This window comes from Perissodus microlepis, chromosome 14, assembly GCF_051167445.1.
Source record: "Perissodus microlepis isolate ML-2025 ecotype Zambia chromosome 14, ASM5116744v1, whole genome shotgun sequence".
In the NCBI taxonomy this organism is placed as follows: domain Eukaryota; kingdom Metazoa; phylum Chordata; class Actinopteri; order Cichliformes; family Cichlidae; genus Perissodus; species Perissodus microlepis.
This window is the reverse complement of record NC_140474.1, coordinates 5091743-5222749: the sequence shown is the minus strand read 5'-3', so window position 1 is coordinate 5222749 and position 131007 is coordinate 5091743. Positions and strand designations below refer to the sequence as shown.

At 41.6% G+C, this 131007-nt stretch overlaps 4 protein-coding genes and 1 long non-coding RNA gene across 7 annotated transcripts; 4 read left to right on the top strand and 1 right to left on the bottom strand.

Moving 5' to 3' along the window:
- The first annotated feature begins 15892 nt into the window (after nt 1-15892).
- ccdc9 (coiled-coil domain containing 9) lies at nt 15893-44007 on the top strand. Its single transcript, XM_084950262.1, has 15 exons — nt 15893-16024; nt 16634-16686; nt 17517-17621; nt 19458-19592; nt 22282-22698; nt 23449-23532; nt 23972-24136; nt 24236-24417; nt 25281-25339; nt 25883-25927; nt 29015-29135; nt 29440-29662; nt 29918-30437; nt 31582-31746; nt 33338-44007. Exons 2-15 carry the CDS (start codon nt 16684-16686, stop codon nt 33553-33555), a joined length of 2442 nt encoding a protein of 813 aa, XP_084806388.1. The 5' UTR covers nt 15893-16024; nt 16634-16683; the 3' UTR covers nt 33556-44007.
- Nucleotides 44008-45360: 1353 nt separating this feature from the next.
- LOC146373263 (putative transmembrane protein INAFM1) lies at nt 45361-48143 on the top strand. The gene has a single exon (XM_084950261.1). It carries the CDS (start codon nt 45647-45649, stop codon nt 45929-45931), a length of 285 nt encoding a protein of 94 aa, XP_084806387.1. The 5' UTR covers nt 45361-45646; the 3' UTR covers nt 45932-48143.
- A 10582-nt stretch (nt 48144-58725) lies between these two features.
- pak4 (p21 protein (Cdc42/Rac)-activated kinase 4) lies at nt 58726-110847 on the top strand. 3 transcript variants are annotated; one of them, XM_084952015.1, is made up of 11 exons: nt 58726-58919; nt 88291-88518; nt 88707-88912; nt 90198-90402; nt 90959-91192; nt 91418-91876; nt 92772-92905; nt 94420-94546; nt 101511-101636; nt 101723-101857; nt 103020-110847. In XM_084952015.1, exons 2-11 carry the CDS (start codon nt 88318-88320, stop codon nt 103173-103175), a joined length of 1983 nt encoding a protein of 660 aa, XP_084808141.1. In that variant the 5' UTR covers nt 58726-58919; nt 88291-88317; the 3' UTR covers nt 103176-110847. The 3 variants fall into 3 exon arrangements, with proteins under 3 accessions (XP_084808141.1, XP_084808142.1, XP_084808143.1); XM_084952016.1 differs by lacking the exon at nt 58726-58919 and adding an exon at nt 75244-76445; XM_084952017.1 differs by lacking the exon at nt 58726-58919 and adding an exon at nt 76459-77909.
- Nucleotides 109318-116339, bottom strand: LOC146373261 (uncharacterized). Its single transcript, XR_014802314.1, has 4 exons — nt 116043-116339; nt 114975-115036; nt 113178-114876; nt 109318-109413 (listed from the first exon to the last, which is right to left on the bottom strand). It is a non-coding gene; the product is annotated as an uncharacterized LOC146373261 (long non-coding RNA).
- On the top strand, nt 115685-129370 carry LOC146373260 (sushi domain-containing protein 6). The gene is made up of 5 exons (XM_084952018.1): nt 115685-115955; nt 120525-120631; nt 123872-124066; nt 127117-127249; nt 127850-129370. Exons 2-5 carry the CDS (start codon nt 120538-120540, stop codon nt 128187-128189), a joined length of 762 nt encoding a protein of 253 aa, XP_084808144.1. The 5' UTR covers nt 115685-115955; nt 120525-120537; the 3' UTR covers nt 128190-129370.
- The last annotated feature ends 1637 nt before the right edge of the window (nt 129371-131007 follow it).

Here is a 131007-nt window from a genome sequence, read left to right as displayed (position 1 = left end):
GAAGAAAAACAAGCAGGTTTAAACTTAAATTCGTACTTGCCGTGAGGTGATATTGCTAACCTGTGCAGTTAAAAATCTTTCTGTTTTTTTTTCTCCTGATATCAAACCTTAAATTATAGAAGAAACGGTGCAAGCATGTTCCTTTAACAGCTCGAAAACAAAGACATACCTTTATGTTCCTTGGAAGGTTCACATAGTCACACTGAGCCCGAATAATTAGTCCCAGAAGGTTTGTGGAGATTATACCAGCTGGAAAATAGACTTTTACGACATTCCTGTTTCTAAAAGTGCACAGCTGGTTTTTAGACCCCTTTCTGCTTGAAGCTGCCTACTTTCTCCAAACATGAGGATGTTAGAGCAGTTAGAATACAGGAAGTTGGAGGCAAATTGAAGGATAATGCTCTTCTGAGTCTTTATTGCCAGACCTTTGACTGATACATAACCTTTCTGATTCATAAAAAACGTCTGGTTATAATATTGAGATTCCTGCAGCAGGAGAACAAGTGCAAACTGCACGGTTCAGACCCAATGCAGGGCTCCCCAAACACCTGCTGATGCCACCTGTGACCGAGTCACCTGCCAGGTTTTTGGTTCCAAACTGCATCACCAACCTTGTTTTCTGTCCTGCAAAGCATGTCTCTGTGTTGGAGGTGTTATTCGCTGTAACCCGAGGGCAGTGGTGCAACAGAGAGACGGTATGACGGCACCAGATCAGGTGTACGCACACACACTCTCTTCGCTCTCACTGACAGGTAATCGATACCTCTGTAGCTGTGATAAGAATGTAAATGAGATCTATCACCTCGAGTCTCATCTCGTTCTTCAGTCCAACTGAAAACCTCAACCTCAACCTTCATAACGTTGCTGAATTTGGTAAGGTTTCATCTAAGGGTTATGCAGCTGATTGATCTGACCTGAAAGTTAAGAGTTTAGCTTAAATGTGTTTATTTTGTTATGTAAGTGCCAAATTTAAATGTGCTTTGTGTTTTAAATTTTAATCAAGAAAACCTTTTTTTTTTAAAGTTCACCTTTCACCTGGATGCTTTTCAAATTTCATGTAAAACGCTTTGTTTTGTTGAAGTGAGCTGAACAAACAAATCTGCTTCTTTTTCATTGGTTGTACGTTTGTTAGGAGACATGATGAGAGCCTTCAGACAGGTCAGAGGAATCCCCATTGTTTGTGTGTGTGTGTGTGTGTGTGTGTGTGTGTGTGTGTGTGTGTGTGTGTGTGTATGTGTGCGCGTGTGTGCGCGTGTGTGTGTGTGTGTGGCTGCTGTTTGTCCTGCAGTAACCAAAGCAGAAGGCCTCAGCTTTTGTCCCCACAGCTGAAAGCTGAGCCACTGTTTGGGTTGTTACAATGACATCATCGTTTTAACCCTCACCCACTCCGCCCTTCATCCCACACCTCCTCCTCTTTCCTGCATCCAGGGCTGAGTTCGCACTCGGACACAACATTCAAAGAAAGGAGACGTGTTTGTAAAATGTAAAAAGACTCGATAGTGATCTTAGTGAATTATCTGTGAATTATAAGTAAAAGGACTATTTAGATTTAACAGAGAAAGTCATGTGACTGACACTTATTATTCTGACAGCTTACTGTTAATAAAGTTCATCCTGTAGGCAGCAGGAGGTCTGACTTAAATGTTTTGGCAATAATAATTGTTATGGTATGGTTCTAAAAAAATATGTCACCCTGTTATTGACATCATCCACAGAAAAGGTCAGGAAATCACCACCAGCATCAGAAAAGCCAGTCTGGGTATACTCATATTCACATTCATCACAAACATGCACAAAATTTGATGGAAATTCATCCAAAGAGTCAGAAACACATCCATATATACCCAGCCATACTAACACATGAAGCGGGGATTAAACTCTCTGAGGTCATCCTTTCTTTCCTGATCTGCACTTCTTTCAGCTTATTTACTTTACTTTTCCTTAGTCATCCTTCAACCCTTCCTATGTTTTCATTACCTCTGAGTTTGGGTGACCAGTTGGCAACAAACTAATGTACTTGAACTTCAAGTGTTTCTTACACAGCATGAATGGAGAGACTCAACTGTAGGAGAAAAGCAGACGGGAAGAGTAAAAAAGTATTACGTTTTTAATTTGAGACAGACACCCGTCAACACTCACATTCACACCTATGGGTAATTTAGAATCCCTGGTTAGCCAAAAATAAAAAATAAATAAATAAAAACATCATCACATCCATCTACTTTCTGGCTTTATCCAGTCTAAGGACATACGCCCAGACCTCCCTCTCCACACCCTCCAGTTTATTTATGGGAACACTGAGAACGTTCCCAGGACAGCCCAAAGATCTCCAGCATGTCCTGGGTCTCTCCTGGGCCTCCTCCCCATGAAATTCAAACTTAAAATACTAAAAACAGCCATGAACATCAAACATAAAGTGTGGCTCAAATACTTTAACTAAGAATTGAGAATAAACTCCAAACCCTGAGACCAAATGTCAGGACTAGCACATTTCTATGTTATTCTTCTTTTCTACTCCACTGTATTTTGGATGCAAATACTGCACTTTCTCCTCTTTGTATTTTAACCCTGTAATGCTTGAAATGTTTATTGAACTGTCTGACAACTTGAAATGAAAATGAAATATTAAATTGATAATGATTAAATGTTTAATTAACTATAAATATGGATATATGTAAACATTTTTGCTACATCTTGCTTTTTTCTTGCAATTTATTGATTCAACATTTTTCGTACCTACGTAAGTTTTATTTACATTTTTCAAAATAAATAAATAAAAAATAAAAATCACAATAATGATGCAAAGGGCTCCAAAACCCACAAAAACTCCTGTACCAAATTTGATACTCTTGGAATTTCAAGGTGAACGTTTTAGTTATGCATCGTTATTTTAAGTTTTAATTAATCTCCAGCCCCAAAATTAAAGTGATGAACAGATTAAATGTGCCTATATGATTCTGCACAGTGACTACTTAAGTAGGCTCATTTCAACTTGTGCCAGAATGTTCTGTCAAGTCTGTGTGCAGCAGGGGTTAATGGTGGACCCAAAGTGCAGACTCACGGAGGTGAAAAAACACACTCAACACAGCTTTATTGCTAAACATGACAAATCAACTAAGCAGGATGACAGACAGACCACACAGTGTTGCATGAGGGCGATCATGACACAGACCAAGGAAAACACACGGCTTAAATACACAGAGGAGCAATCAGGGACTGCGAGACAGAAGGGAAACACAGCTGGGATAAATCAGACCTAACGAGACAAGGAAAGCAAAATTAGAAACACTGAAGTGAGACACGGGCTTTCAAAGTAAAACTGGAAACATAACACAGAGACACGGACTAGACAAGGGGATACAGCTCTAACATATAAACCAAAATACTAGAAATTATAAATAATGACAAAATCAAAGTTTAATAAAAATGCAAAACTCAAAACACTGGGTTAACGACCCAGGCACCCTAACAGGTTTAAATAATGCTTGAAATCATGGTATATTGTACATTTGTTTACTTCCGTTTTAATACCACAATCACTGTTAAAACTGTTAACCAGAATTCCCGATGTTCTCCTGTCTGGCAATCACCCTTTCAAATGTTTATTTTGAGGCTCCCATTGCTAACTTTTGTAAATTTGACCAGTCAAACGATCTCAAAATGTGGAATGATGGGTAAAAATGCTGTGTTCCTGCTCACAGTACTTACAGAAGGTGCAGGTTTTGAATTTTCTGTTATTCAAAACCAGGTTCTTATCTCAGTCCCCCTTATACTTTTTTATCTTCTACTCCCTTCATCTCTTTTCTTCATTTAACAAATTAGCCCTCATTGCTGTGGTGACTATCTGCTAAAGAGCCAGCAGCAGGGACCTCATCAGGTGAGCTGCAGAAAGCTACCTGTTAACAGGTAAATGTAAAGCTATCTGAACGCACTGTGGCAGACCAGAGCTCGCTGTTATCAGATGTGCGTTGTAATGTTGGCAGAGTGTGGATGGCATGATAACGATGCTTTGTGCCGGGTGTTAGCAACTGTAGATAAAATGAAAAGAAGCTCTGCCGGACCTCACATTTAAAATCTATGCTGCCCTGTGAACAACTAATGATCCAGTGGGTTGTAGAACTCCTTTTGCATGATCCCACTTCAGGCGAGCTTTAGCTGAGGGACATCTAACGATACTTTGGTTTACAGAGGAGTCCACGATTGACTCAGTGACTGCAAAGTGCCCAGGTCCTGTGGCTGCAAAACAACCCAAATCATCACCCCTCCACCACTGTGCTGACAGTTGGTATGAGATCTTTGTGCTGATGTGCTGTGTTTGTTTTTTCCAAACGGTGCATTATCTTCAAACATCTCCACTTTGGTCTCATCTGTTGCTGCCAGGCTGTCTCCTGGCAACCCTTCCAAACAAGCATTGCATGAGCATTGCATAGTCCGACCTTGGGGTGAATTTACTGGAACGTCTCCCCTGAGAAGATCGTGACATTAACACACATCTGAATGCTCCAGAATGCAAACTGTCAAAACATCTGCTTTTACAGAGATGTTCACAGTTACTGATCATCAGTTAATCTTGATTATCAGCAGCCTAATTCCTATGGACCACATAAAGTTAATTCAATTTCACATGACTGTAAAACCTTAGAGAGGGATACAGTAAATGTCCTCTTCTGTCCCTGCAGCTACATTCTGCATAAATTGACCCATTATTGCAGATGACATGACATGATGACTGCTTAACAGTTCTGCCTCATGATGGAGCAAAACATTACCTGTTTGTCCAACGACTACCTTAACTCAGTTGACTCAGGTGCGACGTCACTCGTGGCTCCACCATCAGACTGCTCCACAGCAGTCAGTAAAATTAGGAAGACAACATTACATCATTACAAGTATAATTAAAACAGACTCAAACTGAAAACATTAGTTCTTAGTTGAGATTTGAAAACTGTTTGTGAGGCACATGAACCAGAGGGTGAGTCTGCCTCAGAGCTGCGACAGACCAATCAGCAGGAAGAGCCGGTCTGGTGTCTTAAAGTACTAACAGCTGCCAGTCAACCGCCCCAAGCATTCAGCGTGGGGTATAAAACTATAACCCGTCTGATAGGGCCTTAGTGGCAAGCCAATACAAGAACTTATAAGTGAATAAACAAATCATGAACTGTACAGGTAGCCAGTGTAATGATGCCAGCATGGGTGAAATGTTTCCATCCATTCATCAGGAGTCTGTTTACAAGCAGCATTTTGGAGCGAGTGCATAAAAGGGATAAAAGTGCCTCGCCCAGTCTGATGTATAAAGAACTGCAGTAATCTAATCTGGAGGTGATAAAAGCATGAATCACCTTCTCAAGGTTATTTAAAAAAGCTAAAAGTGAAAAGCTTTTCTTTTTCCAAGCTAAACTCTGCAAATCCAATTTCAGAGAGTAAACCTGAGGTCCTTCACAATATGAAACCAGAGATCAGACAAATATCTCCCTCGGGATGAGTACTGCACCTGATGGTACCTGCGTACACATATATGTTTCATATTTCATACATATTTTGTCATTTTTGTGCATAATTCTTCTCGAATTTTAGGATTAATATCAGGACCGAGTATAATATAAGTAAAATAGAAAAATGCATTTTGTAAAATTTAAATCTTACATTTTTAGGTTTATTGATTATAAAAGCCAAATAAACAGCATCTGATACATTTTGACAAGTTTCAGTCTGTATCTGTCTTTAGCGTGGTGGTGCACAGGTTAGCATCTGACTTCAAACCTTCCTTTGTTCTCGAGGTCCACCGGTAGGTACAGATTTAAACCACATCTGTGAAAATAAGGATCCCTATTAAAGGTCCTACAGCAGTGTGTTAGAACTGCCACAGTGATAAGCTGTGGTACCATAAAGGTAGAATAAAGAACCTCATGTTCTCAAAGTGTGCACAATCAAATACCTCAAACTAAATCTGTGGCCACAACGAAATTTGTAACCTCTCTTAACATATTATTTTCTTCTTCTTCAGTTTGGTTTTGTTTGTTCAGATTAACAAAAAGCTCCATTAAGAACTTTTCCAGATTGCATCCATGCACAGTAAATCAGAAATATCTGTTTATGTGTCAAAACAACAGACACCCAGTGTTGTGCTTTAGGTTGTTTTTGTCCAGGGGCTGGTTTCACAAAGATACTTTAAACGGGTCTGCAGGCTTAAACCAGGCTTTGCTCATACATTCATCTAATGGAAGTTAGATTGTTTGCTGCCAATGTTATGGAGAGAGTAATGAGAGTAATGTTAGAGACTGCAGTAACAGCAGGGAGGACATCGTCAGCCACTATCCAGAGGAATTCACAGAATTCATACAGGCTGAACAGGAAGTTTCCTGCACATTTTATTACCATCGTTACGCCCTTGACTGACCTTTCCAAGTAAAATCTCTTTATAACTGATGAATTTCTCCAAAAGAGAACCATTTTTTTTCTTTTGGATCTAAATGGTGGGCTATTTTTTTTCTTTGAAAAATTAGTCTTCTGCGTTTAAGTAGGTAATTGATGCAGGAGAAGGACAGGCGGCTGCTCAGATCAGCTTTTGTCACGTCTATATGTTTTTTCTGACGTCTGAATAACTGTGAAGTTGTAACTGGGCAAGAAGGAAACTGCTCCCCTGCACTGACATGTCAAACCACTGTTTAATTTTGACAAAGACACGCGTCGTTAGCAGTAGCGGTTTCTGCATTAACAGGTAGTGACACCTACCTGTTAATGCCGTTGGTTGCACTAACAGGTAGGTGTCACTGTGTCTGAAATGCTTGTTTAAAACAGGTGTTTTAAACATGGACATTTTTTACTTTGCATGTGTTGATAAGGGAGAGGATTCCTTGTAGATTGAGAGAAATACAACCCCTTTCAGCTGAGCAGCACGGTCTGATGCCAACATGGTGTAAGTTTACAGAGATTACAGAAGGAAACAAAGAAAACAATACAGAGAGAAAAAAAGTGCTGCTGCGTATCAGGAAGAAATCTGAGAAATCTGACAGGTTTATGAAACAAGAGAGCAGGAGGGGGGTGTCAGGCTTCTGAAGAGCAACGGCATTACATCATCCGTTTCACCTCAAACAGAGTCGGACAGATGGACCTGGTGTGTGTGCATAAGCACGTAAATGTGTGCCTGCGAGTGTCAGCCAACCAAATCCCTGTTATAATAAGTCGAACCAACACAGTGTGGAGGAATGTGCATCTGCAGCACATCATGTCTGTTCACTCATGGATTTATTTCTCCCGAAGCAACGAGGCAGAATATGAGGTTGGGGGAGATTTGAAATCATTTAAATAATGACAGACTTAAATTCAGCAAGGTCCAAAAAAGGCATCAAAAATCTGTCGTATTTTCACGTAAACCTGGAAATAATCAAAACATTTAGAAGCTGAGAATTAAAAAACCAAAACAGGGACAGTATGAATGACAAAGAAATGCTCCTGCATTGTTTTCAGGTCAGAAATCAAATGTAGGTTGATTATTGCCACTCGCTGAGTTAATGTGAAGGTCAGATTTCCTTCATTTGTATCCCGTCCACTGAAGCAGGTGTTGATTGTCTGGCTCATGGCAGGTCGTGTCAAGTCGAGCTTATTAATAGAGCGCAAAACAACAAATGTCATTTAATGTGCTGTACAACTGTTAGGGAAACACCGCGAGGTTAAAAACAGAAAACAGACGCACATATGTACACACAGCAGACACATCTTAAATGTAATAATAAGAAACCCATTGTGGCATAGTTTTGAATCTTATTAATTTTGTTTCTTTTTTGTTTCCCTTTATTTAGACTCAGACTTTGTTTTTGGTTTCAGATTATATTGTATATCCTCAGTTTCTTTGTAGTCCCGCTTCTCTTTCTGTCCCCATGGTTGTCTGGTTTTCCTATTTGGTTGCGTCAAGTTAGTCTTGTTTTCCCAGTCAGTCATGTCCCATTGTTTAACTTTTTGTCTGTGTCAGCTTCATGTGTCTAATTCCTGGTCTTGGTGTTTGTTACTCCCAGTCTTATTTTGATAGTATCTTGTCTCATGTACACATGTTTGCATTTGGTTCCCCTCTCTCATTAGATTCTGTTTCACCAGGTGTGTCTGCTAGTGTCCTTTGTCAAGTCCTCTCTCTCGGTTGTGTGTTTTCCTGTTCTGTGGTTTTGCCTCTAGAGTGATAGTTTCCCCCATTTATTTTTTATTTTTACTTTCACTTCCACCCACTGGTTAGAGTTACACACCTAAGACTACTATGGCTAAAAGAAGCACAGCTCTTTCACAAACTGAGTGACCAATCATCCTCAGTTAGACCCTAACCTGGTGCATCAGGGCACGCACGCCAATGGACACCTTGCTTGTAAATTAGCCACACCAGCGACTTTGGCAAAGCGGTACCAACTCATGCACTGGGGTGAAAACAGGTTGACGAACTACATGCAGCACTTCGCCCTAAAAAGCATTTCAAAAGACATTTATTATGCACGTATGAAAATTCTGCAATGCGTGTGCACAATTTCACAACATTAGAGCGTCATTAACAGAATAATCCAAAATGCTGACGTTACCTCACACATCTGACACGGTGGTTAACTTCTACTGTATGCGTGCATCAGAGCAACCTGGTTGGCTAATGTATGACATGTATTTTGTTGGACTTTACCACAGTCTTTAGGGAGTCTGTTAAGGACTCTTTAAGTGCTCATTACATAATGTCCATACTGAAAGTGAACACACTATCAGACTGCAAAGACTGCAATCTGTCACAAGACGGGCTGAGGTGTCTGTTGAACCAGGACTGACTTCCAAACTCACAGCTACAAGAGTTAATACTGACACGCACACACACGCGCACACACACACACACACACACCTGGTCATCGACATCAGCAAGTTTCAAGGATACACCAGAGATCATCAGATTAGCACGCGAGCTGCTTGAAGCCCTCACGTCTCATAAAACTATGTTATCCCATCTGATCTGATAATGTTCCACAGAGCTCCATCTGATATCAGGCTGTTTGTGTTTCTCTGCGTTTTGGTGCACTTCTAAACAATGGAGAAGTACACTTCATTGGCAAGATGGAGCCATGGTGGTGCAGGTGTCCAACTCCATCACTGTGGGTTTGATACACCACAGTCTCTCTGTCTCTTTCCAGTTCTTCTCCTTACGTTCACCCATCTGTTACTGCCAGAAATCTCAGATCAGCTGATAAACGCTGGCCTTTTTTTTTCCACCCTGAGAAGTCGTTTGGAGACACTGTTCTCGTTCTCTGACACCACATCCAGTAAGTAATCCATTATTTCTCACACAAAGCTTTAACAGTTTTCTACATGGGGAACATTACAAAATAGATTATTATGAAAAACTTTAAACAAGATGTTCGAACTCTCAGTTCTTCTGACTTTAAAATCTGATGTTGAAATATAAATGAAACTATTATAAAATGGGTATATTAATGAGTATTTCGAGCCATCACCCCAGCTCACACCCAGCATAGAGTCCTGACACGTCTATCTAGTCTGTTAAACACAAGTAGTTGATAAACTGTCTAAGATCATTTTCATTTTCATCCCATCTCAGGATGTAATGCAGTATCAGTAACTTCTTTCCAAGGACTTTTTAACACACATCCTTATCAGTTTGTTTGGTTTTTTTTATGTTGTAGCAGGTTTTATTGTCATTTTTTATTGTTTTTTAATAGTTTGTGCATCATTTTCAGTGTTCTTGTAATTTGTATTTTGCATTTTTGGGAAAAAACACAACTTTGTTTTCAGTGCCTGGCCTACTGTTTGCATTTAGGTCCCTGCTTTTGTTTCTTTGTCAAAACCTTTTCAAACAGCTATATCAATTACATTTGTACTATTATCATCATTATGGTGAACCAGTGTCAGGCTAATTTGAGATAGTAAAGACCTCTTGTGTCATTTTGGGGTCTTTTTGACAGGCAGGAGACAAATATTATGTTTAGTGTTGCATTGCTCTGAGGACAACTGCAGGCATTTTCTAAATTTCCCAGAGGAAAGTTAACGACGTCTCCCCAAACAAACTTCAGCAGTAACCTCTGCTTGAGTCACTGACATTGCCGTGTAAACCCCCGAGTGCCGGGTGTTTATATCAACACTAGAAACCGTCGTCACTTTCCTCTGTCCGTGATCAGAGCCTCGAGGGAGCTCGTGTTATCCCCGGGGAGGCTGTTGTTTGGCTCTCACAACAATGAGCTCATCGCTGACATCCCCCCTCCCCTCACTTCATCCATGCTCAAAGTGAAAGGGGATCCACGTCTCTGCACCGGGCCACCAGTTCAAAGATGGAGCACTTTTTAAGCTTAGATGGGTTGGCACTGACCTATATGACAGGGAAATATAGCATAATGATTCCAGTTAATCAGCCAGGAACAATCAAGACTGTGTAGCATGTGTGAGCATGTGAGGTCTGATCTCCCCGGGTTATTTGGTAACACTATGGTAACACTTTAAAATACAAACAGCTGATAAATGTTGATCTGAGCTATTAAAGTTTAAACTCATATTAGTTGCAATAATAAAATAATTGTCCTGACATCAGCAGACATAACACTTTCTATACTGAGTTATAGCTTAGCTATTCTTGTTTTGTAATAACACCAGCAAGCCTGTCCTCGGTCTCGGGGCCTCAGTGTTGTGAAGCATACAACCCGACTTGGTGTCAGGTGGGCAGGACCAGTAAAACCATTGCACAATAACCTATAATTCATAATTGCATAACAACCTGGAAAAACACCTCCACCTTTTCCACTTCTGTTTAATGTAAAGAAGAAGTATATTTTGAAAATGTTCACATCTAATGAGCAATATATTCATTAAACAGATGCTAAACAACAAGTTGAAACGGCTTTAAAATGTAAATTTCTGCAATATTTCCCCGTTTTTAACATTTAGTCAGTTTGCTGAAGGTACAAGGAAGCATTAGTGCCATGAATCACAGACAAGCGTCAGTATGGTGTTATGGCAGGCCATAGAAAAATTGCTGTCAGTCACCTGGACCAGACAAAATTAGAGATTTGGACAAAACTCTTCTGATGATCTGATGACTTGCAGCACAATGTTTCATGGAGCAAAACTCAGCACAAACACCAGAAATGGTGCTCTCCTTCTCTGCATGTGTTCCGCCTTTAAATAGCCATCCAGTGTGCCAGCTTTGGACCTTTTAACAGCTTTGGCATGAAACAGTGCAGCACAATTTCCTTTACTGCTCAAGCTGTGACATATGTTTTGGAACACTTCTAAGTTAAACTTCCAACTTTAACCACAGTCTTTTCCCAAACCTCAACCAAGTATTTCTGGTGACTAAAGCTAGCCAAAGAGCTGGTAAAATACAGTAAAAATCCAGAGCAAACAAAACTAAAGAGTTCCCAGTCTTATGATTCACGCCGCCACCACTCGACCTGCCTGTTTATACCTTTTTAAAACAATCAGATACAATTTTACAGAAGCGATCCAAAACGTTTCCAGATCATCAGCTGTTTTCTGTTTCTGTCGCAACTTTCAGAAAATCACAACACTCATAAATGTTTTACAAAACAATTATTAACCAATTTGTAAACAGGTTTAATGATTTTATTGTAAAGTAGCCTCCAGATTAGATTATGTCACCTGTCAAATGACATATTTCCATACTGTATGTGCTGTCATGTGACATCATGTTACATAAAAAGTGATTACACCACATCACATTGAGCTCTATCACAGGTTTGTCACAGCACATTATGTTCCATCATAACCATGATTATATAACCTGATGTTGTGTTACAGTCTCTGCTCCTACTCCTCTGGGCACTTATTTATGTACCTAATGTGAAGTACTATCTAAATTAACTCCATGGGCACTGGGTCATAAAAACTGTGCAGTGTCAGAAATTAGATATAATAAGAGCAGCTTAAAATCTTTTGTGACTTTAGTTTTGTTGGAAGGTTTTGTTGAGGCAGACTTCTTTGACTGCTCTCTCTCTCATAATATCTCATCTTACAGTCCACTAAGACCACTGATTCTTCTGGGGCTCTTATTGTGTAACTGATGCTGCTTGTCTGGTGTTTCCCTCCACCTGTCTCTTAGTTTGGCAGCAGGTCTCATCTGTATGTGTTCCAGGGATGGCTAGATACACTTGGTCTGGTTGCAAGATCTTATCAGGTGATTAACAAATCCTGTGTGGTCATTACTCACTCAGCCTTCTGCCTAACAACAGAGGAGCTGTTTGTTTTGACTGCGTGCGCTGAAACTGGGCCACGGCAGGATACTCTGTCATATTTGTGTTCGCTAGACAGAGCGTGTGAGACGGCACATGCTTTAAACGTGTACTGCTCATATTAAATGATCTTTTTTCAAAATCCTTGAAAAATAAAGCACATAAACACGCCTGTGGTCTCCTGGGGAAACATTAAACGTAACCAACTCAGCCTTATCTCACCTGCGTTATTCTGCCCAGACTAACGAGACACAAAACAGTACGTCACCCAGGCTGGAGATCTCTGAATGTGCTTAGTCACTGTAAAGCTGGTTGATCCCATTACCTTGTGTATTATATCCAGTTGCATGTTACAGCAACTACATTGAAAATCTTGCTTTAAAAGCTCAACAAAATTTACAACATTAGAAAGGACAGTTAACCCCAAATTCAGATCCTCTGGATTTTTGCATCAGAAAATCCTAACCTTTGATAAACTGCAGGAGTGTCTCTTTAAGAAATTATGTAACTACAAAAAGTAAATCGATAAATAAATCCACAAAGCTTGTTTTGGGAAGCTTTATGGAGGAACTATTTTCTGTCTACTCTCTCCATCCACCAACCAAAACAAGGGTGCAGGTAGCCAACATCAGGGTCCTGACATCAGCTCATCAAAGGGTTAACTCTTTCATTCTCCTTCATATTCCCCACGGGTGAGAGGAAGAGCTTCTGTAGGGGTTGTCTACAGAAAAGAGTGTATTCCTGTTTAAACATTATTAATAGTTTTGGTAAATAGGTTCTTGTAGTTGGTGTCAACACATAAAATCATTAAAGGGCAAAGTCAAAAAGTACTGTCCGGGTACATTCTGTAGAATTACAGGAAGTGAAAAAAACATTTCCCCGAGACTCCACATACACTTGCAGCTCCGCTGAGGGTGGATGGTATTAATGTTTACACCCTCATCACAGGTCCATGTGATGTTCTTTTGGTGGGTGTTGTTCATTATAAAGAAAACTGTTTTTACAAAAAGCTGTTTTTAAAGTAGCCTTGCAGTCACGGCTTCATGAATAAGAAGTGGCTGTTGAGTTATTTTTTCTTCAAGATATTTTTTTGGCACTTTGAGGACCACAAGATGATTTCATTCTATTATATTCAAGAGAAAAGCTGGCCCTTTTCTACAGCTGATATTTCCAAATGTGGGCAACGCGTACCAAAATAAAACTATATGTTTAAATAGTGCTGTGGGAGAGAGGAAGAGGAGGTCAACTTGATTTTGGGGTGTACTGTCCCTTTAAGAGCTACACCTTTATCAGGACATGTAAAGCAAATTTAAAAGTCCGATAAAGGGTGTCATTAATTTAATGTGCTTGCTGTCTGACATATTCTTGCTGATAACTGTTGTGAATGTGTGACACATATACCCGATGTTTAAAAAAATAATAATAAAAATAAAAATAAAAGTGTAAAGTATAAATCTTGTATCCTTTTTGTTTCACGTGATGTAATTCTGTTCTCTAAGTGGTATTTTGAGATGATTAGAGTGACCATACACTTGTGTTTTTATATTTAAAACTGCATCTAAAATGTGTTTATTGTATTTCTTTTAGCTCATTTCTTTTACTTTATTTTTTCATATTCAGTTAAGCTTTTAGTTTTCTATTTTTTTTACAACAGTAGTTTTGTTTGATATGTCTATCTGATTTTTCTGTAACGCAGAAAAATAAAGTAGATCTTATCTATTTCATCTAATTATATTTAAGAGAAATCTGAATCTGTGAAAAATAATTAGTAAGTAGAAAAAGAGTAAATGTGTAATCTTTTCTGTACAGCTGTGAGGAAAGAGCAGTCACCTTTATGCTTGAAGTAGGCAGTGCACTTTGTTCTCGGTTATTTTCCATAGATAGATCTCCTCAGGTTCAAGGTTTAATGACAAATTTTTGTGTGTTCAGGTCAGCTTACCGCTGGTTTATCAGGTCATGTTAGCTGGCTGGCTGCTGGTGCCATCTCATGGCCGGTTTATGAATTACATTTGCCACGATTTAAGAAGGAATTACATACATATATATATATATTGTACTTTGGAGTATGGATCAACAACAGAGAGTATATTTTAAGATTATTATTGGAAAAACTAAACTGATGGTCGAGTCAGGTTTGATATAACAGAAGATTCATTATTGCACACAGTAGTCATATGTGATGAGTAATTATAACCATTGTATATAGTGTATTATCTTACTTTTTTTCATTGATTGTACTTAATTGTATTTTTGTATTTCCTTCATATATCTGTACCTGAGCTGAGGTGACGCAAAAATTTCCCCGTTGTGGGATCAATAAAGTCTTATCTTATCTTAATTATTTACACATATTAGTAACATTGATAGTTATGCGTAACAGACTATTCACTTTAATATATGGCTCAAAAATCTTTGATGGGTCCATTTATTTATTTATTTATTCATTGTATATAATATAATAGATACTAAAGGTTGCAGATTCCTGATATGCCTGGTTCAGAACGAACCATTAGATCCATAATCTAATGGTTCGTTCTGAACCAATACAACATAAGTATTGCACTTTTGGTTCTGAAGACCACCACCACAGTGGATTATGTGGGACTTACAGTCATTTTTAAATATAATTCTTCATTTTCGGAAGCTCAATAATAATAAGTGGACTGTGACATAATTTTATGTTATGAAAAGCCTTTGCAGTGACTGCCTGATTGAAGTCTGGAATCTATGGACAAAATACCGTTTCCTCCATTTAGATGCTCTGCCAGGCGTTTTGTATCTAATAGCTGAAAAGCTGTTCTGTTGCGGTGACATCAGTGCTATGGAATTAATTTGCCTTAAAAAAAATCCTCTTGTGTTGCTTTTTGTCCACTTCAGGAATCATCACACTGCCATTAAACACAGGTGACCTGCTTCACCTGGCAGCCATGTGTCCCCATGCTGTTCGATTGGCTCCATGTTTGACATATAATGTGGCCTGCTTCGGACCATGTTTCTCTCCTTCTCCATACTTTTGTCTTCCCATCTACCTCCCTGAGAGTGTTCTCAGCTTGGTTAGATGTTGTCAAATTGTTTTCCTTAACCATGAAAATAAATCTGCGATCATGCACTTTTTCAGTCTTCTGTAGTCTTTTAGACCTTTTATTCATTTTTATAAATGTCTGATTGCTGATTTGGCCACTCCTACAGTTTTTGCTCTCTCTCTCTATGCTGAGGGGTTTTATTTATGTTATTGTTTTGTTGTTGTTGTTTTGGTTTGGGTTTTTTTTTTTTTTTTTAGCTTAATGGTAGCCTTCCTCACTTACACTGCCATCTCTTCGTGTCTCACATTTAGCCATAAAATACAAGTTGAACTTCAGAATATTAGGTGTGCTTAATTTCTCATGAAATAATAAATGGACAGGTGTCACAAATTAATTTTCAGTCAGTTGTCCAATTATCTTTAAGCCTCTAAAGTTGGGGGCTCTGTATAAAGAAATGTCTTGTTCCCAGACATTTTTTTTGTAAAGCCCGCTAAGCTAAAGCTGGAAGTCTGTACTTCAGTCACATCCTGATGGTTTGGTTTAAAATCCACTGTGGTGGTGTGCAGAGGCAGACTTTTCTAGCGAAAATCTGCTGGGATCGTTTTGAGCCGTCAGAAAGTGTACTGTCTCTTTAAGAACCGGGAGGCGGGATTTATTTGGCAGGAAGTTAGCCGCTGCTAACAGGAAGTGGAATAATGAGGACGGATTGAGGCGCAGGAATTGGCGAACAGCAGCGAGTTCAAACATTGACCCTTACAGCCGTTGCAACAGTTCCCTCTGAAACAGGTAACGTGAACGGACTGTAACTTTAGTGCGTGTAAACGTTCATCCAGGTGTTCTTCTGCACGTCGTCTCTGTTTGCGGTGGTCTGTTTCCACGTCTCGTGGGCTCCTCGCGGCTTTGTATCGGCTCAGACAGCTCAGACATGGCTCAGTGTGCTTACATTACTGAACAGCAGACCAGGGACAGACAAAAACACCAAAGCAGTACTTTATTGCAGCTCAGGTGAGGCTGGATGTGCTAAAATAGCCTCAGGTATGTGTGCTGTGGTACTGTTCCTCGGGTGTCATATTTACGTCTTGTCTGCAGCTCTGAGACTTTTACAGAAGCTTTTGAAATGGGTTTCATCACACACATGGCTGTAAACTCACCTGTGATTACCTTCAATAGTGTAATCAATAGTGAGGAAGGGTGAAACAGCAGAAGGGAAAAGAGGGCGGTACCCAGTCACCGCTCAATTTCTGTTACTGTGTAATCTAGGGTTTCTATTCATCCTTCTTGTTCCTGTGCTCACGGGTTAACGCAAAGAAACTCACCTTACTGAAGGTGTAGTATCTGTATAGTGGAGGTAAAGAAACGGTAGGATGCTCCTCATCCTCTTAATCTTCTTTACAGGTGGAACAAGCAGCCAGCCACCAGTGTATGAAGAACAGCCGAAGGCAGCTATGGTGAGTAAAAACACTGCAGACAGTGTCTTGATCTTCTGTGTAGGTTACCCAAAACTTTCAGGAGGACCAAAGTCTGTCTAGAAGGAAGTCTAATCATCTCACAGCCATCCTGGTAACGGTTTCAGGCTCGTATTTTGGAGAGTCATATCAATTGCTGTTATTTTTAAGGCTGTTCTTGGTTCCTAACATCCTATATTTAAATTAAATTCATCCAAAAAGTACGCAAAGTTGTTGCCTTCTGTCTGTAGTTAAACTTGGACAGAGGGCGTTCATATTTGCAGCTCCCGCCTCCCAGAGAAGTCACTAAATGTTTCCCTTACCTTTAAACTATGCAGCTGTGACAGACAAGTGACAGCAGATTACTGAATTCAAGCAGAAAGTCAGTCGTAAAACTGAATGAAAAGGAAAAAAAAATGAGAACAGAAGAAAACCTCATGTAGAAAATATAAAACCCAAAATGTTTGTGGTTACGACAGAAACAATTCATGAGCATTAAAAACATAAAGTTGAATAATAAAGTAATAACATGAGACAGAAGTACAAAGACGAGACATGTGTATAAAAGTATGTTCTGCTACTACTACTGCCGTCTTTATTCTCATTGATTTCAGTTTTGCATTCTTTGAGCGCAATCTCTCTCGCTCTTTCTCTCATTTAATATTTGTATATGGGTGTCTTATTTCTTTCTCCTCTTTAATAAAAGCAAAACAATTATTTAATTAAGCTGGGACAGCTGATGTATCTTCATTGTGCTTAGTTTAGCGCTGCACATTAAAGTAATACAGGCCAAACCGGTCTTGTCACTTCTGCTTTCCTCCTCTTTGCTTCAGTCTTCAACGGTGGATCTCAAGACAAAGGAGGAGAAGGATGCAGAGCTGGACAAGCGAATTGAAGCTCTGAGGAAGAAGAATGAAGCTCTGATGAAGAGGTACCAGGTATGGAAAGATTTTACACACTAAATGTATCTTTAATACTACCATCTTGATGTTGATAACTGTCATCACCGAAGAATGATGACATCCCCAGAATGTCTCAAAACACAACGATTCACTTCTACATAAAAGCAGCTTGTTTTACCACATTAGTCAAAGATTATACTGCATACTTGAGACAAAAGCCAAGACAAATTAGGACCGTGGTTAAAAAATATTTCAACAACTTCTTCTTTTTTTTTTTTCTTTTTTTTTTTTTTACAAGTTTGCTTTAAGTATGTCTGTGAAGGTTCTCAGTCATCCAGGTCATCGTAGTCAAAGGAGCTTGCAAAGAAAAGCGTCTGGACTTCTTTAAGTTTACTTGAAGACGTTTCACCTCTCATCCGAGAAGCTTCTTCAGTTCTAAGGTCAAATGGTGGAGAGTCCCAGATATAAACCTAGTGGGAGTATCCCCCCACAGAGGGACAAAAGGACCCCCTGATGATCCTCTAATCGCCTGAGCCAAGGTGTGAAACTGGGTGTGGGTCCCAATCAGCCAGGGTTTCGGGTGAGCTCATTGTGGAAACCTGGCCCCACCTTATCATGCGAATTCCTGAGGTCAGATGGCCCAGGATGTGAGTGGGCGTTAAGGCGTCTGGGAAGGGATCTCAAAACTGGATTATAGATGGCAGAGAGTTGGTGTCGTAAACCCCCGCCTCTGTTCAAAGATGGTCGCTCACAGTGGACATAGATGGCTTCTTTCACTCCTCTTTCAAACCATCTGTCCTCTCTGTCCAAAATGTGAACATTGGCATCCTCGAAAGAGTGTCCTTTATCCTTAAGATGCAGATGGACTGCTGAGTCTTGTCCTGTGGAGGTGGCTCTTCTGTGTTGTGCCATGCGCTTGTGAAGTGGCTGTTTGGTCTCTCCAATGTAGAGGTCTGGGCATTCCTCGCTGCACTGTACAGCATACACCACATTGTTAAGTCTGTGTTTTGGCGTTTTGTTTGCTTTAATGAACTCAAGCTTGAAATACCTTAAAATCTTAAGTGGCCTTTATAAACATTCAGTGGAGCCACTCATGCTGTGTGCGCCCCCAAAAGACCTGTTTTGAATCAGGAAACCCTGAATAACTGTTTTTGTTTGTTTGTTTTAAAAATCGTTTTAAACCATTTGTCTCTTCTGAATTTATTTATTCACGGCAAGCAGCCAACACTTTCAAGTTGAATTTGAACTCACTGCGTTTTGATCTTATTTGTTGGGATGTTGAGGCGAGCTGATGTTTCAGGATTTACTGCTACTCATTTCTATATCTTAAGGAATTCTTCACTTCATGAAGCTGAATGAGCAACATGGTCTCATCAAAAGATTTGGGAGCTGTTTAATAAGTTAAATAGTTGTCATCATCTTATTTCATTAGATTTGTAGCCACTGAAATATGATGAGAAACGTTTAGAAAACCATATTTTTCTTTTCAGGTCTCAGATAAGATACAACCACAGCTTCTCTTGAGCTTCACATGTACAGACTGAGAAATAAAATAAAAAAAAGTGTCTGAAGGATGAAACACAATATCTTCAGAGCGATTAAAATAATTTTCTTTTTAATTGGAAAATAGATACTCTTTTCCCATAAACAAACAGTTTTTGGTTTTTCCGATATTAGTAGCTGTCCTATTCCCTTTGCGCATTGCATTGTAGGAGAAAAGTGTCCATCAGCTGCACACGGATGGCTACTTGACTTAATCTTCTTACTTTTGTTGTATGAACACAGAACACACCCCAGACCTGTTTGTCTTTGGTATGTTTCTTATTAAGCATTAGTCTCACTGGGCTCCTGTATTTATTTATTTTTTAACAGGAAATAGAGGAAGATAAGAAGAAAGCAGAGCAAGAGGGCATTGCGGTGACTACACCTCGTAAGCCCCGCCCCCATGAGCCGAAGATGGAGAAAGAAAACTTCACTGTCACAGTCGACCTTTCTAAAGCAACAGGGGTGAGAAATCAAGTCGAACTGAACATCCTTTGTGTGGTGGTGCCGGTTCAGATTATGTTGTACTTCCATCACTATCATTTATTCACTTAATTTATAAAGCATTTTTAACCTAAAACAACAGGGCCGACCAAAGTGCTGTACAGTCAAACCGAGTAAGAGATAAAAGCATCTGAAACAGGATATGTGCGTGTAGCATTTCAGACAGATAAAATGGAAAATAAAGGATTTTAAAATTAATCTGTAAACTGGAAGCCAGCAAAGAGAAGCGAGCTGCTTTCGCCCGCTCGCATTAGATAAAAATCAAAACAAAGTGTACTGGTGCAGATCTGGCGTCAGAACAGAAGGGAAGTGTGTTGTGGGCAGGTGCCAGACTCTAACTGGGCCACATATGTGGGAACTTCAGTCACCATTACACACAGCTATTTTTCTTTTTTATTGGATTTTCTGGGATTAAAAATTATTAAATATATATTTCACTTCTTTGACACAAAGTAGTGATGGGAGACGTTTATCTGTTTTTACAAACCGTGGCAGGGATTCCTACTGATTACAAATCTGTAAAGGTAATTGTCCTCTAACACTCTTCTGCTGGCACTTTGCTTTCAAAGGCCTGAAGTACTAAGCCTAGGGTGGCTGGAGGGAACGGTGAAGCAGCGGGCATAAAATTAGAGCACAGCACACACTAAAAATACCCAAAGTTACCCTGTGAAAGTTCATGAGATGAGTTTTCTCTTTAACGTGTTTATCCATTCATGCAGCTCTGCTGGGCAAAAATGGGATTTTAAAAAAGCATGTTGGGTAATTGTCTTGAAACAGAGCTGAGATGATTGTACCTGCTGTACTAACATAATGTTGTTAACTGCAGATGTTTGTGCAGAATGAACTTTAGCCACCTTATTAAAGTACCCGACCATGCTGGAGAACTATCTGTGTAATCGGTTTATCCAGCTCTTTCTGCTCGGTATGCAGATCATCTGTTTGTTAGATCTATCCTTTTCTCCTGCAGACAAACAGGATTTAAGCGTGCCTTGTGAACAGAAATTGGACAAACGCCGTGGACACATTTGTCTGAAAAGGAGAAAAAACATGGATTGCATATAATGGATGGATGTAGCCATAGCGACATTGACTCTGATTTTTCTGAAGCCTGCATTTTGGCTGCCAGGATGTTGGGGGGGTTTGTTGTCTGTTTGTTTTTTGCTTGTTTTTGTGCCAAATGTGTCCTCCTTTGGGGTAAAGGAGCCTCAAGTGGTCAGTAGAGGAACTGCAGGGAACTTAGGAAAAACCTGCATGTAATTTATGTAACTGAAACATAAGGTCTGGAACAATATGGCAAACCACAACAACATCATGATTCTTTTAGAGCTGCATTCATGGCCCATTGGTTCAAATCAGGGTTTTTAACGCTCTGTTTTTTTGGCACAACCAGTCCCCCCCCATTAGCCGTTTAGTTTGCCACGTTTCTAATTAGTCTCCTGTGGGCTGAAGAAGCTGCTGGTAAGCAGATCCAGGGGGGATATAGGTGTAAGAGTGGAGTGAGCGCCTGCTGAGATCCAGATTGCCTCAGAAAAGACTACCGATCACTGCCGGCACCTAGATTTCAAACTGAAAAGGTTATAAGACAAAAAAAAGGCTCGTGTGGAGAACAGCAGGGGGCTGCCTGCTCCACACGAGCGCCTGTCTGACTGGTTAAAGGGTTGATCTGGGCCCATTAGTCTGTTGGACCTTTTCTGAAGAGGCCTTTGAAAACCTGATGAACGACTATGGCCTCTTTCTGTCTCATAACTCAGCTTCTCAGAGTTCATCATGTTGTAGCTCTTTGCATAATCCATAGCCCAGATTAGTCTTTACTTCATGTGACATTCATTAGATTGACGAGACAGAGTTGAATTTGTAACTGTAAGAGTTGAGCTGTTCCATTTCCTGGGTTGAAGACATTATTTGTTATTCGAAGATGATGTGTTGTTATAATCTTCACCCTGTTAGTCCCTTTATATCCTAAAAATTACGGCATGCTATTGCTTGCAATTTTTTGAAATGGTCTTGAAATATTAACATTCCTGACAATACTGAAAAAAGTAATTGCATAATAATAATATAATGTATTATATTATGTATTACCATTATTACATAATATTAATAATGTAATAATGGTGTTTGAAGGCAATGAATGTCATTCTCCTTCTTTTCCAATGAGCTGCTGTCAAGCTATCTAATTTAAAGTGTGAATAAAATACGGCTTTATCTGACTTCTTATGAGCTCTACTGCTGATTAGTACCTTTTTAACTCTTTTTTTGACAAAAATCTAAATGGAAAAACTTCAATTTTACACCATAAATCAACCAAACCTTTATTTTCTTTTGCCATGCGCTGTAACTCTTCTAGCACCACAAAAATCCAAAATGTATCCAAAACAGATTTTTCCCTCACTTATAATTTATTGGTAGCCAAATATAACTTGTATGGGTAACTAATATGATCTATAAGTTGTTATTGATCCACATTATAACAAGCTAAAATGGACAGTTAGGTGTTTTGATTAGTCAAAGAATCAGAAATAAGGATGGTGTTTTTAAACTACCACATATGTCATGTTGAGCCTCCTCCAGCAGCTGACTGAAATGATAACTAAGGTGCTGTTAAAAACACTCCGTCCACAGTGAAAGTCTGTGTGTGTGCTGCTTACAGGAGAAGAGAGTTGTGAACGAATGGAGACTGGGAACTCCTCGCGGCCGGAAGACATCAGAGGAGAGCGACAGCCACAGAGGGCAGAGTGATGGCCGCAGCCCCCCCAGGAGGACCGGGTCTGGGCGAATGGGTCGGGGAGGTCAGAGAGGTGGAGGTGGAGGAGGAGGTGGTGGTGGTGGTGGTGGTGGTGGAGGACAAGTAGGACAAGGAGTAGGAGGTGGGGGCGGAGGTCGCCAAGACAGGAGAGACTGGGAACCGAGAACACCCAGAGATGGAGAGCCTGGTGAGGCAGGAGGCCATGGACGCAGAGGAGGAAGGAGAGGAGGAGGAGGAGGAGGAGGAGGAGGAGGAGGAAGAGGAAGAGGAGGAGGAGGAGGAGGAGAAGGGACACCAGGAGGAATAGACAGGAAATCCAAGGTGGGTGAGGATGAACTGTTTGAGGGAGGTTTTCACACAGGATGCAGCTGCATGATGCAAGACACTGAAGATAATACATTTAGAGTGTGACTGTGTGGTATACATGGTAGTGCGATTACTTGAAGTCATGTATCAATATCAATGAAGTCTCATGGGGCTTAGCTTAATTTATTAACTGTTAAAGTCAATTCAGAGGTGTGAGAATATGTCACATTTGTTGTCATATATTAAAAAAATTCATATTAAAGTGAAATAATAAACGAAAGATGACTATCTATAATCTATAAATGATCTATAAACCGAGCTAATCCATAATCAGTTGTGTGTCTTGTTTTAATTTGAGTGCACGACCTGTGAATGTTCAAAGCTGCTTCTGTTCTTGTGCTTTAAGCACCGAATGTTGAGTTTCAGTTTAAAACAGGAGCTGGGATGATTTCAGTGTGTAGAAAAAAACATGATACAAAGAATTTACATGTGTATGTAACATCTACAAAAGTATTGCTGTAGCCACGGCACGTGTTCTAACTTTGGTCCCAGCCATTTTAATTTGTTAACACAGAAGTACTAAAACTGGGATTTTTGGGAAAATACTGCAGAAAAAATTATTTTGGCTCAAAAATCTGCTGCAGTTACCTCCTGGTGGAGGACTTTGTAACATGGACGATGCAGTAATTTTCCAGTATTGTAAAAACTCTTGTAACACTAACATCCTGTTCAATAATAACTCAAATGTCACAAACTTCCTGACAGGAATGGGAGGAGAAGAGACGACAGAACATTGAGAAGATGAATGAAGAAATGGAGAGGATAGCAGAGTATGAGAGAGGACAGCGGGTATGGAAGTCACTGTGTTTTTTCAGCTGCCATGTGTTGTAGCGGGTTTGATTTCCGGAAATGGATTTTACAGACAAGGCTCTGAAAGACAAAAACTATCAACATTATAATAAAACTTTTCTAACCACTTATTTTTATTGGAGTTTAATTTGCTTAATATAGCAGAGATGTGTGTAAATGCATAAATCGTTGTCCAGTGAGACAGCACAGATGGATTGTTATGACTGTACACACACCAGATGTGGTTTTTTTATCCTCTTAAATTACTATAACATAAATTTCCCATAAGATCAAGTGTTATGAAGCTAACAGTCTCTGCTTTGGTCTCACATTTAAATCGTGTGGTTCCTCTGCGCAGTATTTTTGTTTGTTTTGGTTTTTTAAAATCATTTTCAGCGAGGAACTAGCCTGAGCTGAACAGAGTCGTTCCGTTTCACAGCAGGATGGAGACAAACTGACCCGTAACTTCCTGGATGACCCGAGACGTTCAGGTCCAGCCCCGGACACGGACCGCAAGGAGGGCAGCCGGAGACATGTACGAAACTGGGGGGGACTGGACTTTGACAATGTGAAGACAGGGTCTGAGCTGGAAAAAGAGTGGACTGTGAGTACTTCTTTAAAAATGGGTTTTGGGTGGTTCTGTTCTGTTTATGAGCATTACCTGTGGCTGAATTATTTACTCTGACTTCTGTGGTCTCTGCAGAGCCGGAGACCTGGTCCCAAAGGCTCTATGGATATGACGATGTCTATGACCGGCCGGGAAAGAGCAGAGTACCTGCGCTGGAAGAAGGAGCGTGAGCAGATAGATGAGGAGAGATTAGCACGCCATCGTAACGCCACAGGCCAGTGGAGACGAGAGTGGGACGCACAGAAGACGGACAACATGTAAGAGTCTTTCTTTTAAAAGTAAACTAAGATCCCATAATTCAAACTGCAGAACAAAGAGATGCCAGGAAGTCTTAAGGCAGCCTCTGCACATCAATTCATCCATCGAGTCACTTTGATAGAGCATTGAGGGGGCAGGAGCCCAAGCAGAGAAACTCAGACCTCCTTCTCCCCAGCCACCTCCTCGAGCTTATCAGAGGCCTCTGCAGAGCTCTTAGATGAAACTGTGGCAAAGAAATGGATCAGAAACCGTTCAGAGTCTGAGAGTCGGCACAGTATTGAAGTGGAAGATGCTAACAATCTCAAGGAGAGGTGACCAGAAACCTGACAGTGACTTTGATGGAGCTTCAGAAGTCATCTGCAGAGTTTAGAGACGGAGGGACGATCATCTCAGCAGGACTCCATCAATCAGCCCTTCACAGCAGAGCAGCTGGACAACCTGCTTGGACTTTACCAGATGGAATTGAAAGGAGATGCTTCTCAGTGGCAGGGGCGCAGTTCAAGGGAGAATAAATGCAGCAAAGTAGGATAGAGTGTAGTGAGCCACAGCATTCATGAGGCTTCAGGACCAGTCTGTGACTGTCCTTGGTTGGTCCCGCAAAAGTCCAGACTTAGAAACCCTCATTGAATATCTGTGTTGTGTGTCTGTGATGGGAAATATTATTAAGTGTCTGAAATGGTGCCGCTTATGTTGGGTTTACTAAAGCTGTGCTACAGAACTTTAGTGACTTTACAAAGATGGAGGGGGAGGAAGAGGTGAGCACGATGGAAGGCGTCTGCTGGCATAAAGATGGCGACAGACTGACGTGGCAGAGAGGATGCTAACGTTTGATGTGTGTGTAACCCTGTGGCTGTTTTCACAGGTTCAAAGAGGACCCATATGCGGCCACTGAGGGTATCCCATCGGAGGGTGGCAGGAGAGGCAAGTACACACAGACGCACGCACACCCATCGCATGCTGTTGCACAACAGCTGGCAGCACAACACAGCAGCTGACCCTCGATCCACCTCCATGCCACGCCTTCGCTCGTCTGACACGATGTCACTCTGCTGTGTTGATGTATACACGTCAAACACCCCACTCTGTATGAGAGGCAACACAGTCGCCCTCCTGAGTAATTAAGATCGTTATGTAAATGCTCGCCGTGTTTCCCCGGAGTCCAGATTAAGCTTGGAGTTAAGCCGCGGTCGTTCTGTTCCGAGGAGTCCTGATTTCCTTTGTGCTAACTGACTTTGACCAACCCGACCAAAGCTCGGTGCATGTTTATTTTATTTTTCAAAGGACTGAAGACTTTATTTGACTAGGCAGAGATTTTAATGGTCTTTACTTAGTAGCAAGATAAACGATGTTTACAGAGTTGCAGTGAGTGTTTATGTCAAAACCTTATTTCACAGATAATGTTTTTGGTGTGTGTGTGTGTGTGTGGCAGACGTAGTGTAACGTGTTTGTGTGTCCTCTCTGCAGCGCGGGGGCATAACTCTCGTACAGAGCCTCGGGGCAGGGCCTCAGGTTAGACCACAGCATGGGCCTGAGTCTGAGTGTGTCTGTGTGAAGCAGCTGCACCCAAAACCAGCCTCACCCCTAACTCACATGCCCGACTCACCCTCATAATGGCGCAGCCCTTAATGGTGTTATAATGACAATCAGCTTAGTCCACTATTGATACCAGCGTTTAATTCCACTTTTTTTTAGCTCATGTTAAGACCCGGGGCCTGTAACATTCATCTTTTTCTTATCAGGCTTCACTCCTTAAGACGAGGGAAGAGCTGACTGTAGTTACAGCTGCAGTATGCAGGGTCCAGTTATGTGAACAGGTCGTTGAATACAGGCATTCCTGCAGAAAGGTCGAGGCTTAGGTGCCCTGTTTAAAGATTATAGGACTGTTATAGTAGTATGTCATCGTTTAATGAATGTTAAGAAGCAATACAGTTGGATCTTAAGGATCTTTCTGTTATTGATTCACCAAGGAAAGATTGTTGTTATTATTATTTTAAACTAAAGTCTCTCATACTGCCTGAAATGGAAAAGCACAGGATCCCCTTTGGGAATGTTATTAGGGCTGTGCGATATGACCAAAATCTCATATCCCGATATAAGAATTCTATCGTCCTGATAACGATATAAATCACAAAAATGTAACATTTTCTGTAAATTCTGTGAATCTCGGGCAGCTCGTCTTGCGTGAAGTGTTTCCAGCTGCGCGTCATGTAGCTGGAGTCGAGTGTTTTAACCGATGCATGAAACGATACATTTTTAGACATAAGTTGTAACGGCCGCCGTTTTCTTTGTGAGTATTTATTACACGGCGTGCTGCGGGGAAAAGCCTGTTCTAACGTTTGAGTCTAAGGTTTTGTTTTTTTTTTAGCACCTGGCGGCTCTTTTTTACTTCTCATCCGTAAATAATCTGCTCTTTCACGTCATTCAGTTTATTTTGAAAAGTCTCAACAGGATCTTGAGCTTTATTGTGAAAGGTTTATGTGGAACATAAACAAGCGGACACGCGAAGGTGTTACCGTCGTTGTTGCTAACCACAACGCATAAAAACAGGCGCTTGTCCATCCGTAGTGTGGTTATATTAAATCTAAGAGAAAGAGAGAACTTTAAGAAATTATTTTCTGCCACTACAGTGACCATCAAAACGATGAAAAAATATTGCCGTAAACTGTTTATTTTGCGACACCACGAAACAAACGATAGCCTAAAATGAAACGATAGACGTTTTTATATCGTCATCCGACATATATCGTTATATCGAACATCCCTAAATGTTATTTTTCCAGAGAACTGATTGGTCAGTATGCAGTAGTTACCGTGTCCCACCTCCTTAACCTGGAGTTAAACCTGAAGTAAACATGCTTCATGTTACAGGCCCCAGAAAGTCCAAACCAAAGGCAAACTGTCTTCATTCAAGGCACTGAAATTAGAAAAATTGTGTATAACTGTGAGAATTAGGCAACAGTAGCAAATCACGTTTTTAATTTTAAATACAGGTTAATCTTGAGTCTTTGGAAATATCCAAATACTCTGAATCTGTGTCTCAATTTAACCTTCAGAGACCCCGATGTAAATTCTGACTGCTCTCATCTCTAAAATCACAGACATTGTGACAGCTCGGAGAGGTTTGCCTTTGTGTGAGCAGCTCTAATCTCTCTGTGGCTGGAAACGCTTCAGATGCTCCCGCCTGCACACACAGTGACCTCAGGATGTCCACCAGTGTTTGTGGATGGTCCTCAGTTTTTGAGCCTTGGCTTTGGCTGCGTTCATGTCTTCACTGTGATTTATCCTTCAGTCCTCTTCAGTCTTGTCGCCTACATCCTTTGTCTCCTCACTGATCCCTTCTTTTCATTTGTGCTTGTATCTGTCTCTTTCTGACCTTTTAATGACATCCTCTCCTCTCTCCCTGTTGAGCTCTTATCCTCCTCCCTCGTCTGAGCTTTTGGTCTCTGACCTTCTCATGTCCTCTGCTCTTCTTCCCTCTCTGACTCTTTTTTCAAATTTCCACATTTCTTTTTTCTATTGAGGTCATTCCATAAAAAAATCAGCCACATCTTAAAAAAGGGAACATGTGACCACCTCAAAATCAGCCTTTTTTTTTCTTTTTTTCTTCTTTCCTTTGTCATTTAATATGCAACACATTAAAAAATTTGCCTTTAAATTGACTTTGAAAGCGTCGATACCACTGAACATCACCATGTGTTAATGTGCTGCTGGCCAAAACAAGTTAAAGCATGTGGAAAGTCTCCTTTTTTGATACTTGGTTGATCTTCTAACTGTGATTCTTTGTGTCAAACCTGAGTCATCAGATTGGTCCCATGATGTTGATGCTGAAAGTTGGTTATAAAAAATGTTATAAAACAAACATTTTGGCTTCAGTTTGTGACACTGAAAACTCGATGTGGATTTCTCCTGAGACAAAATACTGGAAAAAATAATTTTTTCCTCCTTCATGTCTCCATTAGCTGCTCACCTAATCAACACCTTTCTTTCACCTTCCGTACAACATCTCTTTTTTCTTTCACTCAAATTTCCAGTTGTAACTCTAAAGGAGTCCAAACGAGGTGGCTTTAAAATTTGGATGTTCTCAGTTTTACACGTAGTATTTCCTCATGCCTCTTCTCGTCTTTATCTTAAAAATCTTTTTTCTCTCTTGATATGATTGATGGCTTTCTCAGAGCCATCAATAATAATCATAATACACATCTGGTGTCGTCCCAGAGCTCAGACGCACTCTGCAGCTGACACAGCGGGACAGCTGCTGTCACGCAAGTTATGACATTAACTCGCAGACCGCAGCGGAGGCGGAAGAATCGGTGGAGGCAGTTTTTATTGAAATGTTTTATTTTTAACATTATTAGATGGACTTTTACATGCCTGGATACTTTCCAACAGACAGCCAGTGGCATAAAGACATGTTAATGACACAACGTGTGCCCCCTCTCCATTTTGAATTTTTATTTCTTACTTTAAAAAAAACACTCCTGCGCCTCACTTTTGAGCAGTGATGATGAAACATCCATCACCTGCTTTCTGCTTTTTTAGTCTAAACATCACAGCAGTTCATAGTTTGATTTATACTCACCATCGATGTCTCCTTAGATGACAGTAAGCGACCTCCGAAAGCGCCGACATTCGGCGACTTCCTGTCCCAGGGCAGGACCCAGGGGCCGAGGGGCGACCGGAGCAGAGGGCGGGGCCGAGGACAGAAGCAGAGCTACAGGTAAAACTTTTCTCACCATCAGCTGACAGATCCATTTACTTTACTTTTTAATGTAATTCTTCATCACAAAGCTGTTCTGCAGTGAAGAAACTGAAGTCTGAAACACTAAAATGACTTTTAAACTAGTTGTACTGTAGATACTTTCTAGAGACTGTCAGTGAATATTAATATTTTTTTAAGAAATGTTCCTCATTTTCCTTTTTAATAAACATTTTAGCTCTTGTTGAGAATTGCGATGGTTTTCGGTGTATTTCTCATGCTAATGCAATGTCCACTGAACCTTTTATTCTGAAACTTTTTACAGCATGCATGACAACCGCTGGGAGGGAGAGAAGGAAGAGGAGGAGAAGGAAAAGGAAAAGAAGGAAGAGGAGGAGAAGGAAAAGGAAAAGGAGGAAGAGGAGGAGAAGGAAAAGGAAAAGGAGAAGGAAAAGGAGGAGAAGGAAAAGGAGGACAAGATGAAGAAAGAAGAGAAGAGTAAAAAGAAAAAGGAAGAAGAGAAATCTAAACCTCCCACAGTACAGAAGGTAACGGGTTCATCTGGACTTCTATGAATAATAAAGTATCTGTCATGCTGAGCTTTACTTCAGAGAAATGGATCCTTTTTCTTTTTGTGAGGTGTGAATTTTTTTTAGTTTCTGAAATGGGACATGAGAGCCGGTGCCTTAAATGCTCCTGCCACTCCAATCAAACATCCAAAATAAAGCATTTGTTGCAGGATTTAAAATAAATAAATAAATAAATCGCTAACTCTTTGTTTCTTTGTTTCCATCTTTCCTTAGGTGGAGGAGAAGAATGGAGGAGGAGAGGATGATGATGAATGGGAGGATGCCAGTGACGATGGGGAATATGAGGAGGTGAGCGACTCGGAGCAAGACTCCAAAGGCGACGAGAAGAAGGACATCGGAAAGGAGAAGCAAGCAAAGAGCAAAGAGTCCTCCCCAAAAACTCCCAAACCTCGTTCTCGTCAGACATCAGCAGGAAGCCCCAAAGATCAGCGGACTCCCAGGCCAAAGGTCCACATCCCGCCCCCAGCGGCCGCTCAGGAGTCCTCCGAGGGAGGCAAACCCCTCAGCCCCTTCTCCCCGCTGGACGGCCACAAGCCTGTGTCAGACTGGGGGGAGGAGATGGAGTTGCTGTCACCCAGGAGCAGCATGGGAGGCGAGAGCCCGCCGAAACCCTCCAGCGTTGATTCCAGCCCCCCACAGAAGAAGGAGGAGGAGGAGCAGCAGGAGGAAGAGATCAAGAGCCAAGCTGCCAGCTCCAGTGAACCTGCTGAGTCACAGAGCGAGGAGCATGCAGGTAGAATAGTTACCCCACACTGAGACCGTAACAGGGAATTATTGTAGCAATTTTCTGAAGCTGCTGCACATGTGCTATACCAGTGTTAACATCAAATAATATCCCAGGTGGCTTAAACTCAATAAATCTGATAAATAACGTGGATTTATCAGCTAATAATGCAATAACATCTTTTTGAAAACCATTTGTTAAAGTTAGCATCTGTGCAGGGCTATAAAGAGAAGAATCATTGATGCAATTTTACGTGTGTTAATGAGAAATTGCAGAGGAGCTGAAATGTAGGATGGGAAGGATGGAGAGCTGTGTTAGACCCTTAGCGGAGGAGAGAAACAGCACTCCAAGAATCCTGAATGTAAAGCTTACGGAACGTTTTGCATGTCCAGAAGGAGGCCCAGGACATGCTGGAGAGATCGCATCTCGGCTAGTTTAGGAACGCCTCGGTGTCTCCCTCTTCCGACAGCCTCTGGTCGACTATATAAGCGGCAGAAAATGAAGCACTTTTACTGTGTTCACAGAAGAGCCGTTGAGACACTTCAGTTAATGCAAATATTAACTTAGCGAGCTTAAACTGGGAGCTTGTAAAGCTTCAAATGCTGCAGAAGCGATTGACATTGTCTTTATTTCTTTGCTTCGGGCACCTTTAATGTTGTTCTGAAGGCTGAACTTTTACTTTTGTGTCAAGTTGGTGAACATTTCTCCCAGTAAGTCGGCAGAAGTGTCTCAACATAGCACTTTGTGCCCATTTAAGCTCTGTTCTCCTACAGGAAGTCCTGCAGCATGTCTCCCTCCTGCACAGGGAGGATGCTGCTGCACCTGTGACCCGTAGTGCTCAGCGTTTCTCAGAGACCTTTAGGGATGGTTACATAACTTTTAGTTATTTATGGAAAAAAACGGCTTGTTAGAAATAATTTTAACATTAAGGAAGGTCACTTTCTGGTTTTAATCTGTTAACAGCCTTCAGATTTTCACTTTGTTTCTGTCAAAGATTCAGTCAGTGAGGGGGAAATATTCACACCTCTCTCTTATTTTCTTACCTTGTCTCTTCTGATTTCTCTTTTTCTACCTCCGCCCCAACACCTCTCTGTTCTCTCCTTTTTGTTTCCTCCCCTCATCTTCACCTCTTCTCTCCATCCTCGGTGCTCAGCCGTTGATGTTTCGTCTCCTCCGGAAAAAGCTGAAATCCAGGAGATCCAGGTGATGGTGTCAGAACCTGATTTGGCTCCTAAAGACTCACCTACTGCACTGCCATCTGACCCCGCCCCCTGTGAGGTGAAAGTGGACGAGGATACGCCTCCAGCCCCGTCACAAGGTAATAAAAAAAAAAAAAATTAACCCCTCAACATAAAACGCACCAGGCTGTTTTCATCCACTGCACCCTGAACTTTTCTAGGACTCGCCCAACAGGCGTGTGTGAGAGTGTAATATCTGGACGCTGTATTAGGGCGTTAGCTGGACTTTTAGGACCTCCTACATGTTCTGTCCACGCAGCCGCTTCACCAAAACTACACAGAGCTTTTCCGATGGTGTAAACACGTGAGAAATGACGGCTATGGAAAGTTGAGCCCTCTGTTGCAGATGAGCCCAGACTGATTCAGAGGAGTTTGCAAACCTTCACCAGTCTGTATGAGAGTGACTGCAGCTGTCTGCAGACGGGTTTCCTCCTGCCAGCCGACCCGCGCAGTCACCTTTTGATTGAAGCTGGTCACCCAGAGGTTGAGGATGCAACATCAGTGCATCAACCAGGCTACAGTTTTTCCCAGGCACATAAAAGTTGCAGTCTTATGTTTATTCTAGTGTGACTGAGACAAAAACAATGACGTGCACAAATTAAAATGACTGGTTATTTCTGCTGCTTTAATTTATCCTAAATGAAGAACCAGAACATTAAAACCAGATTTATTATGGTTTGTTTTTTCATTAATCTTTCATTAGTATTTAGCTTTGTGGATTTTCTCATTTAAATTCAGATTTCGTTGTTTCAAAATGTTTTTGAGGTTTATTTTTTACAAGTTTCTAGGATAATATAGAGCGACTGGAAAGACGAAGTCAGTTATTAATAGTTCAGTCTTAATAAATATCAAAGAAATATCCTTCAAATGCTGGGTGTATTGGTTTATTTTATTTAGTTAATACAACATATAATTTCAGTCATTTTACATGTTTTTTCTAAAGCTTAGTTTCTATTATATTTAACTAAAAAGTACTTTCTTTAGAGAGTAGAAACATTACATGCTGACAGTCCTGTGGTATAGTGAGGATCAGCAAACCAGCAGCAGCTCTAATCCAGCTGCATCAGGAGGATTAATCCAGGTGCTTCTAATCTCCCGCTTGAACTAACCCAGCATCTGAAATCCTCCCGCGCCGCTTTGCAGTTCAGCTCATTTTCGGCTAAATTTTAACTGATGTTAATCTCGATTCAAGTAACGCCTCCAAAACCTGCAGAATTTTTGGCTTCTCACCCAACAACAGCTGATTAGATGCAAGCTGGGTCCTGCAGTTTATTTATCTCTAATTGACGAGACTCCACATGCTGTAAGGTTTTAAAGGCTGAGTCGAGAGCACTACAGGGCAGGATTTTTACTTCATCATAGCTGCAGTTATTTTATCTTTCTTGTGACAATAAAATGGAGGAATTAATGTTGTGGATTCAATGAAAGTATAGGAAACAGGAAACCGTGCACACATCAAAGGAGCGGAGGAGAAATACTCTCTCCTTGGATTTTTCCTAACGTAGCACCACGCTGAATGACACTGTGTTGCTTTGCAGTGGAAATGAGTCTTTTGTTTTTTTTCTCGAGTTGCTCTGCACTTGAACATCTTTATTTCCCTCCAGATTGCCTTTGAGCATAAGCTTTTATTTCATTCTGAATCGAGCCTTGTTGCCTTTTTCTCTCCGACAGCAGACAAACCCGACTCCCCGCCCTCCCCCTCCGTCCTGGAAGCCGAACCGAGCTCGCCTGAACCTTCAGTAGAAAAAGAAGATGACGCGCCGCCTGCCGAGAGCGACGCTGCTCCGACAGCAGAAACGCAGCAGTCCTCAGAGCAGCCGTCCTCAGGTGCGGTCCTTATCACTGACTTTGAGACGGTGGCTTACTGTAAATCCCCTGCGCACCTCTAACGCCTCCTCACGCTGTGCTCCTGCTTCTTCTTCTTTTTTTGTGCTTTTTTTGTGATTGTGCTGGTTTTCATTTCCCTCATGGTGTGGCTCTCTCACTCTTTTTGTCTTCATTCCCTTATAAATAAATCATGACAGGAGCTGTTTGGTGGCCTGACAAACCCAAAGATAGCTTTAGACGCTGCTTTTTTAAAAATCTGACCTGCAATGCTACCGCCTCCTTCAACCGATCAGGACCCACTTCCTGTTTTGAAACTCCTCCCGGCTGTCTTCCTGCTCCTCCTCTGATGGACTGAAACTTTTAACTCCACCTCTTTTGTTGGATGCACTCCCCGTGTGCTGTTCCTCCTCCTCTTCCTGTTCTTCTCCAGCATGTAAAACCTTTTGTTTTCGTTGTTTTTATGGCTGTAATGAAATTGCTGCTGCTTGATGCACTGCCTGCATTACCAAACCTTTTACTCTGTCTCCTCCTCTTATTTTTTTGTATTGATGTGAGCTGTTAATCATGTGATATGATCAGAGTGCATTTGCTGTCTTGCCTGTTTTGCAGTTACACTCATGGCATCTGTGGAACCAGATCATTTCAGTTAAAAACACATTTTATAAGCGATCTAATTCAAAACATTCAAACTCATAAGTATCCGTTAACGTGCTGCTCTACCCATCAACAATCTCAGGAGGGAAATCTGAATAATTCAGGCCTCAGGCGCTGAGTTGTTGGTGAACGCTGTGAACAAATCTGGACTATAGATGGTACACACTAAGAAGTTGGTGTCTCAGCCAACATGGAGGACATCTTGTATGTGAGCAGAGCCAAATGAGCTCCATTAAACTTTTTGAGGGTCTTCTTTGGGTAGTTTTTAGTGTAATAGCTTTGTCTGATCAGGTTTGCTCCGCGGTTTTATTTTAGACTAAAATATTGTGATAATTATTAGATTATTAGATGAATTATGTGCAAACATGCAGCTAAATTGTGCATGCTTTGACTTTTTATGAGGTGCCTCTGAGAAAGATCCACGTTTAATGAATTAGTTAAATAGCTTCCACCTGTCATACACCATCAGGTCAGGGTTTTATCTTGATTCTTGCAGTACTGTAGGCTCTGTGCTGATGCTCATTTGTTTCTTAAGCGATCTCCAAGGGTCTGTTTAATCTCTGTAAATAGGCAAGGGGCAAGAGTTTTGTACCTTTCTTGTTTCCGTATACAATCCATTTGCAGTATGTTGGACAATAATATTTTGCAGCCTTTGGTCACGTGCAGGCAAACATTCAGATATATATATTTTTATGTATTTGCATAGTATCTCGGGGTCTTGTTCGCGAGTGATGGGAGAAGGGAGCCGGAGATTGACACACGGATTGGGGCTGCAGTAATGTGGACGCTGCACCGGTCCGTCGTGGTGAAGAGGGAGCTGAGTGTAAAAGCGAAGCTCTCAATTTACCGGTCGATCTACGTCCCTACCCTCACCTATGGCCACGAGCTGTGGGTAGTGACCGAAAGAACGAGATCGCGGATACAAGCGGCAGAAATGAGCTTCCTCCGAAGGGTGGCTGGCCACTCCCTTAGAGATAGGGTGAGAAGTTCGGCCATCTGGGAGGGGCTCAGAGTAGAGCCGCTGCTGCTTCACATCGAAAGGAGCCAGCTGAGGTGGTTCGGGCATCTGACAAGGATGCCTCCTGGGCACCTCCTGGGTGAGGTGTTCCAGGCATGTCCCACCGGGAGGAGGCCCCGGGGCAGACCCAGGACACGCTGGAGAGATTATATCTCTCGGCTGGCCTGGGAACGCCTTGGTGTTCCCCCGGATAAGCTGGAGGAGGTGGCTGGGGAGAGGGAGGTCTGGGCCTCTTTGCTTAGGCTGCTGCCCCCGCGACCCGGCCTCAGATAAAGCGAATGAAGATGGATGGATGGATGTATTTGCATTTGTAAACGATGCTGAAATCTTGATATTTGCTTCAAAACTCGTGGAAATTGGTGTTTTTAAAATGCTTGAAGGATGAAGAAAACAGTGGGTGCGTTGACAACTGAGCAGTAATATTATAAACCACAGACATGATACTTAAATCTGAGATGTCAGCAAAGGCAAAGATGATGATGTAAGAGGGGAAAAGTGGGGTAAAAAGTTTTTTTAAATCTTATTTTAGGGCAAAGTCATTGAACGTTTTAACCAGTTTTTATCTGATTGGTCAGGTGATTCTATACATGTGTTTTTGTTTTATTTTTTTAAGTCCAAGTGACCACTGGAGTCAAAGTTAGGTTAGCTATTGCTCTGAAATGAAAGTCCCTGGAGGCGTTTTAAGGCGTTTTAATTTTGAAATGAATAAACAGCCACATATGTATTCATTTACTTTTTAAAACATCTGCATAAGCCCAGAATTACACAATCCGTGCATCCATACAACAAAGTTCCCCTCAGCCTTACTTATAATTTGTGTTTGGTCCTAATTAATCTCCATGAATATACATGAGACAAACTCAAGTATTTTGCTGATGGGTCATGTTTGAGATGGCACAGAGTAAATACTCCCAGTCTGGGATCCAATCAGCTATTTTCTGATGCTAATAAAACCTGATTAAAAAGCTGTTGTTATTAGTTTTTCTTTTTAATAATCTGCATCCATAAACCTGCCCCGAGGACAGAAATGGAAATCTTTCCCCAGATATCAGCCGGCTGCACTGGAAGCCCAGAAAAATTGGCCACTAACTCCAGAGGCCCGATCATCAGACTATCTGGGTTCTCAGATTATATCCTAATTACCACATGCTTAACAAGTCTAATCTGCCCAACACAGATTGGAAACTGGAGAGTCGGTGTGACTCTGGGGTGCAAATGTGGCTTTGAGCTCTGATGGTTCCTTTTTGCCATGGATGTAGCTGAGTGCCTGCTTCAGAACTGGTTTCTGTTTATGTTGCTCATCTCTGTTTAAACCAGCAGTTCTCAGACTGTGAGGCCGACCTTTTAATTTACTAAAACTGAATCGTGGATCTCTTTTTGTTCTGGTGTTGGACGTTGAAGAAAAAAGAGAACAACTGGTTTAAACTTGTTTTTCTTTTGTCTGTGTCTCTGAACAACACTGTGCTCCTTTATGCCCCTTTCCTTCATTCGTTGTGACACCCCTCATTACTGCTGGGGTTGATGGGAGCACTGAACTATAAGGCCAACCAGCCCTTATATAGGTGATAGCCCATAATATTATCACTTCATGGTGCCGTGAGTCATGCACCGCTGGGAAGAGGAGTCACTCACCGTGGCTGAATCAATGTTTTTCACATTTCCGTCCGTTCGTCTGTTTTTCTGCACGCTGTGGTTTAAAAGTGAGCTAAGTGGATAAACCACAGGCTGGAGGAAGTCCAGTCATTAGCACTCTCCCTGTACCCATTTATCATGTGACTGGGGTGTTATCACTTTGGCAAATGGCAAAGCTTTAAATAATAAATATTTCCTTTTCTCTGGAACTGTCATAATATGGAAACAGAGTTTGAAGTCAGCGTGAGTTGGGCTTAAATTCAGATGGCATGATAAAAGCTAGAAAGGCGATCTGTGGGCAGTTAATTGATTAATCTCATAAAGTAAAACCAGAGGAGAACCGAATAAAATGGTTCAAACTGAAGGAGGCCTGTTATGCTTTTCCTGCCACATATATCCTGATACGATCCATTAATCTTAAAAATGGTCAAAGTTTCAAAAATTGAGTTGCTTTTTTTAGGTGTCATGTGACACCATAGAAAGTATATGATCACGCTAGTCACAGAAGCTCCACCCATTTTTCTTATGCAGGGCGGCCAATCAGACGAAAATTTCTTTAAAGGTGGTAGAAGCTAAACAGGTCAAATTAAAGTGTGAGTTATACTAAGCTTCTTTATTAAAGTCCAGAAATAAACATGGAGCTGGAAATGAGAATAGTTCCACTTGATGGGACCAAGATACCAAGGCTTTAAAATAATAATAATATGTGAACACACACATTCAACAACATTTAATTAATCTACTCTTAATGTATAAGTTAGGTTGTTGCTGCAAAGGATGATAAAAACAGCGGCCATTTAAAAAAACAAAAAAAACAAAGGTGAACTGAGGTTGTTTGGACTTTTGCTGGAGCAAATTTTGACTTTAATTCCTTTATTTTCATAATTTTCTGGGGGTTTTTTAGTGAAGATTTGTTGCTTTTCTTTGTCATTTAATATGAATAAACCATACGTTTTTGGCATTTGCAACAATTTTGACATTTGAATTTGAATTCCTCGATTCATATAAAATTAAATCGAAATGATTAACACAGAATATTAGTTGATAACAGCTGCTTGTGTGTTATCTTTATCCAATTAGATCTGGGCCGTTTAAAAACAGACTCCAGTTCAATTTTTACCATTTGGACTGAGTACAGCAGTTTTAAAGGATCGCTGCTTTCCTTTTGTTCTGATATAAAAATCCACAGTAGCTGCATTTACACCTCTGATGACTCATTCGTGATAAACGGCACAAGTCAGATTAGCTCATGTGGGCTTTGTGTGTCAGTGTGTGTGTGTGTGTTGGCGTTAGGGTGGAGATCAGGAAACCGGGGAAATTAGAGGCACAATTAAGCTTTTAAAGGCTTTTCAGAGGAAATGAGCTACAGCCTGCTGGACAGATGATAGGGCTGATACAGTGGAGTCCGTTTGAAGTCTGATTGAATTAAATCGTGTGATGTTTCTGAGGCTCCAGTGTGGAGAGGCTGAATTGCGTGAATCACTCAAGCATTGGCAAACGCCAACATTAAAACACAAAGATATTGTTATAGCAGTGTTTGCAGAACAAGTCATGGACACAACATTAAGAGGCTGTTTTGCGCTCTTGGCAATGTTTATGGATTGTTGGAAAGAGTCACATGGCCGAGTGAAACCTCCTGTCTTCTAAAATTCTCAATCCTTTAAAACCTTTTTATCTATTAATGTTATTAAAAGGTAAAACAGTCTAATGTCAGGAGGTTTTAAAGTTCTGAACCAAATGTGAAGAAACGACTGCTCTGACTTTATAGAAACATCTGCGTGTATTGTGTTGAAGAGATATCAACTGAAGTCGAGCTGTGTTTGAGCTGTACTTTTGTGCAGTGCCATCGTGCACCACAAGGTGACGCAGTAGGTCAGTGTAACCTTTTATTAAATTAAAATTGTAATATTTAAAGTTTAATAAAACCTCGTTAGGGAATGAAAAGATATATCAGAAGTTCAACCTGCAGCCTTCAAACCTCGCTGCTCATGAGAGGAAACTATAGCAAAAATAAATATTGGCTCTTTAGCTTGCAGATACTTTAGCTGCCTTTACATTAGTACCAACTCGGATCGACTCGACTTGGATCGACTGGTTTTCCATTGCAATTGAGTACCTCCTAATATGTTTGGCCATTGTCATAGCAACGCGTCAAAGTGTCCCACAATGTAACTAATGTGACGCGAATGCTACAGCAACGGTGGACGTCCAGACAAGTATATACCTGCTGCTCAGTCTGGCTTTTCATTTGACTCGGGGACCACGGCGTTGTTTTTTTGTAGCAGTTTCCCTCGTTGCCCGGTTTTAAAAATGGCGGCTTTCATGACACATCGAGTGACGCTGCTGACTAGACAATCAGTGGCATGCAGTCTGATGACGTCACATTTTAGTACCTGCTCGGATTGTTTGGAACCCGGGAGTAGGTACTAAATTGTACCAGGTACTATGACCTAATGGAAAACCCTGAAAACCGTGAACCATGGCGAGTTGTGCTGAGTAGGTACTAATGGAAAAGGGGCTTTTGTGTGGTTCAAAATTTGTGTTAGATGATATTTGTTGATATGTTTAAAACTAGTTTCCATTTTTCCATTGTGACCACAACTTTATTGACATCTGCAGCATGGGAGGGTGGTGCAGGACAGTGGCGAGGTGTGTGGTGGGAGTGACAGGTGGGCAATCATTCTCTCCGAGCCCCTCTTTGTTTGCAATGGCAATGGACAGGCTGACAGTTTAGGCCAGGTGGGAGTCTCTGCAGAGTATGATGTTTGCAGATGACTTTATGACAGTAGTGACAGTAGAGAGCAGGTGGAGGTATGCACAGGAGAGAAGAGGAATAAAAGTTAGAGGCAGGACAGAATAAATGTGTGCAGATGACAGTGAGACAGGTGCAACGAGGAGAACACGTAGTGAACGTAGGTTAGTTTAAATACCTGTGGTCAATCATCCACATCACAGGAGAGGTGAAAAAGAGTGCTGGCCAGGTGGAGTGGGTGGAGATGCTTTGGATATGTGCAGAGGAGGGATGGGAGCTGCCAGGCTGGAGGAAGAGCTCAGAGAAGAATAATGGCTGTAGTGAAGGAGGTCATGCAGAGGGTTGGTGTGACAGAGGAGGATGGTAGAGAGCGATGATCTGCTGTGGTGACCCTGAAAGAAGAAGAGGAGCATGAACTCATGACAGGAATGAGAAACGAGGACGAAAAAGAGGTTTTACCGACTGTGTGTCTGTGCGGTGACATCATTTCCCGAGTGGTCGTTCCTCCATGGCATCAGCTGGAAGCAACATGAAAAATGAACTCGCTCGATATTAAAATGTATTAAACTGCCTCTCAGATTTAATTACTCATTAACTGAAAGCACCGGGACGCCGTTCCAGATCTTTCCAGGCTACTTTAACCCCTTCCCTTATCTTTCCATCTTAGTGGGAAAGTGCCACGCCGGGGACGTGAAATACAACTGCTGTTTGTGACTCAGGGATCAGGATGCATTCTGATCTGCTCTGTGAGGCTTTCTGCAGCTGCGAGAGTTCATATTGATCACCAGCTTCTGTGCATGTGATAATTTTTCTCATTGAGCCCCAGAGTGGCCGAATGCGCTCGGTGATGGCTGCAAATGTTCAGCCTTTATGGTAGTCTGAAGTGCGTTGGGTGAAAGGCACATTCTCTAGGCCACACACTTTTAAACATCCTCCTTTTGTTTGTATCAACAGACTGAAGCTGCAGCACATCTGAGGATGGCTGGATGGAGGAGGAGGAGGAGGAGGAGTTGGATGCATCACACTACTCATCCGTGACCACTGCATATCTAAATTTGTTTTAAAAAACAGGAAAAAAATGATTTCATCCATGATGAGGAGGTGGAGGAGGAGGAAGAAGTGTGCATTGCCTCCACGGACCAACCTCTTCTTAGCGCTCTGAGCTGTGATCAAACACCCCCTCCCTTTGCTTCACCTCCCCTCTCTCTGTAGTACTGAGACATCAAAAGTAAAATGTCCATCAGTGTCTTGGTTTAAAAATGCCGACTTCTCTCTACAGACTCGTTTTCTCTGCTCCGAGAGAACATCTGTGTTCGTGTGCAAAAGTCATTCTAACACTGCCCTGAGAGCCTCACAGAGGTCGTTTCCGCCTCAGAGATTCTGCTGAAGTTACAGACAGTAACGTGGATTACTTCACTGCCTGGATTACTTCACTGCATCCTTTTTGTCCAGCAGGCTCTCATCCCCATTGATCGCCCAGCCTGTATAAGGTCGATGTGGTCTCTCCTTTCAGGACCAGGAACCTGAATTTCTCCACGGGAAAAAGACAATCATTAACTTCCAACTTCCCCAGTGATTGATTGATTGGATTCATCTTATTAGCCGATCGTCTGCAAAATGGGGCGATCGCCGTCCTGTTCTAACATAGTTACAGGAAACAAGAAAATGGTGATTGACACAGATATTGACCACGCTTAAACTGATATCCTGTAAGAGGATCTTAAGCACATTAATCAATGAAAAACAAATCTTTCCAGCTGCCAGACCCAGTTAATGTTGAGCTTTAAGCAGAGGTGACAGCTGTTTGCTAAGCTCGCTTCTTTCCGATCAGTTTCCGTCTTTTCCATCACGTCACGCTGTAGTTTCACCGCTTCATTTTTTTTAAGGTGGCGGCACAGATGACGCAGATTTAATAAAATTTTAATTGATCATGTGATTCTAATTCAGCTCAGATTCAAACTCTGCTGTTCATCGGCTCATTTTGTGTCGAACAATATCGAACGTAATAATATCATGTAATGAATTATTGTTTGTAGTAGATGGTGGCAGTAAAACGGCGCCCTTTTTACTCCGAGGACAGCAACTGTTTAGGTGTCAGGCACACCGGCTCGATCTGAATGGTGACGGCTTTTTAACTCTCTACTGCACACATAGTTACACCATTTGGGCGAAATGTTGGCGTTTTCCATCCATCCGTCCGTTTTCTGCCGCTTATCCGGGTTCGGGTCACAGGGGCAGCAGTCTGAGTAGACTTCCCTCATCCCGACCATCTTCTCCAACTCATCCATGTTGACACAGTCATTCCCAAGCCAGCCAGTAGATTTTATCAAGTTTTTATCACTAAATATGACTTTTAATCAACACTTTAGCAAAGATTTGTTCTTTGAACTGCACAGACTCGCTGTGCAACAACATAAACGGTGTCTTTGAATTATTTGGGAAGTGCAGCATGAAATTCAGACACTTTTCATAAAGATTAATTTATTATGTGGATTCATTTTTGATCAAATCTGAAAACACAAAAATGTTGCTTCAGAATTCTGTGAAAATCACATTTTTGTGACATTTTTGTCCTAAAGCTGAAGTTTGCTTGTCCTCAGAGGCAGCAGCCATCAGTAGTCTCTCTTCAGTCGTGTCATTATGTTGAGCCTAACACAGTGCATTTGATCTGATCTGAGTTGCAAAGAGATTCACATATTTGCAACACAGGAATCCACCGACTGCATAGTTGCGGTGTTGGTGCAGGCGTAAAGCAGAGGGGTGTTTTAAAAGGCACAGCATCGAGCCGCCACGTCTTCATCTGCATTAAGCAGGAGTTTAGGGTTCTTTGTGCAAATCAGGAGCGTTCGCTCCAACAGGAAGTCTCTGGGAAGTCGTGTAAAATTGTGAAATTAACCCCTGTGAGTCTGTAATGAAGACCGATTCAGCAGGCATCGTCCTCCCTGGACTCGGTCCAGACGGCTCGCAGGTCACACATCCCTTTTCTCTTTATCGTTCCATTGAAAGGCCATCAGTGAGTTTAAATATCAGGAGGTAAGGCGTGCAGTAGAGAGTTAAAGAAGAAACTCCCAACAAGTCCTCAAACCTCAGTTTCACCCATTTCTCGTCAGCGAGCTGCAGCACGTTTGACGTGTCCAGATTAAAATCAGTGAAACTGAGGTTTGTCTGCGTGTTCCTGACGTTTTCTTCCTTTTTAATCAGCTGCTGCTCACCTGCTTTACCTGAAAGAATCATGTGACCTACTCCGGTCTTCTCTTTATTTCAAATCTATCAAAATCAATTATGTACACAGAAAAAAAAGTCACTCCAATTGATGATTTGATTATGTAATTCTCTCTGATATTGCTTTACATTTAGGCGACTACACTTTCCCGGCCCTCTTAGGACTCGCTGCCTCCATCGTATGAAGTTTGTTTTGTTTTTTTGGGATTGTTTTAAACTGTCGTTTGTGAATGAAACTGTCTCCCTCTTTTTGTTCTGATGGTTTATTTTGGAGTGAAACCGCTCTCTCATACCTCAGCGGGCCAAGGGCTTCAGAGTAAGTCTGTTTTCTCAGCTCGCATCAGCCGGAGCGTTGAACCTGTGGCGTTTAAACACACGTGGATGAGTGGGGATGCTTTGTTTTTTTTGTATTCTGTATCCAAGGAATAAAAGTGATGCCTCTGGGTTGAAAGAAAACTGCAGTATGTACAGTTTTATAAAAGGAATTGAAGTTTTTGTTCCAGCATTGAATGTCTGCAAAATGCAGCCTGTGATCTCTGAAGTCTCCTCATCTTCCTCTTCTCTCCGGTTTGAGCAGGTCATGGTTGTGTGTGTTAGTCCAACCTCCATCACAGTCCAGTCCCTTTATCGGCTGTTCAGATTCAGCTTGCTGCACCTAGCACGCATGTTTAGGTGAAGCCACTTTCAGTGGTTCACCTCCTGAGCCCAGCAGGCAGCTGATATCTAATCAAGTTTTACTGTCCAGCGTTCTCGGTCTTCGCCCACCTGCTGATTCTCCTCCAGCAGCCTGTGCAGCAGGGGCGTCTCCGAGCAGGTTTTCTCCTTCTCCAGGACGACCGACAGGAAATCAGAATGATCAGACGCTGTAGGGAACTAATGGAGAGTAAGCTGCATGTTCCTCGGCTCAGGATCTGCTTTGGCAGAGGAGGTGATTGCCTCTTCCATCCAAAATCTGTGTGTGACTCTGAGGGCAAGTTTAACCTCATTTCTCTGACCCCAAGTTCATCAAGTTTCTCTGAAAACACAAATGTAGAAGGCATACAAAGAGATCTAGCTTCTGTTTGTTAATGTTATGAAAAACCTCGATGAGAAATGTCCACGTCAGAGAGGGAAGGAGCATCTAGACGCTTGTACAGCTTTTAAAAAATGTGTTCATTGGAATGAAAAGCAAACTTTTGCTTTATCTGTTTGTGTTTTATTCGTTCAGCCAATAAATGTTTTCTCTCTCTCTCTGAAGTCTAATGTGTTTGTTCTGCACGTGAGGAAATGATTTAAAATGCTGGTAATATTTCCTACATAACAGAATCTGCATCACCGACACCGTCTCTGCTCCGTTTGTCCGCCACCAAGACGCATGAATTCAGGTCCTGCTCGCAGACACAGTCCCGGACTGAGAAGCCGTTCTGCGTCTGCACACACGAGCATCACAGCTCTTGTTTGAACATTGTGACCTTGCTCGCTGCAGGACAGGAAGGCAAACGGTTCCTCCTCATCCTCAGTTAACACTACATAACGGGGGCTAGTAATCCCCCCCCCTCCTTCAGCTGCCTGTGACTCATCTGTGCAGAGAGGGTTTATTTATTTATTTTTATTTTATTTTGAGGTTTCTGATGTCTCGGTGGGTTGTTTTTACAGTCTCTGTACAGATTTGTTTAGGCTGGAGGAGAAAATCTGAGGCGGTGATGATTTGTGGATGGAGATGGCTCTGCGCCTTCTGCTGCGGGACGTTTCTCCCAAACTATGACCCAATCGTCGGGTGTTGCGTACTTTGAGCTCCTCCTCGTCCACAGTTTCGTAAAGACGGTCAGAAAAAACTCGGAGGGCCGCCGGAAACGTGGCAAAAATCCCTTCACAATAAGAGGATTTCTGTTTTCTTTTGGCCTTGAGAGTAACTGACGACAAAAGAGCATCTCAACATCTCGACTTCGAATGATTGTGATGGGTCAACAATGAAGGCCGCAGAGATAAGACACCAGAGTTAGGTTAGGGTACCAAAGCTTACAAATAACTCAGCAGGGACTCCTTTTGGAGTCCCTGCTGAGTTTGGCTGGACTGGAGCAGTCCATGCGCAAGTGTACCATGAATGAAGGAAGAAGTAAGTCCCGTGTTAACTGGTGTGTTAGCTTCAGGTTGTTTATCTATTTACTTACAGTTTTTCAGACTTTGTTTCCATTTTAGAGCCGCTTCCTTTAATCCGTTACATTTATCATTTTGCTCTTCAAATCCAAGAGGAATTATTCCCACTTTTCCAAACTCAACATTTTTACTTCCCCAAAGTTGATTTTGTTGATCTGGAAACGCTACGTCCAGATTCAGATGAACAGAATCAACTTTTAGGGATTTACTTACCTGGATGATTGAGCATGCATCAAGACTTTGTTTGGATATTTAATGTCCATTATTTTCTCTGTTTTTGCCTGGGAGAAAAATATCTTTCAGTCGTTTTAAATTCAGCATGTACCTTTCTTCTAATTATTTTAGTTAGCAAAAATGTTTTTTCACATCTAGTTTTATTTTTATTTTTAGTTCACTATAGTAACCTTGATTCTCGAGCTATGTACGTTTATCACTCGTTTTACTTTGAAAAGACACGCCGGAAACGACTTCTTTAATTCGGAGCAGCTTACTAGCGGTCCCATCCAGCTGGTAGCGGAGCAAACCTTCCTGAGTTCAGTTTACCCTGTGCGCACGGAGAGCTCAGAGGGCTCAGGGAGCTCCAGCATCCCGCGGAGACGCACCAGAGAACCTGAAGCGTCTGCGTCCTGATCCGGGCCCGGAGGAGCGCAGCGGGGCGGCAGCGTCTGCAGACTCCGATGAACGCACAACAGTCAGCAGGGGAGCAATCTTTGAGTAAGACTTCAGCGCTGATACCGAGATGAAGGCGGCCAGCAGACAGGGCAACATGACCGTGGAGAAGCTGAACGGGGACATGAACCGGAGGCCGAGCTACCCCGGAGAGCTGCGGGCCAAACACGCCAACATGTCAACTAAGATCTGGGTGAAAGTGGCGATGGCGATCGCCTATTTCCTCTGCGTGTCCGTAGCCGCGTTCATCTTGGTCATTTACTACGTGTTCTTCTGGACGCCGGGCAAAGCGGACAACATCACCGTGACACCGAACCAGAACCCGAACCAGAACGTGTGCCTGGCGAAGCCTTGATGACTTTTACAGCACGCACGCACGCACGCACGCACGCATTAAATAAGTGACTGCACACACCTGACACAAGGCTGCGGCGGCGGTGGATGGATGGATGAGAGATGACGGCACACAGACAGACATGACTGCATCCAGAGTTTGGGATGCTGACTGAGGACCTGAGGGAGGACAGAGTGGGGCAGATGCTGCCGGGATGCATCAGTGTTCCGCATGCAGGATGCAGGTGGAGAGGAGGAGGAGGAGGGGATTTTTCTTTCCAGCTTCACCCCAACACCCAGTCCTGAGGGGGTTTATGGTTTTTTGTTTTTCATTTCACTGAACTCGTCTGTCCAATGAGAGAAAGCCTTAGGAACACACACCTGGCATCTTTTAGGGCTGCTTCCCTCTGATTTGTGGCTGTGTGCCTGTAAATGTTGGTTATTCTGAGAGTCATGCTTACATCCTTTAAATCATGGATGGATTAGGTGAAGCAGGACTCCTGGGTGCAGACATGCAAAAGGTCCCTCACTCCTCTAGGACTCCCCGTGAAGTGTCGCAGGTAAATGAGTGCTGCAGTTAAATTTCAGTAATCACTTCTCAGGCTGAGTCCTGACCACTGAGAGCAGATATCACACTACAAAATGACAGATTGAAGAAGCTTTACTGAAGGTCCTGCATCTGAATGCCGCATCCTCAGCAGAGGTCACATTATTTCTTTATCGAACGCTGTCTGCTGAAGCTTTTAATGTTCCAGGACCTGGTGATTTTTCTCTCTTATGTGACTCTTCATTGAATGTGTTTGAGTTTTAGGTGGATGACAGGAAAAACCCTCTGGGTTCTGAGAGCATACAGTATGTTGCATGCTTTCATTTCTTCCATCATATTCTAAGCAAAACAAATAACAGAAAAATTAAGTCTCTAGATCACTCGTTATGATGTGCAGCTAACCAGTAACAGGGATTATTTTTCTGCTGCTCCTTCTATAAGTGAGAAAAAAAACCCCAGATCAAACTCAGTGCAGCACAATCACAGATGCTACTTCTTTAAATTACCCACCATACATTCAGACCATTCAGTCTGAGATTTCGGTGTCTTTTTCACACTTGTCCTAGCCTCTTAGTGTAAATCTAACCAATGTCTGTGCCCAGTTGGTCGCCCATGAGTCCATCCATGCTTTAACTCTTTCACGTTCCTGTGAAAATTGGACCTCTCCTGCTCACTTCCAGCTCTGTATTTTACACTCTGGCAACCTGCTAGAGTAGCTTTGCATGATCAGCAGTTCAAAATAATCTTTATTTTTCCCACATGGCCTTGTTGAAGCCCCTCAGCTCATCAATTCTCTTCTAATTGGCTGCCCAATGCAAACAGCAGGTGGATGGGACTTCTGTACCTGAGATCTCTCTCTCGCTCTCTATGACATCACAGAGAGCTGAGGGGGGAAAAACTGCCTGAACATGCACTGACCTCCTTATTTGAAACTTTGTCCATGTTAAATATGAGCATCCAGCACTGGAACAGGAGATATATGCCAAAAAACCAGGAAAACCATAAGAGGTCCCCTTTGAAAATTCACTTTATACACCAATGCTCCACCTTATGGAAGCTTAGAAACCATGAGTGTGCCCTGATCCTTTAAACATCCTGGAGAACATCCCAGCAGACTCCTCAACCCCCGAAGCTGATCCCCGAGAAACCTCATTAGAAAACCCCACCAAATAACTCTTAAACCCCCCACAAGAGTGCTTGAGCCCTAAACCCCAGCCTACAAACCCCTTCAGGAACCCCTGCAACTCCTCAAGGACCCTGCTCTGCACTAATGGAGACTTCTTTTTTTCATGCCTATAGAGGACTTTCTGGTTTTTCTCTTTTTTCACAGCAGAATGCTGTTTTTATTCAGGTATCTAGAGGAACTTAAAGCGATACTGTACTGTAGCAGAAGTAGCCTAAATTGTGATCGTCGGTAGCTCGTAGCCGTATGAAATGCAAGGTGATCACTCTCAGTAGTTGCAGCAGTTTTACCTTTTTAGAGCCATCTTTGTTGTCTTGCATTGCCGCACAGAATGACCGTTAATTCTCAATGCAGTGTCACGATTGTACCTCTTCTTCTCGATGACACGTTTTGTTCACCTCACTTCCTTCTTCAGAATTTAGGCTAAATCTACTAGACTGTTTTATTAACAATGTAGCCTTGAGAATTTATTGTTATGATATGATAAACTATGCATTTATTCCAGTGTGGGTGTGTTGTCTTTCTGTCAGCAGTTGAGCAAAAACAGGCGACGGGGCAGGCAGCTTGGTGTCGTCCTGTGCTGAAATAACGCAGGGACATTTTACTGAAAAGGCCAAGCTGACGTCAGGGGAGTGCTGGCCTGCATCTGAAACAACACAGCCTCCACTTTCACTATAAATCAGAGCCGTTAGATACTCCAGATTACCTGGAAATAACACTTGTGTGAGGACATCTGGCCTCTTCAGTGTGAAAGCTGCTTGGCCCTCTCCTCACTGACCTTTCTCATGTTTATCTAAGTAGAGTGCTTTGGTAACCGAAGACTGTCGGTGGATGCTTCTCTGATGATTAAAAAGGTTGTCACAGAACAGGAGCAGGATGCAGTGACACGTCCTGTTTAATGTGCATCGTTTTTTTCTTTTTGGATAAACAGCATGTAGAGATCAGTAGGAGTAGGCCGTGCCGACATCAACCTGTCAGACTTATAGACTGTATGTAAAAGTTGGATATAAACCACCGTGAGGTCATCCACCGATTTAGGATTCCATGTTTGGAAGCCTAAAAATTTTATTTTTTCCTAACCATGTGCAGAAACAGAGATACCTGCTGATTATTTCTAAGCAACAGACTAAAATAAACGATTGACTTTCACTCACTTAAAGTGCAGCCCAAACTTCTTGCCTGGGCTGATTCACACAGTCGACCATATACTTAGTCATATATTTGCATTAAAAATGCTCCATTAGGCATCAGCAGCACAAACACGGTGAAGAAGTCCAGTTCAGTGACTGAGTGATTTAGTGAATGTGAGGCCCAACGGGACAGAGCAACTACAGCGCCTTGTTAATCAAAGTGGCCACACCCCTAATTTTAACCCTTAACAGTGTCCAGATAGAGGAGTTATAGAGTAATTCACCCACTGTACAGATGTTATGAGAGGCCAAAACTCTTTGAACCAGACTATATGTATAATTTTTACCACTTTAAAGCCCGCCTCGAGTGGCCGTTAGAGGAACTGCGTTTTTTTGCACCTCCGCGTTTTGCATTTTTATTATTTTTATTATATTCCCAGAGTTTGCAGAGTTGAAATGACTGCGTACCTTTCAGTTGGATGCTTTTCAGCGCAGGTGGCTCTTATTAATGCTGGAAATTTTCCCTCAGCGTTCTCTCCCACTAGAACAGCTAGTAGAGTAGTAACAGCCAAAAAAGATCACAGATTGGATTTTCTATGGAAAACGAACTGTCCAGGAGTTAATGTACAGTACGTGGACAGATTTTTCTGCCTAATAATGCCAAAATAATATTATTTATCACAGCTTTTCAAATAAAAAGGGTTAAAATCACTCTTTAATGTTGTTGAATATGGAGGAAAGCAGGAAGAGCACAGAGGAGATTTGTGGAAGCAGAGGATTGGCGTGACAGATGCTAAGAATAGATGTGGTGACCTCTAGAGCGAGCAGCCAGAAGGACAAGAACTACCGAGCTATTATGCTGTGCTGTTTGAGATCACAGTGACTTCCAGCCATGATGCACCATTATGCACGCACATTAAAGAGAGATGGTTGCCATTCTAAAACATGAACATCTTTCTGCAGCTATTAGCGTAAAATGTTAGTTATGACAGTTGTAAATCACATTTTACTGCAAAGCTGTAGAGAAACGGTGGCAAAGTTTTTAATGCTGAGGCAGCAGGATCAGTCAGGGTCGCAGCTCCTTTCCCTCCTCCTGTCACGTGCCCCTGAGAAAAGGGACTGAACTGCAGGCTGCTGCTGCAGTGTGACTGCACAATGGGCTGCGCTTAAACACTGAAACTTTACTGAGCACCTAGCAGAGCCATCCTCTGAAACCATCAACCCACTAAATAAAAGTAAAACTGCAATTAATGGGAGTCGCAGAGCTAGACTTTTTTTTTTTCTTTCGGGAAAATAATAAGCTCTGCTGGTGCAGACCGTTAGAGTTCGTTCTGGAATCTTTTTCCAGTGTGATGAGCATCAGCAAACCTCTTTCTAACAAAAGCCTTTATTGGCTGATCAATAGTCTAAATAAACAAAATCACACGGTAGCACAAAGTAGAATCCAATGGAAACGCATATAATTCAGACAGGGATTTAAAACAGAAAGGTGGACACGGGGGATTGATCGGGGATAAAGGGCAGGTCAAGGCAATCAGGGAACGGAAGAAGCACAAAGACAGGAATTAAAAACAAAAACACAACACAGCAGAAAACCAACCTAAAATAACCTCAAGACAAATAACTGACAGCATGATAACAGAGACAGGAGAGGCACTGAAACGCTGACAGACTGGGACACAGTGGGCAAACTGGGGACTGCAGGACAAACCGAAAATATCAACAAAGTCAAAGCAGGAAATAAAAATCAATTAAGCGTGAAACCTGCACAGCTGTCATGGTGAAGACATTCTGAGGACGTTTTTTTTTTTTTTTTTCCTGCAACTGTGTGTCAATAAAAGCTCAAGTGTGACATTTTTCTGATGCTGCAAAGCATCCTTTTATATTTACGGTCTCACGCTGAATTATAATCAGCTGAAACACAGGATGGGCCCTCAAAACTAAAAAATGTCAGCGTGCGCTTCATCCCACCCATACAGCTCTTGCTAACCCGCGTTTTCCCCTGGATTAGGAATAAAAGAGAAACACATGAGGCCAATAAGCAGCTGTGCTCGAGCCAGCTCGCTCTCATCACCGTTTACGCACACACAAAATCTCATCAGAGTGGGCTCCAGGGAGTTTCCTCTATCTATTATTTGTAGCGGCTCAGGGCAGAGCGTGTGACAGTGCGCGGGTCGCCGTGCCTCCCTCGATCAATAATTAAATTAACAGCTGAGGTTGTCAGCGCTTGTTCCTTCTCACAAGCTGCAGACGAGCCTCTCATGACTCAGCAGAGCTCGCCGTCCTGTCCGAACCGCAGCAGCAGCAAGCAGCAAAGACCGTGCTGCATGCAGCCTGAGCCAGCTGTTCGCACATCTGCATCAGCTTCTGGGTTCAGTGATTCCTCCCTTTCTCCTGTCATCTTTGCTCTCCATGCTCCCGAAACAGCAGCCCACATGGAAAAAAAATGTAAGAGTCGACATTCATCATTCATTTATGGCAGTTTTAATCCACAGGAACTGTGCACTTCATAATATTCTCCAAAATAGACTAAAAGCAATTGGCTGATCAGTTTCTGTCATCGTTCTTAAACTTTCTAAGTGCAGAAAAGGCCGTGTTTTAGGAAGTGAAACGTGAGATAGCAGAATAGTTTTCATCATTACACTGATAAACACATAGGTCAGCTATTTCACTTCAAGAGTATTTCACAGGATACAGCAAACATCACACTCTTTTCATGTTATTTCTAAATCCGGAGCTTCTAACTACACTTTATTACCAAAAGTATTCACTCATCCATCCAAACCACTGACTTCAGGTGATCCAACCACTCCCAGGGCCACAAGTGTATAAAATCAAGCCACAATGATTACCGCCCAGTAGCACTGATTTCAATTGTGATGAAGTGTTTTGAAAGACTGATGAGAGATCACATTACTTCTTCACTTCCTGCCACCATTGACCCACTTCTGTTTGCTTACCAGACTAATCGTTCCAGAGACGACGCCATAGCTCACCTGCTCCACACATCCCTGAGTCACCTGGACACTGGCAGAGGGAGTTATGTTAGGATGCTGTTCGTGGACGTTCAGCGTTCAGCACAATAATTCAATCTAAGCTTTTCACCAAGTTGACGGATCTAGGACTCAGCTCATCACCGTGTCAGTGGATCCTCAACTTCCTCACAGACAGACCCCAATCAGTGAGGGTGAGAAAACAAGTCTCCCCCTCCATCTCACTCAGCACTGGAGCACCTCAGGGCTGTGTTTTAAGCCCCCTGCTGTACTCACTGTACACTTATGACTGTGTAGCCACATCAGACACCACCTCCATTGTCAAGTTTGCTGACGACACTGTTGTTGTGGGCCTGATCTCCGACAACATCGAGACGGCCTACCTGGAGGAGATTAGGAACCTGGAGACCTGGTGCCAGGAGAATAATCTCCTCCTAAACATCAGCAAGACTAAGGAGCTGATCCTGGACTTCACTACAAAGCAGGCGAGGAATTACAAGCCCCTCATCATCAGTGGCACGCCAGTGGAGAGAGTGGACAGTTTCCGATACTTGGGTGTCCACATCACTCAGGACCTGTCATGGTCCTGCCACATTAACACCCTGGTTAAGAAAGCCCGTCAGCGTCTCTTCTTCCTCAAAAGACTCAGAGACTTCCATCTGCCACTGAAGGTGCTCAAGAACTTTTACTCCTGCACCATCGAGAGCGTCCTGATGGGAAACATCTGCCCCTGGTTTGGGAACAGCACCAAGCAGGACAGACGAGATCTGCAAAGAGTGGTGCGCTCGGCCGAACGCATCATTCGATCAGAGCTCCCTGACCTGCTGTCCATCTACACCAAGTGGTGCAAGACCAAAGCTAGGAAGATTATGATGGACCTCTCCCATCCCAACAATGGACTCTTCTCACTGTTGAGGTCTGGGAAGCGCCTCCGCTCCCTTAAGGCCAAAACAGAGAGAATGAGGAGGAGCTTGTTCCCCCAGGCTATTCGGGCCCTGAACCAGGTGTAGGACTGGACTCTCCCATACACATCACATCACCACACGCACTCTGGTTTTTCTTCTTGCACACTTCCAATAATATATAATTTCTTTTGACTAATAACATCTTACGTAAACTGTTATTTGCACATTTTTACTGTAAATTTCTAAGTTGAAGCTGTAGATTTTTGTAGTAACCTGTAAATTTTTTCTGTAAATCTTACTGTAAACCTACTGTCATTTAATGGTTTAATGCACAGCTAAAAGCGTTTCACCTCATGTCATACTGTGTATGGTTGTGTGTGTGTGACAAATAAAATTTGAGTTATTATAACACATTGGAAGCAACTGGGAATGACAGCAGCTCAGCCATGAAGTGGGAGGCCACAGAAAATGACAGAGTGGGGTCAGTGGATGCTTGGAGCGCACGGTCCGCAGAGGTCGCCGACTTTCTACAGAGTCAGTCGCTACAGAACTCCAAACTTCATGTGGCTTCAGATCAGCTCCAGAACAGTGCATAGTCATGTGATGGGTTTCCATGGCTGAGCAGCTGCATCCAAGCCTTACATCATATGTTGACTGCCACTGGACTCTAGAGCAGTAGAGACGGATTATGGTGTGGAGTCGTTTCTCAGGAGTTGGTTCCAAACAACTTCATGCTCCCAGCTTTGTGGCAACAGACTGTGCACCAGTGCACCAAGCAAGGTCCATAAAGACATAGACAAGCGAGTTTGGTGTGGAAGAACTTGCCTGCACAGAGTCCTGATCTCAACCTGATAGAAGGCTTTTGGATGAATTAGGGTGAATACTGACAGCCAGGCCTTCTCCTCCAGCATCAGTGTCATAAATACGCTTCTGGAAGAATGGTCAGAATTCCCATAAACACTTCTCAACCTTGTGGAAAGACTTCCCAGAAGTGTTAAAGTTGTTATAGCTGTAAATGGTATGCTGATATCATATGAAACCCTGTGGATTAATAATGGGATGTCACTGAAGCTCATACGCGTGTGTAGGCAAAACATTTAACAAATGCATCCTTCACCGTTTCAGTTGTGTTTTTTAATTGTGCTTCATTGGGGCATACTTTCTATTTATTTAAATATTTAGCAATATCACCTCAAAATATTTCATTAGTGTCAGAAATAAAATGTTCTGCTCTTTGTTTTGATATATATGCTGCGGGTACAGTATTGTGTTCATTCATCATTTCTTTATATTTTGCGTCCAAGTAGCCAGACTTTCTTGAGGAACAGATCTCCAGGCTTTCAACAACAACAACATAAATATTTGAAAAGGTCTCAAGATGCTTTTTGAACTCAATAAAAGGTTTGGAGTTTAAAGAAATGAGTTTTTGTTCCTTGTTTGCTTTTAGTGCGTGTTTCATGCTATATTTTTACTTTTGATTGTTTCTTTTCTTACCTTGAAAAATCTTTTGAACTTTTACACCATGACCATTTCTGTTTTACTGCACAGGCATTTTTCACAGTACAAATGACAACAATAAATGTCTGATTTTATGGTTTTGCATTTACAGTCTACAGGCAGCTAAACCTGAAATTTGTGACGTGTTATGAAACAGGCCAGACTACATTTTACATTTCACCTTTGACCAATATACATTTGACCCCCCCGTTAAAGTAATTAGATGCCCAGTGAACACTGGAAGGATTGATGATGAAGTCCTGCTTTGTACCATCCATTCAGGGCTTTCATTGCCTCATAAGAGGATGTAAACCAGCGAGGCGGCTCGACAAACTGCTGAGCTGTGGATTCATTTAGGAAAGCTGTTTGAGCAGCTTCACATTTTAATCACAGAGTCCAACCTGTAGTCCCTCAGATGTTGGTGCCTTTACTTTCCTCCACACTTCTTTAATGCAGTGAAACATGAGAAAACCATCTGTTCTCAGCTTATAAAACACAGCTGAGATCTGGTTAACTATATCTTTTCCCTAAGAGTTAGAAACCACAATGAGAGGAAAAGCAGGAATTTTAAAGGACAAATGTGATTTCGCTGTATAAAAGAAATGAGTAAATATAGATTTATCTATACATGCAGAAACAAAGCTGGAAAAGAGGAGCATGCTCAGCAAACACACACGTCTCCCAGGACAAACAAAGCCTGTAAATAAGCTGGAGAGACACCAGAAAATGAGCAAAGTATTGATCCAAATCTGCAATGGGACAAAAAAAAGCTGCTACTTAAAATGTAACAAATTTGCTTCCACTGCAGAAATAAATGATCAAACTCTCGCTGAAAGAAACCTCTAGTTATATAAATTTCTCCTAAGGCTGCAAGTGAAGTTATAATCAGCTGATTGTCATTAGAGGTTAGCAGGTTAAGAGATTAATGTAGGTTTTTTCTCAACATATTAATACAGTAAGCAAGACTATCTAAATGGGAAGATGTTTCCACCGAGAGAAACTCTCAAAGGTGACCTTTCCTGCTCATTTCCAGCTCCGTGTGTTTAGGTTTCAGGGACATTTAATATGATCACCGACTACTGTAACAGTAAATATATGACAGAAAATAAGGGTGACGTGATAGTTTCATCTCCAGACAATGAAACCGGGAACAGAAGAGGTGTATGTACTTAGTATTGGCAGAAGAAATCTGGAAAATGCATCATATGAAAATTTGCTGTTCAATAATAAAACATTCACAGAAATGTACGTCTTTGAGAGTAAAATAAAACTTCACAGTTTAGTTCACAAATTTCATTATTAGTTTTATCATTTCTGAAACTAATAATGACATGACTCTATTAGTGTGTGGGGAACAAAAAGAAAACTGTTCCCTCTCTCATCAGGCCTTTTTGAAAGCCCCTCACCATGATGAGGACGCCACAGAGCAAAGCTTGACAGAGCAGTGTGTGCATTTGATCACTAGGGGTCAGTGTTGTGCAGATGAAACTGCAAAGAGACTGAGGTAATATCCTGGCTTTTACAGAGATGAGGGAAGTGTGGTTAATGACGTAATGGTGCCGTTTACTTGTTTTTAAACAAGATTACAAATGTTTTTAAAAGTTGCAATTAATTCTCAATGTTAAGTAAAAATTTACATACATTATAGATTTACATTTTTCTTTAGTAGCTAAAGTTGAAAAGTGATACTGCAGAAAAATATGTTCATCCATCCATTCATCCATTCATTCATTCATTCTCATCCAGATCAGCCTGATGCTGGAGCCTGTCACAGGGTGAGAGGCGGAGTACACACTGGACAGCTGGCCAGTCAATCACAGGATTATTATACATTATTTAATCATTTTTATTGAGTTCTGCTTCACTGATGTTGCTGGTTGAGGTCAAGCTATCATAATGTAATTTACCCTGTTGTGTAGTTTAATCTGTAGCAGCACAGGAAATTCTGATGAGATCATCATATACATGGAAACTAATAACTTGCTGCTGAACCATGAGTTTACATGGTTCATGGAATATTTCACTCTTATCATATCAACTAAATAGACATGATTTTACGTGGAATCAATCAATCAGTATATACTAGAAAAGATCTGTAATTGACAGTATGTTGTATTTACATTTTCTGAAGTAAAACCATTAACTGTATGTTTGTATAGTCAAAAATGTTAGATTTTTTTATATATATATAAACCCAGTTACTAGTTTAACAAACTGGTTTATTTGCGTAGTAAATCATTTTTTCACATTATGAATGGACTGAAAATACAAAATATTGCATAAATTACAAAGTAAAATTCAACAGTACTTTTCTCCTATTTTAATTGGATTAATTAGTTGGACAGTATTTGAACTTATTATTGGGTAATATTGTTCTTTATACAGATTTAAACATCTTTATTAAATATAAAAAGAAATCTGTAAAAACAGACATTTTTCATGTAACTTTAAAACATCTGTATTTTAATTTACATGATTTTATTTTTTTTTTAAATACAACAAAAATTTGATTATTATTGTACATTTCAGGGGATTAATTTTTCTTTGATTAATACAAAGAGCTTTTTTTGTATCACAGATGTGATATAAAAGCTTAATCTGTTCTTTAAAAGTCTCTGTCTTCAGATGGCAACATAGCAAAATCAGGGCTTTCAGTGGCAGATTAATGAATATGGTTGTTTATACAGTTCTAATTCATCTTAATGCCCAACAGAGACACCTTCTCTGGGTCGTTCTCGCTGCACTGCGGTGCTGCTCGGCATCACTGGGGTGTTTTTTTCTGGACGGTAAGCATACTGTTGCAGTCCCCTTTAACAAACTCGTGAGCAGCTCTGAACCAGCTGTGATGAAAATGGTGAATTCACAGATCCCCAGAGTATGCAGATGTGTTATTCTGGGATAAGGTGAGGATGTTCTGTTTCAGACACAGCTTGTCTGGGCTGTTCTCACTGCAATGCGGTGCTAAAGCTCAGCAGAAAAAAACAGTTCTTCTTTGTGAATGTTTAGCAAACATTTGCTTTAGCTGCTCTAAATTACCCTGAACTATCCCTCTGTTGCCCTGAAGCTTCTTATGGATGATCACCTCCACCTGCAGACTGTCACATATCTGCACTCCTCACTGTGCAGCTAGCTCTCTCCTATCTCTCCGCCCACCTTCCCCGCTTTCCTCATCTCCTACAGCAGCAACAGCTGAAACGCGATGACTTGTCCCTGAACTTATACTGAGGAATGATGTCGCTCCAACTTTGCCTGGCACAGAAAGTCAAATTGCATCCAAATATCTGTTCTCAAGGCTGTAGTCCCACCTATCCATCACCACCTCTGCATCACACAGGGCCCAATAGGAGCCTGGCACTGTATCAGCAAGTTTTGTTCCCGTCTCTCCCGGTGAATCATCAACCAACCCTATTTGCCGCAGTTTTATTTACTAAAGTTAAGATAAAACCTACCATATGAGCTCATAGTGAGGTTGTTTGTCCCTGTTATTGATTGAATTGTCTCCGTTTTATCGGAATTTACTGCATATTCTACATATTAATGCATGTACGTATGTGTGCCTGCATTGCTTGGACATGGTAGATTGAAAAAACAAAACAAAACTAGCCACCCCCCAAAAATATATTTGACAACAGCATGGTAAAACTGGAATTTCTGTTTTTGGTGTGGCACCCCAGTATTTTTAGTGGCCCCCTATGAAAAAATTCTGGAGGTGCCCCTGTATGAGACTCCATCAGTCCCGCAATTATGACGATTGGCTACTTTTGTAAAACAGACTGTTTTGTACCACTGTGTTTAGTCACTGTAACATTAAAAAACACTCTACTGCCATGAGATAAATACATTTCTTCTAAAAAAAAATTTTTTTTTTGTTTGTTTCTCTTGTTGTAACCTTACATTAACTCTCAAGATATAAACTTAGACAATTCTGTTATGGAAAGCATCCTGAAGTGGTTAGCAAAGGGGTTTACTGAAAGGTTCAAATTCCCAGGTTGGCTGAGACCTTTCTGGAGGTTTGGAGTTTAGATGTTCTTCCTGTGCCCTTGTGGGATCTCTTCTGTTACTCCAGCTTCCTCAAACAGTCCAAAGACATGCATGTTAGGTTAGCTGGTGATTTCAAAGCAGCTGGATGTAAGGTATGTGGAGAGTACAGAGCAAATCTTTGTCATGCCAAGAAGAAGCCATATGTGAACATATTATTGTGTTACAGCAGCGGGATAAAGAATAAAAATAGTGCAGTCTACAATAAATAAGTTAAAGTGCCACAGGCGCATAGTGACGGCCTCTGAGATAGTGGAAAATGTTTACATATATAACAGTGATTAAAAAACAAAGAAAATAAGAATAAAAAAATAGGTTAAGTTAAAGTAGAGTAAATAGTGAGACTGAGATGGTAAAAGAGAGTAGTGTGATTTGCATTAATAAATGACACGTGCACTACAAATGTAAGAAACAGCTGGGAGGAAGGTACAGTATTAGTCTACTGGTGGGCGGTAATGTTTACCAACCACAAAGAAGAAAAAAGCCGAAGAAGAGTCGTCTCCCGGTAGCCCGTTGCTAACTCGGTTTCCATGGAGATTGGTTTCAGTTTCCCGGATGTTCCAGTTTCCTCTGTTCAACATGGCGTCAGGAAAGTAAGACTTCGGCTAATATCACACAGTTTGCCCTGAAGTTAGTCCGCTCCCGCCCTTTTGATTTTTGGAGAGTTTCCAAGTACGTCGCGGGGTCGGCAGAAAAAGTTTTCCTGGGACATCCCTGGTGAGTATCCCCGCGTGGCTCTGACTTCGGTTACCGGACCGTGCTGTGGGTTAGCTTGTGGCGCGTCTCCGCTCCCCGCTGAGCCGCTAACGGAGGCTAGCGTTAGCTGCGCTCTGGTCGGTCCGGCCAGTCCGGCCAGTCCGGGTGTGAGGATACCGGAGCAGCCTCCTTGAGTCTGCTCTCCTTGTGTTTGTGTGTTAGCTGATGAATCACTCAAAGCGAATCGTGTCTGAGCTGTGAAAAAAAAATCTGAGGGCCACTTGTGAAAGTTGTTAAACAATTAAAATGTGAAGCTAACTTTAGGTTCAAACTGTCTTCCTTTGCTAAGATCTTATAAGATCACAGGATGGCTCATTTGCACACCCAGGAGACAAACGGGTTCTGGTAACTCTGAGTCTGCTAGCCTGCTTTCCGATAAGTTCAGCTGGTTCCTGATAATCAGGATCACGGTGAACTTCCGTTTTCACCTGTGAAGTAGGACTGAGTTGTTTGTGTGGGCAGGCTAAAGCAGGAAAAGAGGATATTAAGCTGCTCCCTCTCTCTCTCTCGTGCATGAATGAATTCTCCTTTTTAGTCTCTTTTTGCCCTCCCGCTTCTTTTCCTCTTGGCTGGCGGATGTCATGTTATGGATTGCATTTGTGTTGTGCTTCATGAGTGTGCAGTAAGAGGAAAGGGGGGTTTGTGTTTGTAAGGTCGTGCGGTTGGTGCTGGGCACACCATACATTCCTGGGATGCCAGAGAAGCTGTATGAAAGGGTCATTCCTCTCTCTCACATATGCACCATTCCCAAACAGCAGCGGGAGCATCTACATCATATATGGCAAAATATTCATCAGGAATATTCACGTGTTAAGTTGCGAGATGGGATGCAGCTGCAAGAGAGCTGATATCCATCTACTAGTAAGTAAGATAAACAGTTAAGTTTATCTGCTGGAGAGTTCAAAGGCAGTGTAATGAAAATGTGAAAGTCTTTTAAAAAGATGTTAGTGTTTATAGCACAGAAGTGGGAACAGATAACAAGAAAAGTACATTTAAATAAACTGTGGGTACATGAGGATAGGATTTAGGCCAAAGTCTTTTAACAGTATCAGCTCAGAATTTCACAATCAGTACAGCCATATTGAAAAGTTATATTTTTGTTAAATAGTAGCTAACTGACTAATATCTGTAATTACGACAACTACTACAACTAATGTAATTACAACTAATATCTAAATTACAGCCTCAACTCAATCTGAAAGAAACAAATGGCAAGTTTACTGGAAACAATTGGAAATGTGTGTGTTTTCTTTGAGTGATTGTTCATTGTGAACAAAAAACACAGCATATGTGCTGAATATGAATCTAACAGTGTTGAGATAACATGGTTTTAAAATACCTTGTTAGGTCCCTGATAATTTTAAAATTATACAAACCAAAGCCCAAAGGGACAGGTGAAAGGAAGTAATTAGCTTTTCTAGCAGAAAATGTTTAAGTTCTGTTTACCTTTTCGGGTTTCCAGAACAGCTTTAATAAAAAGCATCTTCTTCTGTCTGCTGCTAGTTGTAGAAACATTGGAATTGTCTGCTCTGTGGTGAAAAACGAGGAGCCAACTGAGGTAATCAAACAGGAAAAACAGGCTGGCAGGTTAAACAGTCATCCTCACTGACATGATATGTGGACCAGATAAACCAAATCCACGCAGGTCATAGAAGCAGCAGACAATCAACAAGTGGAAAAATAAACGACTTTGTGCGGCAGACAAGGGGCATATAGAGAGTCTGTTGGGAAAGGAGCATAAAGTGTATGCTGCTGTTTGGTTTTTGTTTGTTTTTCCTTAAAGTAGGATATCAGTATTATACTTTATTCTCATCCTGAAAGGAGGCTCCAGTTGGCTCTCCCTGCCGGGTAAAAGAGGGGGTTTTGTGGTACCCTGGAGGTTTCTCAAAAAGCCTTCATCCCAGTATAAATAATCAAAACTGGTCCCAAAAGATGCCGCTTAGTGTTTATTCTGCTTGCTGGCAGGAAACTTATAATACTACCTGGCAGGATAAATACATTTAACAACACTTTTTTACTTTAATTTTACTACTTCATAATAATTTCCTTTGGCTAAGACAACAATAAACCACAATGTCTGCGGGTAGAAGTCTGTTGGGAACCTTTGCTGCATCCATCTCTCCTTCATTTCCTGTCATTTGCCTGCTGGCACTATGTAACAGGGCCAAACCTAAGAGAGCCCTGCCAGTTTCAGTCACTGACTAGCAGTTTCACTGGCTGAAATGAAACCTGTTCCTGAATTTATTCCCAAGACCATATGATTTATCGAAGTGCTGTGACTCATTACTGATGATGATTGAAATGATGACACAGATCTTTGGGGGGGGGCAAAACAAAACTAGAACTTTTGGCCTATGGGTCAGAAATGTGTCTGGAGAAGGAAGAATGAACCGACCTATAGTAAAGCATGATCATGGCTCAATGATGTCAGAGACTTCTTTGATTCCTCAGGTAATGCAAAAGCCTACAAAGTACAACAGGCAACATGTAGTGAGTAAAATATCAGAAATCCTGGAAGAAAATGTAATGCTGTCAGTGAGGAATCATTGATGGACCTTTCAGTAGTAGTACAGTGACCCAAGCATACCTCAGAATATTGGCTTTGGGTTTCAGAGGAAGTCCTAGATAGTGGCTGTCTGAACCATTAATATGGAGAAGCTGTGGTGGGACTTGACTAAGGTAGTTAGAAAGAAGAGTATTTATAGTTACACACTTTGAGGTGCTGTTTTATGCAAAATTTACTAGACAAAGCTAGACAAACTTCTTCCATAATAAAGGCCATTTGGCGGCTATTTCAGTGTGCAATGTAGGCTTTGGTGATAAACCTGCTGGACACTGAATTTATGCCAACAAACCTAATACACAATGGGGCTAAAGATTTTTTGCTTCTAACTCTATTTAGCAGTAAAGAAGAGGCATTCAAAAATATGTCTGATCACTCACTATATGCTACTTTTTTCAAATTCCTCTGCAGTTTCTGTATTTCCTTTGCTCATATTTATAATGCAAGCTGCAGTACCTAAAATCTACTGAGTTTGAAGGATTCACTCCAAGCAGATTTAAGAGTTTTTCTTGATTCCTGGCCAGTTTTTAGGTGAATCACAGCAGAGGAGTCGAGCCATAAAGGTGGAAATGATCAGAAATCACAGATGACTGTTGACAGATGTGTCCAGCAGGAGACAGAGCTGCTGGCAGGAGGGATGTTGTCATTGCTTTGATGCGAACTGACCAGAAGGGCCCGAATGCAGCTGCTGTTCAGGCTTCTTCTGTGAAGTCCAAACAGCTTTCACAGCGATGTACAAGGTGATGGCTGGAGGCAAAAGGGCAATAACAGGCAGGAGCATGAGGTGTGTGGGGGATTTGTTATTGAGTAAGAAAATGATGTTATTGGGGGGAAAAAAATAAAGAAACAATTTTCTGGTGTGGTCTGAGTAAAGGGCAACAGGGTGTCTATTTCAAAAAAGAGATCAGAAAGTTGCAGCCACTATGTTTCCAGGTATGAAACTTTGAAGACATGACGGCTGTCTGACACATTTGATTACATTTGACTAGAGTCTGCGATGCACGGTTTTCCTTTTTCACTTAGTTCTGATCTTGTGTGATGACTTGAGGTGGAAAAATGAACTTCTGAGCCTTTGAATAGTTGAATTGTAATCAATTCAAATTTTTAAAATGTAGGAAATTAATTTTCTTCATTTATAAATAACCGTGAAGTTAATTAGTCACCACCACCAACAGCAATTAAAGCCTCTACAACCCCAAATTTTAGTTTGTAATATATAGAATAATGTGTTAATAAAAAACAACAGTTTTGACCTTTAGTCAACAGAGATAAAAATAGGATACACTCCTCTTATCTTATAACTAATACTATGGCTCAAGCTCAAATTAGCAGAAGAAATGGTTGCCTAAATGTTTAATTGGGTTAAAATCTTTACCCGATGAAATGTACCATTATAGGCTGAGCTTTATAAGGCCATTGCGGAATATAGTAAGTGGAGTAAGTTCCCCCTGTGAAACCAGAAGCCTATGAGAATGGGAGGTCTTGACTATTTAGAAGTTCTTTGTTTGTATCCACATGTGAAGTTGCAATTACCTCCATTTTCTTTCTGTCCTGTTTGTGTCGTTGCTTGTTGAGTTGATGCTGTAGTGGAAACATTAAAATCTGACTTTTCTCATGGGGCCTGATCGCACAGATAAAACTGTGTGTGAGAGAGGAATCAGAGTTTAGTGAGTAAAAAGAGGGAGAAAAGGGGGTGTTTGTGGAGAGGTGAGCTGCAGAGGTAATGGTAAACCAGATTTAGCTGCAGGCTAACAGCCAAATTACCAGATCTGCCCATACTGAGAAAAAAAACCCAAGACTTTAAAACAAGATCGTTTTAATTCATTAATTTCTCCTTTATAAGCTCTGTTTTTTTGCAAGTATATTTTATAGATCAGTGTTTAACAACCACATGTAAAATTTCTGAAACCAAGCTTGAAATCGTGACATCAAGCTGCCAAAAAAAGCTTTGGAACAAAAACCTACTTGCCTGTAAGGCTTATTGCTTAAGCCTTACAGGCAAGTTTTTTCCCCTAAACATAACAAGTTAATTTTTTATTAAAAATCTTCTCTGTGTATAGGGCTGCCACGATTAGTCGACTAGTCACGATTAGTCGACTAGTCACGATTAGTCGACTAGTCACGATTACGTCGACTATCAAAATCGTCGACGACTGATTTAATAGTCGACGCGTCGTTTGAAGCTTTGTAAGATCACAAAAGACGCAGGAATAAGTAGTAGGATTTAAGAGTGTAATAACGGACTGAAACAGAAGATGGCAGCACTGCATGTACAAGGATGCCAGCTGCCGTTAAACCCCGAAGAAGAAGAAGTAGCTCTGTCCCAGAATTCATAGCGCAGCCCACCTCAGTTTCCAACAATGGCGGCAGCTAGTTAGTGTTAATATTACTCTTATTATTCTTTCTGTGTCACAAAATAAACATTTAACATATGTTCAGGCGAGAATGTAGCTGTGTAAACCTCAAATATCTGCTCAGTTTATCAAGACGCCACATATTTTTAAAAGCGCTCCGACGTTTTCGGAGACGTCTGTTACCCACTAGCTCGATAGCTAGCCGGGGCAAGGTCACTAGAGCCCGTGAGAACACCGGACTCCCGGCTAATCGTTTTCAAACCCACCGCCGTCTTTCGCTACTCAGGTTAAACATATATGAGTCACTTAGATGACTTAAAAATGTTATTGTTTGGCTTTTTTTAGTATTTTATTTGTTCCTGAGTAAATCGGTTTGGCTGAGATTAAAGTTATAGTTTTTTTTTTTTTTTTTTTTTGTGTCCCGTTTGGATCTTTAGCCATCAGAATTGTTGTCTTAAGGCCAAGAAAGATGCCAAGCGGATTTATTTTACCAAGTGGATCATCATGGCCTTGCCATATTGGTCCATTTGATTGACCTTTATTATAATTATGTATTTATTTTATTTTCGGTTGCTACAAACGGGACAGACGTGACTGGGGGATAGGACAGGGAGAAAGAATGAAAGAAAGAGAGGGAGAGAAAGAAAACCAAAGGGGAGAAGAGATGGTGAGAAGGGGGGGAAGAAAGGAAAAAACAAACAAACAAACAAACAAAACGCCTGGATCACCTGTATGGAGAAAAAAAACAGAAGAGAAAGCAAACAACAAAGAGCAACATAATAAAAACAGCACCATCACAATAAACTAGCTAGCAGTAGATAACAGTAGATACTAAATAATAAACGATATTGTGCAGCACGCAAGATAGACAGCGCACAATGTGCTTTGAGGCAGCAGCCAAGAAAGGTGTAGTCCGCGTCTGTGAACACCCGTGTGTACACCTGTGTGCATACCTGTGTGGATCAGCATGCTTGTATTCCAAAGGTTTCTCCATGTAACGATCTGCTAGGGAGTGTGGGGAGCCATAGCCCCGTCCACCAGGGTATGAAGCAGGTATGGAGGAGATCCAGGCCCCAGATATCCAGAGGCCCCAGAGTACAAGGACCCGAGGAGGACCACCAAAGGGGGGGGGAACCGTGCCACCCTCCTGGGAAGAGCTGAGTAGAGCCCCAAACGAGAGGTCACCCCGCAGCTACGGAGCAGAGGCCAGAGGGGGTTGCAGTGGCGTGCCCGCGGGCTCCGCCGGCAGCCAGCTGTGCCAGAGAGGACCGAGCTTCAGGCCCAGAGGCCAGAGGCCTGAGGGCATCCCACCCCCCGGAAGGAGCCCAGCCGGGCCACAGGCGCCCGGCCTCGCCAATCGGCCACCAGGAGTGAGCCGGTACATGCATGAGCGCCCAGCCCCAGATGACAAGGACCACCAACACACCAACGTCTAAGGGCATCAGCCACTGGCAGGGAGTGTGGTGAGGGGAGATAGGCCTCCGTACTTTAGAGGGCCTGAGATGTACCCAGAGAGGTTGAGTCTAAGACCCAACCTGACATATAGACACAGACAAACAGGCACACGCGGACACAGACGTGCATTCCCACCCCCATATGCACAACCAAATACTCGGCACTCACCCAACGTGTAGACAGACACAAATAGACACTGCACAGACAGTCGCACTCCCCAAACATACTCTATATCCCAGGTCCAGGTACCCCCGCCCCCAGAGGGGCAAGCCGCACCTAGACCCAGGAGATGTAACCCTTCTCTCTGGGGTGGAGGCAAGCGGACCACCTCCTTATCTGCAGTAGCAGGGAGGCCCCGCATCCCAGACCCCAGTCTGACGGCCAGCACCTCCTCCCAGCCCCCCAGCCCTGACGGCTAACAGAACCGGGGTGAGTGAAGACCTCAAATCTCCCTACGCCCGCTCATATGTAATGTTGTTGTGTGCTGTTCTAAAGTGCATTTAAAACTCAGGAGAGCATGGTACTAGCTTCCTCTCAGAGAGCAGCACGGCTCCTCCCGAAAACCCTCAGTGTCTAAATGCATTTAAAATTGAGGGTAGGGCACCAGCGCCAGAGGTGGGTTGGAGTACAACGACCATCCTCTGGATGCTGTAAAACGTGCCCACCCCCAAGGCCCTATATGTATGTGTTATGTGAGAGTGTGAGTAATGTGGATGTCTAGGTTGCAGAATAAAATTGAGGCACAGGCGGCCAGAAGGGGACAGAGGGGGAGTGCCTCCCCTGCACCCTGGTGACATACCTGCACCCCAAGCCCTGCGTGTGTGGGTGGGTGTGGTAGAGCGGGAATAGGGAGGCAGCTGAGGATGGGGAGGGAAGAAAGGGAGGGGCAAGCGGCCCCTCCCTGGGGCCAGCTCCCCCGCTGACCCCAGTAGGCACCCCAACGCTCTGGAACCCACCAGGGCAAGGAGGCCCAGGCCCATCCGGACCGGGGCCCGCAGCAGCAGCACTGCCCAGCCCCACAGAGTCCGGGGCAGCCCACCCGACTCCACCCCAGAGAAAACTGCACCCACCCCATCATCCAATCATCTCCCAAACTACACAAGACAATAGACACCCAGGTTGAGTTCATTCTCCCCCTCTCCTATATCTCTCCCCCCACCTGCAGAGTGAGCTCCTGTAGTGAGGAGACCACCTGCAAAGATGTAACAACCTCCCCACCAGTTAGAGAGCCCCCTAGTTGGGCCGATGCACCAGAGGTCCCCTGCACTGGGGCTGAGCCCCCCTGCACCCACCCGCCCACTGCTCCGGCGACACAACAGCCAGGACCCAAGCCCCCAAGGCCCGGCCAGCACCCCAGACCGGGGGGCGGAGCACCCCCAGACCCCCAAGCCTCCACGCCCGTCCCGGACCCTCCCAGGGGCAGCCAGGCTACCAGGCCAGTAACCAACGTCCGCCAGCACAGACCCTCCCCCATCTCTGCTGTACGCATCCACAAGGAAAACACCATCCAAGAGCCCCAGAGCTTCTAACCAGGTCATGGCCACAGCCCCCAGGTTAGGCCCTCCAGGGAAACGTCCCTAGGGACTCCCCAGACGCCCTAAGGCCGTCCCTACCCCCACATCAACCACAATAGCGAAGGCAGGACCAAACCATGACCCCCCACCCCCACTAGGTGATGAAGCCGATCAAAGGAGCCCAAAGGGATTGATCAAATGTGATGGCAGAGGTTGTATCAAGACTAATGTGATCTATTAGATGGTTTTTATATTGGTTAGAATTAAGATTATTTTTATTTTTCCAGTTAATGAGGACCATTTTCTTGGCAATGCATAGGGCCGTAAAAACAACGTGGGCTGTGTTTATTTCTGCAGTGACCTCATCCAAGTTGCCCAGCAAGCATACTAAAGGGGAGGCTGGAATGTTACATTTCAGACACTTTGATAAGTCTTCACATATCTCACGCCAAAATTTCTGAACTGGTGGACAGAACCAAAGAGCGTGGATGTAATTGTCCGGTGTATTTGCTGTGCAGTGTGAGCAGTTGTTGGAAGGCGTATAGCCCATCTTGAACATCCTATGACCAGTATAGTGCACTCTGTGTAATATTTTGTATTGTATTAATTGCAAACTGGGATTTCTGATCCATTGAAAGGTTTTTAAGCATATCTGAGACCAAAGGTTTGGGTCTAAGTTGATTGATAAATCTGCTTCCCATTTTGCAATAGGAAGGGATATTGATTAATCTATTTTAGAAAGTGTTCTGTATATTTTAGACAATAATTTGGGGAGTTTTAGACTAAGAAATTGTACCACACTTGGTGGTGTTTGTAATTCAGCTTCACTGGGATTAAATTTCTTTTTTACTATGGATTTAATTTGTTGATATTCCAAAAATCGTTTCTTGTTGATCCCATATTGTATAACTAGTCTGTCAAACGAAATAAAGTCTGTTCCTTCCAACATATGTTCCAAGTATTTAATTCCTTTGCAACTCCAATCTGAAAAGTTTATCATATTATTGTTTTGTAATATGTCCGGGTTGTTCCAGATAGGTGTACGTTTGCATGGGATTAATGAAGACTCTGTCATTTTTAGAAACTCCCACCATGCTGTCAGAGAAGAGCTAATATTGATGCTTTTAAAGCATTCATGTCGTTTGATGTTTGAGCTGATAAATGGTAGGTCTGAAATTTCTAGGTTATTACATAGTGCCTGTTCTACATCTATCCAAGGTTCATCTAAGAAGGTGTGTTTAAACCATCTAGAGATGAACTGAAGCCTGTTGGCTAAAAAATAGTGATTAAAATTAGGCAGATCTAATCCTCCTTTATCCTTGGTCCTTTGTAGTGTTTTTAAGCTGATACGTGGGGGTTTATCTTTCCAAAGGAATTTAGAAATGTACGAGTCTAGAGATCTGAACCAATCTTGTGATGGCTTATTTGGGATCATTGAAAATAAATAGTTTATTTTTGGCAAGATCATCATTTTTATAGCGGCGACCCTTCCCATGAGTGATATGGGTAAAGATTTCCATCTAGCCAGGTCGCCTTCTACTGTCTTTAAAAGTGGGATGTGGTTTAATTTAGTTAATTCTGAAAGTTTAGGAGAGACATTGATACCTAAATATTTTATATTTCCACATTGCAGTGGGGAAGGAGAAGAATTATGGAAGGAGCAATTAATCGGAAGAACTGTTGATTTCGACCAGTTAATTGAATAATCTGAGACACTTGAGAAGGAATTTATCAATGCAATTACCCCAGAGATATTGGTTTGTGAGTTTTGGAGAAAAAGTAACACATCATCTGCATAAAGGCTGATTTTATGTTCTATATTCTTACATTTTATGCCCTTAATTGTTGTAGCCTGTCTAATTGCTGCTGCTAATGGCTCAATAAAAATTGCAAACAGTGAAGGGGAGAGTGGGCATCCCTGTCTGGTGCCCCTCAGAAGAGAGAAGCGGGAGGATGTTTGGTCATTTGTTCTGACACAAGCTGTTGGGGAGTTATATAATATTTTTAACCAGTTTATGAAACAGGGTCCAAAACCAAATTTATGTAAAGTTGCAAATAGAAATTTCCAGTTAACTCTGTCAAATGCTTTTTCTGCATCTAAAGAAAATATTATGGTTTCAGTGTTTTTACTGCATGAGTAGTCTATTAAATTAAGTAATCTACGTGTATTTGTTGATGAGTGCCTACCTTTTATAAAACCAGTTTGGTCAGGATGAATTAAAAGGGGGGTTATTTTCTCTAATCTCTTTGAGAGAGCTTTGCAGATTATTTTAAGGTCTACATTAATAAGGGATATTGGACGATAGCTTGAGGGATATACAGGGTCTTTGCCTGGTTTTTGTAAGAGACTGATATTTGCAGAGTTCATATTTGGTGGTAGTCTACCATTTTCTTTGATTTCCTGCAACATCCTGTGAAAAACTGGTGCCAGAATTGTCCAGAATTCTTTGTAAAAATCTGTTGGAAAACCATCTGGACCTGGAGCCTTATTATTGGGCATACTTATCAGAGCTTCCTGGAGTTCACCTGGCGTCAGTGGCGAATCCAGTGCTATTGCTTGGGTGTCTAATAATTTTGGAAGAGTTATGTTGTCGAGAAATTGATCAATTTCGTTTTTAGATGGGTTTATTTGTGGTGTATATAAAGTTTCATAGAAATCCCTAAAAATGTTATTTATTTTTTTAGGATCATATATTGTATTCCCAGATAAATCTTTAACAGCACATATAGTTGTTTTTTCTTTATTGATTTTTAACTGGTTAGCAAGAAATTGTCCGGATTTGTTGCCGTGTTCATAATTTTGCAGGCAAAGTCTTTGTACTAAGAATTTAGTCTTTTTATTAATAATTTCATTTAATTCTAGTTTTGTCTTGCGTATTTTGTTTAATATTTCTTGATCTTGGTGTGACACATAGGCTTTTTCTAAGGATTTGATGTTTTTCTCTAGTTCCTGAATTTTTTTTTCTTCTTTCTTCTTATGTGATGAGAAAGAGATTATTTTACCTCTCATCACGGCTTTCCCTGCTTCCCAGAGGACAGATGCTGATGTTCCAGGAATGTCATTAAAGCCTAAATATAGAGTCCATTCTTTTTTAAAGTATTTGATAAACTCTTCGTCTTTGAACAGTGATGTATTAAATCTCCAGTTTTTTCTTGGTGTAAAGTTATAGTTTTTACACAGCTGAATAAACGTCAAGCAGACAACTGATTATCAGAAATGTGAGATGCTCGAGAATATACTCCGGTGTCCCGTTATATTTTAGATAGCAAGGAGTTTATTAAACTTCACCGAAACAATCTGCAAATTTCATTAAAATTTAATAAACTATCATCTTGTCTTTATTTTTAGTTAGCACATACCTTAAACACTTAAAGCTGTAAGCTAATGATAGTTATATAAGAGCAGATGCATGCTGGTGCAATAAGCTGTACGTTTTACGTCCAATGGATGATGATCTGATTAGTCAACTAATTGCAAAATTAATCGGTGATTAGTCGACTATCAAAATAATCGTTTGTGGCAGCCCTATCTGTGTAGGACTCGATCAGCTGTTTGTGGTGTGCTCCACATCCAACTCCAACCACCAAATGCAAATTATCATCTTCAAAAGTGGAAGATGTGGACATTATCAGTACATATGACAAGATTTAGGTAAAAAATCATGTTCAGGGGGTGGAAAAAAAGGAAGGGATGATGAGGGATAGGGGAAAAACAAAAATAATACACTTACATCAGATATTGTGATTCTCGCTGTAACAGGGAAAGAGGTCCAGGCTTATTGCATTAGAGGGGGGAAAATCCTCTGTGGAATGACTGAAGGAGCCAAGATCAACAGAGCCCTGTAAGTGCTCAGGAACAGAGGCAAGAACACACGAATAACATGAATAATAATAATTGTCATCATCATAATAATGCAAAAAAATCAGTATTTAAAAAAAAAAAAAAAGGGCTCATTTTTGACAGTTTTTGGTGTTCTGTGTCTGTGTCTGGAAAAATTGAAATACTTTACAGTGAGTTTGTTTTGCAATTGATATCATCATTTTTTATCTTTTACACTGAGTGAATCTTGAAATCTGCATTCTTAGCCACAGTTGAAGACAAAACAGGACTTTAGAGCTTCTTATATCAAGTCTTTTAACCATGGTCAAGCAAAGCAAGTCAGTTTCAGCACCATCTGGCATCATTTTCTGACATTTTGTTGATTAAATTGAATTGAATCCCAGCATGCACTTATGTTTGCTCGCACAGTTGTCCTACTTTAAGCTGATAAGGCAAGCTTGCTCATATAGAGATTTTACAAACGATACCGATATTTGTGGATTTTGGCTGTTTTTTTGTTGTTGTTTTTTTTACCTGAGTTGTGCTGGTGTGTGGCAGAAGTGCGAGGGCAGACACAAGGGAAAAGCTGATTTTGTTGTTTTGTTTTGTTTTTTCACTTGCATAACTTTAGATACTTGGGTGTGTAACATGTTACCTTTGCCATATATGTGATGAAAAATAAGGATGAGCCTGTTAAATCCCATCAAGATGAGAAAACTACATTAGAAATTTAAAATTTGATCTTTTTTTAATACAAAGTTTTGAGTTTTTCATAATCCCTTCAGTGGGATTTCTGAGGAAACCACTGAATGTAACTGGAATGCTTTTTTGGCATGGAAATGTCCAAGCTGTCCAAACGTATTATTGTGAGCCTTTGCTTGATTACGGACTACACAGTGGTAACTGCCTGTATTTTCACAGTTAGCATTAGAAGGATATTTGCCAGCTTCTGATTGCAGTTTCTTACCTCTGCTGAGTTTGGCGGGCGGCTCTCTCCGGTAGACCGTAATTCTTGGATCAGATGAAAGCCGGCCTCGCTGAAGAAAGAGCAGACTGGCATGAAGTTTGGCTTCTTCAGCACACCATCATCTCATTGCCTCTGTTTCCCACAACATGTCGTCATTATGTAATGATGGTGCTGTTCTGAGTCACATGCTTTACACTATACCTCAATGTTTAACACAGCTCTAACACTGAAACAGCGCTTTTGTTGATGGGACTGTAGCAAGTTATGATGAGAGTAGTTGAAGCAGAACTATCGTGCTTGCTGAGTCTCAAAGAAAAACACAACGTTCTTAAAAAACTTAAGAAGCCACTCCAGGTTGTCAGACTAGTTGTTAGTAAGCAGTGGTTTTGTGTGTGGTGATCTCTTATCTCTCAGCTAGTTCTGCAGCATAAGTCAACAAACATCAGTGCTGTCTGTACTGCAGGTGCTCGATAGTTTGGGCTCTCAGGAGTTTGCAGCGTGGTTCAACCCTGCAGGCTCTTTGTCACGTTCTGCTGCAATTGGGGAGAAGAGTTAGTGTAAGGCCCTCTGCAACAAAGTTTTAGGCAGCTGGTACATAATCAGGATTGACCTGTTGGGGACGACTACAAACATGAGTATGATTGGTGCAGTAAAGGCAATAAGTCGTTAACTTAATTTACATCATTCATTTAATTTTTCTGTTATTTCTGATAATTCGATTAACAAAAAATAATACTAATAAAATAATAGTAATAAAATAATAGTAATAACACATAAGTAAATAAAATGTCAACATAACTAGTGAAAAAATAATCTAATATTGATTGGTGATGATAAGTGTGGTTGGTTGTTTATTAGGATTACTCAAAAGGTTTGGATTAGTGTTTTTTGCTTGGAGGGTCTTGGCTGAACTGGATTAAGTTTCATAGTTGATCGGGATTCCGGAATTTTTTAGTCTTCTTCACCACGATGAGATGAGGCTAAATTGGACATTTTGTGTCATATCTTCACAAATGCAGATGAGATGTAAATAGAGATCATCTTAATGTTAAAAAGAAAATACCACAGACTAATCCCGATCCAGCTATCCTTCTGAATCCAGAAGGATCCTGGATTCATTTTTTCTTTTCTTGTTTTATCTGGTGGTCTTAATGAAAAATTTTCATGATGTTGGAACAAGGTTAAATTTTCCTAAACTAAGCTTCCATAAACCTCAGCACTTCTGCATTTGTCAGTATGTGCCTAATGAGCAAAGGTCCTTCAGGTGAGTTCACAGCCAAACTAGCTCGTGTTCACAGTGTGTGTGTGCTGGGAGCTAGCTGGTGTGCGCCATGTAGCGCTCTCTATCTCTTTATCATTGACCTTTCCACATTCCACAACCTGCCTCTGGAAGTCAGCCCTCATTGGCTGCAACACTGCATGCTTTGTTTGAAGTTGCCGTCGGGATTGGCAGGTTTGTATGTTCCTGGATCTGATACGTTGAGTGGACTAGTTCCTGCTGTATTTTTACTCTCTGAGGAATGTGCCTTATCCTTATGGAGGCTGACACTTTGTAGTCTGTTGGAAAGCTGATAAAGCGTTGGCTTCACAGCACTCTGAGAAACTCCTGATATAAACTGATCTTGTCTTCTTATGGATAAATGGGTCATGTTATTATGAACCAGCCAACGGACTATTGTCTTGATGCATGCTAAATCATCCAGGTAAGTAAATCCCAAAAGGTTGATTGTGTTGATCTGGACGTAGCGTGTTCAGTGGGAGAAACGCTTCGTCACTCATCCAAGTGACTTCTTCAGTCTCAGCTGACTGCAGGTTTCCCTGTGATCAGTGGTTGTTGATCAATGGTCATGACAATTTGCATGTTAATGATCAAGGAACTGACCTCACAGCCCATTGTTCATTCAGTGGGCTAGTTTCAGTTACTGTGCAAATGTACTGTTTATAAGGTTGGGGAAACCTGCAGTCAGCTGAGACTGAAGAAGTCACTTGGATGAGTGACGAAGCGTTTCTCCCACTGAACACGCTACGTCCAGATCAACGGAATCAACCTTTTGGCAATCGAGTATTTATTAAACTACACACCTTATAATTTTATGATTTAATTGTTCTTAGCTCTGCACTGATACTACAGAATGCACAAAATAATCTACTTCCAAACTATCTAAATTAGAGTTACATTGTGAAGTCATGGAGGAAAAAACTGTTTAAAAAAGTAAACTGTGTACCTGTCAAGGGCATAAACCTGTAGAGTAGTTGTGACTAGAAACTCCAAAAACATATACATAAAAGAAATAACATGATAAACAATGAGAAAACTGAGGTTTGACTCTCAGTGTTCATGACAAACTTGTCTTTATTTTTTTTCAGTTAATTGTTTTCTTTTGTTTTATTTAGTCTTTGTTTATAGTGATTTAGCTATAATAAAAATGTTTCCATGCAGAATATACTCTTTCAATGTCCTCTGTAGGCAGAATAAATTGTTTATGCTTATGGCCATTTGTTGGCCCAATAATCTTTGAAATAAGCAGGTTATTAAAAAACATATTAAAGAAACATATTCATTCAGTTACTAATTACCTTTCATTTGGACTAAAATAACTTTTGCTTATATTGTTAGTCATTATTAAGTATGGCAACAAGGCAACCATAAAAACCTGTAGACCAAATTCAATGTTATTTGAGAGGACGTGCACTTACTAAAAAGTGGAACAATGTGTCTGTAATTATTTTCAGATTTGCCCATTTATGTTCTCGCCCTGAAATCTGTTTATTTCCCTCTTTTGAAACTAAGCAACCATATCACAATTTTTCTATGAGCAGCTTTTAAACATGTTTTTAAGCAGCAATGTTAACACAATACATTGGCAAGATTTTTGTTGAATCTAAGATAATGTGTCTCATCATGTAGTCTTGACATACTCGGCCTCCGCGAGTCCTCCATGTGTTGATGGTTCTGTTGACATTAGCAGGCAGACGTGGTATTTCATAGCAGGCTGGACAGCACTAATTTGAGCCGTACTGGCAGGTCCTGCCATGCCAGAGTGACTCATATTGTCATGTGACAACAAACAACAACAGAAAGACCTAAAAATGTTTCAGCCAGGAAATAGCTCATCATTCATCCTTTGTTTTAACTTTACTTGGTATTTCAGAGTAAATGAATCCATTTTAGGGCTCAAACATCATTCAAACTATAGATTTACAATAAACACAACTAATACTTTATTGATTAGTTGAGTAAATAAACAGATTAGTTGTGACTGTATGTTGTGTTGACACCAAACACAAGGCCAAGTTTTCACACAGCACATCTGCACACAGTAGCTTTGCAATTAGGCAGACTGAGGTGAACTTCAGCTTCATGTGATGTGAACATGGGCGAATCTGTTTGCCTGAGTTAAAAATATAATGCTAAAAAACAGTTAAAGGAACACTTGAACAATTTTAACTCTGAGGGCTGGACTCAAAATCCCACCAAAAGGATTGATGATTTTGGTTTCTTGGTGACTTTTTTTAATTGAATAGTTCATTCATCAAATCCAATCTGGGATTTAAACGTTTCCTTTTTTTTCCACAAATAAAGTTCAGCTTTGAATATTTTACTTTACTACTTAGTTCAACCTCACTTTTAAATAGAGAGGATGAGAAAGGAGAGGGCCTGGAGAAAAGTAAGTGAAATTGTAGAACTTCATGATAAGGTCTTCAAATTATGTTACTGTAACTTGATTCCAGCTCTTCTTCGTCCCATTAGCTGTTAGGGGGTTTTATGATTTGATTTTATGGAGCCGGGCCAAACAGTAGTTCATTTTAATCCATTATACTCAGAAAGGCTGGCAAAAGCAGGTAATACTCACTGACCAATGATTTGTGATTTTACAGGTCCTTAGCATAAAGATATGGCACACAAAGTATCCTCAATAGAAATCCTGTCATCCTTTCTGTCACACTTAAGGAATCTCCCGCCACAGGCATATCGTTACCTGTGCTGTCACATGATGTCACTCTGATTATGACAGCACTTGCCCAGTTTCAGCTCTAACCGGTATGACTGCGGTTAAAGGAATCCAGTAATAAAGGCAAACCAATTACCAACATTTAATCTATGGTTTCACTAATAAATACCACATAGTTTACTATTTGAAACTGTTGGTATTTTAAGTGATGAACAATAAAGGTGGACAAAAGAAGATATTTGTTACAGATTAAACTTTGAAGTGTTTATGGGTAAAAAACAAAATACTTGAAGTTGGAAAAAAAAACCTCGACGTTTGAGTTAAGGCTTCCTTGAGTGACAGGGCTTCTGCATCACGTGACAACTCAGGTAACAACACTTGTGACAGCAGATTCCGTGTGTGTGACAGGAAGGAAAGCGTGGGAGTGGAAGAAAAAAGGGGCATTAACGGCTTTTATTTAAAAGCAGGCAGGACATAAAGTTGTGAATAGATTCGAGCTTACCCGTGCTAATCTCGCTCTCACCCTCTCTCCGTCTCTCTCCCCGTGACGTCATGATACTGGGCCGGGTTTGCTGAAACCATAGGAATGCGACACATTTTGAGTTTGAGCTACAGCGTTCCTGTGTTTGTTTTCACGCTGGCGCTGAGTGTCTTCACTCGTGTCCACTTCGCTGTGTCTTTAAGTAAAGACACAGAGGCGCTTCCTCCGCGAAGCTGAGCTGGATTTCTCCGCGGAAGTAACTTTGCGGCTGCTGCAGGGATCCTCTCCGTGTGCTTTCCCTTCGTCCTCCGCCGCGTTTCCGACATGAGATCAGGTGGATAGTGTGTCCTGCTGGATAAACGGAGTACCTGTGCTTTAAAGTGAGTATCCTCCGCTCTGAACGGCGTGTGAAATTTTACGTTTATCGCGTGGAAAGCCACTGAATAAGCGCGCAGCTCCTCGCTGGGTTGTTTGCGCTGGAAAGTTAATCCGAACAACGAAACTCTGTTGTTGAAATCTCCCCGCGTGGATTAACTGTGAGTCAGGAAAAAAACATAATAACTTTATTGTTTGCCTAGTGAGGAGGGGAGGGGGGCAGTGAGAAAGCAAGCAGCGAGGGATGATTCCCCCCCCACACACACACACCACCCGCTGCTCCCATTCAAACCTGTTGCTCACCGCTCATGTTTGCGGCTGTCAGGACAGCTGCTGGACCCCGCTGTCCCGCTCATGTGTCTTTCTCTGCACAAGTGTTGGTGACACATGGAGATAAGAGGGGGAGGATGGCGATTCATTGTGAACCTGTGTTTGTGGTAAGAGTTGTGAGGAAGCTTGGTTTAGCGGGACCTGAACACAAAACGTGAGGTGCAAGTATAATTTTAGCACTGTTTTATTTTTATTAAAAAAAAAAATTAGGCTCCTTCACAAGGGGTAAAATAATGAGTAATAAAACTGTAACTGTAATAAAATTTAGGTTGAAGGTTCAGGATAAGCAGTTTTTCCCACATGTAAACCATTTAGGCCTTCCACTGCAGGAAGCTCAGTGGGACTGTGATTTTTAAGGCTTTTTTTCAAGTGGGGTTTATATTTAAGTTTAAAATGCTTCTTTCTCTATCACATAGCCAAAAATATCAGGGAAGTGCGGGATTTCTGGTGAGAAAGGTAACCCAGCTGCCTATGCATTTTCAACTGGAATTATAATTTATTTTCTTTCTTTCTTTTTTAAGTTTGTCCAGGACTCAGAGCCTGATCTTACTTCTCTGAAAGAGAAGCATGAAAAGCCTTAATAATAGTTGTATTAACCTGTTTCAGTCATGGTCTCAAGGTTGTATGGAGTTTTGTGCATTTCAGCCACTTATTCTGCTTTATGGAGGGCAAAAAGTGCTACAATAATAGGTGCATGTTCAACACCTCTGTTGGCCCTGTGGTGATGCTGAAGTTTAGACTGTCGTATATAAACTCCGTGTTATGAACAGACTGACGCTGTGAGAGCAGTCAGGAGCTCCAAGGTCACAGAGTGTGCTATGTCTCTGCACTGCATTTGTAAATCTGAGAAACTTTGGCAGAGAAGTACTGTCCTCTCTCTATCTGTGTGTGTGCAGTAGTGAGAGTACAGGCTATTAGTTATCAGCCCTGATTCTGCAGAAGAAAGCTAATGAAAGCACACCACAACAACAGTGACAACTACCAGCAAACAGCAGAGGTAATCAGAACCCTGCAGTTTTCTTTCTGGTGCTTCACTCTTTAAACCCCCCTCTGTTTTCCATCTCACTCCAGAGTTGTTACCTGTGTATTCAGCTTTGGTGATACAAGGCGTGAGAAATTACCGCCTGACAAACATTCGGGTGAGTTTTTTGTTCTTGGCTGGCAACTCTGTACTCCACCATTTGCATTGGCAGGTTACCAGATATCATTTAGAGATCATTTAATACCTCAGCCCTAGAAAATGTGCCTGGCTGTTAAATTTAAAGCGTTTATCAGTCATTGTGGCTTCATGTAAACATGAGAGTTTCTGTGCTTTAATTAAACACATTCCCACGGTCCAACAGCTTTAAGATAGGTCAGCAATATTTGAAGGGGCCTTCAAACTTGTGAAAACCAAATAAAAAATGTACAGAACTGATCTGATATCTAATTATTTGTAAGTTTTTTTGTTTGAGGGTTGTTGTTTTTTTTATAGATTGAGGGACTTTTTTACTCCACATTAGCAAAACTGAATGGTCTTACTTGCAAATGTAACTTTCATATTTTCAGAATTTATTAACTGCGGCACTTTTTCCTTCTTTGGTAAAGCCAGCGAGATTGTGACATTGTTATACATAATTATATCTGCATTTCTGCTTATTTTTAAGTGTTTTATTAATGAAAATAGATATTAGTCTTTAGTTGGTGAAAATGACAATACTGGTTTCTATGCAGGAAGGTCACTGACTAACAAGTCAGATGTTCATGGGGTGATGAACATCTGTGCTACTTGGCATAATAGTCTAATTTATAACGCTGCCTTAAAGGTATAGTTTGACTTTCGGAAGTTTATCAACACCTGAGTGCCGTAAGTGCATCCTTAGAAAGTTAGCTATGTGAGGTATGTCTGAATGGAGAAAAACAATTAGCTTGGAGGGGAAAAAGCTGTAATGCATACAGAGCAGGTGTCCTTAACTAATTATGCCTTTGACATTCACTAAAGCTTTAAGACGAGGTGGGCCTGCTATAGTAAGAAGAAAGGTGTTAACTCCTCGGTTATCTCCTGAGGTCATGTGTGTCTTCAAAATACATTAATTTTAAACTAAGAGGTTCATTTTTTTTTAACCATTGGCTCGCCCAGAGGTTACCCTTTTTGTGGCATTTTTAAAGGTACTTTCTGTAATTACCCTCTGGGAAAAATATAACATTCACTGGCAGGGGGCAGTGTTTTACCTGTAGGACTGGTGATGTTTCCAGATATGTGTTGCTGGGTTGTTTTGTTTTGGGGTTTTTTTTATACTTCTGGTTTCATCTCAGGGAGGCTTTGCATTTTCTTAAATAGAATGAGGTGTTAATGATTTGACTGCTTAAATAATGATGGCATTACCTTGTTTCACCATCTTGTGGTGCAAATTGGTATTGCATCAAAGTGCAGCAAAGTGCTAGTGCGTGGTTGTACTTGATATCTGTTCTTGATATCTCCTCAAGTCATAGTGGCTGTTTCTTCACACCCTGTTGATAGCTTTAGTTAAATTTAGAGAGGAAAAGAATAATACTAATAAAAATTAACTTTATAGTATCTTTCCAACTGAAAATGGTACGAATGTTTCACATATAGGCAAAGCAAAGAGTCGCTGCTACCTGATTAAAAGGAAAATAGACATTTTTGTGTTATTTATGATGAAAAGAAATGCATTTTGTACTCAGTAACTTCTTAAAAATCAAAGTCCTGGTGATTTTCCTTTGATCAGGAAGACTTGAACCTAAAATCTGTTTCAGGTGCTATTTAAGATTTTGCTTTATCTTAAATAACCACTGAAAAATCAGGCTTTTCATACTGCTCCATCGTAAATGGACTGTGACTGCCATTTAGCCAACTGATGCTGTTTATAGAAAGAGAGAAGAAGAGAGACATTTGTAAGTTAAATAGAGCCACATCAAACATATGTCTGCAGTACAATCAGAGGGATCATTCCTAACAAATCCCTCTGTGTACTGTATATTTGGATCTGGTGCCAGTTCAGAAGCAGCCTTTCATAGTGCGGTCCCCGTCATTACACCGCCTCTCGATGTCTCTCAGAGTGCAGACCACCCATAATGTACAATACGTGAAACAGGCCGGAGGACAGCAGCTTCGTCCAGAGCTCATCAGCCCGGCTCTGCCCCACTGACCAGACAGGCTTTCTCACGGTTCAGCCAGGCATACAGCAGAGGAGGTTAAATTAAGGAGGGGGAGGAGATGGAAAACGCTTAAAGGGAAAAGGAGAACAGGGAGATGGAGATATTGAAGGGAATTTTGGGAGCAGATTGAGAGCTAAATGGCGGGTGGTGGGGAGAGAGGATGGTGAGAGATGGATTTTTTATTTTTTTTGCAGTAGGAGGGAGGGGAAAATACAGGGAAGCTGTAACTACACTGATTGTTGTGTTTAGGGAGGGATGTGCTTGTTTTGCTCAGAGAGGACAAATTATAGATGTACTCTAACAGTATTTGAGGGGGTGATGCAGTGCAGTCCTGTCCCCTTTTACCTATTTGTGACAGGCAAACAATCAAGAGCTCAACCAAGCAGGACACTTCCTATCCAGCCCAGCTGTGCCAGCCAGAACACAGTCAGAAATACTGGGCCTGTGTAATTCCTAAACAGTTGATGCAGAAAGTCTGGACTTTGTTTTAAAGTCAACTGTGGTGGTGGACAAATATTTATGACTGCACCACGTGCTGCCTAGATGTTAGTTGTCCAGTTTATTTAATCCATTTGCACATGTGAGATTGTTTTGGAGTGATTCAGATCAGGGCTGTGCGATTTGACCAAAATCTCATATCCCGATATATGACATCGATAACGATATAAATCACAAAAATTTAGCATGTTCTGTAAATTCTGTGAATCTCGGGCAGCTAGACTTGCGTGAAGTGTTTCCAGCTGGGCGTCGTGTACCTGGAGTCGAGTGTTTTAACTGATGCATGAAACGATACATTTTCAGACATAAGTTGTAACAGCCGCCGTTTTCTTTGTAAGCATTTATTACACGGCGTGCTGCGGGGAAAAGCCTGTTCTAACGTTTGAGTCTAAGGTTAATTTTTTTTTAGCACCTGACGGCTCTTTTTGGCTTCTCATCTGTAAACACCCTGCATACTCTTTCACGTGATTCCGTTTATTTTGAAAAGTCTCAAAAGGATCTTGAACTTTATTGTGAAAGGTTTATGTGGAAACTAAACCAGCGGACACGCAATGGTTTTACCGTCGTTGTTGCTAAGGACAACGCATAAAAACAGGCGCTTGTCCGTCTGTAGTGTGGTTATATTAAATATAACAGAAAGAGAGAACTTTAAGAAATTAATATAGCCACTACAGTGACCATCAAAACGACGAAAAAATATTGCCGTGAACGTTTATTTTGCGACACCACGAAACAAACGATAGCGTAAAATGAAACGATAGATGTTTTTATATCGTCATCCGATATATATCGTTATATCGAAAAAGCCCTATGAACAAACTTGTTAGGCAGATTTTACTTGCATACAATGAAATTGCTTTTCAAACAAAGCTCAGTTAAAACTTTTACTCACTTCTGAAAAAAAACCGCTTGGCTGCTAAATTATGCAGAGCATTCAGTCACTTAGTTATGTTAACCTCTGGTTGAAGTTCATATCTTTTATATATTTTCTGTATTCTCTATTTCAACTTTTTTTTTTAAACAGTAAAAGCTAGAAGAGTGGTGTCTGGTTTGGTCTCCAAACACATTAATTTATATGTTTGTTTTGAGATCAGTGGGCTTTTATAGGCCCAGATGTTAAAGAAATATGCAAAGAAAAATGCAACTTCAGCAAAATGTTTTTTTTTTTTTTACTAACAAGCATATTTATTTTTGTGCCAATAGTTTGAGACCTTTTATGAATAGTATAACAAAAAATTTTAATTGTCACTTATGACTTTGTCTTCCAGCATTCATGAAAAAAGGATAAACAGTCTTTTTTCATTAATTGTATTTATGTTCTTGTTGTTGTTGTTGTTTTGACCCCTTCCTTAAAGCTGAAACTTGCAGTTTAATTCAGATCGTGTCTCTGTGACAGGAGGAGATCCTTCCATCAACAAAATCTATCAAGAGGAGGTTAAAGATTTCAAAAGGTGAACATGAGGAACAATCGTTCATGGTTTCACCTTCGTCTTTGGAGTTTTCTCCTTTGGTCTGATTTTGGCAGCGCGTAGCTAAGGTGTTGGCAGGCTGTCAGCTGTCTGTCTTGTAATTTAGTTTAAGTTCAGATCCAGTCAAATCAGCTGTTCACTGATCATATATAACAGAAAGTGTGGGTTAAGGCAGTAAGCCTGTATCCCCTTACATAACAGTAGTAGTATTTTTCCATCAATTTTGGCTGTTTGATAAACAAAAATGTACCCGGTTATTCTTCAGTTTAGTGCACTTGAATGGACCGTTTTTAACACGCTCATTCTGTGTTGTGTGCTGGGATGAATGAGTTACTGACTCATCTCTGTTGTTATTTTGTCCTGACAGGCTCATGCAGTTATAATCTCCTGATTGAACTGCATGCCTGGACTCACTTGTCCTTTCATGTAAACTTTGTCTTTGTGCCCACACACTTAGGTTTGTTCATGCAACAGTGAAGCAACCTGTGAGAGAAGAAGGTTTGCTCTCAAATCAAACGGGATCTCTGAGGTCAGAGCTCCAGAATCTGTTTACTGTTTGCCACTCGGCCTTTGTTACTTATGAATCTTATCATTTCTTGGCTCTTGAAGGCCGCAGTAAAATTTTGTTTTTTACCCGCAGCCATTTGGCTCAGTGCTCCGCATATTTCCAAATGCAAGAGGAAGAAAAAGCAGAGGATTTGGAAGCCGCAGGGCTCTTTGATTCAAGGCCAGACCGCCACAAATATGAGATGCTCAATGTCATTATCAGCCCTCACATGTGTTTTTTGTACTGATTTCCTGTATGTAACAGGCCCCTGTGCTTTGTTGTATATTACAACTTAATCCGTCAGATAACTGTTTGTATTTAAATGTAGGAGTATAAGGTTTGTGTTACTGTAGTGTAGTGATCCTCCTCAGTCTTTTGTCATAACTTTTTATCCTTCCTTTAGGCAGTGCTTTCTTTCAGTTCCTTTCAGTTCAGATGCATTGACTGACTGTTTTGGTGTCTCAGCCCAAACACTAATGATAGGCCTCTGTGGTGATTTATTCTCCTCTCCCTGTTGTCACCAGACTCATTATAACTGGAAAGAGGCATTTATCATCCATGTTGTAACTGTGCTGTTGCAAGTCAGTTGCGAGTCAGTTCTGCTAATGGGAATTAAATCCAGAGTTGGGAGCTGGGTGGGGATTCCAGGGAAAAAACTGAATATGTGTTCAAGTGTGAAGCTAAATTTTTGATCTGGTCAAAAAAAGTCTGCATGCTTCAGCTTTGCTCACTAAACCTAAAGCAATAAGAGTGGCTGTTGTCACACATGACTTCCAGATGCTGTTGTTTGTTTTTTGGCATTATTAGCATTAGCACCAGTGTTAGCTTTCCCTGTCTGCTTGTGAAATGCTGACTTGTTGACCCCGTTTCTTGTCTTTTTAAGGTTCTGCAGTTCTTCATGTCGTATTATTTGAACAGAGGCGAGCTCCCAAAAACTGTTTACTCGGCCCCTCAAAAGTTTTGTGATCAATATTCATGCGTAGTAGGTCTCACAGTTTTCAGTGTGGACAATAAGCTTCCGAGTAAAACAAACCACACAGCAACATATTAATGACAGCATTTGTCCATCAGGGACCCTCAAGAGGAACTTTTATTGAGAACAGTTTAACCCTCATCCCACTTTCCTGTTCTGATGTGTTGATATTAGCCTAACCACAGCTCTGTAGTTAGCTAGTCCAACATCACTAACTCCTGAAGTGATCATTTTATTGGAGCTGAAGAAATTTGGACCATTTTGTATTTGTTTACTTTTAGGAACTGAATCAGCGTTTGGAAATGGTGATAGCGACAGACTTCTAATCTAATTCCTCCTGACCTTCTCCAGTCATTCATACAGAGACATAAACATAACAAGCGCTTCTTGTACAGATGTCACTAAAATTCGTAGAAGAGAATAAAAAAATAGGTTAATGACCTTTGAAAATGGATCTCTCTTTACAGTTTACATTTTTATAGTTGTCCTGTAACTTCAATGGTTGTTGATATAAGAGATGATGAAGGAAAATACTTGAATTTAAAGCAAGGAAATATTGACTAAATATAGAAAAACTTAAATTATTTGATTATTTGTGAGATTTCACTGAGCACTGAAAATAATTTCATAGAAATACAGAACAGAGTTTAATTTAAATAATTTTTTTTTACTTTTCTCTAAAGCTTTGTTCTTATTTACAGTATGAACTGGTAATGAGTCTGTATCTCTTTCTGTTTTCATCTTAGTTCATCTCTTTTCCAATGGAATCTGTCTTTGATAATCCTGTTGAGAAAACTGAGAGAACAGCTTTGCATATATAAATCACAGCTGATCTGTCTACCATTCATTTCATTTGATTTTTTATCCTTTCAAGAGGAAATAGCCTTTTTCAGACACGTTCATATTACTGGAAATACTTGGTTTGTTTTAAGGGGAAGCTTCCTGGATAGAGTGCAAGGGAGGCAAAACACATGCTCGTGTACTCAACCGCTATCTACGCTGTTCTCATATGCACCACATGTCAGGAGCTGTCGGCTTTAAGATCTGCTGCATCTCATCTGACTGTGTTGGGAATTCACCTATCTCAACCTCTCTTAAATAACTGCATACTTGTCGTAGACTTGTGACTTAATTATAATGATAATAATGGATTGCATTTATACAGCGCTTTTCGGGGCCCTCAAAGCGCTTTACAATTCCACTATTCATTCACTCTCACATTCACACACTGGTGGAGGCAAGCTTGCTCGGAGTTCCCACTCAAATTCATTGAAGTTTATATTTGTCATGAGTTGCATACATGGCTTTTTGATGGTTGTAATCATCTCTTGTCTTTCATGTTTCTCTTGTTTCCTGCTTCACTTGTCTGACCTCTGGTAGCTAGTATCATGCTGTTCTTGACAAATATCCTAGAGGTTATTCTGCAGGTGTCGAAGGGGGGGGGGGGGGGGAACGGACAATAGCAATAGTTTCCAGTTCCTTTATAGCTGTGCTTCCAGTCCAGATGATATATAATCTCTTCAGCAAGTTTGGGATTTACCTCAGGGTCTCTCCTAGTTAGACCTCCCCGGGACCTCCTTAGCTTGTTTCTTCTGACACAAAGGAGCAGTGTCTCTACTGCGAGCTCCTCACCTGATCTCTGAGGATTAACCCAGCAGACTCTGTTTTGGGTAACTAACTGGAGCTCATGACTGGGGATACACTGATCCAACTTTTTCCAGTTGAAATGTGATACCAATACCTTGGTTTTGATTATCTGCTGGTACTGACTTCTGATCCAGTGTTAATGTTGAATTAATAAACTTTCTTCCTCACTAGGAGGAAGAGACTGCGAGTCTTTCCCTAGGGTGTAAGGAAACATCAAGCTGAGGTTAAAATTTATTTTCGTAAGTAGGTAAAATAAAAGGTATTTATTAATAAAATATTGTAGTAACAACAGGACCAAGAGGAAGCTGCACCGGTTTCTCACACTCCATCTTCCCATCAGTTGTGAATATGATGCTGAGATACCTGAACCTCCTGTGTTTACAGCACCCGCTCATCCCTGGCACACAGGGAACCGTCAACAAGAAATAAATGTTCAATCAACTAATGATTGAACATTTGAAGATCATGACCATTTCTACTTTGATCCATCATTTAACATTTGCCTGCGCCATTCATCGGCTGCTTTCGCACATCTGGCAAATCGAGTGAGGTTTTAAGATTTGACTGGAATACTTTTTTTAGTCCTTGGGTTTTCCTTTAGTTCTTGATTATTTCTATTTTAATTTTGTGTGCTCATTAAAATGCTTAGAGTACTTTGTAGGTACAGTTAGTTTTGTCTTTGCCGACGTTGATCCTGATTTATTTTTCTGTACTGATGTTCTCTGTCTGTGCTGCGTCATTGGCTCTGAACCTCTCATTTCTCAGTGTGTTTCTAGGCGGGTCTCACTTCACTTCAAACGCTCCTGCTGTGAAAGACTTTATTACCACAGCAGCCTGTGAGCTCAGCAACATGACTCATGCCCTGTTAACTTGTGACCCGCCCAGATCGCCCTCTGAATTGCCTCATCACGCCCTCTATCCCCCCATCCTTACATCCCAGCATCTTTTTCATCACTTTGTTTTCGACTTTCTCCTGTTTTTTGTTCTTTTCATGAGCAAATGGAGCGAATGAGCACAGTATTTTGTAGAAAGCAGCTGTTTTTAACAAGCCAGCTGAGTCATTACATCCTCAGAATCCTTCTTGTGCAATGAAGCCGTGTAAGATTTTACTGTCCTACTATAAATATACTACAACTGAATTTTTTCTTAGTCATAGACTCTCGGAGTGGTGATGGTACACAAACCAGCCACACAATGATGTTGTTGGATTCAGACTTTTCCCTATCACTTAAACTGTTCAACTAAACTAATAATTAACACGACTAATACTGAATAACCAGAACTGCAAAAAGACAGTGAGGAGTAATGCCAGTGCTGAGAGGGACCCATCTGGCTCTACCTTCTGTCTTTATATGCAAGCAGAGGATCGTTTGCAGCAAATCACAATGACTGATGTTGAATGTTGTTCGCAGAAACAAAAATCACACAGAAGAAAATAAGATTTAGCCTTTTAGATTGTGATATTTGGAGTGGGTATAAAATTGATTTGGTTCAGCACATCTGTGTAGTTCAGAAAACATTTACTGTGATTTTAACATTTTTTGCACCGCTTCATTAAGTACATCAAAAAAAATCATCAGGTGATTTTGCTGAGGTGGGAACTTTTCAGATTTGACTTTTTTAACCCTGGAGAACCCATGGGGTCAAATTTGACCCCATGGGTTCCCTAGTAAACCAATGGGGTCGTATCTGACCCCATGTGTTCTCCAGGGTTAAATATGTAATGAGCCCGCCACTCCACCTCACCTGTCAGTCACCTGCTTTACCTGATTCCCCTGCTTGACTACAGGGAGTGTCTCTTTTCATACTGGATCCAGACTGCTGTTTTCTAACATATGCTGGTTTTTGTTTCAGTCAACCACAACAGCAGGTGATTTTATTAAGGTCACTAGCTAAGTGTGGACATCTGTCAAACATGAGAAAACATCATTGGCGGGACAGATTGCCAGTTTATTACAGGGCTTTTTTTCCACTTGCACGATCAGTTGAGCCTCACGTGGGCCGAACTCGCTGAAGTAAAAAGCGAGTGTCAATCCTGAGTGGGGCCTCACAGTCCTTCCAACAAGTTAAATATCGAAAATATTAAAACCACTTCTTTATTCCGTCGTCTTATAGCCATCTAATATCAGTCCTCAAAGGAAAATGTTGCAGGATGAGATGAAGGGCGTGGGAAAAGTTCTGAGACATCCTCCCACTTGCACACAGTGATAAGTTGAAATCACAATTATTTTTAAGTGATAAGTGCAGAATCGTGTATTTGTCTGTTTTATCTGGCAAAATGTGAGCTGTTAATGACTCACTGCAGAGTATGTACGTGACAGCTGCGAGTGCTGCCAAAACTGGCCAAAAATCACATTTGATTAATGGTTAAAAAGAAACAGGATTTTGAATCATTTGACTCTCGATTAACGTCTGCAAGAGGCCAAAGCAGTACAACGAAAGACGACTCGTTTAGTATGTTTGTTTCAGCCTAATCATGTTTTTAAAAACGAATTGAGTCTGTCTCTCCAAAAACACACAAATTTACACTGACAAGCAAAGCAAAGATTTAAATACTTTTTTACCAATAAAAATATCTGCTAAGAAAAAAGCACGAGGGCTCTCAAGAGTTGACTGAAAGAACTTTTGCTTTGTCTTAATAGTAACGTTTGGTAGGAAACACCCGGTTATCACCTGCAGATTTCTTGAAACTGTTTGATATTTGAGTTTACTTCTGCCGAGCTTGAAGCTCCAGCAATTCTTACTGTGTAGAACACCTTTATTTGACTGATCGGTTTCAGTTTGTGGACTTCATCAGGTTCATCATAAAACAGAGAGCCACATGGGGGAGAGAGAGAAGTGCTTTAAATATGATAAATGAAATAAAAAACTTAAAATAAACAAATGGTATAACTGAGTGTTTAAAGAACAGGTAAAACAGAACACATGATAAAAGGAGCTTAATCAAACATACGATGCAAATTAAACCTGAGTCATTTTAAAACCATGACAAGAAAATTTAGACTTTTTGAAAATGATTCATTGAGAAGACTTCATCCACAGCCTCTAAAACCCTTAAATGAGATGTGACTTTTAAAGCTTGACAGCAGTTGTTTTCGAGCGTCGCTGCCTGTGAGCATGCATGTGTGATGTGTTTTACATATTTTACTTGGGAGTTTTACATTTGCATTTTCTCCTTACTGTTACTTTCTGTTAGCCTTCATCCCTTTCCACCTTCCTCCACACAGGTCTGATGCTCGGCCACAGCTGCCATCATGTTTGCCAAAAAGAAGAAGTCTCGTATCCAGATCTCAGCTCCGTCCAACTTTGAGCACCGTGTGCACACGGACTTTGACGAGCAGGAGCAGAAGTTTGTCGGGCTGCCGCGGCAATGGCAGTCACTCATCGAAGACACGGCGCAGAGGCCCAAACCCTTTATCGACGCGACCATCATCACTACTGTAGAACCGCGAAAGGTGAGCGAAAATCAGAGATTGAGTTTATCATACTGATTCTTTAGTGATAGACGATCTAAAATATTCTCGTGATTGTAATTTCAGTCATTTTTATACAAAAACAACACACGCTGCCAGCCCTGTAACCTGCTAACTTTACAGATTGTAATGCATCCTCCTTTTTTTTCTTTCTTCTTTTAAATCTCCAGACCATCGTACGCGGCAGCAGGATGGGAACAGAGTCTCTAACATGGCTGCTGGATGAGTTCGACACCATGTCCGTGACTCGCTCCAACTCCCTGCGGCGAGGGAGTCCTCCAACGCACCCTCGCAGGGACTCGAGCTCTTCAGGAGGAGGTGGGGGGCAGGAGAACGGAGATCCTCAATACAGACACTACTCAGACAGACAAGACAGGTGAGACGATGAACTACAGCTCCCCGTGGAGTGATAATCGTGCACATTTGCCCCGTTCCAGATTCCTCGGAAATTGGGTGCGTTCTCGTAAAGTCGAAAAAACGGAAAAGCAGGGTTTGTTTTGCTTCTTAGCAAGGTAGAGCAATTCGTCCATTACTACCAATACAGCATAAAACAAAACACCACTGCAGCACGTTCATGGATGCATCCTAATCTCTGGACTATCCATAGCTTATTTAGTGAGTCACAAATGCACAACAGTGGTAGTACAGATTACAAGTTTTACATATTTTAATACTGTTTACGTTCACTGCCACCATTTTTGATTGTTAACTCGGGTTGATGAGGCTGTGATAAGGGCGTGTTCCAATTCTGACTTCCTCTGGAAGGCACCATTACTCCCTACACACCAAATGTTTTCAGGACCAGCTAAAGGAAGCTTACTCATGAGTACTGGATTACTTAATTAGGTTAGTTTAGAAAACTATAAGTCTAAGTCTACAAATAGGAGTGAAGAAACTTAGTAAATTGTCATGAAATCTAAACTATACTGAAATGATATTGTGTACTTACCATAAATGTCCTTTTATATTTTAAGTAGTTTTTGTGTTAAGTTTCAGTTTTTGATTACTCTGTTTGTTTATCTTTTGTTTTGTTTTATTACGTGGCATTTTTTCAGGTTGTCAGCACAGTCATGTAGACATCCCAGTCTCAATAAACATCTGCAACAAAGTAAAACTAAAGATATTGTCTGTGTTTGTTTATTTTGTGTTATTTTATTTTTGTATTTTATTTAAGTGCAAGATCTTCTTTCGGATAATTGCTTTTCCATCTTTTTTGGTGGGATAACTAAAATGTATACCACCCCCCTTTATAGTTTTTTCACTTAACTGAAATGACCTCCGTTTACAAAAAATAATTAAACAGAAAGAAAACTGTACAGGAAATGTCTTTGCTTTCGTTCTTCTTGACACAACCTGCCTAATGAGGCTTCAGTCCTTTTGTTCATTCAGATTTGGCATGTCAACATGACTGTGAGTCATCTGTCTTCACTGCAAGCTATGTTTATATCATAAAGTCTATTTTGAACAGACAAACACCCTCTATAATAAACTGTAATAAGTAAAAATACTAAAACTCAACATTTTCAAACAATAAAAACTCAACTGGAAACAACTTGAAAATAAATCAAATGCAAAATAAAGGAGAAATGCAAATTAATGAAATAATATAAAGTTATTATAAATCTGTTCTGTATTTACATTTGTGTCGATATGATTTTCAGAGACCGACTCAGACAAGACCAGCAGAGCGGAGGTGACCCCCGCCACCAAGGTCAGCGCGGAGTCCGTCCTCCTCAGACAGATGAGGTGATCCAGGGCCGCCCCCAACAGCAGCCCCGGGGTCAAGAGCCCAACAGAGCCCAGAGGGACAGACAAGGCCCCCCTCCTCCCCCTCACAGAGACAGACAGCCTCGGGACAGAGACCAGGTAGACACGGAAGAACCTGGATTCACATTCACAGCTGTATTATTATTTTTAAGGCTGTTTGATGCTCAGTTCTTGCCCAGCTTTCTTCTGATTGACTCCCCCCTCACAAACAGAAGGCGTCATCACATTTATCCAAAAGTAGGGGGAAAAAAATGTTGAAACTGAGAGTAATCTGAAGCCTTTTGCTTCACACTGATTGGAAATTTGGGCATGTTTGACATGAACATTATAACAAAAGGTCGGTTGCGGTTCAGTTTGACCCCTTGCTCCTTTAGCCCACATACTCTCGCAAAATAGTGATTCTTATAGAAGTTGCTTAGCCACAGAATTAAACGCTGTATGAATGTGTGTGAGTGGGTGAATGAGGCTTGTAGCACAAAGTGCTTTAAGTGCTCAGAGTAGAAAAGCACTGTGTAAGTGCAATTCCATTCACCATTTATATTAAATATTACAGAAAATAAAAGCATAACAGGCAGTACAAACACCTCCTCTCTGTCGGTCTCTCCGTGAGTACTTCCCATTAATTTACTTTCTCTGGATTTTTCCCTCTCCTCAGGATCATGGGGCTCAGCGGGATCAGCCTGGTGACCACAGGCCAAAGTCCAGCTACGTGGCACGGGACAGCAGTCCTCAGTCTCCCAGAGACAAGAGGCCTCTCTCAGGACCCAACATACGCACTCCAAATCTGCCAATGTCTGAGGGAGTGATGAAAACTGCTCAACAAGCCACACGGCCGTTTAACACATACCCGCGGACAGAGAGCGATGGCGGACGCAGCCCCACAGGACAGGTAGGGGTGGGAACCCTCAGGGAACCAGTGATAAAATCACAGACGTGTCTAAACTGAGCCTGCTGGCAGATCTCCAGCTCAGATTTAGCTGCTTTCTTTGGGACAGTTACCATAGCTCCATAATAATCCTGACACTCGTGCACCTCACGAGATGTTGGAAGATGTTGTGACAGAAAAGCTTCATTTAGATTTAAGTTTGTGCTTAAGTTTGGCTCTCTTTTCCAGGTGGGTCGACACCATGAGTCCTCACCTCAGAACGGCCCCTCTAGCGGCTCCGTCCGAGGTTCCTCTGGCTCCAAACCCCCTATAAGCCACCCACACCCTCATCACTCTTCCCACCCCATCCTGGCCCCCGAGTCCTCCCAGCTCCCGCACACCCCTCACCCCAACGTTCCAGCCCCACGACCCCCTGTACCCTCTGGGCCCGCTGCATCGGGTGCTCCTCCTCAGGGCCGCTCACCACAGAGGGAACCCCAGAGAGTTTCCCATGAGCAGTTCAGGGCGGCACTGCAGATGGTGGTCGATCCGGGCGATCCGCGGACCTACTTGGATCACTACATTAAGATTGGTGAGGGCTCCACAGGGATTGTGTGTATCGCTACGATGAAAACCACAGGAAAACTGGTCGCCGTGAAGAAGATGGACCTGAGGAAACAACAGCGCAGAGAACTCCTCTTCAACGAGGTAAAAGATCTGTTTGGCAACTTAAAAAGGTCAGAGTTAACATGCCAGATTATGGGAAAAAGTACACAGAAGTAGGGAATGTAGAGCGTTTGGTTATTCCAGTTGGCTCGTTTACTCTGCACTTTTTACTGCACTGATGGCCATTGCCTTAACCAGCTGTGAGGTCACTGATCTCTGGAGATCTGTAATTTATATACTTTTGAAAATTTACACAAGGCAGTGTATGAGGTTTTAGGTGGCTTTTATTTTGAAAAGGGTCTATGGTAAACGTACAAACCCAGAAAGGTTAGGACACTGTGTTAAATCTAAATAAAACCAAAATGCATCCTCAGTCAGATTCAATTATGTTTTTGTATATTTAAAATTTATGAAGTTTGTTTATTGTGTTAAAAACGTATCAATCAAAATTTAACCCAGTTTAATCGACACGGTTAAACATTGTCAATACAAATGTTGCGTTTGTATTTCAGAGGCATTCAGAAAGCTGGCTGAACCAAAGAGGAGACGAGATCTTTCTCTGTTCACACAGATCTGGGTTTTTTTTAATAGTCTCAAATCTAAAAATAATATTTGATGCTTTCCTGACACCAGCGCATTTTTCCAAACATAGATTTTTATGTTAATACATCAGAGTGGTAGGAAATGCGTGAAATCTCTCCCCACACTCGAGTCAAGATAAAACCAATACAGTAAGTAAGAAGTCGCCTTTAGACACATCTCACGAGCCTGCGCTGCCGCCTGAAGCGTTGTGGGGTTCACGCTCCATCTCGCCTTCACCTCAGTTGCAGATTTCCGCCTTGGATTTTAAACACTTGACTCGCTTCATGAGTGACGAGGCAGGGCTTCAGTGCGATCAAAGTAGTGATGATCCTTCCTTTCTGTGTGGTAACTGCAGGTGGTGATCATGCGGGACTATCACCATGAGAACGTGGTGGAGATGTATAACAGCTACCTGGTGGGGGATGAGCTCTGGGTCGTCATGGAGTTCATGGAGGGAGGAGCGCTCACTGACATCGTGACACACACAAGGTGAGAGAGAAACTTTATACATCAGTCATTTATGCAGCACCTCGCAGTATTAAATGGCTATAATAACAACAATAATAAGAGTAAAAATCCACCTGTCTATTCATTTTCTTAATCACTGAGCCATTTCAGGGTTTACTGAGTTCTCCCAGCTGCAATAGTGATATTAATTACCAATATATACACACACTAAACCTTAATTTATGCGTATGCAGTGAATAAACGTAGAGCCTATGTAAGTGTCTGGCACTGATGCAAGCATGTGTGCACATGTTGATCTCCATGTTTGCTGTATGACCAGTAGCGAGGCCGTTCAAGGCTTTATGAGTGATTTAATAAAGTCTCAAAATGAATACAAACTTTAGCTGTAAGGCGGTGAAGTAAAGCAAGAAAAAAGGTGATGTCAGCTAGTTTCTGTTAGCTTAGCTCCAGTGTTCAAGCTAATGAGGACTGAATGCTGGAATTTAAGGAGGAGAAAATTAGTTCCAAATTTTTTACTGTATAGATTTGTTTTTTTGCAATGTTTGCTAGTTGAAAGAAACCAAAATACTTTAGGCATTGTACCCATTATATTCCTTTTTCATATGCTTTAAGCCATTTAAGTCTGCCCCTTATTAAGCTGTTTGTTCACCAGATATGATTTCCACCATAAGGGGGCGCTGTCTCCTATCTATTCAGCACAGAAACATAATGCATTACATCACATGTCTGTGTCATTTTACATTGTTTTCCACGCAACAGGAGTGAGAGTGTTTGGCAGACTGAATCATCTAAGTCTAAAACACGCATAGGAGCTTTTTTTTCTATAAATGTCATAAAGTAAATTTGGATTGGTGTGATGGGAATATTTTAGTCATGTCACGTAAATAATTTCTGTCCCTCTGAAAACATTTAGGTAATACATCATGATGGATGTACTAGTTTCACCACCCTCATCTTGCTGTTTTTATATACGGAAATGTTTAACAGTAAAAGACCGATAAGCTGCATGAGCTAATGAAACAGTTCTAGGTCTTATTTACCAAAGTCACTGAAATCTTGCCCAGGCAGGTGGTTATTTTAGGCCTGGAGACTTGCAGTACACTGATAGAAATGATGACGATAAAGAGGAAGCCAATTTGCTCGTTAGTTTACAGAAGTAGGAACATTCAAATCTATTAACATATGACCAGAGAATAGTGAATAGGGTTTAAGCCCCGCTTGTGAAAATGCTAACAAACTGTGCTGATTGTTGTAGGTCAGAAAATGTGATGTTGTTTAAGTAAACAATGATTTGTTTGCTAATTTTGTCAATTTTCTTAAATTTAATCAGATAATTTAATTTCATGTTATTTGGAACTGACTGTGTTTTAGCTTTAATATCTCTTAAGGTTGTACTAAAAGAGGTCTTGAAGTCTTAAATTGCACTTGTGTTTACATGTAGACACCCTGTGTGATGCGTATTATTGTAGCTCAAGAACTTTTCACTCCTGACTGTGAACTGAATCACAAAAACTGGTGTCTCTATTCGTCTGCAGGATGAATGAGGAGCAGATCGCCACAGTGTGTCTGTCCGTCCTGAAGGCGTTGTCTGTCCTTCACACACAGGGTGTGATCCATAGAGACATAAAGAGCGACTCCATCCTCCTCACTCATGACGGACGGGTAGGTACTACACTTCTGTAAGAATCAGTTTAAGTTCCTGTTTTGCAGCATAACACTCAATAAAACTTCTCCGGAAGGAACAAGCGTTCAGATGTTGTCAGCATTTTCCACAGAATTAAGTTGTATTTCTCTGCCATTGCTCTGACATGTGCATCTGTAAATGCAAAAAGACAAAGTCATAGTACTGCATACGCTTTGTGACAATAAATATCAGCAATAATCAGCTGACTTTCATGTCAGTTCCTCTCATGAAAAGAACTTTACGATGATAACCTCGCCCAGCTCTGCAGCCTCAGTGAGCTCCGCACATCAGCGTGTGAACTGGTTCTCCAAATGCTCTGGTTTCTGGTTAGAGCGACCCTCAGCTCACACCGGATTTCCAGAGCAGAACAAAAACTATCTTCTGAAGGAATGTGGGATTTGAGTCAGTGAATAAGAGAGCAGCTAAATGCCACTTGGTCATCCTGCCGGTGGGGTCGCGATTGGCAATTGTTAGCTGGTTTGCAGGAACTCACCTTTCAAAATAATTTTGAGGGAATTAAAACCTAAACAATGAAGAACTGCTTTAAATTATGTATGAATGTCTGACATGTTATATGTTAATAATCTGACAAGTAAAGTTTTTTCCGTAGAACCGAACAGTTTTTTTTAAATGTTGGAGCAACACAAGAGAAACCCCAGCCAGCTGATCGGTCAAAGTTTCACAGGAAGGTGAATCATATAGTTCAATTTTTAAAACAATGGCCTCACACTTGTGGTTTTGTCAGACCACAACGTAGTTGTTGAGAAAGCACTTTTTTAGCAAAAGATTGTAACAGACCTTTTATCACCAAGCGTCTTCTATTAGTAAAAATATATCATAAATCGCAAATATCATAAATCGCAATGTTGTGCATGTCTAAATATAGACTTGCACATGACCGTTGAAGTATCACCAAAGGAGATTCGTTTCCCCTCAGACCCTCGTATGCCTCGGCAGTGCTTGCAGAGGGCAGGAGAGCCCGTCGATAGACAGAACTCGCTGACCTCCTGAGCGTTACTGGGGCTGGGACAGCTTGAATTAAAACTTCACCTCCACTCGATTATGTGGGTCACAGTGACAGAGCCTTCTATAACGGGGTGTTGTTTCTCTGGTCCTATGATCACTGAGCTCTCCAGCCCCACCCTCAGTTCCCTTACTGAAGTTTGCACAGTTTTTTTTAATGTGGTGCACTTTCAGTTTAGCAAGTGTAACCCAGGTTTTTTTTTACTATTCAGAAAAGAGCTTACAGCTGCTGAATGTGCTTGTGTAAATGTGTCTGGTCAGTATGGGGCTGTACATAATGGGCAACTTGTGGGCTGCAGTTTTTTGGGGGGAGTTTTTTTGTTTACTCATTTGCATGTTGAGTGTCAGATTAATCTGTCACAGGAAACCATTTTAAACTAAATAAAACACGTTAAGCGTGAGACTGTCAATTGATGAGGTAGAGCTTTGTGGCCGGCTCACCTCTCCATAGGTCTCTTTAAGGATTAAGACTTTTAGGAGTTTGGGCTTATGCTTGACGTTGAGGTGAAGGCGTTTGGTACTTACTCATGATGGTTAAACTTCATGATTAAGAGATGTGAAAAAGCATTGATGTCAAAGCTAGCCAAATAAACATGCCCGCGTATGTACTGCACACGGAGTGGAGCAGGCAGCAGTCACTCAAACGGAGAAAAAGTGTTTTGGTAAAATATAAGAAAACATTCATCCAAATACTGTCAAACTTGTCACTGCCTTTAATCCAGCCTGCACCAGTATACCTGCCACGTTGAAAGTGTACTAGATATAGAGAAAGGGCAGAACAGGCAGATGCAGAGACATTCAGAGTAGAGATGAGCCTGAAATGTCAAATACGAGGAGTTTTCAACTAGGGCTGCCACGATTAGTCGACTAGTCACGATTACGTCGACTATCAAAATCATCGACGACTGATTTAATAGTCGACGAGTCGTTTGAAGCTTTGTAAGATCCCAAAAGACGCAGGAATAAGTAGTAGGATTTAAGAGTGTAATAACGGACTGAAACAGAAGATGGCAGCACTGCATGTACAAGGAGGCCAGCTGCCGTTAAACCCCGAAGAAGAAGAAGCTGTGTCCCAGAATTCATAGCGCGGCCCAGCTCAGTTTCCAACAATGGCGGCAGCTCGTTAGTTTTAATATTACTCTTATTATTCTTTCTGGGTCACAAAATAAACGTTTAACATATTTTCAGGCGAGAATGTAGCTGTGTAAACCTCAAATATCTGCTCAGTTTATCAAGACACCACATATTTTCAAAAGCGCTCCGACGTTTTAGGAGACGTCTGTTACCCACTAGCTCGATAGCTAGCTGGGGGCAAGGCTCACCCGGCAAATCGTTTTCAAACCCACCGCTGTCTTTCGCTACTCAGGTTAAATATATATAAGTCACTTAGATAACTTCAAATGTTATTGTTTGGCTTTTTTCAGTATTTTATTTGTTCCTGAGTAAATCTGTTTGGCTGAGATTAAAGTTATAGTTTTTACACAGCTGAATAAACATCAAGCAGACAGCTGATTATCAGAAGCGTGAGATGCTCGAGAATTTACTCCGGTGTCCTGTTATATTTTAGATAGCAAGGAGTTTATTAAACTTCACCGAAACAATCTGCAAATTTCATTAAAATTTAATAAACTATCATCTTGTCTTTATTTTTAGTTAGCACAGACCTTAAACACTTAAAGCTGTAAGCTAATGATAGTTATATAAGAGCAGATGCTGCTGGTGCAATAAGCTGTACGTTTTACGTCTAATGGATGATGATCTGATTAGTCGACTAATCGCAAAAATAATTGGTGACTAGTCGACTATCAAAATAATCGTTTGTGGCAGCCCTATTTTCAACCCAGGCCTGTTTTCATATCCATGTAAATCACTTTTATGTAATAATTTCCTTCCCTTTAACAAAAAGGCTGTCTCTCCTATCTTTTTATTCTTAGTTTTAATTTTAAAATTATTAATTATTAGCTAGTTATTTTCTATTTAAATGTGAGGGTGGGGGTTTCCCAGTAAACCATTACTTAAGCAGAATGCACCAACCACTAATATTAATAGCATTATCAGAGTTTTTTTCTGCTGTAGCGCATCACGGCGTCTGCTGTGAGAAAGGACTAGGGCATGCGCCCGTAGTGGTGCAGCTGTATCTCTTCTACTTAAATTTTGTCTCTCGAAGTGCACAAACTCTGCAGGATGCACTGCAGCCACTAACAAAACCAAGCCCACTTCTTGCATGAGTTAAAATAAAATGGCAGCTAGAAAAAGGAACCAGATGCCTCTTAACCACTACTGCATCTGAGACAGATGCCCAATCGCTTCCTGCCTGGTGACAAGCAAGTTTCTACTTTCTACAGAAAATGAAACCACAGTTAAACCAATAAAAAAAGGAACTCATCCTCTGGTGTGTCATAGTGTGTGCACACACACACACACACTCACACACACACGAACTGTGCCTCTAAAACTGAAGAACTCTGCAGGTTTTGCTGACTTAATGTTTTAATATCACTGCTGCCAGAATTTTCTCACATAGGATAAGTTGATGTAGCCGTGATGCTGAATGCGTTCACTATGTGTGTTGTAGCTCTCGCATCACATCATGAAAAACAAAATTCTGCAGAAATCTACACCCATTTCTTCATAGAAGACGAGGCTCTATATTGTGTACAATGAAATACCCAAAAATCAGTTCCTCATTAGAAAAGTTTTTTGTGCTGTTCCTGTAGAGAAGCGGCTGCCGTGTATTTCTGGCGTCGTTACACCTGCAGTTTCTCCTGGCATTGTGATCATCGTCGTTTGCTGGTTTTGTTTGTAATTCTGTTCACATTTCAGTTAATAGCTCATCAGCACAGAACAACCATTTGCCTTATTATACAGTAAATTATTAAACTGGAGCTCAGCAGTTTGCCACCTTTCCTTTTTTTCATAACCTCATAATCATCTTTGATCTAAATTCACACCGCTTTAGTCAGAAAGTGCAGATTCAGATCACGGATGCTAGGCTGTCTGTAACAGCTGTTAAAGCTGCAATCAAGACCACACGTTTCACTGTAACTCTTCAGCCCTGCAGGGCCGAGTTGGCCCACCACTTCTTAATTCACGTTTAATAATTCGAATAAATTCCAATGAGAGGAAACCTGCTTATACAGTGTAGTGCGTATATATTATACACAGACTGAGGTCTTTGCTGAGCCTCTTCTGAGAGTGCACTTGCTGTGCAAGTCACACATTTGATGCTTCTGCATAAACCACTTTGCGCTTGATCACATCTGATGAATGCTTGTGGGTTGATGTCTTTATGAGCTGTGGTTTCGCCATCCCCTCGGCCTCCAGATCTATGCATGACCAAGCGTTTGTCTGCAGTGACACCAAAGCGCTTTGTCTACTCTGTCGTGAGACAGATAAAGCACCTGCCAGCTCTGTTTAATCTTCCTGTGAGACTCTGTTTCCACAGTTTGCTGCAGTAGAATAAAATGAGTAAACGAGCGTTAACATGGCAGAAATGTTTCTATTGTAATGTCTCCAGTAGTGTTTTGGTTGCTCTAATGACCTTCAGATTGTTTAATTTATTTATTGTATGATGTGTTGGCTAGTTTTTCAAACACTGCAGATTCTACAAACACAAAGTGTCCGTTTATTATTATTATTATTATTATTATTATTATTATTATTATTATTATTATTATTATTATTATTAATATTTTTTTAATTTCATCTTTGGAGGAAAAAGGCTCTAAGGGAGGGATTATATTTGCTTACTGACACAGATGGACACCACAGATGAGTCATTCCTGTTCTCTTTTTTTCCAAGTAGACTTGGAGTCCATCTGTAGGGTTCGTGTTGGTTCGCTGTAGTTCTGTTGGAGAAGTCCTCATGGTCCCAAAATACTGGTGGGCACGCAGATGTTTGCATGCAGCTTTGTGCTCAATGTCTGATGAGGAAATTTACATCACTTGAATGCAAAAATTTTAACACCCACACAAATCATCATCACCATCTGACAAATCTTATTAGTCTAAATACTGAATGCTGTTGAAACTCAACTATATAAAATACTCACCCATACAGCACTAAAACTGAAAGCACAACTTCCATACATGTCTAAAGACTGCAAATGTATGAAGGGTGGCAGGTCCTCTAAATGATTTTCTAAGAATATTTTTCTTTATCAGTGTAATAATAAACAGTATAAACCCCCACAACCTTCTTAGAGGAAACAAGTTTAAGAGTATAACCAAAAATAAATAAATTCTCACCGTTTTATTGCCTGTAAACCAGCCTCATAGTTAAAAACATGGCTCAGGTTAACATGAGTCTAAAGTGGCATGTCTAAAGAGTACATTTCACAGAATAAATTGTTTCCCCGTTGTAAGCGGAGGATGTCTTGCTCCATCCTAGTGATTAGCTATGCAGTCATTTTATTTCCAGTATCTGTATTAGTAGTTAAAGTTTCAGTAAATAAAAAAAATCAAGTCAGAGTGTCATCTGTTAGCACCCTGAATGAACCTAAACCAGTTACAATAAACCATGAAGCACTGATGTGCATGCAGGCTCTGGGGGAAGTAGCGGTCTGCTTATTTGAAAACCGTAGTTTGAAGTTCTCTGGGTGGTCTCGTTCTCTCACGGAGCGCTTCCTGTTGGCAGCTGTGGTGTTTTGGTGCTGGGCTGGGTTTTACTTGCTGCTTGTGGTTTGTCCTGGCAGGGGAAGCAGAATCAGCCAAGCAAGAAGCGTTTCTCGGCAGAGGGGCGAGAGTGTTTGTTGTGTCTGAATGCACCTGCGTGCTGAGCGTGTGATGGTTTCATCCTCCTACAGTAAGGTCAGGCAGTGGGTTTTTGTTCTGGGTTGTGCTGTATCGTCTGCTGGACGTGGAGCTCAGTGACCATCGTGTTCATGTCTGTGTATGGTGGTGTTCACACATGTGCAGTGTGAACCACTTCTCCTAACAGGCCATTTCATTTCTCTTTATGAGTAATCTGAACCCAGCAGCCAGCACTGTGGCAGACACTCAGCACAAGGCTCAGTGTCTGAGTATGCAGCCATGCAAAAACTTTCTCAGAAAGAGGTGTGGATGGCAGCGATGCCTGACTGACATGAGGTCATGTGTGGTTCATCAGATAAACTGTGTGAATATTTATTTTTATGCGGCTGAAACAGTAAACCGATAACATTTCTGGCTCTGCTACCAGGAGTCTATTATCTAGTATCCAAATGGTGTTTTACACAGAATCAGATTGTATATGTGTGCATCATGCAGGCAGGAAAGTACACCCACACTTATCTAAACAAATGAATGAATAATTGCACACACACACTTGAGGAACTTCAGATCAGCTGAGCTTAAAGTCACTTCCAAATTCAGTCCACTAACTCCGCCATCTCAATCTGAAGGTAGCTGCAGTCTTAGCCTTTGGCGTCTATCTGACCCATAGCTGAACTGTAAAAGATGTATGTAACTTCCAGGTATGAAAGGTGCCCAGCTGGGAGGTTTTGGGGAAAACATGCCTCAGCTCTCTGTCTCTGTAAACTCTTATTTGTTAGTTTTTATTGAACTGAGTGAAAATGAGGGATGAACCAGGGTATCATCATTGGCTCAGTATCATCCCTTCTTTGGTCAGATTGTGTGGAGAACATCAGACTTCATTCATCTTTTATATACAGTTTACACTCTGACTGTAGGGTGAGTGAATGATATCAAGCCACTAGGTGGGGAAACATGACACAGGAAGTGCTGGAACTAGCTGTTTAGCAACAACAGAGCGTTCAAAATAAGAGCTATGGGGACTGTCCACAAATGAGACTCAAAATGAGCACGAGCTGCTCGCTCAAGTAAAGTCTGTTTGAGAAAAGCTGCGGAAAAATGTTTGATGTTAACAATAATGTTCCTGTTTCTTCTTGTCTTCTTCTCCTCCTTCCTCTCCATCTGCAGGTGAAGCTGTCCGACTTTGGTTTCTGTGCACAGGTGTCTAAGGAAGTGCAGAGAAGGAAGTCTCTGGTTGGAACTCCATACTGGATGGCACCAGAGCTCATATCCAGATTACCTTACGGACCAGAGGTAACACTCTGGCTGTGTTGTCTGTCAGGATAAACCTGTATTTTTGTCTCCACCCCTCACTGGTGGTCTCTCCTCTCTGTGTCCAGGTGGATATCTGGTCTCTGGGTATCATGGTCATAGAGATGGTAGATGGGGAGCCACCGTACTTCAATGAGCCGCCACTCAAAGCCATGAAAATGATTCGAGACAACCTGCCACCCAAACTGAAGAATCTGCACAAGGTAGAGCAACAGAAGAAAGGGCAATAAGCTGAAAACACCAGAAATAAAACAGACAGATCAGCTTTTAATAAAACCAGCCTTTGTGTGAAACACAGTTGAGTTGGCAGAATTTAGTGTTGCAGTTTCCCCTTAGTGACAGAAACAAAAGCAGAGAAATGTATTTTAGTTTTATATGAAAGCAGAACTTCTGCTTCCACAAGAGGAAGAATGGAGTGGTGGTGTTTATGGCCACTGCTAGCACAGGTGTGATTCTAATTTGTCCTTATTTTAATGTTGCATGAGCGAGTGTTCAGTAATCTGCAACTTTGATTTCTACTTTGTGTCATCAAGCAACAATGACAGAAGTTATCTGTGGCCTGGCTCAGGTCCTGGTGCTGATGCCACCTGAACTAAAGAGTCCCCAAAAGTTGCTTCTGTTCGTCTGGAAGTAGCGTTTTCAGTGGGAGAAACGTTTCGTCACTCATCCAAGTGACTTCTTCAGTCAGTCCAAGTTACTTGGATGAGTGATGAAACGTTTCTCCCACTGAAAACACGACTCACCAGATGAACAGAAGCAACTTCTGGAGATTTACCTACCTGGATGATTGAGAATGCATCCAAACGAGCTAAAGAGTATCACATCCACCAGGGCAGTACGCTTTCAGATTAAAAGCAGTGTTCAAAGGGAGCTAAGACTCTCATTCCCATCTTGATATTTTTAATCCTGGACTCTCCCAGATTAACTCTACATGATTCACAATTCAAAATAATACTACTTTTATTTATTCTGGATCCCTCGGTGCACACGGTCTGAAAAAGGCTGCTTCTGTGCAGCTTCCATGTGCCTGAGATGACCGTGTCAGGCATGTCTGCTCTCAGGGACATAAAAACAGTTTGAGGCTGTTTTTGAACTAAAATATTTGAGTCTTTGGCTTGTAACAGTGTTTTTCCTGCCTTTGGGGCTTGTAACTTCATCGGCATCTAAACACAATCGGTAAACATAAAGTACAAGCTTCAACTTTTATTCATGTTTTAACAAAATAAGTAAACTGTGAGTAACTAACCAATGTGGTTAAATGAAGCATCTGATTGGTTGTTAGATTAACAGCTGGATGTTTTGGCATCAAGCAATGAAAGTCTTAACTCTAGCATCAGTAACACCTGGATGTCTCTTTTCTCCCAGGTCTCCCCTCTGCTCAAAAGCTTCCTGGACCGGATGTTAGTGCGAGACCCGGCTCAGAGGGCCACCGCCAGCGAGCTTCTCAAGCACCCGTTCCTGTCGAAGGGGGGGCCGCCGTCCTGCATCGTGCCTTTGATGCGGCAGAACAGGATGAAGTGAGATAATACGCGCCACTAAGACGCCTGGACTCTGGAGATGGTGTTACAGGATACTCCTGCACACACAGGAGTGACCCTCAGAGGTCACAGACAGGAGACGTGAAAACAGGGTGTGCAGGAGTATCCTCTGTGAGTCACTGAACTGCGAGAGTGAATTCCCTAAAACAAACAGAGGCAATAAGGTGGAGTGTGTGTGTGTGTGTGTGTGTGTGTGTGTGTGTGTGTGTGTGTGTGTGTTTCGTGTGTGTGTGTGTGTGTGTGTGTGTGTGTTTCATACATGTGTGTGTGAGCAGCAGAGGAGCCTCCTGTAAACACTTTTACCTGAAGAGCCTCAATTGGAAAGATTAAGAACTGTGGATCTTTTTTTCTCCTATCTGTGGACCTTACCTGGATTTGAGGTGTGAAGGTGAGGTTTTGCACACCAGTCTGATGCTTTGAAGGAGCCGAGAGCCCATTGGCTGATTTTTAACATCACTATTGGACAATCTGTAAGCCGATTTTCTTTCTTTCTTTTTTTTTTTTCCTGCATTCGGAGACTGTCCTCATCACAGCCAGAACTTACTACTGAGAGAGGAAATCTTGTGGCTCCGACTTTATTCTGTAGCCTTAAAAACACTAATTTCCTGTCGTAAACAAGCAAACGTACACTAAGTGAAAAAGTAAACACTGGAGTCGTGGTTTCAGATGAATTTTCTTCTTCTTTTCTCCTGAAGTACAATGAACATAGAGAGCTATATCACTTGTGATGTTATACTATCTGTTTTGTGATTGTTTTATTGTTGTTGTAAAGTGTTTCCTGGTTTATTTTAGAGTGAGATGTGATGATTTTTTTTCTTAAGCACTGTTGATGAGAGATAGAAGCTGCACTCTCAGTTTGATTTTGTTTTGTAGAGAAAGACCACATACAGCACACACAGCCCCTTAAACCTGGGTCTGAGTGTCTGAGTCACCCCCTGGGTTTGGTTGATTTTCACTCGTGTTTTTAGAACAGTAGGGTTTAAACACTCAACGCTCACTCGACAAACTAGAAAACGAGCCTGACTTGCTGCTCGTTGGCCCGTCACTGAGCTGTTTTTATTCTGTGGTCCTTTTATGTCTTTGTCCAAAGTTTCCAGCTGCTGACATTGTTCCTCTCCTCGTTTCGTGTTTGATTGCCACTTTGAGTCCACTCTGAAATAAGATAATACCAGGTCTCTGTCACGCAGAGGCTTTTATTTATAGGACGATGTTAACACTACTCCACCTCACAAACAGAAGTGTCAGCCATGATTAAGAAAAGCAGCTTCGTTGTCGATGAGCTGTGCTGCTCACGCTCCAGCGGAGAGTGTGTCTGTTGGAGATTTAACACTCGTGTGAAAATCTGCTTCCAGCTGCTAATAATGTAGAGATGTTTAAAAACTAAAGGAAGCACGAGACCTGAGGCACAGATTTACCCTTTAAGGGACAGGTTACCAAAATCAGGCTTGTTCATTTTTCCTCTGGACTGTTTTGCTACTTATGCATCTGGATCGTTTTGGTGCGAGTCTTGCAGTTTTGGAGATGTCAGCCTTTGCTTTAATATAATTCAACTAAATGGTTATTAAAGTGCTGCAGAGCTTGCCATCATTTTACCCGGTTACTCAAACGAACAGTTTGTTTCATGGAGGAACTGTTTTTTTTCCAGTGAATAGAAGCATGTGGCCTGCTATCGTTACAGCTCAGCCGAGAGGGAGGACATTAATGTTGTGGTGCAGCGTCTGTTTATTCAGCTCTTTGGCTGCACAGAGAGAGGAACTGTGCAAATTCAACCAGCACTCATGCTTTGGAGTGTTTGCGGCCCTCTAAAAAGCCAATGGGATTGGGTCAGATGCTGATTGGTTGATAATCTGGCACAGCAAGAGAAGAGAACAGCAATAAAGTTCCTCGCAAAGAGGAAGAAATGCAACCAAAAGAAACTGACTAAAGTGGAAGGTTTTCATTCTTTTTAACACTCGGTTTAGCGACAGAGAAGAAAGAGAGAGGGTGTATTTTGACTTCTGTCACCTAAAAACAGTCAGCTGCTGGACCAACAACAGCGCAGAGTTTACCATATTTTTGGCACCACTCCCTGGTAACAGTACAAGTTTCAATATGTAAATGTGGACCTGCAAGCTCTGCTGGTGCACGACCATTAGCCTCTCGACACGGGCCGCTTACACTTCCTCCTGGAGAATGATACGCTTTCAGATGTGGTTTGGTTGAGAGAAAATAGTTCCTGCATGAAAATTCTTGGTTTTTGTATGAGGGCACTTTTGTTGAGCTTATCGTGCTTTCAGGACTATTTAGTTCCACAATTTTCTAGATCCATGTTCTCCAAACCTGCACAACTTGCACTGAAACTAAATGGGTAAAGAGCTCTGATGGGTAGAAGAAGAATATGGAAATGTGATTTTTTTTTTCGGCCTGCCCTTCCTCTTTTAATTTTCTTGCAGCTCATAGAAATCATAACTGTTACCAAATGATGATGACTCAAGTCCCAAATTCCTTCTTAGGCGGCTGAAATCGACTGACAGTATCACAGTTTGGTAAAAATAAACTAAAACCTAAATATGAAAAAAAATCGAGATCTCTTTAGTTTCAGTGAAATATCAAAGTAACCCGAGGATTGGGCTGTCTACACAACCACATTACAGCAAACTGAAACATGCAGACCACTCAGGAAACTGATTTTAAACGAAGAATTTTTAAATAAATAAAGATACAAACTAATAGTTCAGTTTGATTTTTTTTTTTTTTTTTTTTTTTTTTTTTGGGGGGGGTATGCTTCTGCCCTGGCAATCCTAAGACCAGAAAACAGAAGTCATTCCATGAAAACTTCCGTTCTTCCCGCCTGACCTGCTCAGAATCAGCTGATTTTTCTTCATGTACAATAACTTTAGTATATTTCATGAAGCCGTGCATAATTTTGCCTTCATGCTGTGAAAGCTTTTTCATCGCAGACCATCAAGAGTACAAAACTTTGCACTTTTAATGAAGAGCAAGCCTCCATTAGGGGCTGTAACTCTGAAAGTATGAAGGTAAAATGTTGCACAGCTTCATTCCATAAACTGAAGTTGGTGTAAAAAAAGCAGTCAGCTGATTCTGAGGGGGTCAGGCTGACATTTTCAGACTTAACTACCCGTCTGAGATCTGTGCAGTGTGTGACTGTGAGCAGTCGTTCTTAGAACGATGGAAGGAAAGCTGTTTCTGCTGTGTTCCAGCGCCCTGCAGGGAGACAGAGATAAACAACCTGCAGACGCATTCCTATCTCGGCCTGTTTCCATTTCTTCTTTGTCTTCCAGTTCAGCCTCCACATCCGACCAGAACTCGGTCAGGTGGCTTTTTATAAACTGCCAACCCAGAATACTTCCAATCAATGGACACAGGGAAACATGTAGCACACTTACAGGTGCCTTCTGCTTTTGGAAACACTCCTGGAGGTGTATGATTGGGTGGTCTTTAGCACATTTACTGTACTTGACATAAATGTATTGTTAACCATGCTGACACAGCAGCTGTCTAACTGACATATTTGAAGCTTTGTACAAAGAGCAGCAGCACAGAGTAGAAGCACGTCGAAGCAGGAAGTAGGTTTTAGTTCAAGCTCATTGTTTCCTAACATTGTTTATCATTTTTGCAAAGCACAGCTAGCTGCGGTTTGAAGATGGTTAAAATGACACCCTCTTTTCCAGCTGCGCAGGACTGCTGGAGTATTTTGCAAGTCCAAAATAACACAGGGTGCAGTTCATCCTCCATCTGAGAAGAGCTGTTTTAGCTCCACCCCCTTTAACCCAACTAACTTCTGATTAAGAATAATTTTTGACCCATCCATTTCATTCACTATCCAGCTCAGTGTTCGAGGCTGTCCCACTTTAATAGGGTGAGAAACGGGGAACAGATGTGACAGTTTGGATGACTATTTGACTGCTCAGTGAAAAAAATAGTTTTAAATTATACACGCCTTCCCTTTTTTTAAGCGATAGACTGTATATAAAAGATGTGTCTGACTGTGCATAAACTGGATAATCGGCATCTGACTCTAAAAATGAAATCTTTACAAAAAAGACCTCTATACAGAGTAGCTGCTTCCTTTTGGACATTTAGAAGAACACAGGTGTAAAGCTTTGTTTTTGACACTGGATTGCTTCTGTGGTTTTTATCAGATGTGACATCAGTGAGCCTTTATTCTGTTTGCCAATAACAAAAATAAAAGAAGACAACCTGCTCCTGGTGTCCAGGCGGCAGACCAGTAGAGCCTCCGCACTGATGCTGACGTGTCCAACTCCTTAATGAGGTCCAGTGTAACTGGTCTCTGTGGTTTGGGTCAGGGAGCGATCTTTAACAAACCCCAGCTTTAAAAAAAAAAACAAACAAAAACAACAGCTTACACAACCCTGGTGATTTTCCTTTGGTTGGAGGCCAAAACACGTTTGGAAGCAGCTGCTCGATATTTGAAACTTTGGCCTTGTTTTCAGGGATTTTTCCAGTCTTAAAACGAGCGTTTACGCACGTGAGAACATGTCAGCAGGGTCTGTGTTACCTTCACTGGTAGAAATGTGTGATTTCAGCTTACTTAAGACCATTTCATAAACAAAAACAGTACGCCTGTGTTAATGACACCCTGGTTTTCTTTGGCACAGGCTAAAACCTGGAATTTCTGCAGGTTTAATATCCACTGCCCTGACAGCACAGATGTGGTAGTATATAAGGAAAGCAGAACCGACCCTGCTTTCATGATGCAGGCTGAAGGCTTTCTCAGTGAGAGCAGCATCACCCCGCACAGTTTCACGGTTTTTCTTCTGTGGTTACATTGAAGATGCAGACTCCGTTAGGCGGCACCTTAACCTCGGGGAAAAGCTTTCTTTCAGCCGCTTTAACCTCTGATCATGTAATAACGTGTTGAATTTTTAGCTTCAGGAGCTCAGCACTGATGTGCCCATGCCTTCCTGCAGTTTTTCATAAAAGTGGAGGCGGAAAAAGAATCATTTCCACCCCATGAAAACGTGCGTTACGATACTTTCCATGCCCGGGTTTCAATCTGCATGTTTTTGTGCCACCACAGGATGAACGTGGGTTAATTGTAAACCTCGTCCCTGCCGCTCTTTTTTTTTTTTTTTCTTCCTCTTCAGAAGCATCCGCTCAGTTGAAACGTCTCGCAGGCGTTTTGTACTTTGTCTTCTTGGCAGCTTCCCAGGCTGTAAATTATCATCTGGATGTTCTGTGGTGAAAAGTGGAGCAGGCTGGTAATGAGTCACTGAGCGCAAAAGGCGAATGAAATGTCGGACTGGATGACAATCTTTATTTAGTGATTGAAACACTCTGAACTTCGCTGTTCTCTGTTTTGTGTATCGATCCCAGATCAGCCTCTAAATTCAGCTTTAAACTGCACGTTTTCACACTGATTAACACGAAGACTGGCCTCCTGCTAATGCTGCTGATTCTTGTTGGGTTTTTATTGGCTGTGTTTCCTGCTGAACTTTGTTAATCTGTTATAAGTTGCTGGTTAAAATGACTGGATCATACTGGGGGCACTGGAAAAGCAGAATAAGAGTCCAACTCTTAATTGTTTGTTTTGAAGCCACATCAGCCCCAACATTAAAACCACTTAAACCTCGTCCCTCATCCTGGGCAGCTCTGGTCTGTCTGACAGGAGGCTTTTTTTTTCAGATAGCCAGTGGAAATAGAACCTTTTATATCGATTTAGAGTAGGACTGCATGTCTGGCAGCAGTTCTTTGGGGTCTCTGTGGATCAGGCACCGGGCCGGCTCAGCTTTTAACACATCAGAAGGTCATGGGTTTAAACCCTGGCTGTTTGCTTGCTCTTCCAATGCCTCCTAGGGTTTCTCTGGAAGAACAGTGTAGGCTATCATCTTCCACATAGAGACAGGGGAGGACATCCAGGAGGCTTCCCCAGCAGGAGAGCCTCGTTCACCTGTTCAGCCAAAACCCGTGACCAAGCGTGGAGCCGCTGAACCACAAAAGCTGTACACGGTCGTAGCTTCTGCCCTCATTTCTCCTTCTCCTTCTTCATAACTCCTCCAGTCTGTTTTTCTGTGTAAAACGTCTCACCTGCCTGTCCTCCACGCTTCATCGTGCCTTTCACACACTTTCATCAATGATAAAAAACTGAAAAACAAAAGCAGCAGTCAGAATCGTTTCCTCTTGTTTTGAGATGATGGATGAGTCGCTGCTCCACACGTGCACTCATTCCAGCGAGTGCAGGAGGCGACATCAGCATCAAACTGTAGTGAAGAAGATTACATGTAAATATTAATTTAAAAATGTTGATTAAATGAATTGATGCAAAAACAAGATTCTCCCAACACTGAGAAACGTGTTTGTTTAACACAACCAAAAGAAATTCTTCAGCTCAACAAGAAGTCTGTGTCCAGCTGTGAGAGACCGCAGCTGTCGGGGAGCGCTGCCGGGAGCGCTGCCGGGAGCGCTGCCAGGAGCAGAACGTGTTCAGGTCACCTGTGAGAGGTTTGAATTCTGTGGCTCATTGACACCTTAACCTAGATTTACTTTAGTTCGTGCTTTCCGGTTTAATCGGTCACTTCACTGCCCTCAAAACTGCGATGCACAGAGAAACTGGCACGCACGAGACCAACGGCTTCAGTCTCGTAATTTTTAACTTTGTTCTGCAAATGTTTCACGTGTTTTTCTTGCAGTAGAAACATCTGGTTCGTGAGTCGAACAGAACATGTCCACGATGAAGGTCTAATATGAAACATTGCAAGTAAATTAAATATGTTTTTGGATGTTAGTGCGCAGGAGTCTGTTCATAGCTGTTTTTAAGTTTTTCTTTCTGTTGTGTGTGGAGTTTCTTTTGTTTTTTTTTGTTTTTTTAATTGTCCCAAACAGCGGCCCTGATCCCGGGTCAGATCGAGTCCCTTTTAGTCTGGTGACAGTTTTTTGTCATGCTGTTTTTTGTATCACCCCCGTTTGATCAGCTGTCCTATATCAATGTGAATCTTGTTCATCTGGTGTGCCAGATGTTGCTTAAGTAGCCGTAACTACGTGTCCGTGGACCAGATTGTACTGCTGTGTGTGCAGACACGTTGCGATTTCATGCCTTAACATTTTCAGCCACTACTTGACAGACAACTAACTGACTCTGACGCTGGGACCGCTGGTGATGGGGGAGAAGGACACTTCCATGATGCTTTATCCTCTTCTCATCTCACATATCTGAGGGGTCTTCATCATTTAAACATGCTTAAAGTGACAGCTCTCACTGACATTCCTCACAGACATCTGATTGATTGATGGGACCAGGGAAGAGGTCCGGTCCGAAAGGATTTTTTTTCAGGAAGCAGGGCTGCTAACTTTCAATTTTCCTACAGAGGCGTCCTGTGGATCATTTTGTTAACAGGGTTCAGGGTTCAGTGCCTTTCTTTGAGGCATCGTTTTTAAAGGTTTTCCTGCTTCTTGGGAAAACTCCTGCAGGACCTTCCTCTGGTTTCCACAGCGAACGAGTGACTGACTGGAATACAACAAACGGCCTGTTCAGATTTCCACTGACTTGTTGAATATCTGATTTTGTTGATGTGTTGTTTTGTCAGACATGCGAGCGACTACCTGCACCGTTTTTGTAAATGTCACTGGTGTTGTAAAAACATAGATTTTACTCTGCAAATTTTACTTTTTTGCAAATACAGTTTTTGTAAAAGATCCCCAGAGTCTGTGTGTTTCTTATTTCCTTTCTTCATGTGCCTGGTGTGTTTGAAATGTTGGTCGTGCATAAATGTGTTTACATGGTGGAAAACAAACACGACTCAAAGAGCTTGGCCCAGTTACAGATCAGAGGTTATTACAGAGACACGGACCAGAATTCAGGTGAGAGGTTAAATTTTAAAGATGGCGTCTTCATGCTTTGTTTGGCATGTGGCTCAGTGCAGCTTAACCCTTCCTCTATGACAGCAGCTTGCGGCTCTTCTGACCACGTCTGAGGTCTCGATGACCTAAATAAGCAAACATGACAGTAAAAATGTTTTTGTTACATTCTCATTTCTAAACATATGTTACCTGTAAACTGAATTTGAAACATTTAAATTATTGTGTCAAGCTGGCTCCTCATTCTCGTGCCTAACCTCTGTGGTGGCAGTTAAACAATAACAAACGTACGCGTCTGTTCCTGAGTCATCCTTCACTCCACTTGAGTTTGAACTACTCCTCCTCGCATCTTAAAGGCCTGATAGGATCTCATTATCCTAACGCAGCTCTTCACTCTCAGACTCCAGGCTTAATTATAGGTTCATAGTTTGTAAACATATGTTACAAGTGGCCATGGCTGTGCAGAGATGTTTGAAGGGGCGGGTGCTCAAAGTTAAAACCAAGCTGAAGAACAACAACCCAGAATCACATCATACTATATCACTGTCTTCAGGTGGGGAACAATGCAAAGCAAACGTAGCCTATGTTTTACCTGATGGGTACAATGTTGCTGCTGATCGTGCTGGAGGGCAGGCCTGTGTTGATCTACATGATGTAGACATTAAAAAGTCCACAGGAGAGATGGTAGCTGAGTATACAGGTGTTAGGAGATAATAATGAAATGCAAAGATTGGTGACAGCGCTTAGAACCGTGATCCAGAATTCTTCCCTTATTATTTATTCGTAGTGCGATAATAATAATGTAATAAGAATTAAAAAATTAAATCATAAATATAAAAATGTATTTATTGACAAAATAATGTATTTATGATGATGATTTGTTTGACTATCCACTCTGTGCAGGCAGAATGCTTATTAAATGTTTAAACTGTAGAGATGTAATAATTCTGTTGCTGTAAAATCAGCATTTTGAGATATTTGGGGCATTGGTTAATCGTAATCATGTGACTGATGCAAGCCAGATCCTTTTATTTAGCAAAAATGTGATTAATAGTTAAATGTTATTGTTGAAGGGCACAGGCAGGAGTCCACATGCACACACAAATTTAAAAAACAAAGTAAAAAAGGGAAAGGGGCAGGTGCCAAAGCCCCCTGCACGTGCCTGCAAGTGACTTTAGCTTGCAACTAAAGGGGAAGTCCACACAAGGAAGATATGCATTAACTGTTTTATTGACAAGCGGTGGAAAGGATCAGTGAATCAGTGGTGACGTATATGAACAGAAAGTCTGAAGTCCATCAGGCAGGAAGCGAGAAAAACCAGGTCAGCTCAGATACAAACACATTGATAGAATTAATCTGCTCCGCCCACAAGTCACATGACCCAACAAAACAGACTGTAAGGGCTGTCACAAGTAGAATGGGAGGCAGAGCCTTCAGCTGTCAGACCTCTCACTGGTGGAACCAGCTCCCAGTTTGGGTTCAGCAGACCATTACTTGATATATTGTCGTGCTTTTTACAACTACATGAATGTACTATTGCTGTGTGATTTATTACTATTACTGAAGGCTACTCGCCAACGAGCTAACATTGTTAGCAGACTTTTAGACTTGATGGATAGCATTAACAACCTCAGAGGGCCCGGTGGCGCCAGTGTCCGGCAGCCTCGCCTCTGTCAGTGCGCCCCAGGGAAGCTGTGGCTACATGTAGCTGCCATCACCAGTGTGTGAATGGGTGGATGACTGAATGTAGTGTATAGCGCTTTGGGGTCCATAGGGACCAAGTAAAGCGCTGTACAAATACAGGCCATTTACCATTTAACAACCTGCTAGCTGCAAATAATCATGTGCAGTTCTGAAAGCATTACCAACTCGATTTTTAAATCTTAATATAAAGTGAGTAACAGTAGGGTAGACATTAGGTAAGGCTGCACTTTTTGCAGTGATCTTGTATTTAAAACTATTTCTGTATCGGTAATGTTTCTTTCTGTCTGCTTTCAGAACTGCACATGATTATTTGCAGCTAGCAGCTGTAATGCAGCCTTCGGTAATAGTAATAAATCACAGCAATAGTACATTGAAGATACTGAAGTGGCAAATAACCCAGGTAGCTACCACAACTAAAACAAGGAAGCTGCAATAGGTTAACGTTAGCTGTTTAAAAAGAACTTACTTCCAGATGTTTCTTTAGATTGGAGCTGGAGTCTTTTGTCTCTGAGAGCAGCTTGGTTGCTGGCAAAAGGAGTTTGCATTGCACAGTCAGATTTCTGGTCAGAGCCTCTTAATGCGTGTTTTGTTTGGATTTCCTGCAATGGTGGAATTACCAAAATTAGAGAGGGGATAGCCTAACATATGAAACAGGAAAAGACCGCCGTGTAATCCATTTATTTCAACAAGGTAACTGTATTCTAATTATCACCTATTTAAGTGGTAACTGTAACGGAATACAGTTACTCATATTTTGTATTTTAAATACGTAGCACCGGTACATGTATTCCGTTACTCCCCAACACTGTCTATAGCAGTGGTGTCAAACATAAGGTGCAGGGTTCACAATCAGTCCAACTAAGACTTCAATCCAAACAACTTCCTGTGAAAAGAGAGTTCTTCCTCCCTGCTGTCAAGTGTGGGATTTTCTCCTAGTATTTAAAAAGCAGTTTTATTTTCCTGATTTCTGCCTTCAGAGCTGCTGAGTGTGCCACAGTCACAGTCATCAGTTTATAAGCAGGAAGTCGCACATGGATGATGTGCAATTAGTGCAGAGATGTTGCCACAGTGAGGCTAAAATCTGACATCTGATAAACTTCTTGTGAGTTTGCTGATGAGCTGATACAGCCACCAGAGGAAACCTTGATAAAAAAAAAAATATCACTTGTGCAGCATGCAGGGAGTCAGTGCTGTTTTATTTTTAGTATTTCCGTCAACTCGCCCCGCCGGCACCGTGTTCTGCAGGCTGCGGCTCGTCGCTTTTACTGTCAACAGTGAGACTGAAGGGTGGGTTCCTCCAAACAATGACAGCTGTGTTTGTGGTCCCTGTGGGCGTGTGAACCTCAGACAGATGGGAAAGAAGAAGTGAGGGGTTTGCTTGTTTGTATGTTTAGATCTTGTGCTATATTCAAGATGAGTGTGCATCTGTGCCTGTTGGGATGGGTTACCTAAAACTTGGAACCAGGTTGTTTTTGAAGTATGTAAAAAGAAAAACTGAATTTGGATACTTTTTATACTTGTTTTTCTTCCTGTATTCATTCTGCTCCTCTCTTCAGTTGAAATGTGGTTGTTCACACACACACATTTGTGTGCAAGAAAGCCCATTTTATAAAAGATGAGGCCTGAAAAATTAAGTTACTTTAACCTGCAGGGGGCGACTCCTCTGATTAGAGACAAGTTTCTGCTTTCGTAATCTGTGACCCCAGTAAACAGTTTCCTGGTGGGTTTACAACCTCAGTCATTAGCTTGAAGCCCTCCTTAGAGCAACCTGATGGTGGATTTGTAAAGTGTGGTCTAATTTGGTCATTAAAGAGCCCCGCTTTACCCGTGCAGGAGAAATCATGGCTAAACTGTCTGTTTCTGATCATCATGAAAACATCTGGTTTCAAATAAGTTCCAGCACTTCACCTGTGGTTTGCTTGTTTTGACCCTGCGCCCTTGTCTTACTAATGTTACTCACAGTTTCACTAATAGATGACTGTATGAGTGTTGATGTCACATAGTGGTTAGTGAAGCTCCATCATAAAGACTCAATTTGAAAGTCTTCATCGTTTCCATCTTGATGTTTTAAAACACTAGAAATAGGTCGATCTAACTGCGACACCTAGACCCATGTTCATGAGGCAGACACTCGTGAATCACCCGCCCTGAAGAATCCCTCCGTGCTGAAACAAATAGGGACATTTGTAAATGTGGATATCATGTTTTATAAAATAACACCTGAAACTAATGAAGGAGACACCAAATTCATGAAAGTACTCACCAAAGTCATAGACCAAAGAACAGGTAGAGTTGTCAATTTTCAACCAGAAAAGTCGCCCTCTGCTGGACATTTGAAAGAAAAAAGGTTTAAGTCTTTACTTACAAAACCCGAATGCTACGTCCATCTTTTAAATACAGTCTATGCGTGCAGCTTTCTAGCCTCCAGCAGAGGGCGACTCCTCTAGTAGCTAACAGAAAAAACAGATCTATAGAAGAATAGTGGGAATTTTCCTGCTTGTTACATGTAGATTATTCAGTTCTTGTGAAACACAGCATGATGTACAGTTTTTGCGTAAATTCATGGGTATCTTGTGTAACATCACTACCATAACACCCATAATCTGTTGCCATCACTGACATGATTCCCAGGGTGTAGTAACAGGGCTGTTGACTTACCTGACTATGAGCTGTAGCCTGCTTTGTGTTTAACAAACATGTTAAACGGGCTCAGCTCATTATAACTGCGAGCGGCTCAGCCCACTGCTTAATTAAATGTGCTTCCAGGAAGTCACTTCATCGGCTTTTCAGCTCATTTTAATGTTTCTTTGTATATGTTTATTTTTATTTTGGAACCGGCCACAGTTTCCTTTTCCTAATTGAGCTAAGAGGAACTAAAGCGTTAAAGGGTGTGTGTGTGTGTGTGTGTGTGTGTCTGTGTATGTGTATGTGTTTGTGGCTTAAAGAGAGCGTTTCCAGAATATGACGGCAGGCGCGCAGGTGGGCGGTGTTTGGAGGCAGCAGCAACCAATGGGAGGCCTATGTGTCGCTGTCAAACACAGCTGATCGATGAGTGAGGGGAGAACAGCCCAAAAGGTCCCACTTGTTGCTGTGCAGGAGCAGCGATCGTCAGCTGGTCGCGGAGGTCTGATCGACCCTCGGTTCGCGCCCTGAAACCGGTGAGGAAGCACACCAGGAGTCCTCGACAGCCCTGCAGCCGCTCCGGTGCACGATCACCCCGCCGTGCCTCGCTCTCAGCCCTCAGGTGAGCTTTTTTTCATATTATTTCTGACATTTTCACTCTCTTCCATTGCTCCATTCACACCGAGGAGGTGTCGGGCTTTGCGCTTACCTGCCCGGTGACGGCGGGATAACGCAGGTGTAAAGACGAACAGCGAGGACTTCCCACTGTGATCTGGTGTGTGGGTGTTTTTCTGATGTCGCTGGATCCACACACAGCAAACATCGGCGGTCACAGCAGATCGCGCAGGGGCGCTCGGTTTCTGTAATTGAATTATTGTTGCGGTGACAGAAGAGCAGCTCCTTCACAAACGACTGAAGGGCCTAAAAATAACAGGTCCGTCATGCTGATGATGATGCGGTGGAACGGGGGAGATTTTTACATAACAAACAGTGTTTGTGCGCAGAAATCTGTAATCCGACAGGAGCTGTGCAGCTTTTAAGGACAGGCTTTTAGTTTCAAGGCTTTCCAGGAGTCCTTGAAGCCTCTTCAAGGGTTAATTTGAATGGGTTTAAGCTGTCAGGGCTCTGCACTGTAAGAGTGTAGGTCTACAGATGAAATATGAGTTTAAGCACTTTCCTGCTTTTCTCTGCCACATTTCGTGAACATTGGAAATGATGCGAGCTTCAGATGTAGAAAAAAACGCCTTTGAGTATCGAGGTTATCACCCTCAAGCGCACTTGTGATGTTACTGATCTATTGTTTGGTTGTGAGGTGAGAAAAGTGCTCTTTGAGTCACATTCATTAACACCAAGACCGTCAGATGTGGACTTGTGATGGGGGACGTACTTTTCAGTCAGTTTTATTTATATATTGCATTCGAGAGTATTTATGCTAAGGTTTTTTTGCACCATTTCCGGCAGTAATGCGTTAATTTCTTTATGCTTGCGTGAACGAGGAGTCTTGACTCTTGAGGGACTGAGGAGGCAGGATGAAGGAAAACCAGTGTATGAGTTGTTCTGAGTTATTTTCTGCTTTCCTTTGTTTTTATGCTGCTTGTTGAATGATAAAAGAAGCTATCTGAAGGCGTAGCTGGGCCGATTTCCACATTCTTCAACATTAATCAACTAGTTTTAAAAAATCATAGCAAAATGAGAGAAATTATGAGTCAAAACATGTTAATTGTAAAAACCTGAAGGAAGGATCTGGACTGTGGTGGATGAGCTAATATGAAAGTTTCTGTCAGATCTGGCTGATTGAGCGATTAAATGAACCTGTAATATCAGACCAAAGCGGTTTTACTGCCATAATATTAGTGCGTGGTTAATTTCTGGCGGATTTTATGACCTTTAGTATCTTACATCTGACTCACTGAACAGGAAACACTTTATGGATAAAATCATTTCCACAAAGAGATCTGAGCCATTCTTCAAAGGGATGAGATTAGTGAAGTGAGATCATCAGGAAGGATCTCCAGTGTTCCGCGTGTGTGCATATACAGATCGTTTAATTTAGCTTTGAACTTTCACCACATTTTAGTCTCGATCTGCAGCTCCCTTAGCCGCGGCACACACGATTAGACCAGTAATAAAATATAGAGCGATACAACATACATGCAAAACACGACACACTGTAAAACCTGCATATGTATACATCCATTTATAAACATAATATAGAAACTTCTGATGGTGCTTTTAAGCGCGAGGACGCATCCAAGGATCCATCTTCCGAAATGATCCTGCTTTCCATGTTTTTCTCTATTAATTTATGTCTCAGTTAAGTGAAGCACACATGATATTCCTGTTTCCCTCCTGCACTGAGATGTGTTCGTGTGTCTCAAATAAATATTGGTGCACACAGGAGCAGCAGCTGCAGGGTGGCATGCTTGCTGCATCCCTGCCATCGGCTCAGTAATGCAGCATCAGCACTTCCACAGAGTGCTGCTGTGCATTGTGTACACAGAGGCCATGTTTCTGTTTCTTTGTTTGTTGCTTCATCACTGATGTTTTTTTCTTTCTTTTTTTGTTGTTGTCTCAAAACATAAGTGAGGAATAATTTTCTACCGCATGGTCAGCTGAAAAGACTTATTTTGGAGCCTGACCCCAAACACAGGTTTAATCACATGCTATCTTATGATATCTGAGATGGAGCTCACATGTTGACTCTAACTTGTGGTTAAAAACTGGAGTCAGTTCTTAATTAAAAGCGGTAATAATCATACCCTGACATTAAGTGTTATTTCCTCCATCTGCCTGCTCGTTTCTCACGTTCACACTGGAGCAAAAAGAGCAAAGTTCAGGCTTTCGCAGGTGGACTCTTCTTCACAGCTACTCATCCACCAGGCTCTCAGATGTGGCTTAACACCACCTTCTACAAACTACTGTTGATAACTTCCATAACTCACACTTTTGTTTTTCCCCTTATCTTTACTGTCTACGTCATGTTGTACGAGACCGCGAGGCTCCCTCAAGGTTGCAGTCCCCTTCTCACCTGTGCTCACGCCAGCTGCTTCCTCTGTTTGTGCCAAACAGCTCGATGTTGTGGCTGCAAACATGAAAAAAAAAAAAAAACATCAGGTCCTGTGCGCCAGAAAATATTTCCAAGAAAGAGCGAGCTAAACAAGAGCAAATGCTACTCTAATATGAGATAAAGAAGGTGTAATGTGTACATACAGGCGTGGCCACCCTGAGTTACGGTGAAATCATTTCACCTCAGTCATGAAGGGGAGGTGTAGGTGATGGGGGAGGACAGTCCAGCTCCAGGAACTATTTTCTCTGTGAAATTATTCTGCTTTTGTCTTATTCTCACTGTGCAGCTGCATTTTTTTGTTGCACCTGCAGTGTGGAGTCACCTGTAGCATCTGCCAGTCATATCACAGTCCTCAGCACCCAGACTGCACCGGCGCAGCCTGGAGTCGGCAGGAAATCTGACATTTAAGCCTCTCCAGAACAATTCTGATCGAGTCTGCGTTGGTGCTTCACATCTTCAAACGCAAAGTTTGCCAAACCGAGCGAAGCCTGGCTGTCGTTTCAGGGCTTTATAGCGAGACAGGAAGGCCTGATGAGGCTGGTTTTATTTTATCACTCTGTTGTCACGGCAGCCTTGTTGCCTCCAGGCTTTTTCTAACTTCACAAACATTACAGCACAAGTTCTAATATCACACAGATCCATGATGACTAAGATGCAGACCTCCCACGCAGGTTGTGGTCACAGAAGATGGAGATGGTGTGAATGTGTATGTGTATTTCAGTGTGTTAATCTGTTGTGTGTGTGTGTGTGTGTGTGTGTGTGTGCATCTAAGCCTGGCTGGCTCGCTGAGGCAGTGGGTCCTCCCCCGGCTGCTCCAGAGATGACTGGCATCTCTGTCGACATGAAAGCACCGAACACAAATGAAAGAGGGCAAAGTACACCTACACGCACCTTTTCACACATGCTGGCATTTGGGCTCAGGCTCCGGCAGAGGTCTGGAACCAGTTTATCTCAGGAAGTGTGTGCGTGCAATGTTAGTGATTTGGAGATAAAGGTTTGGTTGCTGTGGCGATTGCTTTCGGTTTCGGCGTGAAGAAAGTTTTGTATCGGCGCCGTCAGACGGCGGCGGTGGTCGATATGGCCACTGTTGAAACCGTAAACAGTGGGAGGTGGTAGTTTCAGAATGGATCACCTGAAAGGTTGAAGTCAGGCCGTGCTGTCTTGGTTAAAGGTTTGATGGGAAGATGGTGAAATAAAGTAGGGTGTGTGTTTCTTTTAGAGTAGCTCTGCAGGATTCCAAAATAATCTTTATTTGAACTGTACTGAGCATCAGTGCAGATCCTCAGTTCCTCCTCTGACTGAAACAAGCAGTCAAACTTTCTTCTGATTGGCTGTACCTCACAAACAGAAGGTCTGAAAAGCTGGTGGGCGAATTTTTATCTGATTATTTTTTTGCAGAAAACTTCTGCTCAGCCATCATCAGCAAAATCCACGTTTTACTGTTACTTTGCTGCATTTCCAGTAGAAGCAAATAAAAGTGTGTGACTGTTTGGCATTTTAACACAGAGCTGTGATATAACGTGTGGCTGACGCTGCTTACTCCGTTGGCTCTCAAACCTCCTTCAGAGACTGGAGAAACTCCCCAGTACTTCCAAACATTAGACAAAGATCCTGGTGGGTTATAATCTTAAACATCTTCATCATTGTTGCTTCTCTGCATTTTAAAAGCAGCTTTCTGAGTTAAACGTGGCTGAAAATGGCAGGTTTTATGCTGCAGAGGGGAGGACGTGGGGCTTTAAATCTGATGTTTTGTGTTTAAAAATCAGAGTGAGGTTCTTTGTCGCTGCAGCTGCAGCTACTTGGTGAGCAGAGGGTGCTGTGGTGATCAGCAGCTGACAGGTGTGGATGAAGACAACAGCTGGCTCGCTCTGTAGGTGTTCTCTGAAAAATAAGGCGGACAGGCTGGTTCACAGCTGACAAAAGCAGGGTGAAGGTGTTTGCATTCACAGCTGGGGTGTCGTTTTAATCAGAAAGGTTTTGGCAGGTGGGGGGACTTCTTCCTGGTGACTGTCCGTTACCCCCGTGTGTGTGTGTGTGTGTGTGTGTGTGTGAGTGAGTGTGAAGATGGCCGCTGGCATGTTTGTGTGTGCTTTCTCCTCCTCTGACTCTCTGTTGTGTCACCAGGAAGTCCGGTTTGATGTCGGCCTCAGTCCTCTCTCCATGGCCGTGTAGACCCGTCAGTCTGGTCTGTGGACTCTTCCTGCTGGCCTCCTCACCACTCCTCATTGCAGGTACGACCTCTGACCCCAACAGGGTCGCTTTTAAAACATGCAGCAATCTCCACTCAACCTTTTTGAAAGAACTCAAGCAAAAACTCTGAGCTGATGGCAGAGAAATGACGCACACTTTGATTCATGGTGAATATTAGAGAACTAACATTCATCTCATTGTGGTGGTTTTACATTTTGGACTGAAAGAAGAAGTAGGGGAAAAGATTGCCAGAGTCAGCTCTGCCACTTCCTCTTAACCCCTTTATGACAGAAATTGCTCTCAGATGGTCCAAAAGATACGAGGGGTGAAGAACCTAAACAGAAAGTGATTATTTCTGCCTGCTTCACACATCAGAGTTTAGTTTTCACAACTATTATATGAGTAGTGTGCATGCAGGCCAGTTCACTTTGCACATAAACGTTCATCTAAAGCAGTGGTGTCAAACATAAGGCCCGGGGACCAGAATTGGACATTGAAACATGTAATGACTTAACTTTTTTTCTGATTTTTTTTTTTTTTTTTTGGCTTGTCCTACTGATAAACACCTCCCCCCAACATTCATACTACACCAAAGTAATGAAGTGATAGATCAACATTTAAATGACAGAAAATTCCCATTATTTTTCTTTCAAAAGTCTTTTTATTAGACAAAGGTTCCAATACAATGTAAACAATAACACAAAATGCTTCAGAATATTCCAAAATTTCAATCTTGTTCCCACCCTAACCCTTAAAACAACAAATAATTGGCAGCCTGCTGCCCAACTAAACAAACAAACAAACAAACAAACAAAAACAGAAAAAAACAAACAAAAGCAAAAAACAACAAATTCCCATTATTTTTATTTGAATTAACAAAACTTTCCACTTTATAATTAAAAGCAATGAGAAACCAGAACTTTTGCACATTTGTTATGCTGAGATAAATGTGCAGTTAAACCACTTTACCGTGACCGAAAGGGAATTTTTACTGCCCACTTAAGATGAAAGTGGGTATGTGTGTGGCCTTTGATGTAAAGTGAGTTTGACGTCCCTGGTCTAAAGCGTGCTGATTGGTCAGTTTGATGACGGTGCTGTGATGTCCCTGAAATTCACAGACATGTAAATCTGTTGCCTCAATAAATTTGATTAAAAATATGGAAGAAGATGGGCCAGAGCTCCACCGAGCCCCATTTATTCTGGACTGTTTCAAAGCGCTCTATGAACCAGGGAGCCCTCACCCTGACACATCATAATGCAGCTTTGTCAGGCGCCTCCTGTGTTTCCCCTTCATGCAAAAAGCATCATTGAGCGTCAGTTGTTCCAGCCGCAGCTCTATCGGTACCTGACAGGTCACAGTCCTGTTTTTGCAGGACTTTTTTTGTTTTGCCCAAAGACTGGGCTTGGTTTAAAGCTTGTCTCTTCACAACAGGAACCATGGTATTTGAGAAATGACGAGTTGGGAGTTGCCGATTATTCTCACTAATGTCGTAAAACCCTGTGTCTTTGTATTGCTTCAATTCCCACAATCCTTCTGCAACCAAAGAGCTCTAAACACAGACGCATGGTGACCCCGGCTTGAGTTGCATAAGCGGTTAAATAAACTGATATAATCTTATTTTATTCAGCTCACCTTATGTGTACCAGCAGGAGTGAAACTGAAAACCACTTGTTAGTGAAAGTTTTGAAAAGATAACTTTATTTGGAAATTCAGATTTCCACCTGATCTTACCTGAAGAGAAATTTAACATGAGATTTATTAAAGCCACACAAACACTAAAAGATCAAAAAGTCACCCTTATTAAAAAAAAATAAAAAATTCACTGAAAAGGCCACATAAGCCACATAAAGCCTCTGTAGCAGTTTGGACTGAAACACACTTATATGACACCTTTACCATGACTGATTTTGAAACACTACATGAACTTTAGGCAGGATGTCTGCAGTTTCTCTTCAGGTCACTGTGTTCAGTCTGTTTTGGAGGTTTGAAACTAGCCGTCTGCCTCCTCCTGTCCTAATAAGAACCGTCTTGTCACGCGCTTTAGCTCGTATAGGAACCAGCTGTGTTTCGTAACGCTGCAGTGCTTTGTGGCCCAGATGCGTCTAAATATCTGTTTCTTTGATTTTAGAAGGCGAGTGAAATCCCTTGAAAGTGCCTTACTTTATTCATTCAGGTGTCATTTTGCACTCTCAGCTTCACACTTGCCCTACTCTTAGCACGTTAACGCTGAAGAGGTGGAGGAAACCATAATTCTGCAGACACATATGTTTTTAAGGTGAAAGATGAAGAAATAGAGGAAGTTAGGAACACAGCTGGGTTTCTGGTAAAGCTGCCTGCTGTGGGCGAGTAAATAAAGATCATAAAAAAAAAACTGAACCAAATCTCTGTGGAACCTTTTAGCCACATATCAGCTCTTGTTTGCTGTAATAATATCCCCTCGCTGTGCTTTCATGTGGACACAGCTTGTGTTGCACTCTTCATCCATCACCCCTCACCATGAAACCTCGCCTGCATGCTTATCTTCTTCGAGTGTGTTGGAATAGCAACTTGCACTCCAGGCCGACTTATTGCCCTTTGGTTTCTTTTTTGTTTAGTTATTTAAAATCCAGACAAAGGATGCATGCAGGTCCTCTTTCATTATCCATAAATTCAGTGAACCACACAAGTGTTTGCACAATGACACATTTAAGAACAGTGCAAATAAACCTGCAAAATCATTGGCTAGCACTGTGAAACCAAAGGACACTGTGGACATAACTCTAAAGCAATGCAAGCCTACAGGAGATATAACCCCCCCCCCCCTGAATATTTATGTAATGGGGGGGGGGGGACCCTCCTCAATCCAAACAGAGCTAAATCTCTCTTAGTTTCAGCAGGTGGCAGCTGGTGGAAGGAAGGAGTGAGAAAAACACCTCCACAATGTTTATCCTGTTCTTTAAAGCCAAAAGCAAACAAACGCACATGGAGCAGTGCTGCAAAAATGGAGGAGGGCCGAGGGAGAACATAAACAATATCCAGCAACAGTGATGGATCCTGAACAAATGTCCATCCATCCACTTGTCCAGGTCTAGGGCCACAGGACCGTAGTCTAACAATGGATGTCCAGAGCTTCCTCTCAGGACCCACCTCCTTCAGCTCTTCTGGAGCTGCACTGAGATGCTCCCAAGTGGCCATCTACTCTCAATTGGATATGGCCAAATGTCTAACGTAGGAGGTGTCGAGGAGGTCTGGTGCTTGGAGAAACATGGCCCCTTCTCATCACTGTTTTGTTTTTCTGCAGGCAAAATGAACTGCACTCACCCTCTGGTGCCAGAATATGGAGGTTTTCGCTGCGATCCCTCCCCGTGCCAAGGCTTCCCTCACAAGACCACCATCCGCCTCTTCTGTGAATCAGGATACCAGATGAGGACCCCACTGTCCAGGTGCCGCAACGGGAAGTGGCACCCTCCCATATCTGCCTGCATCCCCATGAAAGGTGAGAGTTTGAAGGCCTCCAGTCAGAGTTATAGTGTGTTGTGTTTTTGTTTGCGCTCCAGCAAAGTGATCAGGGCGTGGTGTTGAGGTTTGTGTGTTTTGTTAAGTGCAAAGAGCAGTGGTACATTAAACTCACACTCTTAGATGTGTTTAATGGAGCTGATAAGCCAGTTTCAGTTTCCATGCTTACGAGTTTTGCTCATGCATATTGTCAGCAGGTTGTTAGTTTCGATTCGAGCCATCCAATCGCCTCTGAGGCTTCTGGAGTTACTCAGTTTAGAAGTCATATGATATTAAACTTTCCTTCTTTAATAATAAGATTTTCTTAGACAACTCTTAACATTTCCCAGCAGTAGCGAGCATCACAGCGTTGCTCAGAGATTATTACTTAAGTTTATAATCTACCTGTGACTCATCTCCCCGTCAGCCCAGCCGGTCGAAAGGCTGGTTAGTCATTTTAGTCACCGCTCATTTCTTGTTTTAAGCATTCAGGAAGTAGATAGCGTGTGTACCAAGTACTTGTCGACAGCATACAAATATGTGTTAATGCTAATTTCTGATATGAGAGGAAGAGGGCCTAAAGGTAATATGAAGCTTCAAGCTTCATCTCATCATCTTCATCTAATTTCCACCTCATCATTAATACCAATGAGTATCAGCCACTGTTACATTTTTTTTTCTTTTAATTTACAGCCAGTGACTTTATGGCACGATTGAAAATAATTAAGGAAACAAATTGTACTTGCGTGGCTTTTTAAAGTGTGCAGTACTCAAAGAGCTTGAGTCACATGAAATCAATACAGCATACCACGCGTTCAGCAAATTATGAACTCAAATTTCCCAGATTTTACAATATTTAAAACAGATATCCGAGATCATGTGCCCCATACACCGCACAGTTTCAGAAACACTGGTTTCATGAGGAACTGGATAACAGCCTGATAACAACCCTGGACACAAGCACTAACTAGGACTCAGTAACCACTCCAGGAGTTAAAGCTAAACCAGCGCTCTTGGTCAGTGAAACACTGACAGCAGCATCACACGTCCGCAAGACTCAAAGTCTCAGCAGAATAAAAGAAAACTATGATCATAACACACTAAATTAAGCTTTTGAAGTTAAGCATTAACAATCTAGTGAGACTGTGCATGTGCCACTGCAGATGTATCCCTTAACCACCTAAGACCCGAACTCTTCCACGGCATGCATTTTTAATTTCTCTTTGATATTTGGGCTGATTAGGACCTGATGAATGTGAAAAACAAAGAATTACCAGATTTTATTTTTTTTTACCTAATCTTTGTTTCTAAGACAAATGAGAGCCACATATGAGGATATTCGTTTAAAATTTCGATAGAACAGTAGCAGAATAATGTCCTTGTAAGTGGATATCAGGCCCTTGTAGAGCCAAATTGAGTATTTTGGTCTAAATAACCCAAAATGTGATGTCCTCATATTTGGACGCCAGGTCCTAGGAGGTTAAAAATAATTAAATAACACACTTGTGGATGACTGTGCTTCTCAGTATTCACGAATAGGTAGTTATAACTAGACTAATATAAATGTATTAAATTCAACATCTTTTTTTTTTTAAAGCTAATATTATTATGGAAAGCTCATAAAATGGAACCAACGAGCATTGATTTCTTTTAGAAAATGTACAGTATTTACATTGTGTGTTAAGAGACAGATCTCAGTTTTGGCCACATGTTGGTGCCCCATACACCACACACTTACCAAAACACCCATTTCATTAACTTCTGAAACAACAACAAGGGGGGGAAAATGAGTCTCTGTCGTAGTTTTCTGTTAATGTGTAAACTTTCATAATGTTTGTGGCTACATTATTGCTGGAAACCACATTATTCATTCACAAGAATCAACACCCACCAGCAGTGCCACTGAACTGTTGTACTCTTAGTCTCACAATGCCGCCAGTGCTGCAGTGTGACCCGATATATTTACTCTTAGATTCTGCTGAAGTACACTTTTATTGGGCTTGTATTGAAACTTCAAAGCTCTACTTCCTTTTCCTTTTCCTTTTTTTTTTATATATTATTTCACATTTCAATGATGTGTGATTCTGCACAATGACTGTTTTATTTTAAGTACTTTTTAACTATATTTTGATGCTCAGAATCTTAACTTTACCTCAGTAAAGAGTCTGAATACACATTTCACTGCTTTGCTGAATAGCTATGCAAAACAAAAGGACTTTTAGTTTTGTTTTTGTGCACAGGGCTGCGCATGAACCTGAAAATCATCCCCAATGTTTTCTACACTGACACAAAATGTAGATAATTCAGTACTGATGTAAGTTAAATGCATCAATTATGCAGAAACAGCAGACGCAGCAGCTTTATCGTCTTTATCTTATGACCTACTTAACAGGTGAACACAGACACATTCTACAGAGGAAGTAGCAGCTTTACTTTCCTCAGACCAGTTCCAACTTCCTCTGTCGCCATTCAGTCGAATGTGCTGCAACAGGAAGTCAAAGTGCAGAATGAGGAAGCGGGCAAAGCCACCATAATAACCATTAAACATTTCCTCTCTGACGCTGTCAGTCTCATGGAAAGCTGCTGCCGTGTTGTCACGGGCACAAACAAACCACACAGCTTGAAAATCTCTCCTCTCGCAAAGATCTTGAGATAGATAATTAATTTCTGCTCAGAGCTTCTACTCAGAACACACAACCTTTCCCAGGGTTATGCATTTAGGTTCAGTTTACCTGTCTTATTGTGGTGACAAAAACACCAAATGCACATCTGGCATTCAGGCACAATTTTGGAAATAATCAGATCTCCTCAAAGAACCTGGATTTTAGTTTTGGAAGCCTGTTCTGCTGAAAACAATCCTGTTAAGTTCAAACCTGCTGCAGAATGTTCTGGTGGCTCTGCTGCATATGCATGGTCTCATGCATAAATGCAACCACGCCCAAAACGGCCCAAAATGTTCAGTGTGCACACGCACAAAGTCAGGAAAAGGCAACAAAATGTGAAGGTTTTGGTATTTTAAGCATCTGTAATGTCTGTCTTTTTCTTCCTCAGGCAATTTTATCCCAAAACCCGACGACTCAATGCCCAGCATGGCCACGACTGCAGTGGGTGTGTCCATCTTCCTGCTCACCACCACCGCCTGCCTGGTCCTCAAGTCCCGGCTCTACCCTTGTCAATCACAAAGGTAAGAAGAAACGTCTATTGACTTTTTATCCATGTATTTGTTTCTGAGCACCTATTTTTACAGGTGTGACATCTTATGTGTATTTATATGCACATGATATCTTATTCTACCTTTACAGTCAGTACCTTTACCTTTTTTTGACTTTTGTTGCCATGATGCCAGGTCTCTCTTGGAAATGAGATTTTTAATCTCAATTAGATTTTTTTACCTGGATAAATAAAGGATTAATAAAATAATAATAAAAATACAGTAATAAATGAACTAATAGCTGTACAGGACAGACACCACTTCAAACACTCTGAGTGTTATCAGGCTATCAAAGCTGTTGCCACATGTTCTTGTTATTATAATAAATAACTTCTAAATTAGGTCAACTCCACCTCGTAGTAAGGCCAGAGGGTTCGTAGTATCCATTCTGGTTACTGATAAATACTGATACTGAAATGCGTGTTAGCATCATGTGCTGCCTTGTCTGAGTGTGGGGAGCTGGAAACACAGGCTGAACTTTAGTTACTTTATATTCAGTGCCGTAGTTTCAGGTCAGGAGCACTTCATTTGTCATCTGAGCATTAACCTCTTACTTTTCCTTCCTCCCTGCAGCCGTCGCTCCTCAGACCAGCTGGACCTGATGGTGGACGGGCTTCCAGTTTCCCTTCCCTCCTATGAGGAGGCGGTGTACGGCAGCTGGGGGCAGCGCATCCCTGCCTGCTCAACCCCCGGGCCCACGCAGCTCCTCCTGGCTCAGGAGGCTCCGGGCTGTCAGCAGTCTTCCCCGAGCAGCCAGTCAGACGGCAGTCACTGCCCGCTCCTATCGGGCCAAAGCCCTGACAACCCTCCACCGCCTTACGAAGAGGTCCAGTCGCCACATGCCAGAGACAGGATGAATGACGGGGACGTCCTGCAGCTCCGCGTTGCACTTTCAGACGATAAGGACACATGATGACGGACGGAGAGACTCACGTGTGACTGAAGTAGTTTATGATTTTAACAGGTGCAGTGTTCACTCTGCAGATAACGGCTCAAAAAACATAAAAACAGGGGCTCACGGCAGACTCATGTACTGCCCGCACTTTTCCTGGTTGGCTCACCAGCATCAGGACCTATCACATGGTATTTTAGACGATAAGCTCTGATTGGCCAGTTGTTGGGTCAAAAAAGACCCGAATGAAGAGGACTGAAGTGCATTTATAGCTGAAACGTTGATTGTATAGTGTGTTTGTATAAACGTTGATTGTATAGCAAATGTATGTGACGCAGGGAGGGGGTGTGTTGTGCGGTATCATCGCTGTCTTGTGAAATCCTGAGAGTGTGAAAACAGGAAGGCTTTTACCAGACGGTGGTGACATGAAGGTCTGTGTGTGTGTGTGTGTGTCTGTGTGTGTGTGTGTGTGTATGTGTGTGTTTTCAGCGTGTTTCTGGAGACGTCGTCTACCTTTTCCCCTCAGTGACGGGGCTCATTAAGGCTTCGTTTGTGAAGTCAGTGGCGTGTTGTTTCTTTTCACTTCTGCATTTGTGTCTGAGACTTTTGCACAGTGTTTCTATTAAAGTCCAAACTGGCCGAGGCGCACGGGCTGCTGATTTAAAAGCACACACACTCGGGTCGTGGATGGTGATTTTGTTTTGTTTTTTTAAATAAAATGTTAATTTCATGTACAGCAAAGTGCTTGGAAACCAAATGTTCTCTTAAAGTGTTTCTGCTGTGTTCATTCAATGCTGATGGAGGAAAAACTATTTAATATTTAATCGCTTTCAATCTACAGTTATGAGTTGATTGATTTACTAAATGAAATCAATATATTTAGTAAATCATTGGAGATTTATGTAGGCACTTTTAAAAAAAAAATCAATTAAAAAAAAATTAAAAGAAGAAGATTTTAGGTGCAAATCTCTGAGATGACCCAAATGCCTTTGAGGATCATCTTCATGTCCTTACTGGGTTCCTCGAGTGACTGACGCCTTCAGACCTTGAATGTATTTAATGTTTTTGTTTTGTGCAGACAGATCTGAACTAATATATATAAATATATGTGTATATAAATTGTAATATTTACAAAATGATTATTTCTATATTGTGTTATTGCACAGACTTATATGATTAATAAATGTTGAGGTGTTTCTTTATTTGGACGTCTCCGTCTCTGTTGTTGTTGTTGTTGTTGTTGTTGTTGTAAACACAGCTGATATTTTGTGCAGCATTTGTCTTTAGCTGCTAGTTTTTACATAAATGTGAAAGTTTTCACCCAACTGTTTGAGATGCTCTGCTAAAAACAGCAGGAACTCTTTAAGGGGTTGCAGGGTTTTAAATTCCTGGTGGTGAACTTTTTTTCTTCTTGCTGAACAGTTTTTCCTGGCTGGATGAACCTTTTACCCCTACATGCTGCAGGTTAGTCCACAACAACAGCAGTCAGCAGTAAAGTTAATGATTGTGTTCCCAGAAAGTGACTGAGAAACAGGGTAACTCAAGCACGGTGAAGAAACAGCACAGCGAGTTGTACTGTTTGAAGTTGTGAAAACAAAAATGACACAAAATCTGGTCTTTCCCTTTTAGGAGACTGCAGGTTAGCTGGCATGAGAACTTTGCCCATGATGCAACACAACAATCAGACATCTGATGTGGCAGAGTCAAATCAGGTCAATTTGTTTACAAGGATGGTTTAAAAAAAAAGCTAGACATTGATCATGCGCAGCTAATAAAACAATAAATGCATTAAAACATAAAAGTAGTATGACTTGTAAACATTAAAAAATAAAAAACAAAGCAGTCTAGTTTAACCTGTTTTCTGGGCTTCCTGCTCAAAAATGACATCCCCAAAATGAATGGAGTATTTCTCTGCAATCACAAACTCTGTGTAAACAATCTTGGTATCAAAATAAAGCTAACACTTGTTCATCAGAGGTGTAAAAATTGCAGCAGATGTTGCTGTGTCAAAGTTACTCAGGCTGGAACACAGAAAAAGTTTTTAGTATAAAACCCTTTTAAAAATATGCTTTAGATCAGCGGTCCCCAACCTTTTTTGCGCCACGGACCGGTTTATGCCCGACAATATTTTCACGGACCGGCCTTTAAGGTGTCGCGGATAAATACAACAAAATAAAACTAGTACCGGTACCGAAAAAAAGATGATTTATTCATAACACACGTGAAAAGACCCAGGAAAACCGAGTTAACGATAAAAACGATAACAAAATAACGCTGAAAACCGATAAAAACCCTGAAAACCATACATTTCACACCTGAGCCTCAACTCTCGCGGCCCGGTACCGGTCCGAGGCCCGGGGGTTGGGGACCGCTGCTTTAGATCTCATTTTAATCCAGAAATTCAGTAATCAACATATAAACATCATCTGTGCAAAGATTTGTGCTTCTAAAGTAAAACAGTGAAAAATTGCAGCACTTTTAATAAATAAATATTCAGACATTGTACAACAAGTCCAATCCTGACACACTCTGGACACCATATATGAGTAAAAGTTTTAGGTATTAAACAGCAGAGATTATTTAATTTCATTAACATGGCTAAAAATGCTTGTTTTTTGAATATTTTTGAAGAATTAACCACACATTCACAGACAATGGGCCCTTTCTGAGGGGTTGCCACTTCCGGCTTCTTTTGGCCTCTTTTAGCCGATTTGCATGATTGACACTTCTTTTTAACTGTTTGAGCCAATAGAATCATGGTAACGATGCCACTTCATCTAATCAGAAGTTGCAAAGCCAGACCCCACCTGGGCAGTGTTGCCAACTTAGCGACTTTGTC

Bases quoted from the DNA above. Each gene is read 5' to 3' on its own strand.
- ccdc9 (XM_084950262.1), top strand. The intron at 24,418-25,280 runs GTAAGAGTCTTT...CTGTTTTCACAG, and splicing joins GCACAGAAGACGGACAACAT to GTTCAAAGAGGACCCATATG. The intron at 31,747-33,337 runs GTAATAAAAAAA...TCTCTCCGACAG, and splicing joins GCCTCCAGCCCCGTCACAAG to CAGACAAACCCGACTCCCCG.
- LOC146373263 (XM_084950261.1), top strand. From the start codon at position 45,647: ATGAAGGCGGCCAGCAGACAGGGCAACATGACCGTGGAGAAGCTGAAC.
- pak4 (XM_084952015.1), top strand. From the start codon at position 88,318: ATGTTTGCCAAAAAGAAGAAGTCTCGTATCCAGATCTCAGCTCCGTCC. The intron at 91,193-91,417 runs GTAGGGGTGGGA...TCTCTTTTCCAG, and splicing joins GACGCAGCCCCACAGGACAG to GTGGGTCGACACCATGAGTC. The intron at 91,877-92,771 runs GTAAAAGATCTG...TGGTAACTGCAG, and splicing joins GAGAACTCCTCTTCAACGAG to GTGGTGATCATGCGGGACTA.
- LOC146373260 (XM_084952018.1), top strand. From the start codon at position 120,538: ATGTCGGCCTCAGTCCTCTCTCCATGGCCGTGTAGACCCGTCAGTCTG. The intron at 124,067-127,116 runs GTGAGAGTTTGA...TTTCTTCCTCAG, and splicing joins TGCCTGCATCCCCATGAAAG to GCAATTTTATCCCAAAACCC. The intron at 127,250-127,849 runs GTAAGAAGAAAC...TCCTCCCTGCAG, and splicing joins TACCCTTGTCAATCACAAAG to CCGTCGCTCCTCAGACCAGC.